The 124,677-nt window shown below is 34.5% G+C and overlaps 4 protein-coding genes across 4 annotated transcripts; 1 reads left to right on the top strand and 3 right to left on the bottom strand.

Moving 5' to 3' along the window:
- Nucleotides 1-7,827: 7,827 nt before the first annotated feature.
- LOC123705431 lies at nucleotides 7,828-9,712 on the bottom strand. The gene is made up of 2 exons (XM_045654195.1): nucleotides 9,391-9,712; nucleotides 7,828-8,946 (listed from the first exon to the last, which is right to left on the bottom strand). Exons 1-2 carry the CDS (start codon nucleotides 9,695-9,697, stop codon nucleotides 8,090-8,092), a joined length of 1,164 nt encoding a protein of 387 aa, XP_045510151.1. The 5' UTR covers nucleotides 9,698-9,712; the 3' UTR covers nucleotides 7,828-8,089.
- An 18,702-nt stretch (nucleotides 9,713-28,414) lies between these two features.
- LOC123699033 lies at nucleotides 28,415-30,667 on the bottom strand. Its single transcript, XM_045645890.1, has one exon. It carries the CDS (start codon nucleotides 30,665-30,667, stop codon nucleotides 28,415-28,417), a length of 2,253 nt encoding a protein of 750 aa, XP_045501846.1.
- A 4,299-nt stretch (nucleotides 30,668-34,966) lies between these two features.
- LOC123705409 (arrestin homolog) lies at nucleotides 34,967-123,352 on the top strand. The gene is made up of 11 exons (XM_045654159.1): nucleotides 34,967-35,182; nucleotides 58,363-58,410; nucleotides 61,383-61,547; nucleotides 85,573-85,693; nucleotides 86,002-86,149; nucleotides 86,563-86,710; nucleotides 100,764-100,822; nucleotides 107,931-107,994; nucleotides 109,958-110,066; nucleotides 121,254-121,395; nucleotides 121,787-123,352. The coding sequence occupies exons 2-11, from the start codon at nucleotides 58,379-58,381 to the stop codon at nucleotides 122,320-122,322; spliced, it is 1,524 nt and encodes a 507-aa protein (XP_045510115.1). The 5' UTR covers nucleotides 34,967-35,182; nucleotides 58,363-58,378; the 3' UTR covers nucleotides 122,323-123,352.
- Nucleotides 74,682-79,588, bottom strand: LOC123705401. The gene is made up of 2 exons (XM_045654149.1): nucleotides 77,765-79,588; nucleotides 74,682-74,875 (listed from the first exon to the last, which is right to left on the bottom strand). Exons 1-2 carry the CDS (start codon nucleotides 79,364-79,366, stop codon nucleotides 74,861-74,863), a joined length of 1,617 nt encoding a protein of 538 aa, XP_045510105.1. The 5' UTR covers nucleotides 79,367-79,588; the 3' UTR covers nucleotides 74,682-74,860.
- Nucleotides 123,353-124,677: the final 1,325 nt, after the last annotated feature.

The following is a 124,677-nucleotide window of genomic DNA, read 5'->3' as shown; positions in this document are numbered from 1 at the left end:
CCAATAAATAATATAAAATGGGGTAATCCGTAATTATTGAGATGGGTTGTCACTTATCACTACATAGTATAAAACAAAGTCGCTTTCTCGGTCCCTATGTCCATAATTATGTAACTATGCTTAAATTCTTAAAACTAAGCAACGGATTTTGATGCGGTTTTTTTAATAGAAAGAGTGATTCAAGAGGAAGATTTTAGCATATACAATATAATTTATTATGTTTTAGAATTTAGAAAAAGCGGGCGAAACCGCGGGTGGAAAGCTAATTATCAATATTGCGAAATTTATTGTTAATCTGTGTTCGAAAAAACGAAAGCTTTTTCATTGATTCGTAACGTATTTTTTTATTATTGAATAAATCGTTGTGAAAAAATAGTTCCTCGTTATTGATAACACTAGAAGAATAGTTACAATTTAATAATGTAAAGAAAAACATAACCCTCTTTTACACAGTCGAGTAAACAAGTTCAATGTACAGAGAACGTGGTCTCATAAAACTTGCTCTATATAAACTTTTCAGGGTTGAAATATAAAACAAATAGCTTTTGGTAGATCGAAAGATGTTTTACAGCGGAGATAGTCATAAAACTTATATACTAGCGTCCAGGTAATGTGCTCAGCCTAGATAATTTTACAATGTGCTTGAATTTTTTATGTTTACTCAGCTAAGATGAAAAATAGGTTTTTTACTGCATATTTCGATTTTCTACTGTGGTGGTAGTTATCGTGCTGTTTCAAGGCTGTTTCTTTTATCTGCTTTCTTTGTATTAAACTATTATTTTACTTTGTTGTAGGATATAATATGAATTGTGATTCATGTTATGTATTTAAAAAAACGACGTGTGGCACTCGGGGACTGCCGCGGTAAAGCTATTGCATGCTATGCCTTAAGCCAGAGTGGGGAGCGTGAGGTTTTTTCGTTACATGTGAAAAGTATTTGTGTTTTTAGTTTGCCATTCCATATTGCCGTACCTACTGCCTGATGTGTTACCTCGTATCCAACTAAAAAACTGCTTAATCGATTTTGATAATTCTTTCAGCTACAGTATAATGTAATTATTATTTTTCGTTTGTTTTGGCAATAGAGTTCATTTGTACAAGAATGTAGCCCACCTTGTGTAATATAGTTTTTAAAGAAAAATATTAATTAAAAAGGACTTTTACTTTTTTTAATCGAGATGCGTAGGAAAACCTGTTAAGTTACCTTGGTAATAAGGCTACGATTATAGACACAAGCGGAGCGGTAGCGACAGCGGAAATCCTATTAAGAGGTAAAACCATTGCCTTATTGCCTTTTACCATAATAACTTGATAATAATCCTTAATTCATATCATTTAATTGCTAGAAAAATATAATATCTTCCAAAATACTTATTGCCAAGACATACTAAAAATAAACAAAGTTACGCGTTTTTAAAACTCACTATTGATCTTTTTATTGAAATTGATTGCTGATAAAAATTACAATAGAGCGTTTGATTGAATGAAATACTTTTACTATATATTATAATACCTTCCACTAATATTCAAGGCATTTTTAAAGCTTTCAATAATTACTATCTACTTAAAGTACATTCCTATTCCTCGTTCATGTGAAAACAAATTTTATTAATCGCTCATGTAATAATCGCTTACGCTCTTAACATGACCACGGGCCACGGCTGAAGCAGATGCGTACCAGAAAGTCGAAGCTCATTATAATTTTCGCAAGTTGACCTTTTCGTACATTGTGCTTATATTTTTTTTCTTTAAGGCACAATTGTACGGAAGGCTATATCGTCTCCTTTTACATATAGGATGTAACTAAAAAGAATTTCCTATTAGGCTAAGTGCAAAAAAATATATGTTTAATAATTTAAATTTATGATGAAAAATAAATCTCGATTTTAGTTTTTAATTTTTTTATTATTAGCGTTTGAAAAACATGCACATTTGAGAAACAAAAATATTGTAATGTAAGAATTTATAGAGATATATATATGAAAGCGTAAAATACTCCATTAAAACTATCCTATCCTACTATATAAATGCGAAAGTTTCTGAGGTTGGATACATGTGTATTGTGTATGTAGTATGTATGTTTGTTATTCTTTTACGCAAATACTACTGAACCGATTACAATGAAATTTAGCACACATATAGAGAGTAACTTAGATTATCACAAAAGATAGTTTTTTGGAAAACGCGGGCGAAGCCGCTGGCGGAAAGCTAGTTATTAATAATACAGTGTAGTATTGATAGCTCATAGCTGATTGTAGTTGAGAGAGAGTATAATTTGCACGTCTATGAGAATTCATTATACTAACAAACTGAATAGATCATTAATTTAAGACTAATGAACATTTAACTAATGATTCTATGTTTAATGAAACGTTAACTGTCTCTGGGACTTATGTAGTCTAATAATATAGAAAATGATATTACGAAATCATAAAATACTTCTTACTAAATAAAAATTGTTCATTTAATACCTTTATTAAAGTATGTATTAGAGCTAGCGCGCAAGAGCAACTTTTGTCTCTGCAACTATTTTGTCTCTCCCATCAACTCTATGGGCTAGTAAGAAAGTGCGTAGAGACGCAACTTCCTATAGAGTTGATGGGAGAGACAAAATAGTTGCAGAGACAAAAGTTGCTCTTGCGCGCTAGCTTAGGCTATCATAAAAATATGCTTAGGAATTAACTAAATAAACATTTTATTTTGAATGACATTATTGATAATTTAGTACCAATCAAGTCTATAATATTTTTTTAAAACTAAAGTCTGGAACAAATCGCTTTTTAGCGATGAGACTAGTGCTAAATGTAGATCTATATTTAATTTAGTATAGTTAGTATATTATCTGTGCTACTGGTAATATTCAGAAACAAACCACAAGTAAATAAATGAAGATTCACCTGTTTATTAATTAAATACATTAGATGTAATCCAATAACCGCATACAATGCGTATTTTGCTCGAGCGTAGAATTGCTTTGTGCAGATTATGTTTTTGGCAGATGATTGACATGAACTTCGTAATAACGTAATACGTTTAGCGTGTGTTTAATAATTAATAGTATAATATTATTATATTTTAATGTTATCCATTTACTAGCATTGTTGTGTGTTTAAACGTTTTCTCATACCAACGTTGGTTAGTAAAAATAACAGTATAGTTTGAAAAAAAATTAACGCTAACTTCATGAAATTGTTGTATTGTCACCGATCCTCACAACTATGTACATTGTACAATGTACACCTATCGTGTACATTGTACAATGTACATAGTTTGCATTAAATTCGTCTGTTTATAATGGGAAAATCAAGTCGTGGTGTAGATTACAAGCATAAAAACAAGCATATGCAGCTAATAATTAAATTAATTAATAAGCAATTAGAATGCCAAATTGTGAAAACTATAATAATTATTATACACACAATCGATAAATAATATATCCTTCCTATCCTACTAATCCTACTAACTTAATATTATAAATGCGAAAGTTTGTGAGGTTGTGTATGTGTGTGTTTGTTACTCTTTCACGCAAATACTATTGAACCTATTACAATGAAATTTATCACACATATAGAGGGTAGCTTAGACAACACATAGGATAGGTTTTTTCCCGGAAATCCCACGGGAATGGTAACTATACGGGGTTTTCTTTGAAAACGCGGGCGAAGCCGCGGGTGGAAAGCTAGTCATAACATAATACGATCAACATACACGCACATTTTTTAAATAAAAACACGCCATCATCGCAATGCCTCTACTTTCCTTTTCCACCAAAATTCGGTCATGCGAATTGACCATAGTTACCTAGTGGTGAGCCAAAATCATCTGTTACGTGCATGTAATTTTGTTGAGATGCCTGCGGGCATGTCGGACCCACACTATGAGGTCTGTTTGCGGTTACATTGACAAATGTGCTCTAAATGTTTCGTATGACTTATTTTGGACAAATTTGCGTCGATTAAATGAGATAACACTTCATCTAAATTTTGTATATACATTTTGTTTTGTAGACAAAAATATATGAGATCTGTTTTCGTTTACATTGATAAAATGTGCTCTAAATGTTAGTAGCTTGCTACCACCTATACCTACATTTAGTTTCGAGCACATCGTGCATAGTAAACAAAAAGTTAACATAAAAAACAAAAACGACTTCATCAAAATGTAAGGAATCAATCTACTTTATCTAAATTTAGGTAGACCGTATATAATTAATTATTTAAAAAATTAAATAATCTTATATATAAAATTCTCGTGTCACAATGTTAGTCTGCATACTCCCCCGAAACGGCTTGACCGATTCTCATGAAATTTTCTGTGCATATCGGGTAAGTCTGAGAATCGGCCAACATCTATTTTTCATATGTACCACGGGCAAAGCCAGGGCGGACCGCTAGTAATTTATAAAATTAGTAATATTTCCATCTAATCTCAATAAATCAAACACAAAAGCAATCGGTACAGATATCCAGGATCAATTGAGCAATCTCAGTGAGAATCTCCTTCATTTTAACGTTAAAATTTCTTCATCGTAAGCAATTTTTCATAAAAGAACAAAGACGTGATTATAAGGCTATGCGTATAAAGTTTCACGCTGTCTAAAGATAATAAATCATGATTAATTTCCGACGGTATCTAATGCTGTAAACGTCATTTTGGACCTTATTGCATCTGTTAATAGAATTCTTATTCCTCTGAAATCAAAGTTAACAGGTGGTAAATAATAAATGATTCCTTGATTTTTTGTTGTATTGTGCTAAGAGCTAAAAGATTTCAGATGAAAGTAAAGGAAATTTTTTCCTTTCACTAGAATCTGGAAGTAGTTATCGATAAAAGATAGAAAGGACCTTGACTATTTGGATTCACCTGGGTCACGAATCCTTCGGAAATCACAGTAATAGCACAGACTAATAATAATATACTACGGTTATAGTAATATACCATAATGTACATTAAACGGCTAATATTATTTATATCTTAATTATCACTACATAGTATAAAATAAAGTCGCTTTCTCTGTCCCTATGTCCCTAGACTCTATGTATGCTTATATCTTGATGCAGTTTATTTAATAAATAGAGTGATTCTCGAAGCAGGTTTAACCCATTGAGCCCCCAGCTGCAGCGGCCCGATCGGTCCACGACACAATAGATTTTCTATTATGTCTGTGATTCTGGGGGCTGAGTTATTAAGTATATAATTTAGTAAGTTTTAGACCAAGCGAGCGAAGCCGCGGGCGTTAAGCTAGTAATTTAATGCAGATCATGATATTGGTAGTTATCACTACACTAAATCACTATAATAACATGGTGTAAATCCACTATTATGATAAAACTAGTAACATGAGCCATTAAATGTTAAACAATGTCCAATTAATTTCCTAGGCGATATCTATTTCCGATCTTTCATTCAAAAATTCCATTGTTGGATAATTAACCTATGCGTTAATCTTCTAGATATTATAATTCTTAAGCACAGTCAAAGATCCAAATAGAAACCCAAAAAAATAGGATCCTTAAAGATAAAGGATTAAGAATTCCAACATAGCATTAACCAATCTAGCTTAACAAGCGTAACTTCAAACTGCAAAATCATAAAAATTTATACCAATTGAAAGTGGAAGAAAATAAAATTTTATTTGTATCAGTGCCCTTCGAAATGGCCCGGTTTCGGATGTTAGTACAGACGATTCGCCACTTCCTTTCTAAACGCTGTAAGCTCATCGCAAGGCCATGTCCACTCAAATTGTGGTGTATGGTCCAAGTTATAAGAGTCAGCTTTTTATGTTTTTCATGCACTACCAGTGATATAAGGGTTAAGAGGATTACAAGAGCTAGCTGAAATTGAGTGACTCGCGCACACATTAACACAATCTACGACGGCTGATGGAGATCACGCCGGAGTATTGTACTAGATGGCGCCACAGCGACGTGAAAAACTGACGTGACTAAGAAACAACTAGAGGAGACAATTTGTTTATTTTTGATTTGTTGTATTACTTGGATAATATAAGGATATGGGTGATTAAGTAAAACTAAATCAATGATACTTATATTTTTTTTATTATTTGAAATATGCGGTCGAAAAAAAAACATATTTTAATCGTATTATATACTTTGAAAATTACCTGTGTACTATTATATGCTTCTTCTAGTACTTGCTTAGATGAATTTGGACTTGAATCAATAACTTCACATTCATGATCAGTTAAATTAGTTTATATGGTATGGTACAAGTAAATTAGTTTGGAGAAATTTTTGCGTTTGTAGTAGTGTATGGTCAGCAAATAAAAAAACAACATTTTATTTTTAGTTTTTATCCTACTAATATTATAAATGCGAAACTTTGTATGGATGTATGGATGTTTGTTACTCTTTCACGTAAAAACTACTGAACCGATTACAATGAAATTTAGCACACATATAGAGGGTTACTTGGATTAACACATAGGATTTTTATCCCGGAAATCCCACGGGAACGGGAACTATGCGGGTTTTCCTTTGCAAACGCGGGCGAAGCCGCGGGCGGAAATCTAGTTATATATATAAATATGGGATTTTAAATTAAACTATATGTGTTTCTCCTCTGAAAAAGATGAGACTTTATTTTAATATTTGCACATTTAACATACGTATAACTTTTACATTAACAATTAACAATATAAAGTTACAACACTTACACACAAATTAAAAACTTCAACAAATATTATAACAATAATAACAAATAATAACAACAATCAACAAATACAAAATTTAACAATTAAACTACGTAATAATTATAACTTTTGAATAAAATGTGTGCTTTATGTTCTAACGGTACCAAACTATCAAGCGACTGACGAAAGACTGCTACTGGTTTATTTTGGTTTTGTGCGTGTTTCCACTTTCCACTATCAAGTGACGATTTATTTATTTGTTTTGTTTCGTAATTATTATGGTCAAATATTAATAACAAAATAAATTATTATGTACACGATATTTTATTGTTTCACGGTAGTCGCCTTGTCGTTTGCTCAAGGACGTGAAATTGAATGATATATTTTTTTTTTATTAAGTCAAAACCATTTTCTTTCAAATAAAAACTTGTTTTTATTGAAAACAACAATCAGAGTGTTGCTAGGAATAAGTATAAAATTAAATAGTAATGTTAGGATATCGAAACATTTTTGTATAGGCCGAACGATATAGTGGAAACGCGCTCTAAGATCTGAGTAATATACACACAATGAATTAGTTTTATAATACTTTTTAATTTTTAGTGTTTAATTTAAATAGACATTTATAATGTGGTGCTCATTTTTTTTGTAATAAAATTATCCTGCTAACGCTATTGTATTTTCGTTGTTTTATTTCAAGTGAACACCCATACAATTTTGTCACGAGCCGCCTCTGAAATATATACTAAATATCACTAAACATAATATCACTAAAATGCTCTTACCTTTTACTACCATATCGTTCAGATTTACGTTTGATTTATAAGAACGTTTTTAGTCCTCTTGACCTAGGTATGATATAATATAAAAAAGCTAGGTCATTGCTCTTGACGGGTTTTGTTATATTTCCCATACTTAATATTAACAAAAGATTACAAAATTACAAATAATTTATCAGTAGTCTGTTTTATAGTAAGGAACATGGATTCTAAAAATAATTTAACAACAAAAACAAACAATTCTGGCGGGAAAAAATCAGGGAAACAAGCGACACGTCCGTCTAGTAACAGGCCTCGGCCGGTAGTGTCGGTACACAGGCGTTCACGCACACATGCGTACTTTTTTGGTTTGGGAATAAGAATTTTCGATTTACTCGAAATCTATTTATTTATTTATTTATTTCATTAAGGATCACCAACATGACATACACTGATACAGAGATAAAAGCATTAAAGTAATTACAATCGTAGACATAGTGCTGTCACAATTATAGGCAACCACCACTAACAAATACAACATTAAATCCAAATCTAAGACACACAGTCTGCAGCTAACTGCAGATTAGGTAAAAAATACACATATACATAATACATAAAACATAAATCCAATTTTGACGGCAAAATAATCAAATTAATGTTAAAAGAAAACTACATTTGATCAACTGGGTTTTGGCAAAGGTTCAATCGAGAGCAATTCCTTTTTAAATTTATGTACAGTATTTGAGAAAATGTCAATAGTCTTATTATTGCCAGAAACTATATTATTATATTCTTTGGTAAGGCGAGAAATGCCTGAATAATGGCCTAGATTACTATTGTGGAATTTTGTATGGAACGGCATATTATTAGAATTTCTAGGCAATCTGACTGGAACTTTAAAGTTAAGCTGAGATACCAATGACGCACAATCGATTGACCCATTCACCAATTTATGTAAAAAGACCTGATCCAAAACCTTCCTCCTCTGATAAAGTGTTCGTATTTTAAAATAATCAAGACGTTCTGAGTAACTACGAATTTTTTTGGCTACGTTGCAACTATACGCTAGATGCCACAAAAATCTTTTTTGAATGCGTTCAATATTGTTAATATGAATCTTGTATTTTGGATTCCATATTACGCTGCAATATTCTAATTTGCTTCTGACTAGGGCATTAAAGAGGGTAATTTTTGTGAGAGGGTTCCTAAAATTTTTACAAGTTCTCAGTAAAAAGCCCAACATTTTGAAACCGTTATTAATTATATTGTTGAAGTGGGCGTGAAAATTAAGTTTTGCATCGAAATAAACACCTAAGTCTTTTATTTTATCTACTGTTGCTAAGATATGATTATTAATCTGGTAACTGGGTGCAATAATGCCTCTACTTCTATGTCTGCTAAATCGTATATGGTAGCATTTTTCTGAGTTAAGTTTCATTTTGTTGATGTTACACCATTCTGCCAAAGAGTTTATGTCCTTTTGGAGAAGAGTACTATCAGTGGTTGATTTAATTGTTCTCAGAATTTTAAGGTCATCTGCAAATAAAAATATTTTTGAGTACTTTAAGTTAAGTGGGAGGTCATTTATGAATATATTAAATAAAATGGGGCCTAAGTGGGACCCTTGTGGAACTCCGGATTTAGTTGAAAAGGGCTCAGAGGCAAAACCGTTTACCACTACTCTAGAATAGCGACCCAAAAGATAACTCGAAAACCATCCCAACAGACCACCGCCAATACCTATGTTGTGTAACTTTTGGATCAATATATTGTGATCAACTTTATCGAATGCCTTGCAGAAATCTGTGTATATGACGTCAACACAAGTATGCGCTTCAACAGCCTCTACAAGACATTCGAGATAAAGTAGAAGATTTGTGCTGGTGGATCTATTTTTTGTGAAACCATGCTGAAACCTGCTGACCGATTGTTTGATATGGGAAGTGATAATTGGGCAGATAAGACTTTCAAATACCTTACCAAAAACAGATAGGATTGATATAGGTCGGTAATTGTTGATCAGATTCGCGTCGCCCGTTTTAGGAATTGGAACTATGATCGACTCCTTCCAAGCTGATGGAAAAATACTTTGTTTAAGTGATAAATTATATATAACAGTTAATGGATAACATAATTCCTTAGCACATTTTTTGGCAAATACATGCGGTATTGCATCTGAACCGGCACCTTTTTTTTGGTCTAGTCTCTTTAATGCTTTGAATACCAAATCTTGATTGATAGTTAATGATTGCAGATAAGAAGTAGCGTTGTGAGTCATTGAGTTCATATCACCATTATGTTGTGAGCTAGTCTCATAAACCGAAGAAAAATAGTCGGCGAACATATTGCAAATTTGTGTGCCATCCGTTGCCGAGCTATTACCTAACTTCATAGGAGTAGGATATGTTCCAGAGTTTGATCTTTTATTTTTCACATACGACCACAATAATTTTGGGTTTGATTTTATAGAAGATTCCAAGTTAGATAAATAAGTAGAATAACACGAGGATATGAGTTTAGTACAATCTTTTTTAAGAGTTTCATAAGTGATTAAATCTAGGGGGTTGTTAAATTTTTTTACTCTGATACGATATTTATATTTTTGACGAAGCAATCGAATTAAGGATTTTGTGTACCATACAGGATATTTATTATTATGACTTTTAACTTTAGGAACAAACTTAACAATAGTTTTGCGTAAAATACCATAAAAGGTAGTCACAACCTCGTTGACATCGAAACAAGTTTTAAATTCGTTATCCCATTCAATAGTGCTTAATTCTTCAGCAATAAGATCATACTGTGCCTTAAAAAAGTTAAATCGTTCATCTTTATTTCGCGAAATATATTTCAAATCTAATTGAGAAACCGCAAATATCAAAGGTGGATGCATTGGATCAAGTATCGAGAGTATTACATCACTTACTTCAACATTACTTATATTTAAGTTTGACAATATCAAATCTAGAATCCTTCCTCTATTATTAACAATATTATTATATTGGGAAAATCCATTTAAAGCTATGAAATCCATCAGAATATTAACATGAGAGTTACCGTTTCTGTAAGATGCAGCGGCGGTGTTGTAGCTGTTTTGGTTTGGCCAAACTATATTGCTTAAATTAAAATCTCCAACAATGACGGTTTTTATGGGCGTTTCCATGAGTCTATTAACGTTATTAACAAAATTAGTAAGAATGTGACTTTGGATAGGAGGTGGTAAGTAAACACAGCAAATAAAAATTTCTTGATGTGTTCCATTTCGACTGTGCGTGTCTATGCTCACCCAGATATCTTCGCAATCGGATTCCATTTCTGGAATCCGACGAGAATGAAATCTTTTCGACACGGCAACTAAAACACCACCGCCACTTTTCGTATTGTGAAAGCCGCTCGACTCCCTATCTCGCCTATAAACATTATATCGACTATCGAAAATTTCTTCACTAAATACAGAACCAGACAACCAAGTTTCAGAAAAACAAATCACATCATGGTCGCAACTTACAATATTTAAGTATACATCATTTGTTTTTGTATTTATTGGACTAAAAAAATAAATCGACATCATTTTAGTATGTTGCTTGTAGAATTATTTGCCGTAAAAACAGAATGATTGCATGTAGTTAAGTATGCATCAAAAGATTCTTTTAGAGGTATCTTTGTGATTTTTTTCTATCGAGTAAAGTAAGTTGTATTGTCTTTTCAGCTCGATATCTAGCTAGTATATATCCTGAAGAATATCATATATTTGTCTGAGATTTTTTACTACAGTTAATCATATACTTTAAAGCATTATAAAACTCGAGTTTTGCCTCGTTTAGCTCTTCTAAGCCCCTTAACGGGTGGTTATGACCAATTAACATCAGGCATGAGGTACTTACTCTGCTATTATAAATAAATCACATAATATTTTCTACAAAGGCTTTTTGAAACTATACTAGAATTTTCAAAGACAAATGTCGCTGAAACGCACCTAAAAACGCAACGTAGCTAAACCAGAACTTCCTGAAAACATCAATATTAGACGTTTCGAACACTTTACAGCGAGCGTGGTCACGGGGAGACTGAGACTGAGTTTAATTTCTAAATGAACTTTTATAAACATCGTGTTTGGACGGTAAATTAAATTGTATATATAAATAAATATCATGCGATTGAGTTAATTTGCGTTTGATTCTGAACAACTCGAACAATAATTAAGGTTATTTATTCAACCTAGCACATAACTATTTTAACTGAATATTTGTAGTTAAACAATGTCCAAAAGTATTTGTTACGCACAAATATCATACGTTTTAAGCTATGTATTAACAAGTCACATTTGCATTAGCCAGAAATAGTTTAAAATAATTTCAAATGTATCGCAGTACTTCACAATATCTACCATGTTTAGTTCAGACTGTTCACCATGGTTTTCTTTAACTTAAAATATAAAAAGTACAAATTCTGTTCACTTTAAACCAAAACTATAGTTTCCCAAACTTGTACCACGCTCGCGATTCGTAAAAATGGCGACTACGAGCTTCTCACCATTTCAACTATAACCATTGTGCGTCTGCCTTGACCCAAATCCCGAATCCCATGATAAGTTTGATTTATGTATTTTATCTAGCTTCTAGCTCGTTTGTGAGATTGTTTCTTTGATTTTCATTAGTGAACCTTTGACTACCAGATTACTAGATAGTTACTACGCTATAACTTGCAATAATGAACAAGCAAGTCAGGATGATTTTTAACTAGCTATTGAGGCTTATAAAAGTGGGTACAAAAGGCATCTTTTAGAGGAGATGACAAGCTTTTATATAGAATGAATTTCTGAAATCTGAAAGGGATAAATATTTTGGTTGATAGTTTGTGTTCCTTTGACTGATTACGCGTAGAACAAATATATAGTTTGAATCACATTTGAACTATTGAATGATATCCATAATAGTGTTTGAGTATTGTGTATTTATCGCAACTGATACCAACTCTAATAAACTATTACTAAACTAGAATTAATATTGTTCCATATATGTGAAAAGGCCATTCAGGAATATTATATCAAGAGCGCATTATATTTGAACAGAAAAGTTTTTTTTTTATCTTCTCTATATTGAAACTTGAAATAGAATTAACAGTTATAAGTTCTGATCGGTTCAATAATACGCCAAAACTAAACAGGTAAATCTAGACACAGTTTCGTTATGTTGATTGTTATTGTATCTAAATTGTTTACTTTACAAGTTAACAACCTTCGATTTTAGGCCTCGATCTATTCTGCTTTCCATTTTATAAACAAAAAGCTGGTCAAAACAACAAACAACTCTATTAACAACATTGTGACAGAGTTATTTCAATCAATCAATTTTTCGAACACCAACAAAAATACTATACATAATATCTAAAAACTCTAGCTGCTCCGCGCGGTTTCACCCCTGTGGCTCCACCCCTGTTGGTCGTAGCGTGATGATATATAGCCTTCCTCGATAAATGGGCTATCTAACACCGAAATAATTTTTCAAATCGGACCAGTAGTTCTCGAGATTAGCCCGTTCAAACAAATAAACAAACTCTTCAGCTTTATAATATTCTAAAAATATTTCAGTTACAAGGGCCGTCAAACTCAAACTCAAACATTCATTTATTCAATTAGTTTCGAATCGTTATTACATACGTCATTTCATAAAACATAATCATAAAACTATACTGACATGTATTGTACTCCATACCATTTACACACTCACATTGAAACAGGTAAACAAATGATGGGACAGGTAGGCATTTATTGTTCAAGCCTGCTTCGTAAATCATCTCCATATTATATTATGGGCCTTCTTCATAATGGCCAGCATTGGCCCAACAAATGATCGTCGATGTTTGCCATTACGGCGATTATGAATAAACATCTACATGGTAGATTCTACAATGACGGCCAATATTTAGGCCTTCTACACTATCGTGATTGCCTCTACTCGCCCAACGCTGGCTATTGTGAAGAGGGTCCATTATATTATTCATATTGTGTTGTTTTGTTCAATCCAACTTGAATTCGGTAATGAAGGAGGTTTTACTGGCGCATCCCCTCCCCCATCCTCAATCCAATTCTCAGTTACTAAAATCTCCAAAAAACTCTACATGGAAATTCCTGTTAATATTTTGATGTTTTGTAAAGCAAGCTTTTTATATTGTTTTAATGATACCATGTTGACATCGTAGTACGTTTTGGTAAAACAAAGTATGCACAAGGCGAAGTCACAATAATTTATTTTTCGTATTCACAATCCCATTTAAATCCCCATATAATCCCCTAAGCAATGTCGTAACGAAAGAAAAATTATAACCGTTTCCACTTACCCAAAAATTATCCTTATAAACGTGGCTCTTTACAATTTTATATAGAAAATATTATTTCTATGAAAAAGACTCGATTGAAATATCTGTTTATTCAATACATTCTACGAACGAGTAACACTGAATAATGCAATAAAAATAGAGATTTCGACGAAAAGTCAATGTGGGCTTTTCCATTATGAGATATTGTAGGAAAATATACTGTACTAGCACGAGCCTGTGGCTTCGCTTGCTTTACCTTAATAAAAAGTAAAATTATTTGACAACCACGTATTAATAATTATTATCCCTGTAAATATTTTATCATTTATTTCATCATTAAGGCGAGATGAAGATCCAAGCCAAAGCTTTCCATTTACTTATATATTAGGTACCTATGTAGCTACCATGCAGATACATCCTTTATTTTACCTATAGGCCGTAGTATACATAATACATCATCACTACATAGTATAAAACAAAGTCGCTTTCTTTGTCCCTATGTATGTGTCGTGGCCATATCGTAGATTTGCTCATTTCATGAAATGGCCAATTTAGTTTGGCCAGATCGTTAAATCGTCAACGTTTCACGATTTCTCCGTCGTCGATCGTCGATCGTCGATCTGGCCAAACGTGGATGGCCATTTCACGAAATGCGACCATTATTGTTTCTTTTTTAAAAAGCGATTCGCTTCTATGTTTATCAAAGTCTTACCTAACCTAACCTAACCTATATTATATACGATCTGGCCAAATGTCGATGACCAAATCGTGAAACGTTGACGATTTAACGATCTGATCAAACTATGTTGGCCATTTCATGAAATGAGCAAATCTACGATATGGCCACGACATATGCTTAAATCTTTAAAACCAACGCACCTACGCAACCGATTTTGATGCGGTTTTTATAATATATAAAGTGATTCAAGAGGAAGGTTTTACTATAGGTATAATTTATTAGGTTTTAAACAAAGCCGCGGGCGGAAAGCTTATTATAAACTAGACATAATAAAGGAATATATGTCCAAACTTAAAGGATACCCCGCGCACAATTAATCTTAGTTATACCACGTTATACCTCAGAATCCCTCATAATCCTCTGACAAATGAATTCCTTATCGTTTGTTGGGAAACATAATTTCATTATGAAACATACGATTCTATTAAAATGTACTAGAGAGCCGACCCGACTTCGCCCGTAATAAATTACTCTCGCGTGAGTTATGGTAATTGTTGAGTAGTGCTTCTGCCCCCAAGGTTGCCCAAATAATAATGCCTTTTCTTCATTCACTTTATTACTCTTCACAATACATGTGTTGTTTAAGCTAGCCGTTATTTATTTATTTATTTATTTATTAAGCCAAACCAACAGTAAATACATACAAATCTTGCAAGCTTAAATCTAGAAATACATAAATGTTAAGGATGTATCAACCAATTATAGGTAAGGACAAATTAATTTTTATATCTTAAACTTACATAAATAGTACCAACTAAATCAACACAACGGCAACGCTTACGTTAAATTTTGTTATGACTAACGTAATTATTTTTAAAGTAATTAACAATATTTATAGAAAAAATTGAATGCGAATCAAAGTAAATATCCAAGTATCAAAGTAATATTAGGCTGAGATGCGCACAAAACATTAAACGCACTGCACATTCTAATAATTGGCGAATTTTTACCAACATTGTTCCGATAAAACAAGCCGTTATGCACTACAGACTAAGAATTATTATAATTAGAGATGCAACGAATAGTTGTTTGGCCGGTTACCGGATACCGGTTGTTCGGCCTGACCACCAGCGGAATGTTCGGTATCCGGCCGCCGAATATTCGTTCGACGGCATTTTGAGTTTCGTAGGTGCGTGTCGCGCACCGGCACGCCGCCTGTGCAGTGCAGGTTTTTACTTGTTTCGTAGTGGACGTTCGCGCGGTCACAGTTCTTGGTTGAGACACTTTTATCGTGTCAGTGAAAAAAAATTTCGTTAAAAATAATAAAAAGCTTCAATTACAACTGTGTCTTTATTTCGATTCTATTTATAAAATCTACCAATTTTACTATCCGGTATCCGGCCTGATAGTACATTACCATCCGGTATCCGGCCGGATAGTAAAAAAGGGCCGGATAAGCCGGATACCGGATAGGAACCGAATATTCGGTGCATCTCTAATTATAATAAATGTTAAAAGCGTCGGGGAAACAATGTGGACGCACACATATATAAAAGCTCGATCAGCCAATTGCATATGTGTGTCCCTACAGTAATCATATTTTGTTTCTTGGTTTTGATATTGCTATAATAATATGTAGGTATGTACGAAATTATCAGAATGGACAATTTTCTCAATATAAAATATAAAGCTTAGTGGTTAAGAACTTAAGAGTTATGACACACTTCAATCCAAAGGCGTTAAAAATATAATATTGAATGATAACTACTCACCAACTAAGTAGTCGCGAAAAAAAATTAGTAAATTTGTTTTTAAATCATTTTTCTAGGTATTTTGTAAACTTACTAGGAGGTCCCATCAATTTCTGTCTTTGTAAAATGTGTATGAAATTAATATTTTTTTTTTCATCTTCAGATATTGCGTTAGAAATTACTTAATCAATAATAACAATTTTATTGAACATATAAAAAAATACAAGCAAAGACACATCACTTAAATTTTGCCATTTTATTTTATAGGCACATTATTCCTATCTGGGTCAAATTCATTTTACGTGACCGATATAAACAGGGCCGTCTTAGACTATGCCGGGGCCCTTGGGCACACAAGAATTGGGGGCCCCTTTGAAATATAAAGAAATCAAACTAGGTACGCAAATTTTTTCCCACAATTATATATGTTTTTGCCCTAAATTGAAACTTAAAGAAGTAATAAGAAAACTTAAAGAAAATTTCTATGTAAAATTTTTGCTCCATTTTTTTATACATTTTACAAAAAAGTTACTTATGACCAATCTTGTATTATAATATGGTCTTTTGAGGAAACTTTTTTTCCTTATTTTTTTTTATATAATTCATTTGAAACGCTGCTGCTGTAATGGCGCTCCAAAGTTGACTTTAATTAAATTTAATTAAGAAATAGGTATTTTAAGAATTACTTTTTCAAATTACCTTTCTCTTTGAATTTATATTTTAGGTTTTATGGCAGTCAAATGCTTTATAAATAAAATATAAATTCAACAAAAAAGGTCGTGTTCCATCGTTACAATATTGTATTCACTGAAAAGTGCTTCATATTGGTTGAGATGGTTGTTAAATCATCTCAATAGATGGCGTGCGGTGTGTCCCTTAAGACACATAAAACTGAAGGAATAGAATAAATTCGGTTGCTCCGGCGGGTCACGAGTGGCTGAGTTGGTCAAGCATCCGCCCCGGAATGGCGCGAAGGATGCGGGTTCGAGTCCCGCCTCGTGATCGAATTTTTTCTATTTTTTATAAATTTATAACTTTCTCTTTTTCAAATTTATCTTTTTAATTTGCATCTGGATTTTTTCTTTCGTAGCCGTTTCATATTGATCAAAATTATTGCGTGCGTTATTAACATAATTTATTCAAAGCCTAGGCAAATGGCAAAAGTCAAAACGCTTGTCATCTATTCGTATAGAAATGGTCCGGTGTGAACAGAGTTCACTAAATTCTAGGACCTTCAAAACTACAAAATTTCATATCCAGCAGAAAATTAGTAAAATTGTTCAAAGGACTAAGGATTACTAAAAATAAAATTCAAAATTAACTGTCATTCCGGTACGTGAATTAAAAAACATATTCCAGGTTATAAATAAATAAAAAAATAGGTGATTTCGCGATTTATACTGAAACGATAAGTTTTATCATAAAATCATTTAGGTGTGAAGTGATTTAAGAAACGTGTGCATATTATAAGGATGGGATGAGTTTATAAATCGTTATATCTTAGAAAATGGTAGGAAGCTACATCTTAGGAAAATAATGTATTGATTCTTTTGTATAGATAATTTTATGATCTACAATTTGGGTAAAAGTGGTTATATGATAAAACTTACCGTTTCGGTAAAAATCACGAAAAACCTATATCTGTTGACTTTTAGGAAAAAATTTTTTCGTAGTAACAGAAGGTCGGGAAATTTTAATATATTTTTGAAGTGAAACTTCTTTAGGCGCGTTGAGAGTAAAATTTCAAGGTCGCATCATAACAATACCGTAACGTCGTGGAGTAATTCAACGATTTTGGTATCTTATAATCTTGCCAAAGAAGTGGGCTATTTAGCACCGAAATAATTTTTCAAATCGGACCAGTAGTTCCCGAGATTAGCGCGTTCAAACAAAAAAACAAACTCTTCAGCTTTATTATATTAAGTATAGATTGTGTTTTTAATAATTTCACCAAATTTCGACTGGATGGGAATTTTGGTCGTGGTCGTCGTCGTCCTCGGTAGTGTGACCGAAACATTAGCAAAACGTCATAAGCTTATATCAATTAGTATCAATAGTGGATTCTATTCTCTAGCGTTTCTGCCACTTGTCTAGAGGCCCAGAGATTAAAGTTTTGTCACAACCAGGGCTCGGAAACCGGTTTAAATTCTTAACCGGTTTCGGTCATTGACCCCAAACCGAAATTGATTTAGGTTAAAGGTTGCACTTTACCGGTTTTTACCGGTTTATGAGAAATACCGGTTTTTCATTAATATTGGTTTTGGTGGTGAAAATTAACCGGTTAAAACCAAGTTACATAAGGATCCTCGGCCCCCGCTACCCTCGCTCGACGGGCCTGGACGTTGCGAAGTCATTTAGTTACAAAATTCTTAATCGCACTCAAGTTCGCAATTTTAGTTTATATTTGAAATTTGAATTTTATAACTAGATTTCCGCCCGCGGCCTCGCCCGCGTTTGCAAAGGAAAACCCGCATAGTTCCCGTTCCCGTGGGATTTCCGGGATAAAAACTATGTGTTAATCCAAGTTACCCTCTATATGTGTGCTAAACATCCATACATCCATACATATAAACTTACAAACTATATTTTAGAATAGAATATATTAGATATATTAGATACTAGCTTCCGTCCGCGACTCCGTCCGCGCGGAAAAATTAAGATTTATTTTTTTCTACGTATTTTCCGGGATAAAAAGTATCCTATTTTATGCCCAGGATAATAAGGTATAATTATACCAAGTTTCATCGAAATCGAACCGTTAGTTTTCACGTGATGCCTGAACATACAGACAGACAAAAATTTTTTTAATCACATATTTGGGTTTGGTATCGATCCAGTAACACCCCCTGGTATTTATTTTTTCAATATTTTCAATGTACTTACAGAATTGACCCTTCTACAGATTTATTATATGTATAGATATTAGATTCACTATATCTTGTGGCGAGCGTTAAAAAATGAGGCAAAAATAATAAAGGAATTAACCGGTTAATTTGGGTGTCAAAACCGTTTGTGCAGAAGTAACCGGTAACCTTAATCATTTGGGTTACTTATAAACAGTTCACTTGTTTAACCGGTAAATGAAGGAACGATATATTTACCGGTATATAATCTAAATTAACCGCTCTTTTCAAACCGGTTCCGAGCCCTGGTCACAACGCCCTTGTATGCTATTCTGTAAACTTAGACTTGTTAGTAATTTTCATAAATCTCAAAATAATTCAAGTAAAAATATATTATATTACGTTAATAAGTAAATAAATAATTCGAGTAAATGTCTGATAAGTTAATTATAATGGTGTTCGAATCACTCGAATTATTCCATGTAATAACCTTGTAATAACATAGATGTTTTGATTCGAATAAATCTGAAAATGATCTGACGTTCTGGCATTAAAAAGCTGTATTGCTTTTTAATAAAATATTTTGAGATTTATGTGAGAAAAATTGTCAGTCCTACATCTCCTCCAGGGGGGCCCCCTGACGACGGGGGGCCCTGGGCACTGGCCCCCTGTGCCCCTATGGTAAAGACGGCACTGGATATAAAAGTCAATCACTTTAATATTATAATATCATGAAATTTAATATTGTCAAATTATATTGAATCTGTTCCGAGGTAAAGCATCGAATTGTATAACGTTTAATATTAAAATCTTGTATTTTTCATGAATATTTTACTGTTAATTATTATTCAACTAGCTTACCGCCCGCGGCTTCGCCCGCTTTGTCTAAAACCTAATAAATTATTTACTAAAACCTTCCTCTATCTTTAAAAAAACCGCATCAAAATCCGTTGTGTAGTTTTAAAGATTTAAGCATATTTCGGGACATGATGACAGAAAATATCAAAATATTTTCCCAGTTCAATCCAGCACGAGTTAGAACTAATATCTAAATAAAATATGACGTGTATGTTTGTTCTTCTTAACATAGCAAACGGCTCCATAGATATGAACTTAGTTATTAGTTTTCGTTAGAGATAGTTATAAAGTTGGAAAACTCATAGGTGTATGAGATGAAATAAACCCTACTCTGATATTTCCAGGTAGAGTAGTTCTAGATCTATACTAATACTATAAAGCCAAAGACTTTGTTTGTTTGTTTGAACGCGCTAATCTCAGGAACTACTGGTCCGATTTGAAAAATTATTTCGGTGTTAGATAACCTATTTATCGAGAAAGGCTATAGCTATATATAAAAAGAGCACTGCAAGTAAAACCGCTGGGCACAGCTAGTTATTAATATGTTGCAGTAACATTACATAAACAGATAAAATAAATAAGGGAGAATGATAAAATATTTTTATTTGCCAGCAGTGAAACATTTTACAGGCTACAATAAAATAGAGAAAAAGAGAAATATATCAAATATCGATAACTGAAAAAGCTTTACCCTACATTCTACAAAAAGTGCACCAGTTTTTCTCTGGCAAAACTGACGTTCATAATAATTTGTTTTAATGTACATTACTTACATATTATAATATATGCCATCAAGTCATCTTCGTGTTACCATTTAATATCTACGCTAATATTATAAAGAGGAAAACTTTGTTTGTTTGTTTGATTGTAATGAATAGGCTCATAAACTACTGGACCGATTTCGATGAAATTTGGCACGGACAATCTTTAGACCCTGAGAAAGAACATAGGCTACTTTTTATTGCGAAAAAGTATATGTATGTACGTACCACGGGCGAAGCCGCGGGCGGTAAGCTAGTTGAATATAAAATGAGTTGAAATAAACAAACGCAACAAAACAAATAGGTACGACAACTAAATTAATACGATGGTTACTTTGTCCAAGTGTCTTTCGCCTGAACCGTGCAACATTTTGGATGAATTTTGAAACAAAGATAAAATATCTTGAAGATTTTAATCTCTTCTTAGCGCGAAAGTTTCAATTTAAATTATGATATAAGCAAGAATTCCATAAATAGAAAATAGAAATAGAAAAATAGAAAAAAATCTTTATTGCAAAGTTTTAAAATAATACAGTTTAAAATTTGGGGAAACTAAAGCCTGTGTTAGTTCAAAACTGTGTTACAGGCTTTAGAATCCCCTCACAATCTTAGTATATTGTTTGCCTTTCTAACTTAAATAATTTAACAATTTAAACAAAACAAAAAAAAGATTGCATGCATGTATGTTTGTGTGTGGGTGTGGGTGTGTGTGTGTTTGTGTGTATGTATGTGTGTATGTATGTGTGTGCAATAAATAATACCTAATTTCTATTAAATATATGAATGTTTTTAAATTTTTTGGTTTTTATGGCATTCAAATGCTTTATAAATATAAATTTATAAAGAATAGAAAAAATTCGAATTTTTTCTATTCTTTATAAATTTATATATATGAATGTAGTAAGTTCTCTGTAATAAATATGAGTCATGAAACCAAAAATTTAATCGAAAGATTTCAACAATAAGTCTCAAACAATGAACCGTTTTAAAGTCGCATACTTCACAAAAATATAACTTAAACCTATCCGGGATCATAGCAGGAATACCCGTACAATGGTCTGTAGGACCCTTAAAGGGGATGAGAGTCGTCGTTTGAGAACTGTATTGTAATCAATAAGATGTTTAGGTACTTGTATTTTGTTCGATATTGCGTCGATCATTATGAAAAAGGTTGGTTGTATAATTCATGTGGTTCGCGGAACGGGGAAAGATTAATGTACCTATTATCTATACTAATATTATAAAGCTGAAGAGTTTGTTTGTTTGTTTGAACGAGCTAATGTCGGGAACTACTGGTCCGTTTTTAAAATTCTTTCGCTGTTAGATAGGTAGCTCATTTATCAAGGAAGGCTAAGGCATCATCACGCTACGACCAACAGGAGTGGAGCCACAGGGGTGAAACCGCGTGGAGCAGCTAGTAAATAATATTTAGCAAATAAATAAAACCAGCCACTCGTCCATAATATCTATACTAATATTAAAAAGCTGAAGGGAATGTTTGTTTGCTTGAACGCGCTTAAATCTCTGGAACTACTATGTCTAATTTGAAAAATAATTTCACAGTTAGATAGTCCAATTCTATCGAAGAAGGCATATACGCAATATCATTATGACCAATAAAAATTTGTCATAAAATAAGACATTTTAATAAAATAAGACCAATAGGAGCGGAGCAATGCTTAAACCTTTAAACTAAGTCCCAGCTATTTTTTAATATTAGAAGAGGCCTCAATTTTATAATCACGCCAATCAACGTTTATCTAATTTCTAATTGCGTCAATTGTTACCACTTATACGATAATAATAGCGACAGTTTCATTGTCAATGTATTTTATCGGTTCACGGAGATAACGGCAAAATCGATACGTTTTTATTTTGTTACGGCGCTTACAAAGAAAAAAGGCACAGCGCTATTCCTGGCGAGGTTTTATGTCACTTTATGGATCAAATGAAAGCTTTTACTCATATTGGAAAGTACATAAAGGTTATAGAGAACAATTTTCATTTTATTTATTTAGGTGCCGGTCAAAACTACCTTTGTCTGATTTTTGCAGTCAAAAGTGGCTGTGACCAATGCAAGCACTTGACTGATTTGTAGCCAAAAGTGGATTTAAATAAGAACGTTAATAAAAAGTACTTTTAGTCAAATTGTTTTTAATTGAAGGCATCGGTCAAAACCTCTTTTGACTGATTTTTAGTCAGAATGGTTTTGACCGAGAATTACTTTCAACTAGATATATATGAGTGACATAGAATATTAAGAAAGATTATTTCAAATACTACTTAATCGATTTTGAAAATTCTTTCAGTAGTAGAGGGCTATTGACAATCCAGATAATTACGATGTTTGTAATAACAAGTACTTATTTCTTGCTTTATTATTTACTTAAAATATTTCCCATCATAAAATCTCTTCCCCAATTTCCAAAGCAACCTATCAAATGATTCTCAGTTTCAATCGACACCAGATATTAGACGATGTTATTTCATCCGACCCATATTGTTGTAAATATATCCAAATGGTGTGGGCTGAGATTGATTTGTAAACAAAGGTTATATCTATAAACAAACCAGAACAACAATCTTTTTGGGCGTTTTTTATTATTGTAAATTAGATCATATTATTAAAACAAAAAACCCATTTGCAAATTTTACAATTACATTAAATTATCTTATGGAGGCATTTTTTTATGATGTCTATTCAGTGATAAAGACGAAACTATTGACACCACTCGCATAAAAATACGTCAAGACGTTTAGGCTCTAGGTCGTGTTTTAAAGACACACATTCAGTCAAAAAACATAACCCTCCTTCTGTCGCAGAGGGTAAAATTACTGTATCTATTAATTTTAAGCTGAAAAGTTTGTTTGTCAAAGCTATAAAAACTGAAATTATTCATGTTCAATTTAATTTTTAACAACATAAATAAAATCTTACTACTACATCACTACATAGTATAAAACAAAGTCGCTTTCTCTGTCCCTTTGTATGCTTAAATCGTTAAAACTGCGCAACGGATTTTGATACGGTTTTTTTTAATAGATAGAGGAAGGTTTTAGTTTATAATTTATTAGGTTTTAGAAAAAGCGGGTGAAGTCGCGGGCGGTAAGCAGGTAAACTAGTAATATAATAAAGCAGAATAAACATAATAATATTTAAATCCAGTTTTGTTGCTTCTACATAATTTTATATTTGCAAGTGTCAGAAATAGCAAACATTTATTATTTACTCAGGACTGTAGTAATAAATCTCTATTTTCCTTGCCTCTCGTTTCTTTGTAAAAAGAAATTCCAGGCAGTGCAATATGCTTTATAGTGAGCAAAATTTATTTCTTGATAAATGGAAAATTTCAAATTCATTGTAGCGTCTTTTACATTGATCATTGAAGCTTTTGTGTAGAGAACAGAATATTAACTATAATACACAAGCGGTCCGTTCCGGCTTTGCCTGTGGTAGTTTACGTTTTCTCTCCATAATAAAAACTATCCTCGCACTTCAAAGAATATTATAAAAAAGTATTAACGAAATCAGTTCAGCCCGTCTCGATGTATGCGCTTACCAAATCCTTTTGCGATTCATTTTTATTAATATACTAGCGGTCCGCCCCGGCTTCGCCCGTGGTACATATTCACGTTTTCTCTACATAAGAACCATCCTCGTACTTCAAGGAATATAATAAAAAAAGAATTAACGAAATCAGTTCAGCCCGTCTCGATGTATGCGTTTACCAAATCCTTTTTCGATCAATTTTTATTAATATATTATTTTAATGCTGTTTGAGATATTAAATAGGAATGTATAAGGAATATAGCTTGCGCCTTGTGTTTTCAACGAAGTAAAAAACTGTATTAGGTTATATTATATTAAACTGAACCAAATAACAATAATTTCATCAAGATTTCTTAAATAGATCAAATGAATGCAACGATCAATATGGAAAGCACTATTTTAAGCTATTGCATAGCTTCTATCGCGGGCCTTGAGCGCGGGGACCGAATCGAGTAATTCCGTAACGAAAAACCTCACGCTCCCCACTCCGACGGGCGGAGGTGTGGCTTGAAGACATGCTATACAATAGCTTTACCGCGGCAGTCCCCGAGTGCCACACGTATTTTTTTTATAACTAAAGCAGTTTAGTAAAGTATAATTATAGAGTAATGTCACAGTATTACAATATAATGTCTCCTAAAGTAATATTACCTAATTATTGTGTAATACTGTAGGTACATAAATTTATGTTATATATTATGTAGATACATAATAAAAACTCAGCCTTCCCATATCTTTCATATTTTATGACCTTTTTTTTTTTTTTTTTTTTTTTTATAGTGGGGAAATCTTCCAAAGATACCCACTGCCCCCGGGGAAGGAGCCGTGGGTTATGTCGGATTCCTACCGACTAAAACCCCACTGTGTTCCGTCGAGCCGCTTTAATGATGGGGCCGCGGGTATTTGTTAGAATTCTTCCGCGACCCCCTCGGCGGCAGCCCATCTCTAGGCCAGGCGCAAGCCAAGAACAGGAAAGATGGTTTGCCTGCTCTTCCCTCCCGTTGGCGGCATGAGCGGAACACGTCTCAAGCCGCCTCACCGAACCGGACGATGGATTACATTCCCCGTTCCACCGCCCGGCGCCCTTCATCAAGGAGGCACGTTACGACCGTGTAAAGCGGCCGGAACACGGCGACGACGCCCAATAAGACGTCTGCGCCGGATCGGGTCCGCGTGAGGATCCCTCTCGCGCACCCGCTCTGCCTCCTCTTTCTGCGAGATCACGTTCTCCGAGAATGCGATCACCGCACGCCAGGATCTGTCGCCATCCACCATTGCACGAACAACGGAGGGTAGAGAGAGTTCCGGCCCGATAATCGCGACTAAGCGAGCACGGGGCTCGGCCCACGCGGGGCACACGGCAAGAGTGTGATCTGCCGTGTCCTCCGGGCAGGCACACCAGTGGCAGACCATGCTGGGCTCCCTCCTCGCGACTTTACACAGGTACCGCCCGAAGCAGCCGTGCCCGGACAGTATCTGTGTAAGGCGGAAGGTTATGGCCCCGTGCCGCCTGTCGCACCACTCTTGGAGGACTGGACGTATGGCCGCGACCGTCCTCTCACCCGCGCTGGGATCTTCGAGCCGGCGTTCCCACTCCCGGAACCGCCGCTCGACAGCCTCAGCCCTCCACTCCTCTACTTCCTCATAGGAAGGATTCACCCCATGTGACCTAGACGCCGAGACGCGCCGATACACGTCCGCTAGCATCTCGGCGTCCAGACCCCATGGCGGCGTTCCGGCCATTACGCAGGCAGCCTCTAAAGACACCGTGCGGTATGCCCTAACTACTCTGAGCGCCATGACCCGCTGCGGCCTCCGCAAGAGGGGTCTGGTACGGGCGCTCAGGGTGTCTGCCCAGATAGGGGCCCCGTAGAGGGCCATGGAGCGGATTACGCCAGTGTATAGCCGACGACACCCACCCCCAGCGCCTCTAAGGTTTGGCAGCAAACTTCCCAGTGCCCCGGCCGCCCCTACAAGACGGGGGGCGAGGCGACGGAAGTGCTCCGTGAACCTCCATCGGCTATCCATCACGATGCCTAGGTATCTCATGGTGGTGGTGACCCTGATAGCTACCCCACCGACCCGAATCTCTGAGCCCGCGCTATGTAGCCTCCGGCGACCGGGAAAGAAGATGGCTTCGGATTTCTCCAGCGCCACCTCTAGACCCAACCGCCGGATGCGGCACACCACCTGCTCAACTCCCGTGGTAGCTAATAAAGCTGCCTCCTCGTATGTGGCCCCACGCGCAGTCACCAGAGTATCGTCGGCGTAACAAGTTACGCTAACACCTGGGAGGTTAGTGGCGCGCAGGACCCAGTCGTACCCGATGTTCCACAGGAGAGGCCCGAGGACCGACCCCTGTGGGACACCGCACGACACTTCCCTCTCACTCCATCCATCGCGGGTTGGATACGCAACAGTCCTATCTGAGAGGTATGACCGCAGCAGTCGCACCATATAGCCCGGCACGCGATGATAGTGGAGAGCTTGCAGGATACTGCCCCACGGCAAGGTGTTAAACGCGTTGGCGATGTCCAAAGACACCGCCAGGAGGACTTCTCCACTAGCAGCCGCATCTTCTGCGGTGGCTCTCACGCGAGATATCGCGTCGAGTGTGGACCGACCACGGCGAAAGCCGAACTGGTTTCCGCTGAGGTCTGGTCCCACTCCCTCCAAATGGTTGACGAGGCGAGCTGCGAAAACGCGCTCAAAAAGCTTGCTCACCTCGTCAAGCAATACAATGGGCCTGTACGCTGAGGGCGAATCGCGCGGGCGCCCCTCCTTTCTAAGCAGGACCAAATTCCCTGTCTTCCACCTACGGGGAAATTGTCCCCGCTCAAGGCAGGCCGAAAACAACCGCTCCACCCGGGGCCCGAGGGCTTCCAACGCTAGCACCCACGCTCGGCCAGGTACCCCGTCAGGTCCAGGAGCAGTGTTCTTCCCTTTAAGCCGCGTAACTGCCGACTCCAACTCCTCATGGGTAACGGCAGGGATTTCTTCTGCAAGCTCCTCCTGTGACGCAGGTGTCGCCGCCATCGGCGGAGGAGAATATCTTCCCCGGTCCGGGAACAGAGACACCACAACCTGTTCTAGCAGACGGGGCTCGAGAGACTGAGACTGGGGCGGAGCCCACGGGCGGAGCTTCTGCCTCACCCGTTTATACGGCCGACCCCACGGCACTCGGTTCAGACCCTCGAGCATCTCTTCCCATGCTCTATCCTTGGCGCTGCTGATTGCCTCCTGCAGAGAGGTAACGCACTCCCTGTAGGAGGCATACAGTTGCGCTTCCTCCACTTCATCCCGTCCACTCCGGCGCCGGTGCCTGGTGTACGCCCGCCTCGCAGCCACGCAGGATGCGCGTAGCTGGGCAATTTCGGCGGACCACCAATACATCGGTCTTCTGTGCGGATTCGGGCGTACTCTGCTCATAGCCGCATCACACACCTGCGCCATCGCATCAGCCATCCGCGCTGCATCGTCCTCTACTGTTGCGATCCGCGGTGCAGGGATCCATGCCTGAACTATGGCGGCCTCAATTAGGAGTTCCCTATCGAGACTACGAATCGACCAACGCGGACGTCCATCATTTAGGGAAGGCTCACCGCGAAACGCGGATGGCGCAGAGACGCTGAAGCGGATGTATCTGTGGTCCGATAGCGTTTCTACGTCAGTAACAACCCTCCAGTCACTAATTCGCCTTGCAAGGGGGGGGCTAGCGAAGGTGATGTCGACGATGGAGCCCCCTCTTTGCCGCACGCATGTTAGCTCACTCCCGCGATTTACGACCGAGAGATCAGCTGCGACCGCCCAGTCCTGCAGCACCGCACCCCGCGCATTTCTCACCAATGATCCCCATGCCATTGATTTGGCATTGAAATCTCCGGCCAGAAGCACGGGCTGCGGAGGAGCGAGGTCAATCAGTTCCCCCAGATCTGCCAGGAACCGCTCGAATTCATCCAGGCTACGGTTGGGAGAGAAGTAGACCCCGATCACTGTGTTACCACTGATCGAGGCCGAGACACAACCCCGCCGCCGGACTACCCTTTCCATTACTGTGCCGCCCTGCGTTACTAGCGTCACCAGTCCATCCAAGTCGGCCGCCCAGTTGTCCCGGGAAGGCACGAAATAGGGCTCAGCCACCACCGCCACATCTATCCGCCACTCTGCCAGACTCTGGAGCAAAAGATCCTGAGCTCCGGCGCAGTGGTTGATATTGCCTTGAAGGAAATGGAGTAGAGCCATTACTATGTCTCCATTTCGCTAACCGTCACATTCGCCTCGGCGGGCGCGGGACAAGGACACGGCGCGGTACCTGGACCATCGCGTCCCTGATTTCCTCTTTTCCGCTTGGGAGCCTTGCAAGCCGGGCCCCCGAGCCGATGGCCTGCCGGTAGCTTGGCCTCGGAACATAGAACGCAGCGAGCGGCGGAGGCAGAACATTCCCCGGCCTTGTGGCCTGTTTCTCCGCATCGGAAACAGACGTTGCTCCTGTCTACGGGCGAATTGCACGCGACTCTTACGTGCCCCACCTCCAGGCAGCGGAAGCAACGCTGCGGCTTCACCCTGCCAAGCGTGACACTTGCAGAGATCCACCCTACTTGGACACGGCCCACCTGTGCCACCTTCTTTGCCGCGGCTATCGGGCAGCTCACCCAGGCTGAGGTCGAGCCGCGAGAGCCCACGCGCAGTCCACTACACTTAACGTGTTCTGTAGGGCATTCTCCTGCCCGAGAAATCGCAGCCACGACATCTTCAACAGCCGCCGAGTCGTCCAAGCCGATGATGTGCACTTCAGCGCATTTCACCGGCCTGGAAACCTTGACGGTGCCTTCGTCCCAAATCTCCCGCAGCTTTGCAGCGAGAGCATCTGCCTCCTTTGAGCTTGCGGCACCAGGGATTTCTAAAATCCTTGCTCCAGTCGCGGCACGCTTGAACCGCAGCGAACCTACACCGATTTCCGCCAGATCAATCTTTTGGCGTGATCCAGCCATTATAGAGGCATAGGTGACGCCTCGCTCCTCTGCGCCTGGCTGCAGAGCAATTACAACAGCCGAGGACGAAGGATTACGCAATCTCTGCGCCCTCGTGCGCTCCCGCACCGGCCTCTTTTTCTTTTTCGCCTTGCCCTTCTTTCCGACGACCGTCCATTCCTGCTCCAGCCGCTGCTGCAACTGGGGAGCAGAAGAAGTGGTGGGCACAGCCTTGTCAGCAGGCTTGGTCTTATCCGGCTGCCGTGCAGCCTTCTCCTTGCCCTTCCCCTTGGCTTTTGCAGCCGGACCCGGTTTTGCAGGCTGCGCAGCAGGCTGTTCCGGCTTTCTCGCCTTTGCTGGTGCAGCACCTTTTGCTGGCGCCCTATTAGGGGGCTTTGGCGACGGAAGAGGAGGAAAGTCCTCGGTTGGGGCTTGCCCAACCGCCATTCCCTCAACCCTGCCATCCCCCGCCAATGGAGGCCTTACACGCCTTTTTGGAGGGAGGTCCAACGCTTCCAACCGGGCGTCCACCATTCCCCCAACCTGCCGCAAAATCTCCGCGGTCAGATCAGAGTCCACGCGCGTTTGCTTGGGCTGTGCGGCCTCTATGATGGCCCTCATTTCTCCCATCTCTTTTCGGAGGCCCGCGACTTCCGCCTGTAACTGACTGTTCGCAGCTTGCAGCTGCCGCGTCTCCTCCGATACAGTTCGCTGAGCAAGAAGCACCACCGCTTCTTGAATGGTGTCCGAAGCATCCTTAAGCGAACGTTTAAACGCCACCCTTAGGTTCGACGATTTGGCGCGCACCTGCTCGATGGCATCCAGGCTCTCCTCTATTCGACGTTGGAGGGCTGCGGTAGAATCGTCGACAACACGTCCGTCAACAGATTCCCCGGCGCGAGAGGTACCGGCTCGAGAGGCTCGGGAGACCTGCGTTTCCTCGCTAGCCTCGAGCTCCGATTCCCTCCTAACGCGTGACAGGGCCTTCCTAGCGGCTGTCATGTCCGCTAAGGTCTTTCTTGCTGAGGCTGTACCCACACAGAACCCAGCTGCTGCAGCCCCCCGCCCTTTGCCCCTTTTCGAGGCTTTCTTGGCCTGCCGTGTTCGGCCTTCCTCCGTGGAGGAGCCTGAGCAGCTCGCTCCAGAGGACCGCTTACGCTTGGCCCACAGTCTATCCTCCTCATATGACTGAACCGTCATGAGACTGTCTACGGACGTTGCCGTGGACAGCCCACTAGTTCCAGTCTTTCTCCTTCTGGTTTCAACGCGCCCCGTTTGGGTGCGCGCCTCCACCCCACGTTCCGTTTCGCTAAGCTTATCGACGTCCGTGATTCGCTTGCCAGTGGTCAGTCCAGTTTTTGCCACCGAGGAGGCCTGGGAACCCACCTCCTCAGTGTCGGTAAATTTGTGCAAGTTTTTGCCCCCCCCAGAATACGTGGGGCAGCCTGAGTTGGACTCAGGGAGGGATTCTCCACTTTTGGTGGTACCCTCCTGGGGTAGTTTGTTTTTTATACTTGCTTCCATCATCTCCTCCTTTCCCCTCCAGTTTGCAGTACGCCTGCCGGGTTAAACCCGCCAGCCGCTATCTAGGGCTGGGCCCTTTCGGCTCCATAGCGGCCTCATCGGCCCCAACCCCAGTACTAGGTGATGCTGCGCACATACCATCACCTAGGAGTATTATTTAGCAGCCCTCCGGCCTCCTCGCTGGTTTTGGTCCGCGCCGGCTGAGCAGCCGGTACCCCCCATATCTGGGGGGCCTGCCCCTATCCGCCACCTGGGGACGCGCCCGATGGGAGACCAGAAACTCCACACGGGATATTTTATGACCTGCAGTTTTGTCATGTAAAGTGAGATAAATCGATATGCGCTTTCAGCATCGGACTGGTTCTATTTTTTAATTCTATAGAATTTTCATTCAAAAGGTTCGTAGTAGAAGCATTTAGCTACTATTATGTATTCTGTGGTAGAAGTGAAAGTCATTAATACGCAAAAGGTATATAAATAAAATAATATAAAGTTATGCTAACGCAATTTAAAAATAACTTAAAATATATCAATTTTTAATGCTGTAATACAAAACTGTAGTAAAGAGAAATGTATTAGTTATCAGTATACCTATTTATTTTAAAAATGTATGTTTTTCCAGTCTTATGATGAGCTTCATAAGAAAAATGAAAGAGGAATCAAATTACGGGCTGCGGCGAAAAATCTCGAACGTCAGCCATTTTGCTATGTTTAAACAACATTATTTAAATTGAGCCCACAAGATTTAACGCTGAATCTTACCTAATATTCTAAATGAGAGAGATTATAAGGATACTTATTACACGTTTAGTCAAATACGACTATTCATTGATTAAAATTTTATTGATAGATAAGACGATTACACAAACTTTGTTTGGAGATAGTTTAGTAGCCCGTATTTAGGTAATTCTTACGTTTCGTAATCCTTTCCTTTATTCCTCCGTCAATATTTTCCCTTCTATTCTATATTATACATATTATATCCCCTTCCCTATTTATTTTGTAGAGGCGTAGGATCTGCTAATGGTCTTACGCCTTTGCAAATGTTCACGGACGATGTTATCACTTAGCGGCCTTCCAGTTCCTTTGCCGACGATAAAATTCTTAAACGTTTATAATGTGTATCGTTTGTGTAATTATTATAGGGTCTATATTACACATAAGCGTTCCAGCTTCACCTATGGAACTTGAAATAGTAGGTACCTACTCTAAAGTCACGTAAACGTACTTATCCAACGATAAAATAATTTTTGAAATCGGTCCAGTAATTCCCGAGATTTGGGCGTTCAAACAAACAAATTAAACTGTTTAACGAAGGGATCGCTCCTTTATTATTAAACCATTATAGATAATCTAAATTCATAAATAAGGAACGAAAAGATTAATCTCAATAATCCCACTTATTGCAAAAAAAGTTTTATTCTTTCCCACTAGATTGCAGTAGCAACTGGAAAATACAAAGCTCAATTTATTTATAAAAGAATCACGTAAATAAATGTACAATTGAAAACTACAGGAGCCGGCCAAGCAAACATATATATTTTACACCAGAAAGTTGAAAGTTCAATTTAATAAGAGCCATTTGCGCACTTCCATATTGGAAAAACGTTAGCCGTACATTCGAAGCTTAAGAGCGGTTTCAGACGCGTAGCGTATAGCGTTTTATACGCGCGTAAGATCGCGTTTTTGGATGCTCATGTAGGCGTGCCTTTTGTCACACGCTCAACTCCTACGAGTGTTGACGCGCTTTTCATGAGCCCTCTTCACAATTATGGGCAGCTTTGGGTAGAGGCAATCACGATATTGTAGAATGTAGAGGGCCTATGCGACATGATGATAGGGTATATATACTCAAACCTTCCTCTTGAATCACTCTATCTATTAAAAAAAATTGGTTGTCTGTAAAGTCGGTTTACTGACGATAGTTGAACGTGACAACGTCCGATTGTGCTTCTTTGTCGCTCGTTCCGCGCTCTCGCTCGCACTTCAAGCCTTACATGGAACGCCTCAGATGAGTCAGAGCGAGGTAACGCCGCATGAGTCATGTTTTTTCGTGCGTGCAGCCGGCTTTATCGAATTATAAGACGTTGTCACGTCAAAATCCGCATCAAAATCCGTTGCTTTACAGAGAAAGTCACTTTGTAGGTACTATGTAGTGATGTATTCTAAGAAGCGCGTAATGTAGCGCGCGTGTAAGCGCGAATTCTGAAACGACCGTCTACGCCTAAGAGCAATTAACCTATAGAGTTCTTATATTAAGACAGAACAAAATACATATTTTCTAATCTACTTACTCTTAGTCAATAACAGCATAAGCCAGATTGAGATAGCGATAGAGTATCTACACTGTCTTCAAACGTAGCGCGCCGGCAGTCAGTTTGTTTTCCAACCAGCTGGTGGGCTCAGTGCGTCAAGTGTTTTTAACGAAATATTTAGAAAATATAAAGTGTACAGTGTTTCTTTTTATTTGTCAGTGTGCTAAAATAACTATTGTATGTTTAGCAACCGGCTATCACTAGTCGAATGGGAGTTTTGGATAAAAACAATGTAAAAATATCTTTCCATCGGTAAGTGATTTTCAGCAAATTGATAAATATTTATGTTTTAAACCTAGTTGAAGGTTTTATCAAGCGCTTTTTTGTAATTTTATGTTGTTACTGTAACATTTACCCACTTTATGGGGTTGTGGAATATAAAATAATGAAATTATTTTTAAAAAACGTCACAATAATATCACGTTTGGCATTTTGTTTACCACCGTAGAGTTGTAACACATCTAGCGTATATTATCGATTTATGACAAAAAATCTATTTCATATTAACGTTGATTTATTTATTTTGTTTCATAAATCAGATTTATATGTAGTTGTTGTTGCAAATAATAGATGTAAATTTTTTACCGCAGGAAAATAAAACATACCACGTGGTTGTTTTATTTGCCCTATGTGTTTTAGTTTTCGTTTGTTGTTTATTAATTTCTCTTTCAGATTATTAATAAATTCATTTTGTTTTAGATTTCCTCAGCTAAATAAAAAATGGGTATAAAACGTGAGACATGAGTTGATTGGACGCCGCCACAATTTGCAATATTGTGTTCACTGCATTTCGAGCCTACGTGTTATCAAGATGGATACTCTAGAAGAATTGTGCAATCTTACGCTTACGTTTTTTTTTTTTGTTCCTGTAGATAATAAATACATTTGATTAAAGAGAGTGAATTTTTATTTTGAAATTTTTTACACATAAGTTACCTACTTTAAATGTGTAACTATGTGAAAATTAAACGGTTGATTAAATGACAGTTCTCATAGATGAGAAACTACTATTGAAATACATACTTAATATACATGCGTTTTCAAAGAAAAACCCGCATAGTTCCCATTCCTGTTGGATTTACGGGATCAAAAGTAATTTTTCCAAATTTCATTGTAATCGGTTTAGTAGTATTCGCGTGAAAGAGTAACAAACATCCATCCTCACAAACTTTCGATTTATTAGTAGGATGTTAGGAAAATGTTTTCATTAAGACTGTCCTTTTATTAACTTGTTAAAATGCTGCATGATTCCTTCATGCTGACTGTGCCTTTCTCCTCACTCCTTTAACTTTATCATCATTTCCTTCTTTATTTTAAATTACATTTCAAGTTTTAAAATTTCTTTTATAATGTACTAACTTTCCGCCCGCGTTTTTAAAGAAAATCCTGCACAGTTCCCGTTCACGTGGGATTTCCGGGATAAAACCTAACCTATGTGTGTATGTACAAAATTTCATTGTAATCGGTTCCGCAGTGAAAGAGTAACATCCCTTCTCACATAATTTCGCATTTATTATATAGGTACGTAGGATTAAACAAATAATGTATTCAACTGAAATTAATTATAAGTTTTGTTTTTTTATTATTTATTATTTCACGAAACCGTAAATGCAAAATACATTCACGATTTTATCGATTGAAGCACATCCCATCACTATCACCTTCTATCTATCTAAATACGTACCTATAGTAAAAATGGTGCCATGACTATGTTGAAACGTAGCTTGTTGTCTATAGCTGTCTCATTCTTTCATACGACGTTTTCTTTAGATAGAGAGAAACAAATATATGTAAATTGTATACGCTCGATACAAGTACTCTATAGGTTAATTGCTCTTAGGTCTACGCGCAGAAAAATACGCTCGTCTGAAATGGCTCTGCAAAAAGCCTTCCGAGGTGTGCTATACACAAAAATATTTATACTTGTTGCATTCACGGCGAATTCGCCCACCGCTTTCAGTATTCAGTACCGTTTGAGACAGGGCGACGATCGCACGTGTCTATTTCTGCCATCTTAACGGCATTCGAGCCAAAATGCGCGAAATTTAAATATTTAAATCTAACGTTTAGTTCAGTGTTTACATACTTTTTGTTCGATTTGGAAGTGCAAGGATAATGTTCGTTTGTCTGCTGTTTTGGATTTTGTGAATCTTTAGGGAGTGCGAAGTGGTCGTTAAGGAGTTGAAATTTAATATTTGGACAGGTAATAAATTTTGCACAATGATTAATTATGCGTCGTGGTGTCGTGGCAATTAATCGAATTGTGTTCTTATTCAAATTAATGGTTGTTCTTCATTTATTTTATTTATTTAACTCGAAATAAAATAGAATTAAGAACCAATTTATATAACGGTAATAAAAATTGAATTATTCATAAGACACATAGAATATTATGTTCATACACATAGAATTTATTTATAAACTTAATTATGCCTGTAACTTTAATTAATTTATGAACATCCGTGAAATATTGATTTCCTACAAACGTAAAATCTGTTGGCAACACCGAAATATCCGTTCGCGAAAATACCTCAAATATAAACTTTATTACATTTTACATAAAATAATATATTTTGCTGCATTCGACTATTTTATTTATATTTTTAACTGAAACAAATCACTATAATTATAATAGCGTTTAACTCGTTAGTGGTAACGTATTTTAAAGTGCTACAATAATAACATCAAAAATTATGAACCTTTATGTAAATCAGCTACTATTAGACCATATTTGGTGTCTTCAGCGGTGGACGGATACAAGCCTCCTTTGATAGGCCATAATAGGTACCTATATACCGTATAATTTTCATTTTTTTTGACTTTACTTACCTTGAAGAGTTTTCTTACGAAGCCTTTCTTGATCAGTTTCGTTACGATGCTTTTCTTTGCCATATGGAGCAGAGGATTCGAATAATATTATGAAGATAACTTGATAATTCTGTTTAATTTATGCACCCCCGTCTGATTTCGAGTCCTTGCCAGTTTTATTGCTTCAAACCCTTAACCACTAATTAGGCTAAATCTGTTCTTTTCAACGTATAAATGCAATTTAATAATTATTGCGCGACTTCAATAAAAGAGGATATTAATTCGACTGCATTTTTTTGGCTTTGTTACCGCAGAACTTTTGACTGGGTGAACCGATTTTGAAGAAAATTTTTTTTATTTGAAAGGTAGTTAGTTCCTCCGGTATGGTCTGTTTTAATTTAAATCTAGTTCTGACAGTTTTAAGGCGATGCAGTTGCTTGTTAAAAGTAATAAACAAAATTATAGATAGAACGATTAGGTTCTGTTATCGTTAAATCTAGATATGTTATCTATAGAAAATATTTCCGTTCTAAACATGACAAAAACAAAGCCCATACAATAATACACGTGATGACTTTTTAATTTCTCGGTCGACTTGTCGCCTAAAGGTGAAAAGGAGAGTTGACAGCTGTTGTTTTAATAATGTGCTAATAAAATAAGGCTGTGTTTTCACTGCTGTACAGTTGACATGTGGTATAAAGCTGGGTCTTCATTGTAGGATAGTTGACAGCTACTTTTGGACAGTGGTCTCTTGTTTTTAGGCAATGGCCTCTGGTCATGTCAAAATGAGTTGAAAGGCTTTCTTCGCGATGTTAAGTTGTCTAATATTTAAATGAACGTTCTATGAATAAACTAGAAATATTTATGAATATATTATTAATTCTTTTTGGTCTTATGTCTGATTTATTCGCTTGATAATTAAAGTATACAGCAACTAAAGTATGGAAGATGTAATTATAATACAACTATAAAAAAGGCGCAAGAAAATTAAATTATGTACGATTAAAAAAATAGAGTTTTCAAAATATTGCAAATTGCAAAAATCAAAATATACGAAAACTGATGTTATTTCAAACAGTATCTAAAATTTAATATTTTAAATAATTCTTCCTGGACTGTCGCACAAATATGTAAGTAAAAATAAATCTGCAAAACGAATTCTCTTACAAACCAAGTAGGTACAATATAAAAACTGATGTTATTTCAAGCAATATTTCACATTACTTTACTTGACTATGTCTCTCTATTTCTAACCTATAAATTATTCACGTCTTCAAAAGGTCTGTACACTTACCCTTAAAGGCAAATAGTGCGAAAGTACGAATGTTTAGCTTTAGGTACATAAAATATTTAGTAAGGGTCCATCGCTGGGCCTAAATAAACATTTACATTTAAATCGAAATTAAAAGGACTTTCCTGTATTTAGAGGGTGTGAATACGACGATATAATCACTTCTTTGATGGCGGGGGCCGTATGCCCAGTCAGTTTACGCCGTGAATTGAACTGACTGGCAAATTCATATAATACCATCTGGTTATTGCGATCGTATGAAATAAGAGGTCATACGATACTATATAAAAACGAACCATCTGCTTTGTTTTATCGGCAAACTGCAATGATTTATTGAACTTGTATATTTGTACGAATTTAAGCACATAAAACCATTAACATCATAAAAAAATGTAATAAAAATTTTATTTTCTTAAATTTTGACGTAACCATTAATTAACGAACATAATATATTATAACTAGGTTCGCACACAGGCTAAGTTTTATCCCGGAAATCCCACGGAAACGGGAAATATGCGGGTTTTCCTTATTATTTTGAGTTAGTCCTTGGTCATGAAACTTATTTTATTGGCATAATGCCAATATTAGATTATGTATAATGAATTAGAACAGTTGTAATTTTTTAATATACCTAATATACCTTCTGTATTATGACAAAAAGGAACCAGCCTTAGATTATGGATTGGTTTCGCGCGCGCGGAGACCAACCAGCATAAAAAAATAATAACCAATAAGATAAAGGAACCCTAAGAAGGAACCGGCATAAATATCTTAATATCCTTTCCCTCCTTGGTTCTAGGAATGAATATTATAAAGATGTATTTCAAAGCCAATAAAAAGTTTTATCCATCGAGAAACAAACAAGAACATCAGAAAATAGCAAAAGCTGATTCTGTATTCTCCTCAAGGAACTTCGACTCCATTTTCATCTAAAACTTTAAGGTGTCAGGTGTGTTTTTGAAGTTTAAATGAGAATTTAATATAAATGAATACTGAATATTACAGAAAAGTAATATGAATGAATATTAAATGTGACAGTAGATAATATAATATAGGTAGTATTATGTTATCTGTGGTATAGACGAAACTTATTTTGTTGGGTTGTATTATTGAAATTGAGATATTTTATTATTATTACCTTATTGTCCTAAATTACTAGTATATATAAATTAATAGTATTTACTTAGTTCTTGGGCTCTTACTTGCCGACTCTTCGCTGTCGAAATCGCTTTCCGATCCTGTGTTCAATGGTCTATTTCAATATAGAAATGTTTAAGATTGAGTTTACTATTGTTACTTGGGCAGGCTATTTGTTAGCCTTTAGGCTGGTTGCAGAGCTTGACCGACCGTCAGTGCGTACGTCAGTAGCGCTTGTCATATGTATGAAAATTCATAAAACCTTTCATAGCTAGACCGACCATACGCACGCGTATTGTCATGCGCATTAGTGTCATAGTCATACAAATGTTGCTCTGCAACCAGCCTTAAATCTATAATCTTCGCAAATTTTTGTGTATGAAGATAGGTGAGTGACTGAGTAGTGAGTACTCCGTTACGACGTGAAAGAAATACAAACAAAATACCTTTGCATTTATAATATTATGAAAGACACGTAACGATTAGTAAGGATTAATATTTATCACCACGTGACGATTTTGTAACCGTTTATAAGAGTTAATCCATAGATTTACGCGTTTACTTTACTTATCTATATATTTTATTATCTATGGTGTATGTCCACGTGTCAAGGACGATCATGTAATTTCATAAGTTTGGCCTTACATCCTTATCTGAATTTCATGAATAGTAAATAAGTACTTACAGTACTGTTCTACACTAGGAAGGCTACAGGCTACTTTACTGTGATATTTTGAAGTGAATCCTCTTTAGGTTAAATTTCAAGGTCGCGTCGTGGAGTATGGCGAAGATTTTGGTATCTTTGAATCTTGCCAAAGAAGTTTCACTTCTGACACGTGTGCTCGGCGTACGCTCTTTTTCATGTCAGAGCAAACAAGGGGGCAGGCGAGCCACCTTATGTTAAGTGGTCACCACCGCAAACACTTGTAACACTGGTAGCGTTACAGGTGCTTTTCCGGCCTTTTATGGACCAATAAGCTCTTTTCTTGGCCCCAATGTCTTAGTTGTACGGGAACACTGCAGGTGGATCGTTCCAAAGCTTCATGTCATTGTCTTTTCAAAACTGCAGTATTATATTATTCGACGGCTTCAAAAGTTTGTTTGACGGTAGATGTGACATTAAAAACAAACATTTTGTCATTCAAGAGTTCCAAGAAGAGTTCCTTGGAAGGACTTTTGAACCGTCAAAATACATAATAGCTCTCGAGAGATATGGTTATAATAAGTTTGAAAGTACCTACTTAGAGTTATACTATATAATAATTGTCTTTCTTTTAGAAGTCAAAGCCCTTATATTGTACATAATTGGTGATTCACTGTGGAATTGAAACCAATTGTAAAATGAATCAGCTTTATAATATGGGCTGATTGAGTAACATTTCTTAATTTATTATAATAATGAAACAAGATTTAAAAGCTTTATATTATTGCCATTTTATCTACATTAAAATACTGAATAATTATTACTTCTGGACAAATAAATTTCTAATCATCCAAATAATACATTTAATTACTAAATAACTACTTGTGTACTAAAAATAAACTTTTGATGCCATTTCTTGGGTTTTGTAGTAATAAAATCGATTAATTAGGTTCTACTATTAATAATAATTATTATCTCTTCTTCTAATATGTTCGATAGTTAACTAGATCACTCCCAAAAGAGCGATACAATTTGCGTACAATGACATTTACTTCTGGATAAGACCCAGAATGTGTCATACAAATATAACGAATGTAATGTTATAAAGCTGAGGAGTGTGTTTGTGTGTACTAATCTCGGGAATTACTGGTTTGAATCGCAAAATCATTTTTATGTATACTTTATTGCTCTATAACTTTAGCATAAAACTTAATATAATTATGAATTAAACAAATGGCGATCCTATCGGTATATAGCGATTTCTTCCAGGCAACCAGACGTACAGAGAGAAATTAGTTATTAGTTCTAATGCTAGTTGCATAAACCTTTTATCAATCAAGGAATGCTTAAATATCACGCGACAATAAGAATAGAACATTAGATAATAACAAGTGATAACTGCGTTAAAAACAACCGACTTCAAACTTGCACTTGCAACATTTAAAAATACAGACAAAAAAGCTCATAAAATAAAAACTACTGGGCCTATCCGAATAAAATTTTTATGGGACCAATTCGACACCATACCGCATCGAACAAAAAAAAACGTGTGACACTCGGGGACTGCCGCGGTAAAGCTATTGCATGCTATGCCTTCAAGCCACACCTCCGTGTCCGTCGGAGTGGGGAGCGTGAGGTTTTTTCGTTTTACAGTTTTACGGTTTTACGGAATTTCTCGTTTCGGTCCCCGCGCTCAAGGCCCGCGATAGTAGCTATGCAATAGCTTAAAAACTACTGGGCCTATCCGAATAAAATTTTTATGTGGTCCCATTCGATACCATACCGCATCGAACAAAAAAAGAATCACGTAAATCGGTTCAGAAACCTCGAAGTAATCGGTGCACATATTATATAAAAATAAACATACCGGCCGAATTGATAACCTCTTCCTTTTTTTGAAGTCGGTTAAAAATCATTGCAGTAATGGGAAAATATTCCTTTGAGAGTAGGTAAGCAAAGTTTCATGGCTCGGCTATTCCTTATTCCAGTTTATAAAAGTCATAATGTCGATAATCTAGAAAGAAATGCATTTAGATTTTATACATAAGTTATAGGTTAAAGGTAGTATCTTCCTGCTGACCTTTTCATTTTAACGACTCTTACCTACGCAACTACATGCATTGTGCTGAAACATAAATTGGAAACATCTTTATTCACATTATATTAAAAAAATAAGTATAATATTATATGTGGTTTTACTAACAGTACTCTAGAATAAGTAGGTACTACTAATAATATATAGGCAAGGCTGCCTGATATAAAAAATAATAATAATACATACCAGAAGTACTCACTGTATATTAATATTTAGACCAATGATATAATACTTACTTTTTATACTTTCAAACATATAGGAGTATATTATGTACACTATTGTTATTAAGAGCTGAAAAATAAGGCGTTCTCTATAAAGTCCTTGCAAAGGAACCTCTTGTATAAACCACTTGTATTCTCGAAAATACTAAACTTGAAACAAACGAAGTCGCAAGTTTTAGTATGTATTCAATGGTTGTTACGTAATAATACCTAGAAGCCAAGATTTCCTCTCATTACGCTGTCATGTCCGAAACTGATATTTATTTATGAGCAATCACATTTCGGATCTACTCTTTAATATTTATGTTCACCATTGTAATTTATAGCTCGTTTTTTTTCGTATTATAATACAAATGAATAATTTCATGGAGTAATGATGGAGGAATGTTAGAACATGTGACAGAATATGGTAGAACTAAATCATGAATTCTAGAGGAACTGAAGAGCTTCAGCAATCAGCTTTATAATATCAATACTTTTAATATTATAAAGCTGAAGAGTTTGTTTGTTTGAACGCGCTTATCTCATGAATTACTAGTCCAATTTGAAAAATTATTTCGGTGTTAGACAGCACATTCATTGAGGAAGGCTATAGGCTATATAACATTATCATCTTCTAAGACCAACAGGACCGCGGTTTCACCCGCGTGGCTCCGCTCCTGTTGATCTAAGCATGATGATATATAGCCTATAATGGGCTATCTAACACCGAAAGAATTTTTCAATTCAGACCAGTAGTTCCTGAGATTAGCTCGTTCAAACAAACTCTTCAGCTTTATAATATTAGTACAGATGTACCTACAGTTCTCCACTTAATGTGACCTCTGCGACAGAAGTTAATTAAAAATCAGAATCAATATAGATTATTTTCACATCTATTGAAATCAATCTGAGCGATTAATCTGATCGATTAACCTTTGACCTTTGTAATTTCGATTTGTTAAAGAATATTCGTGTAGGAGGACTGTTATTATGTACAGTAAAATGTGAGTAAAATATATAGTAGTTCAGGATACATCGCCCATTTTTGCAAGTGACTACTATCAAGCTGATTTTCCGTTTGTAGCTTTATTTTGATGAGACACCGAATAATTTCGTGTACGAAACTCTCGATTGTGGTAGCTAACAGAGATAACAAGGATAAAAATTTTTGATTTGATGGTTCTCAAATATTTATTACGCAATTTGTAGGACAATATGTCTGTTAAATTATATAAACATTAACTAAGTGAAAACAAAAAAATCAGCTTGTTAGTAATCATTTATGATGACCTCGTTATCGATACACTTTGGAAAGGGGGACTCTTTGAACCAACCATAGATTTTGTGGGACAAATATTTTTTCGAATAATTTAGGTAATTATCTTGAGATTGAACAAAAAAGAAAAATTCAGTTAGTAATAAATATTTGAGAACCATCAAATCAAAATTTTTTATCCTTGTTATCTCTGTTAGCTACCACAATCGAGACTTTCGTACACGAAATTATTGGGCGTCTCATCAAAATAAAGCTACAAACGTTAAATTAGCTTGATAGTAGTCACTTGCAAAAATGGGCGATGTATCCTGAACTATAGTGTTCGTATCGCAGATAATATAATATTTACTATGTACTATGGTATCATCATTATCATTACATAGTATAAAACAAAGTCACCTTTTCTGACCCTATGTCCCTTTGTATGCTTAAAACTTTAAAACTACGCAACGGATTTTGATGCGGTTTTTCTTAATAGATAGAGCGATTGAAGAGAAAGGTTTTAGTATATAATTTATTAGGTTGTAGACAAAGCGGGCGAAGCCGTGGGCGGTAAGCTAGTTATGTTCTAAATTACTCAAATATTTCTACAGATTTGGCAATTCATGCAATTTTGGTCAATATTATTTTATGAATCAACATTTTTGTCCAATAATTTTAAGATACAATCCTATTTCTTTAACTTCTGGATACATTAATCTGTTAAACTTATGAGTTAGTTAAAATAATTAATGTATATGAAAAAGTAATTAGCAATTATCTACCTACACAATAAGCAAATAAAAAAAAGTTTAAAGTGTAAAGCTATTGAGTATACTTACTACAAAACTTTTTTTCTAAAAAGATTTGTTCCCGTGACAACGATCGCGTTAATTTAACATTATTGCGCTGTATCCTTTTCCCATACTTACCTATATCATTAAAAAACAGACTCTTATTTTTCCAGTATTAAAAAAAATTATACAAGTAACCATAGTATACAAATGACTCAGTATGAAATTCATTCTGGAACCTACTAGAACTTTCCAGAACCATATTTAGTTCTGAGCATGACTTTTAATAAAGTTCTGGAACAATTAACTAATCGCGAAGTTAACCCGAGGGCAAGTAATTAGTTCTTCATATCGCATCTTTGCTTTGTGCGCGTATAATTTAATTTCTTGATGATCAAATATCGACTTTAAAATTATATGACATAAGTTATACTTTGTATTGTTCTGGATGGAATTGCATATTAGAAATTTTATAAATTGCACTAATATGACTAATTCTTCTGAAATTATTAAAAGTGTAAATTTTACCTACATGAGATATTCTTATATTCTGGGTTCTTTCACCACTTTATGTCTCTGTTTATTCACTTTTAGACAAACATTACATGGTAAAATGACTACTAAGTTAATGGTTAAACGGAACATATCCGAAAGAAAAGGCCATAAATCTTATATATGTATCTATATGTCTTTGTCGTAGTTATGAGGGATATGATATGCACATAAAAATATTATTTATCGAAGTTGATACTACCGACAATTAATCGTCGTACGAATAATTTTTCGGAGAAAAGCTGCAAATAATAATCGGAATATTAATTTTGTAATGAATAATTAAAAATAAAAGAAATAAATACAAACATAACAATGAAACATATAATTTCATTTTGCGTCTGAAATTATTATCAAGCTGACCTTATCAATTATCATTAATTACTTAATCAGAAAATCAAACACAAAAAAGCACTATTTATAATTACATAGTCGGTTAAAAGAAAAAGCAGCCTAATCCAAGTAATCATAACGTAGATTTTCAATTAGATAATTCTACACCTATATCTTGATTTTAACTACTATATGCAGTTGTATTTCCTAGTAATTGATTTAAATCGACAAAAAAGAAAAATAAACAATCGTAAAAAAATAATCTCCGTAATCGATTCTGGTTTTGACCGGTTTGTTCTGATATAACAATAGGTAAATTATAGCCTAAATATAATTATTATATTATGTTGTTTTCTAATTTTAAAATCATTTGGAATATTATTTGGATTTACAATATCTAGAGTTTTTGAGGTAATTCTTTACAAACAAAAAGACCTTTTAGAAATATTATTTTAGACAAACCGTGTACCTAGTTTAAAATGTCTCATTTCTAAAAGATACAACAGTTGTAAATTATACAACAAGTAACTGCAAAACTAACGCAATTTGCATAGTATCGTATTGTAACCAAGAAAGTTTAGTAACTCCAAATGTACTGATTCGCTATAAACATTTAAGTATGTCACGTTTCTTGAGTAAGTCAGCAAGGCTATGGTTTGGGACATCTATAATAAATACTATGGTCCTTTAAACAGTTGAATACCTAATTTAAAAACCACCATCTAACTATTTCGCAAAACAAATCCTATTCAAAGGTTGCCTCGCAGAGATCGCCTCTAAGCTATAAGGCCGCCTAATAACATGTTCATTTTCTTCTGTATGTGTGTGTGTTAATTAAAGAATTTTGTATTGTATTGTGAATAGGTACTATAATAATATTTTACTCTTATTTTAAACACAACCGAAGCATTGAAAATCTTCAAAATAATAAAATAATACAAAAAAATTGACTGTCACTAGTTAATGGACACAATACATTCGTTGTTTTAAAAATAATAGTTATTTGCTTTTAACTGTTCTCGTAATGTAAGCCTTTAAAACAACGGATCAATAGCATTATAGTGTTGAATTTCCACAGAATTTTAATATTTGAATTGTTTTCAAAATATCATTTATTTATTTTACCTAGAATTGAACCAATTTCAAGTAAATATATTTATATAAATTATACACGTGTAAGTTCAAAACTAGCTTCGACCCGAGGTTTCTCTCGCATTCAATTTATATAATAAAAATTTTAACATGCTTTTTCCTTTTAGAGTGTGTCCGAATTTCGCACGAAAATTACTGGTACATACGATCTTACCCGCTTCTCAATAACTTTACGAACACTTCCAAAGAACGTAGGACCTCACACCGCAATAAGACATTGGTATTCAATTTTAAGTAAGATCAACCTGTATCGTTGGTAAATTAATGTAAATGATGAAAATTCTGATCAATTATTTCTTATTGTATTTTTAACTGAATCTTTCATTCTGATCAAATGTCATTCAATTGTAAAACTACCCGCATAATGTTTGATGCGCAAACCGAACCGATACCGCAACTCTGCTATGAAAGAAAAAACATAATATGTTTGTAATTTGTAACATTTATAAAATTTTCAGCTACTGTTATAAAACCACTTTGACGGATATCGTTGTCATTAAAAAAGAGCGTGTGTGGCGAGCACACGTGTCAGAATTGACACTTCAAATGGCATTACAACCACACAACTTTTGGTCTAGCCAGCCGTTCACAAGGCGTGATAAAGAAATATAAACATATCATTTCGTAATTCGATTGAATTTTCGAAATATAAAAAGTTTTACAACAAATATCTAGGATAATAGGAATGGGCATGAATATGATACAATAAATAATTTAACAACTGCTCCCATACTATGGCTGGTAAATAGCTATCATAAAGGGGTTTTACAACTACCAGAACAGTCACATAAAACAAAACCTATTAGGTTTTCCTTTAGCCTAAAGAAACGAGTCCGTGATGATCCCTTTTATGTTTTGGTTATCTTTATTACCCGCTTCAAGTTGTCTTTTAAGGGTTATTATACAATGATTGGCATCAAATTTATGTAGCCGTACAACAATAAAGGCCTCTTTATAGCCAAGTATCTCCTCTGTAAGAATTATTTTTATATGCTTCAGTTTTCGATGGTAAATGGTCAATCATTGTCTGCATTTTGACCGTTCAAAAGCGCTTCTAAAAAGGTTGGTTGAGTAAATAAATCTTTGAGTTTAACTGAGGAGCAATCGATTGTGGCAAAGGCTTGCCACTGTTCTAACTACAGGACATGGTCAATGTGTACGCCCATTTAGTACCTACTTTTTAACTTTAACGATAAAGATAGATGCATTAGTGTCAATTACGGTGTACGGTTATTCAAACTAGTCAGAATTAAGCGTACGAGTACGTATCGCTTCTATTGGTAAACGATATCTCATTCGTCTTGATAATAAAATATTATAGTACCATAATAGTAGTCAGTACTGTACAAAAATCAAGTATAAAACTAACTTCTTATTAATAAGATCTGGATATAATACATATTTGACCGAGCAGTACGAAAATGAGGAGTACCAACGCCAGCAATCTTATAAATTATTTTAACGAATACTCGTCTTCTGTTGAATATTTACGGATAAGACTATCTGTTAAGTTCTTATTATATAATATTCCATTATAATATAATATCTATAACCAAGCAGCCATCTATTACCATGAAGACTACAACCACTCAAAAGTCTTCCTCTTCACTGTCACTTGCCATTGATCGAATCCCTTATTGTCAAGAAGGGATTGCCATTAATCAAAAAGAAGAAGACACTCGTGGATTATCCTTGACATACGTTAAGCTCTTGATGCTTTGAGTTGACACTGTATAGAAAACAACTGGTATAAGAAGTAAGGATAGGGACAGATAAGGCTTTCTGTGATGTGGTTACAGATTGATGTGCCATAATAATACAAAATGGCGTCAATATGCGACTTATTGATTATGTATTTGGTGGTTTTGCAATGGTTTTACCTAATTAATTAAACTCACAAAAAGCATAAAAAGTTACATCCTTTTTCCAAACTTTAAAAGAGCATTAGAAAAATTACAAGATGCATATGCATTAAGTGCATTGAATAACGGAAAAAAAACGACGTGTGACACTCGGGGACTGCCGCGGTAAAGCTATTGCATGCTATGCCTTTAAGCCACACCTCCACCCGTCGGAGTGGGGAGCGTGAGGTTTTTTTGTTACGGAATTTCTCGATTCGGTCTCCGCGCTCAAGGCCTGCGATAGAAGCTATGCAATAGCTTAAAAATTCCAACTTTCCTAAGGTACTCTAACTGAAGGTAGCGTTAGCTACTATTAAGTATTCTGTGTTGAAGGTTAGAATTTGTAATTCCTATCTCACGTGTACACATCAAATAATTGTCTCAATGCTAATCAGCGGTGTGCGGTTAGAACGTCAAAGTGTAGGTAACATGGTTCCGAGCGTGACCCAATTCCTGCCAAAACATCGACTCACAAACAAAATTAACTCACAACTGAATTAACATTTTGAAGCTCACTTGGCATTTGTACGACCAATCTATACTAATATTATAAAGCTGAAGAGTTTTTTTGTTTGAACGCGCTAATCTCAGGAACTACTGGTCCGATTTGAAAAATTATTTCCGTGTTAGATAGCCTATTTATCGAGGAAGGCTAGGAGGAGCAACGCGGGTGAAACCGCGGGGCACATCTAGTATACATATAACTAGCAAAAATTCTGCCTTACTCTTATCACTTAGGGGTAAAAATAGATGTTAGCCTCTCAGATCTACCCATTAAGCACACAAAATGTCATTAGCATTTGTCCAGCCGTTTCGGAGGAGTATAGTAACTATCATAACAACACGAGAATTTTCATCAGAATCGGTCCAGGCGTTTCGGAGAACTATAGTAACTAACATAGCAACACGTGAATTTTCATGAGAATCGGTTCAGCCGTTTCAAAGGAGTATGGTAACTAACATTGTGACACGTGAATTTCATATTGACAGAGATAAACAAACGCATTGCGGCATTAGTGACTCAGGGTAATAAAATATACAAAAACATAGCTATAAACATAAAACTAGGGCGCATTAACGACATAATTACCTTTATATTTTGGTTAAAAGCATCTAAATCTATATATTTTATATTACTTAATAATAATATTATAAAGCTAAAGAGTTTGTACGCGCTAATCTCAGGAACTATTGGTCCGATTTGAAAAATACTTTCGGTGTTAGATAGCCCATTTATCAAGGAAGGCTATTATAGGCTATATATCATCACGCTACGATCAACAGGAGTGGAGACACGCGGGTAGAACCGCGCCGAGCAGCTAGTAATATTATAAAGCTGAAGTATTTGTATGTTTGAACGCGCTAAACTTGGGAACAACTGATCCGATTTGAAAAATCTTTCGGTATAAAATAGCTCATTTATAGAGGAAGGCTATGAGCTTATCATCACACTAAGACCAACAAGACAAGAGCAATGTGGGTAAAACCGCGGGGCACAGCTAGTTTGTTATATTTTGTATCTTTAATAGCGCTAATGTTTGATTTACGATCCTGCTGACGTCCTATTTAATGATCTGAATATATAATGACGTATAACATCGGGGTTAATTATTTATATATTTTATGTGGTATAGTTAAATTTTAATGCATTCTTGACTTCATAGAATCATTATTAGTGTAATGTATAGATAGACAACTGTTAAAATATCTAAGGCCCGATTTTTCAATCGTCGGTTAAAACTTATTCGTTGAATAAAGTATTGCACGATAATATTAAAATGTCACCTGTAAACTGTCAATTACAGGCAAGAAGAATACATTTTTGAAATGGTAGTTTAATACGTTATTCGACGAATAAGTTTTAACCAACGATTGAAAAATCAGCCCTAAAAGGAATACTGTCTTACTGATTGACTGCCTGACGGAATTTTATAGTGCACGATACGACGGCGAAATTTGTAATTTTAAAAAAGAATTGACTGAATTTAGCATGAATTGCATGAACAAACATTTGAAGCAAAAATCGATAAACAAATATAGTATCTAATTCAAGCGAACAAAGATGGAGGCTAAAAGCTAGTTAAAGCTGAAGCTGTTAGCTGGTAAACAAAATCCCAAAAATCTTGCGCGAAGTTTGTTCAACCCAAATATTCAGCATTTCTCCAAGTATGCATAATTTATTTCCTGCAAACAAATATTTAAACGTCTTCGCGGTAATATTAAGGGAATTTTTGTCCACAATTTTCCTTATGCGGTGTGATTCACCCTCCGGTAAAAAAGACGCATACATACTTACATTGCTCATTGGACCTAAATTCCCGGTAATCCCAGCGGATTTGACATCGTGACGTTCGTTATATATTCTTATCAGTATTTTGCAGTATCAAATGCGTTGGTGTTACTGAAACCGTGGGTAGAAAAGTCAAAGGAAATTTTTACGTGTTGTATCAAAATAAAAAAAAAATCAAATAGAAGAAATACTACATAATTGATTTTCAATGAAAATCGCGTTCAATGATGTTATAAATTTAACTCCCTACTAATATTTATTGACTTTATTACCTAGAGCTGTTTGTATCGATTTTGATTGTGATCCGTTTGAGACAAAAGTAAAATGCTTTTATGAAATTAATCAAATTCAAAATTATTAGAACTTGTATTTCTAGTGACCACGCTCGCTGTAAAGTGTTCGAAACGTCGGGAAAATAATATAATTAATAAATCGCGTTTAAAATCCCTTAAAAAGTCTTTAATTTTTCAATTCAACCAATATTAATTGATACGAATTTCAATCTAAATTAAGATTCTGAAAATATAAATTGATAGGACTTTCAATAAGTCTAAATTTAGATTCTGAAATCGCTTTTCACTACATCAAACGTCTATACAAACTTTAAACTTTAAATATTACATTATTTATGATTTATTTTCTTGATATTTATCAATGGCGACTGAGAATTTAAATGATTTAGTTATAGTTCGTCGAGCAATAAAATTATGAAAACGGCATCGTAATTTATATGATGGCCGTCACTTTGCACATCCAAGTAATAATTATTTTAGAAGACATAGGCTGGTTGCAGAGCTTGACCGACCATCAGTGCGTATGTCAGTCGCGCTTGTCATATGTATGGAAATTCATAAAACCGTTCATAGCTAGACCGACCATACGCACGCGTATTGTCATGCGTATTGTGTCATAGTCATACACATTGTTGATGCGTATCGTCAGGACCGACGGTATGCACTGATGGTCGGTCAAGCTCTGCAACCAGCCTTTATTTTCTTTTTATTACTTTAATAGTAGTACTATTAATTATAAATTTAGTAGGTATTCTAAATAACTAAATAATAGGTAACTGTGTTAAGTTTATACTTATTTTTGTTTACATTTTACATTCTATCATTTGAATCCTATTTCTATATCAAAACGATCAATTTCGCTTGCATGGTATTCCACTATAGTTGTGTCAAAATTAAAATAAACTAAGAAATGAAATATCTTAAGCAAAACGAGAGAATCATTTATGTATTTATAAAAAACTAGCTTTCCGCCTGCCGCTTCGTCCGCGTTTTCAAAGAAAAAACCGCATAGTTCCCGTTTCCCGTGGGATTTCCGGGAAATCCCACGGGAAATCATGAATCTTCCCCGGAAATCATTTCCGGGATAAAACCTAGCCTATATTACTCGTGGATAATGTAGCTTTCGAAGGGTGAAATAATTTTTAAAATCGGTCCAGTAGTTTATAAGCCTATTCATTACAATCAAACAAACAAACAAAGTTTTCCTCTTTATCATATTAGTGTATATATGTGAAAAGGAAAGCACCCTTTATCCTATTTTAAACATTTACAAGACATTCTTGTCTAGGTATTTTTCTCTTTGGAAACTGCTTTCCAAACCGACCACTTACTTGGAAAGTCAAGCTGAATAAGTAATTTGAGTTTAAGTTCAAGCTATCGTATTCTATCTCTTAAATATATAATCGTTTTGAGTCCATTTTATAGCTCACAAATATTATAAGTTCCGATATTTAAATGTTTATTTAAAGTTATTGAAATAAAACGCGAGTTAAATTCACTTTCCAGTGAATTAATAAAAAAAATCATATTTCTTAAATGATTTTAATTAAAAAGTAAAATTACATTATACGTGTTATTATGAGCACGATGCTTCACAATATGTTTTTATTCTAATATTATAATTTAAAGGAATAAAACGTTCTCACGAACGAAAGCACACCGTCAGCGCTTCACATTACATATAGCGTAGGGTTGTCACATAACTCCTCCCCCCGCAGATCCGCAACTATTTTAGGACATTGAGTGAAAATGTTGCGGCAGGATCAACTTCTGGGGCTGATGTTTTCTGTGTTTTCTGAATATTCATTTTCTTTGATTTGTAGCGACGATAGCACAGGAACATTGAAGTGGCCGCTGCGCTCAGTAGCTAAAGATGTAAAGTGGTATTGTCGTATGGTAGATGGAGTGCAGTCCCAAGGTTTTTTAGCGTTCTCGTCGGAATATTACTGATTGGTGCAATTAAAATTTTTGTAGGTGTATCTTTAATTTCATTATTAATATTTGTAATAGTGAGGTCGTCAGTACGTAGAGAGCAGTTTGTAGGTAACGTTGCTATGAAACTGCCTTGGAGATGAAGCTATTCCTTACGCTTGCAGGATAATTTAACCTTTGTGAGATGAGGAAAAATAATGATGTAGTGACTGTCGTCCAATTTCTCCATTGCTGGCTTAGTTAATGTTAGGCAGGTGGATTCACAGTCGCTGGATATCTCTTGCGTGGTGATGAGTTTTGCAATACAGTCGGGTGAACTTCTTGTATGATGATTTAGGGTCGACTTCACATAGAAACCGATTGCTCTTCGATTGAACTTCGGGCATTCAGCCTCTATGTGCACATAAATATCTTTATTGGTTGCTATATAGGGATAGGGAGGTATGATGATATGATTTGTACGATTAAAGTGTGAGGAGTTATAATGGGGAATCTTAATATAATTACTATCCTATTTTTACTAAAGTATGATCCAGTGCGAATTATTCGCGGAGATCTACATTAATAATTTGTTCTGAATCGTAAAAGGAACGTAAAGTAACTAATATAATACTTAATATAATATCTATCCCTAACATAACATGGTGCGCTCGCGATGTACGCATAAAAGCTAAACTATCCTCTATATTTCTTATTACTAAAAGTAAATCATTAATATTATCGTCTAAGGAGTCTAGGAATTGCGCTAATTCTGTATAGAACCTAAACCATTTATCAATCTACGTTTTACACTGGTTTTAAAGCTTCTAACAAGGACGATGCCTTATCCAATTTTTCGTTTAAATGTTGAACCCTAATTTTATATAGTAATAATGTACGGTTATAATAACTAATTGGTCGCATATTTTAATGAATTTTGTTAATACATGGGGGTTACCATCAAAATCTGGGACCACCCTTAAGCATTTAAAAATTTCTTCCGTGTCAAACGACATATTAAAACTATCAATACTTCTAATACTATCAACTAAACTATTTCTCGAGGACTGTTGGGTATTAACAGCCTCGGTACCCCGGGATTTCCTAGGATGGAAAATCGTGAAGGTTTATTCTAAAATTAATATAGGAATATAATATAGGAAAGCAACACAATAAAATAATTCTGTGCAACTCACATTGACATGGTTTCTGTATCGATGGCTGGATACTGCTGATGTTCTGGATACTCGCTTGGGTTTTTAAAAAAACCGGTCGGCCGCGCGGGGCCTCGGAACCGATATTCATTTCGGATATCTTCCCGCGGGCGACCCGAGTATCCTACCGACTGCGCCAGTTAAATTCACTTTCCAGTGAATTAATAAAAAAAATCATATTTCTTAAATGATTTTAATTAAAAAGTAAAATTACATTATACGTGTTATTATGAGCACGATGCTTCACAATATGTTTTTATTCTAATATTATAATTTAAAGGAATAAAACGTTCTCACGAACGAAAGCACACCGTCAGCGCTTCACATTACATATAGCGTAGGGTTGTCACATAACTCGCGAAATAATATTATTTATTATTTATTCAGTTAAAGAACAACATATTTAACATTATTAACAATTTCATAAATCTATGTTAATATAGTAAGAAAACGTTTAAACGATTTGCTTTTAAAATAGTTCAAATATATTATATGCAGAACCTTTTTATCCTGGTACTACACGACCAAAGCCGCGTGCCAAACCTACTAAAAGTTTCTCAACATTGTTGAATTTCTCTACAAAATAACGAAATCTCATCACGAAAGTTTGGCTCAATTTTATACATCATAAATACATTTAATTACCTTTCAAAATGGCTTAGAGGAAATATTTTACGTCAGTTAAATCGAACGAACGTGATTCTGCCGAAAATTCTAGGCTTACTCACAATACGCTTATGAGCTTAAAATTAAGCATGTTAGGCTGCTGCTGTGTAACGTATGGTTGGACCAAAATAATTTTTATTGTGTTTAAGAACTACAGGAACTTCGCGTAAGAACTATAACAGGACAGTTCTTTAGCATATTATTATGATAATATATAATATTATGTAGGATGTAAGTAACATGTTATGTTAAATTATATTGTACATGGACATGCCTTTAAAAGAGCAACTATGGAGTTTCTTGCCGGTTCTTCTTCATAGATACCTACTGCTTTTCGAATCAGTGGTAAATTTAAAATATGTAATGACGATTCAAAAGTGCTTCTGGAAGAAGTCTAATTGAATAAATAAATGTTTGAGTTATTTAGATGTTAGGAGTATATTCAAAAACGTTATGTGTAAACGTTTGTATTTTGTGGTATTTTGCTTGTGTTTTGTGTAGGTTGTGTCACTTGGGAACGTTTATAAGGCGTTGGAAAAGGAGTTCGAATTTAGACTTTTGGATATACTATGGTCTTATTTGGTTTTAAAGAGGTTGAATCATAAGATCTTTGAATAAATAATCTGAGTGAAATTACATATAAAAGGAAACTAATGAAATAGTGCTTCTAATCGAAAATCGATCAAATATTTGTTTTAGCAACCGTGTTTCATATACATTTTTAATTAGTACATTTTAAAATGTATGTTATGAAAGTATACATGTAACATTATGAGATATATATGTTACCGGTCATACCTGATTTTAGGACAATCTAGTTTTGCCTAGGCTAAACTAGTTCGTCCTATACACGATCGGATGAACCGGTATAGCCTAGGCCAAACTAGTTTATCCTTAGACCAATAGGATAAATCAGTTTCGGCTAGGCCATACTAGTTTATCCTAAAATAAGCACGCACAGACCCAGGATAACCTAGTTTTGCAATCAAAAGCTGTTAAGGCAACAGCCGAATCTATTACAATGCAAGACTATTCCCGCATATAAATTTGGGGGCACGGTAGTGCCCCCGCCAAGACGAGCCAAGCGAACAAGCACGGGCACTACCTACCTTTTCTCGAAGCGCTTCGACGTTTTTTTGAACCCTCATAACTTGGGTTTGGATTATGCTAGATCAACAAATTTTTCGGGATATATTGTCAATAGCGGACTTATTGAACATATTAAGTTTTAATTACATTAGCTTTTATACTTCAGATTTTATTTATATCTAAAAAACGCTAATTTCGTCACTGACTCACTGATGATCATCAAAATTCTTAAGGTATTTCCTAATGTCCTAGAAAGCTGAAATTTTGTATGTAAGCTAGTATTAGCACACAAACAACAAAAAAATTATAAAACTTGTAACTTTCATCCCCCAACCCCTTAAACTAGGGGATGGGAGTTTGTATGAGACCTGTAATTTTAAATTAAATTTTGATGACGCTAGAGGTCTAATCTAATAATCTAAAACTTGGTTCCCCTAGATATATATATGTATAGGTACTCCTTGTTAAAAAAAAATTAAAACTTTAATCGACATACTTATAAAATTTTGTTACAAACAACTTACAAAAAGAAATGAAATCCCACCAAAAACATTTTCATGTAAAATGTTGCCAAGACGAGCCCATATGACTCGCACTGTCAAAAAGTTATCAGATCTCATGTAGAGCGAAGCTTCTAACACTACACGCCCTAACTCTACAAGGCCTAACTTCACAAACTCTACACCTTAGTCAAAATATGTGGCTTGGCCGTTCGTTACTACAAGAACTATTGTATAACACAAAAGTAATGCACAGTGAATTAATTTTTCACCTTACGCCGATGTGAATGTAGCGAAATGGCCAAGCCACATATTTTGACTAAGGTGTAGAGTTTGTGAAGTTAGGCCTTGTAGAGTTAGGGCGTGTAGTGTTAGAAGCTTCGCTCTACATGAGATCTGATAACTTTTTGACAGTGCGAGTCATATGGGCTCGTCTTGGCAACATTTTACATGAAAATGTTTTTGGTGGGATACATACTTACTTAAATATCCATAAGTCTGTTAGCATTTATTTGACACTAGTTTTCCGGCCGCGGCTTCGCCCGCTTTGTCTAAAACATGATAAATTATATACTAAAAACTTCCTCTTAAATCACTTTATCTATTTAAAAAAAACTGCATCAAAATCTGTTGCGTAGTTTTAAAGATTTAAGCATACATAGGGACATAGGGACAGAGAAAGCGACTTTGTTTTATACTATGTAGTGATTATAAGAACTTCTTTCCTTGAATATACCTATTGCCCAATAAATTTCAAAGCCGTAGGTACTAGTATTTCTTCTTGTATTACCCAAAATATCAAAAGAAAACCTACACTATATTCCACACGGTAATATCATAACGTCAAACATTATTTATAAAGAGAAACCTCCAGGGCACTAGTCAATACCCATTACTTGTATGAGAGCTAGCGGAGTGGCATGTTTCAAAAACTCGTGATAAAAGCAACCATTTTAGTTCATTCATACACTTTTTCAGTAACCTATACAGGGTTACTTGTAAAACACCAGCAACCTCGCAGGACAAGATAGCTAGCATCATTAGCAACAACATTTGTTCTACGACTTTTGATAATTTGTTAGATTTTATTTTCATACAAAAATAAATATTAATTTAATTTTCCGTTTGAATATTATAAACTCTACGCACATTCCAAAAATTACGTAAACAAGAAGCGAACGAGAGGGGAAAGGGGGCGTCGCGTCGTCCTTTCGATAATGAATAGAACATAGACTTACAAATGTTAGTAGAGTACAATAAAAGCTTAAAAAATCATTTAAAAATAATTTATTGCGTTATGCCAAAAGTCGTAGATCAAATGTTGTTACTTATGATGTTAGCTATCTTGTCCTGCGAGGTTGCCGGTGTTTTACAAATAACCCTGTATATTAATTCCATTTTAAATGTTTTAGTTAAAGATGTTCTTTTCGAATTCAAGTTTGCGTTTTTAATGATTTTTTTATAAATGCTGTTTTTTTTTTTTGTTTTTTAAGAACGTAATTGTTTGAAAAAATTGTTAATTAAGTAATTTTAAACAGTTCTTAGTGTTGTGGTTCTCCTTTATGTTCATGGCATCCAGTCTCTTCTAAAACTAGCTTAGAAATGAGAATAATTAATATTTAGAACACAGGAGACGTATTACAAATTAGCAGAGGACGTATTACCAATTCTGCCACCTTCGTAGCGTCTACCAACCATCTATCAGTCAAAGATGATTAACTACTAGAACAATGACGAAATAAGTAAAAATCATCAAAAACAATTTTTCATACACAAACTATAGAGTTTTTAGCCCGGCATTGTTCCAATGACGTCACACACGCATCACGCGCTGACCGCTGTAGGTTCATTAAAAGAACGAATTCGGACGGACGCACAAAGGCCAGCTCTGAAGGCTTTCACGTTAATATTTCACTTATTATTGTTACCGAGGTTTAACACGCGATCGAGCATTCATTAATTAATCACGATCGAAATTAATTGCTAAATAATATAGCTGAAATTGGCAATTTTTGGTCAAAATTATGAACTGCTTTTTGAAGATGCATTATAGAAATAACATGACCTAATAATAAAATGTTTGAATAAATGAATAAAAAAAGCGACGTGTTGCACTTGGTAAAGACTGACTGCCGCGGTTAAGCTATTGCATGCTATGCCTTCAAGCCGCACACCTCCGCCTGTCGGAATGCGGAGCATGAGGTTTTTTCAGTACGGAATTTCTCGATTCTGTCCACGTGCTCAAGGCCCGCGATATAAGCTATGCAATAGCTTAATATATTGAACAAGTGATAACTGCGTTAAAAACAACCGACTTCAAACCTGCACTTGCAAAATTTACAAATACCTACAGACAAAAATGCTCATAAAATAAAAACTACTGGGCCTATCCGAATAAAATTTTTATGGGACCAATTCGACACCATCCCGCATCGAACAAAAAAAGAATCACGTAAATCGGTTCAGAAACCTCGGAGTAATCGGTGTACATACATAAAAAAAAAAAAATATACCGGCCGAATTGATAACCTCCTCCATTTTTTTGAAGTCGGTTAAAAACTTACCATCAATAACATTAAAAAACACTTGATGCTTGCTCTTTCTTTTTATTCATTCCTATTTCACGATGAAATGTATTTTTGAGATCGTCGGTATTATGTAGCAATAAGTGTAGCATTAATTCTTACGAACTCATCTTTAATATTACATTAACATTAAAACAGTTTCAATTTATTTTCTAAAATAATGAAACCATCAAAAATAGTAATTGTAATAAATGATAACGCCTAAGCCAGTGGCCTAAACTAGGTATATAATTTTTTTTTTGCAAAGGCAACGAATTGTAATTGCGTTTAAAAATTAACTAACCGTAAATATGCAATTGAAATAACTATTTTATTGAATAAAACAAATATTATAAATTGAAAGTATAAAATTCAAAATTAATTTTACGATATTTATATATTTTTAATTTAATATGATAATTAAATTTTGTATCTATCAGCATAAGACCTAAACGGACCTAAGCCTTATAAGTTATAAATTAAAAAAAAAAACTTAATTTGAAATCCCGCCAACGCTAAACGTCAAACAATTTATTTTTTACTTTATAAATTACAAAGAAGATTACCTACCTACTTCTTTAATTAAATAGTTATACATATAGGTAAATGAAACTAAATTATATTTATATGCTAATATTAGTAATATTTAAGAACAAAGAGACGAAGTTTGTAGTTAATTTCTTTTGTTTCAGGATCATTGATGTGAAAATGACGTCGGATAACGGACTCAATTCTCAGAGGTAAGAAAATTTTATGTTTATTATTGTAAATAAAATACCAATAAAAATAACAATCACAATATTATTTCATGAATTTAGGCTGGTACAAAATATTGTTTAAAGATGAAAGATAAAACATCATTGTAACATAGCTTATGAATTTCCCCAACGAATTTTCCCGTACTAGTTTTATATTATCTGTGCCCGTAATTTTTCTGAAATCTAGATTCAATGATATTCTAATTTATTTATTTTATTTTAAAGTGAAACTTTTATTACATCGTCTCAAACTTTTTGGTCTGTGTAGCGCATGTCGCGTGACGCGCGATACGTACGATAATTATCGTACAAATACGATAATTTTTAGTTAAATAATATGGTTACCTAAAAAAAAAATTAAATTTCCACGTAACTGAAACCAATTACCATTATTAATTCTTAATCCACATCAATTTAATTTCACTTCAAGTAACTTTAAGTTCAAGATTTCGGGTCTAACTAAATGGATGCCTTTCATTAAAGTTAAGGTAAGCTTTCCCTAATCTGATATGTTTATACGATGTATATCTTACAAATCTGCCTTTTGAATACTTAATTTTTAAATCTATGTATAAAGTCTGTTTTATTGTAACTAGTTAGGTATTTTATATTTATGAAGGTTAAGTACTATTTATGCGACTTCGCAAGCTTATGTCCCATTCATCTCTATAAGACAAACTTATAATACTTAGTATAAAGAGTACCAATAAAAAACAGCAGCCGAAACCGCTATATGTACTTGTTTTGTCGTGGAGTAAGGCGACGATTTTGGTATCTTTGAATCTTGCCAAAGAAGTTTCTTTTCTGACACCTATGCTCGGCACACACGCTCTTTCTTTTAAGGAAATCGTATTAATATTATTCCTATCGTACATTCACATAATATGAGTGATAAATTCTATTTACAAATATAGGTTTTAATATCATTTGCCTAATTCCTAAACTGTTCTGAGCACACCTTTACAAATAGTTCTATAAAGCTTTACTCGACTTGTTTAATATTGAAATTGTTATCGAAGCCATAAATATTATTTGGGAATCATCAATCAAATCTATTGAATTGTATCTTTTTAATGAGCCTTGTGACTGTCATATTGATAACGTTGTTACATTTTTCCATGACAGTCAAAAATGCGCAAACAAGATTTTGTCAAAATTTAAAAGAATATAAATTATATTGAATTTGCAATTATATGCATGTACCTAATGTAATTCATACTGTATGTATGTATTTGTATTTATTCACCTTTCTACAATTTTAATATTATATTTTAGTTCAAAATATCAGTTTAAATTTATATCAACCAATGGAAACACCTCTAATAGAAAGAAGAGCTTACAGTTAAGCGGATGAAATGGTTTTATTATGTAATATACTCTCTATTAATTTGTCAACTAATAGGTTACGGATAGAATATTATTTTAATAAAATAACCATTTAGAAGAAGCCATGTTGTTAGGTATACTTACTCATATTATGATTAAATTGTTATTTTAGTATCAATACCAATGAATATCAATCATAAAATATATTTACCTACTCCATAAAAATATTTATTTCATGTTACTAGCTAAAATTAATTACGTGCCGGAATAAAGCAGGGAAATAATTATTTAGGCCATTATTATATCCTTGATAATTGACACTAATGAGCGCTTTTTTCAAGTAATTAAATTGAAATTCGTGTTCATTATTTTACTAGATTTGCTTTGTAGAAAATCCAATGATTATACCCAACTATCTGAACAGAATGTTATATTTACAATCACACATAGATATGCAAAAAATATTTCAGTTGTTGACTCAAATCGATCCAGTAGTTTCTGTGATCGGTGCGTTCAAATAAACGAACACATGCTTCAGCTTGATATATAATATACCTGTTATGTTGTTATTATTATGTGGTAGTATTTAACCGACTCTAATATACTCGTCTTTATATAATATGAATATTAATTATATCTGAGGTGAATAACCTTTAATATAAGTACCTCGAGGAAGACAAAATTTCCACCCAGAGTTCGTTTTCTTCCTATATCATACATATTTAATCCAGGATTAAACTAAGATTTAAAGTAGATACAAATAATCCCAAAAGTATTATCTATCTTAGTTTAACTAGGCCTAAATTTACTTGATAATTAATATAATGTATCAAAATTGTTTTGAACTAGCCATCCGTCCCGGCTTTGCCCGTGTTACATCCTTATTTAGTTACTCAGTCTCACTCTCCAATTGGAGATTACCGAATCCGTAAATATCCAAAGGTGATTTTTTTTATTGGTCCAGTAGTTTCAGAGGTTAACGTTTTCAAACAAAAGAAAACTATGTACAATTATTACTTTATTATAATTACATTTATAAGTATAGATTCTCCTGTGTTTGTGTTCATGTTTATATCATCATCTGGAACGACTTGAACGAATTTTATGTGTTTTTTTATATATTCAGTAGGTCTGAAAATAGCATAAAACTATTTTTATACCCCACAGTGATTAGGGAGGTTCAATGTTTGCCGGGTCAGCTAGACATGTTCTATTTCTGAAGTTTGTTTTGAAGTAAAAAATTATTCAGCTACGTTCAACATTTTTAGAAGGGAAAAATCTTACGGATTCGAATCACCGACATGGTAATGTTGAAAAATTATAGGTATTAACTAGCTTTCCCGGCAATTGTTCTGCCTTCTTATCGCTTAGGAAATGAGATGTTGGCCGATCTCAGATCTACCCAAATCTACTGTCTGTGGATCTACCCAATAAGCAAACCAAATTTCATGAAAATCGGTGCAACCATTTCGGAGGAATATTTTGACTAACGTGGTGACACGAGAATTTTAAATAAAGAGATAGCGTAGAGATACAAAAATTCTCTTCTATCGATAATTCCTATGAATGCTAACTTTTTTTATAGATACTTCATACAGAATGTTATAATTTCCAAAATTTCCTTACAGGGTGTTCAAGAAGTCGTCCCCCAACAACAAACTGACTGTATACCTCGCGTCCCGCGACCTGGTGGTGGAAAATGGCAGCATTGACAAGATACAGGGTGTACTGCATGTGGACGCTGAGAATTTGACCAATAAGAAGCTCTTCGGACAAATTACACTTACTTTCAGGTGAGTTTTGACCGATTTTTATTTCAAGAACATGTTTTACAATGACAAAATTGTATTGTCAAACTTGGTTTATTCACGTATGTAGGTTCTTTACAATTGGAATATAATCGTTTAATATTTTGGTAGATTATATTCATAACATGTAATTTGAGAAGATGTATTAGAAGTATATTATAAATCCCAGAAGCAAGTATCTTTATAATTATTTAGATTTTCTTCTTAATGTCAATTAAAATCTTCTAATGTTACACATTAGATTACCTATGTAATTCAATACATGTTACACATTAGATTACCTATGTAGTTTCTCTTCACATAAGAAGTTGAAAAAATACCTTAGATTAAGTAAGTTTATCAAGCGTACCCAATCAATTGTTAGAAAGAGTTCTTTTAAAAATGTAGTTCAATTAGAGAAAGTCAATAAAAATCTGGTTCAAGAGTTAGACAAATATCATAGGGATCTAGAATATTATAAAATCTTGTATGATGTAGAAACAAATGAATTAAAGGAGAAGATAGACTCTTTAAGTCAAATGTTAAATGATGTCAACCAGAAGTATTCTGCTGCCCAAATGCAAATAAACGAGCATATACAACAGGCAGATGACTTAATTAAGTTGAGTAATGAAAATATGGATCGCTTTGAGTCGCTGACCAATAAATATGTATGTCAGTGTTCAAAAAGTGACAATGAGCAAACGTCGCCCCATAAGCTTGACTGCACAGACATACATAGTGTTAAACCCGTGACAACAATTTCAACTGGTAAAACTAAACACCTTTCCGAGCAGGAAATTATTGTGTTGTCAGATAGTATTGGTCAGGGTTTTGGCGCTATGCTCAACAATTTAGGGCTTAAAGTCACTAATATTTGCACTCCTAACAGTTCATTTAATTATATAATCAAATCACTTGATCATTTTAGCTTTAATAAGAATAATATTGTAATTATACTATATGGAGATAGTTTAAATATAAAAAATAAGGATATTGATGTAGGATTTCAAAAAATGTTGGAAATTAGTAGTCAGACTAAATGTAAATTTATGTTGTGTACATTGCCGTACCTACCTGGTTTGACACAAGAACAAAATAGATTAATTCATAATATGAATTTAAAATTGTATAATGTAACAAATCATCATCGTGATGCATTTCTTTACTTTGACATTAATTTGTGTATTAAATCTTTTACTTTGACAAAGAATACAGTGTATCTGCCATCTAGATATAAGCGAGAACTTGCTATGTTAATAGCATATAATATTAACCAGTCTGGTACATGTTTGTTATCAGACCCTGGATCTACTATAATTTTATGTAGTAGTAATAATAATTATATACACCAACCTTGTGTTGACAGAAAATCTAGCCCTAAGCTAGATTTAAACTAGTATATAAGACAACAGCTAAGCAGACTTTTTCTATTGTACATCAAAACATTCAAGGCTTGGCTAGCAAATTATTAGAAATAGAATTATTTTTAAATCATAATAGAATTAAGGTTTTTTGTGTAACAGAACATTGGCTTAAACAATGTCAGTTGGTAATAAATATTGATAATTATACATTAAAAAGTATATACTTCAGGACGTATGCTATTCATGGAGGTTCTCTTATTTTTGTACACAATAGTGTAAAATGTAAAGAACGAACTGACATTGTTAGTCTTTCTGTAGAACGGACCATTGAACTGTCCTGTGTTGAACTGGAGCGTTACATTATTGTTTGCGTTTATAGACCCCCTTCCAGTGACTATAATATGTTTGAGACAGTCATGGAAGAAATATTAAAGCGTTTAAGTAGGAGTAAAAAAAAAGTTATAGTATGTGGTGATTTTAATATTGATATACTTTTACAAACACAAACGGCTACACGAATTGTTAATTTGTTTCAGTCATTTAATCTGTATAAACTTTTTAATGAACCCACACGAATTACACCTACTTCTGCAACCTGTATTGATAATATATACTGCGACTGCTTCTGTTTAGAGAAAAATATTCTCAATACACTCACTTCGGATCACTGTGGCCAGAAAGTAGTTTTTGAATGGGATTGCTTACCTGAATTTAAAAGAATTAATGTTAGGCCTATAAGTAAAAAAGGCATTAATAAATTTAGAGATAATATTAATAAAAACCTGCCCGTACTGAATGATCAATCCTGTAATAATAATCCTTGTGAAATGTTTAAAAATCTTTTCAATTTAGTTCATAATGAATTTGAAAAAATATTTAAAGTTAAATCTTTAAATATTACCAAGGATTTACCATTTAGTAAATGGGCGACACCTAGCATACATAGGTGTAGGATCGTTCTTTATGAGTTATATGGTATGAAGCAATATAATAAAGACCCATCTTTTCTTAGTTATGTTAGAAATTACTCAAAAACTTTTAAAATTGTTTGTTTTACTGCGAAGCGATTGTATATCAGAGATAAAATACGCGAATCGGATAATAAAGTTAAAACAGTTTGGTCTATTATTAATGGTGAAATGGGTAAAAGCAAATCAAGTAATACTATAAAACTTGTAAATAATGACAGGGTTATTGACAAAAGTGCTGATGTTGCTCTTGCTTTTGAAGAATTCTTCAGTAGTGTCCCTGTTACTATTACTAATAGTTTAAATTCGTCTTCAGCACTTGCAGAAACCTTTTTGAGGGACCATGTTGCGGGGTGCAGTACATTATTTGAATTACGACACGTAACTGCTAGTGATATTGTTACTGCCTTTAAGACGCTTAATCTAAAAAATACTTGTGATCTTTGGGGAATGTCCGTAAATTTAGTTAATAATATCATAGAAAATATTGCGAAAAATTTAGCTTTTATATTTAATAAGTGTTGTGACTATGGTACATTTCCTAATTTACTAAAGCTTAGTAAAGTTATACCTCTATTTAAGAAGGGCGATCAAGAAGACTGTAACAATTATAGACCTATCTCTATTTTACCAACATTAAGTAAGGTATTCGAGAAGTTAATATTAAACCAACTGAGTAGTCATTTTGCATCTAATGATTTACTGCACACCAAACAGTTTGGTTTCACAAAGGGGCGCTCAACCACAGATGCTGGGGTTGCACTTCTAACACATATATATAAAGCATGGGAAAACTCAAAAAATGCTCTGGGGATATTTTGTGACCTCTCCAAGGCATTTGACTGCGTTGAACATTGTACTTTGTTACGTAAACTTAATCACTATGGAATTAAAGGAAAAGCACAGAACCTCATAGCGTCATACCTGCATGATAGGATACAGACTGTAGTTGTTAATGGAGAACGTTCTAGCGGTGCGTCAATTAACATTGGTGTTCCACAGGGGTCAATTTTGGGTCCCTTCTTGTTCTTGGTATATATCAATGATCTTCCCTATTATTTGCAGGATAGGTGTGAAATAGTTCTGTTTGCAGATGATACCTCATTAATTTTTAATGTGGATAGGCATGACCCAAATGTTGACGAAGTGAACAGTGCTCTTTTACACATATCTGAATGGTTTAATGCCAATAATTTATTATTAAATGCCAAAAAAACCACTTGTGTTGAATTTCTACTTCCTAACGTAAAAAAGTTGAACAGAGATATTACCTTGAACGGGGAGGTATTGCATCCTACTGAGTCTACTGTATTTCTAGGGTTAACATTGGACGAGAAACTACAGTGGGGAGCCCATGTCAACACCGCTGCAGGTAAGCTCAGTTCAGCTGCATATGCAGTCCGAAAAATAAGGCAACTCACCGATGAAGATACGGCTAGACTGGTTTATTTCAGCTACTTTCATAGCATTATGTCCTATGGAATTCTACTGTGGGGCAGGGCTGCAGATATAGAAACTATATTTATCTTACAGAAAAGAGCCATTCGCTCTATATATAATTTACGTGCTCGGGATTCACTAAGAGATCATTTTAAGAATACTGGTATCCTTACTGTACCATCACAGTATATATTTAATAATATTTTGCATGTACACAAAAGCTCCGACTTACACACAAGAGTAGGAGATAGACACGATTATGGCACAAGGAACAGGAATAGAATTGAAATGCCATTTTTCCGATTAGCTAAAGTTAAAAATTCATTTATGGGTCAAGGTATACGCTTTTACAATAGAATTCCTCACAATATTAAAGAGTTTAGTAGTTCTAAATTTAAAACTTATATAAAAAATGTATTAGTTCAGAGAGCGTACTACAGTATTCAGGAATATATGGACGATAAAAACCCATGGAGGGTTGTCGCGTAAAAACCACAAGACAGTTCATTGGCATATTATGTAGTTAGATATAAGTTTCATATATTGTAATATTTACATGATTTTAAAAGAGCAACTATGGAGTTTCTTGCCGATTCTTCTCCATAGATCACTGCTTTCCGAATCGGTGGTAAATGTTAAAATAATTATGTAATGACGATTCGAAAGTGCTACTAAATAGTAGTCTAATTGAATAAATGAATGTTTGAGTTTGAGTTTGAGTTTGAAATAGAGGTCAATGAAGCGATTTTTTTAAGTGGGGAAATCTTCCAAAGATAGCCACGACCCTCGGGGAAGGAGCCGTGGGTTAGGTCGGATTCTTACCGACTAAAACTGTGTTCCGTCGAGCCGCTTTAAATGATGGGGGGGCTGGTATTGGTCTTCCGCGACCAGGTCAATGAAGCACAAATTTTAAGTTATGTATTTTGAACACAGGCCTAAGCAAAAGAACCTATATGTATCAACACCATCACTGATTACAAAAACAAATAGTTTCTTCCCATTATAACTAAATTAATATTAAACCGTTCAACATTGAATAAGGTCTCTATAGATAATCAGGGACAAAGGCGTGAATAGTCGGCAAATGGTAACGATTATAGCACCTCGTTATGAGAATATTGCCCATTCACGTACCTTCTTCATTTGCACTTTGGACCCTTTAGCGTTACTGTAAATGAGATTCTTGATATATTTATTTAAGTATAGAGCTAGGCAATAAGCTTTTAAAATGTAGTTTTTATTAGATTCAAAAGATGGGTACATAACATGAAATTCATGCCATATTTGTTGGCTTTAGTAATAGAGCTTTCAATAAAAATTTTCTTCTCTATTCTACGCTTTTATTTGATTCTTAAATGATGTCGAAAAATACATAATATAAAGTGATGAATATGTGCTTCGCATAGGTATTTGGTATTTATTTAAGACAGTATTGTATTATAGCAAGTCTTTCAAGTAACATGTAATAGAACATTTTGAAATAATGTGAGAGAAACACCAACAGATGGGAAAACTTATTACATAAAATATGAAACAAACAACATAAACCACAGAAACATCAACATTATCTGTGTGGTACCGTTAAAGAAATAATTTTCTTTCAAAAATAAAAACAAAGAATATAGTAGGTTGTACCTACAATAGATATTGGTAGTAAACCATACTGCCGTTCTTAATATTAAAGATGTTGAACTACTTTTCAAAAATGTACCTACTTACCTTAAAAGTGAAATGAATCAAAAAATACTTCAAATAAAATTATACGTTAGAAATAACAAAAGAAACTATGAGCTTTTGTTCCTCGCTTCAGTAAGCAATTGATCAACGGTTGAAAAAATAATAACTTCACCAACAATATGAAAGACGGCTCAATTAAGTCACCTATTAAACAATTTTTATTTTATGTTTACAATTCTTCAAATTAAATCACAATAAAAACTTTCTTCATTTTAAACTTCCAATCTTTCTTCACTTTCAAATATAAACTATACTAATATAAAGCTTAAGAGTTTGTTTGTTTGTTGAACGCACTAATCTCAGGAACCACGGGTCTGATTTGAAAAATTATTTCACTGTTAGATACTCCATTTATCAAGAAAGCCAAAGGCTTATGCTATATTATCATCTTCCCAAGACCAAAAGGAGCAGAGCAATCCGGGTAAAGCCTTGGGGTACAGCTAGTATAATAGAAAGAGACAGCTTTTTAATAAATCAATGTCAATTTACGAAATGACAAGTGAAAAAGGGCTACGGTAACAAATTACAATAAAGATTATGTTGTAGAAATTGGAGTCTAAACTCTAAAGCCTATCAATTAATAGGTTGTTTTGGTCGACGTAAAACCAGACCGATCAATCTAATCTTGTTTCAGACCAATTTAATTTTACTTGATAAGTATCGAAAAATTATATATTCAGAGTACATCGTCGTATTTGGTGTTCGCTCATGAATTTGCATACCGTTAATATTCATTAGAAGTAAATGACAAGTGGATTGCCAAGTTAAAAAGGTGACAGCGTTGTTTAGATGTTAGAGCTTTTCCATGGCTTTTTCACGAGATAAAATAGAAGTAGATATTTTTATTGCTTGCATTAACTTAATGCTGTAGAAATAATAGAAATACATGAACTAATACAGTAAATCTGTCTGTGTGATAACCTTTCACGACTAAACCATGCACCAATTTAGATGTAATTTGGAATACAATAGCAACTCAAAAACAAACAGCAAAGCGTTGACCTAGAATATTTAAAAAAAGAGTGTGTGTGCCGAGCACACGTGTCAGAAGTGAAACTTCTTTTCAATGTTACCAAAATCGTCGCTAAACGCGCCTTAAGAAGTTTCACTTCAAAAAGTTTCATCCTCGGGTAAAACCACGGGGCACATCTAGTAGGTAACAATCGTTTGCGTCGAAATAGGAGTATTTTCAATTGCAATATTTTCAAAGGTTTCGAACCGTATTTATTTAAGGAATATCGCGTCTGCCCATTTCTGTTCTGTTTATTTATTTTGCGAGATTCGTTTTAAGGTCTGTCGTGTGTTTTTTCAATATAAATAATATATAATTGCCTGAAGAAATACGTTGTCCGCTGATAACTGAATATTGTTTTGGTTGAACTCTGTGACCTTTAAATGAATAGAGGCGTGTTATTCTGGGGTACGTTTTTGTTTTCTATTTAGATTTTTTTTTGAATGTAGGTTGTATCAGCTACGGTTAAATGTTATATACAAATAAGTTGAAATTATATTTGAATTAAAGTATATACGGTAACAAAATAGCTGCATTTTCAAATTTGTGATTAAAAGGTGAAACAGAGGCTATTAACTGATTTCGTATGAAGTAGGTAACTTACAAGTGAAGTCTTTTCCTCTTGTAAAGTTAGTTTTGATCACTTTGTGTGAAAAAAGTTAACATGCGTAATTGCGTACGCTGAAGAGATAAATTATTATTACTTTATTTTACACTAGCTTAATGTCCGCGGCTTCGCCCGCTTTGTCTAAAACCTAATAAATTATAATATACTAAAACCTTCCTCGTGAATCACTCTATCTATGCGTAGTTTTAAAGATTTAAGCATACAAAGGGACATAGGGACAGAGAAAGCGACTTTGTTTTATACTATGTAGTACCTACAATACAGAAATTCCCTGGTTTCATATATATCCATTCTAAATTCAACTCATAAGAGCGGAGGTTCGAATTACTAAAGTTCAGAGGGCAGTTAGTAAAATAGCCGCTAGTGATTTAACTATACTCCGGTTCCTGTTAGATAATGAAGCCGAGTATTCTGGATTTTGCGAGAACATTCTAGAACATTTGAGTATTGATTATTTAAAAGGTAAATCTTTTGAAGTGTTATTTTGATTTTAAAGGTGAATCTCTATTGATATTTACTTTTCTAATGTTGAAAATAATAATGCGATCCATATATTTTATTTTGTTGTACTTGATATAATTATACCTATGTGTTCACAAGTGACACAACCAGATTTTTATAATATTACTGTGATTCCACGATAAAAACAAACTGGAATAAATTAAATCATACATTTACAACAGAATAATAACAGAATTTTAAATCTATACCAAAATATAAAAGCAAGTACCATTGAAGAACCCAAGCCAATACACAAAGCATTTAAACGAGCCCATTGGTCCTGGACATTTAAATAAATGGAAGCAGATAAAAATCTCCAAACTTTCGGCTCTTACAATATTCCCAGTTCTTAAGTGGATTTATTCGAATCCAACTTTTATTAAATGAGTCATATTACGAGCACTTTGTAGATGAATCTGAGATGCTACTTCACTTAGTATAAATAGTAATTATAATTTGTATTGCTCTTTTTGTATTTAATGTAAATGGAGCTCTTTTGGGAAAGATTATGATGTAGTATGTTTTATAAGCATATGCGAACGAGTAAGCATGAGCTCTCGGTGTTTAGATATATTTGAGAACAGAAACAACAATGTATAAACACTCGGTTTATTCCTACTAGTCCCTACTAATATTATAAATGCGAAAGTAACTCTGTCTGTCTGCTTTCTCAATCTTTAGACCCTGAGAAAGAACAAAGGCTACCTTTTATTGCGAAATATGTACCATGGGCGAAGCCGGGGCGGACCGCTAGTAATGTCATAAATGTGAAATTCGATTGTGTGCCGAAATGAAGCAATTAATAAAATTACCAAAACAAAATACTAGTCGCAGAAATAACATATAAATTGAACCGACACATGTGTATCACGGAATTCAAAGCATACTGAGAAAAACAATTTATAGAAGTCCTGCGAATCAATACGCACTGTTTTTCCGCCCCATATAGCAAACCCCTTTTCGTATCCTATTTGATTTCTAAAAGCGGCACTTCCCCTAACTGGCAAGTGATTTTATCTATAATTCGTTTATGTTTGCCTTTTCCCACCTTGTTTCATCGAATTTCCAATTTCTGTGTGTCGTTATTTCACACCTACTTCCTTCATAAACTTTTTGGCATAAAAATGGTATATGTATATCTATTATCAGTCTAAAGACTCGCTACTAGTTGAGTATTCAAATGTTGTAAAATGAGATTCATTTTAAAGAATATAAAAATATCGATAACGAGTCGAGATTCGAAAGCATCTTTCGCGTCTTTTCTCTAATTCTAATTTCTCAAATTCTTACTACGTTTTCGTATGAAAATACATAGGTATTCAGTTGAATTACAATTTATTAAGTATAAAAACCTATTAAAAAATATTTTTGTGTAATATCTTCAAAGGAATTACGAGTACTTATAAGTAACCTTGAGATGTACGGTGTTCACCGACATGAAGTAGATGAATAGAAATCACTCGTATGTGTATTAATTCGTCAAACAAGACGATTTAAACCTACTTATTCCAGGTCACATGATACTCTTGCGGAAAAATTACTCAACATACTATGTATTATACATTTTGTATCCTATTAAAAAAAAAGTAGTCTTTCACTTTTAACTATTCTAATTTGAAATTATCGATCGAAGACTCGATGTGCCCTGCGATTATAGCCCACTGCTCCGCTCCTATTGGTCTTAGCGTAATGATATAGTCTATAGCGTTCCTCAATAAATGGGCTATCTAACACTAAAAGAATCTTTTAAATAAGAGCAGTAGTACCTACCTGGAGTGTACTGTCCTCATAAGCCAAAAAGCGGTATCTCAAAAAAATACAAATTTCTGATTTTTGTTGCATCTGATAGCTTATCAAATTCCCTACATGTTAAGTGAAGTTACATGGCGCTATCTCAACCAGAAACCACCTAAAACCTACTAAGAAAATATTGCATATATATTGCGCTACAGTAGCGCCTTCAAGCAAACAAACTCTTCAGCTTTAAAATATTATTAAGATTGTGCTGTGGTTTATCTGTGAGTTAAAGATATTTTGGGCATTTATAATATTAGCATGGATTAATAGTTATACTATTTCTATGAATAGAAAAACGGGTCTCCAAGTGGATTAACTGTTTGTTAAATGTGTATCTATCGTCAATTGATATTATATTATATTTATTTTCTTTGTCGGCCTACCAAAATTTATTAGCTGATTATATACTAACTAAGTGTCGATAAAGCCTTTGTAGTAGAAATAGCAATTAAACGCTTTATTAAAAAATATTCATTTCAGAAGCTTTTGTACTACCGTCAAAACATTATTTAATGTGTGTGGTTTTTATATTTCATGAAAATGTTTAACAGATCTTGCCATATACAAAAACAATTTAGATTATAAGCATACGATAAAAATATATCAAATACATCAACAAAATACCTAAGCCAGGCTTATAACGTAAATATGTTTCCAAAGGTTTTCATACACAACTTAATGTATTCCTTTACAAGTTCCCACAAAAATGCGATGTTATTACTCTGATAAAAAAACAATAAATTTTATAACAATAAAAATAAACAATAAACTTTATTTCCAAAAAATATAGAAATAAAAATATATAAATAAAATATAAAAATATATAAATATAAACATCCTGTAGGTTGTATATTGTATAAGCCTACTTATACTACCGTGGGTGTATAGGAATCTTTTCAAAGAATATTTCCCAGTATTTTATTATACTAGCAATTATAGCGATGGAAAAACATAAATGGCAATTTATTATCTGTGGCGTGTGTCACAATCTGTTTTCCTTTTAAAAAGAGCAATTCTTTTAACAAAATGGTAGAGTATTATTATTATTTGTAACGCTTGAAATATATGAGGGTATACGGTGAAAACTAATCTCAAAATGAATATGTATTTTATTTCCTTGTTACAACATTTTTCATTGATCCTATTGAGCCTTCCTGAATGAATGATTTTTCTCGGAAATCCTGAGATATTATTCCTGGAAAATCCAATTCGAAAATATTCTCTCAATTTCCACCAGCCGCTTCTGAGAAAAGCATGTTCATATAAACAAACTCTTCAGCTTTAACATATTAGCTAAAAATCGAAATAAATATGTAAAATTTCGCTTTATAACGTTTTTTAAAAGGTTTTCTTTAAAATATTTAATTTATCGAAACTTTTTATCTGCGTCTTATCGCGAAATACCTTAATGAAAAGAAGTCAATATCTAGCTACATAGAAAAAATATATGCATTCTACCCAGCCAACTTACTTAATCTATGACCCAGCCGATTTAGTTTATGAGAGACTAGATTTCCGCCCGCGGCTTCGCCCGCGTTTGCAAAGGAAAACCCGCATAGTTCCCGTTCCCGTGGGATTTCCGGGATAAAAACTATCCCATGTGTTAATTCAAGTTACCTTCCATATGTGTGCTAAATTTCATTGTAATCGGTTCAGTAGTTTTTACGTGAAAGAGTAACAAACATCCATACATCCATACAAACTTTCGCCTTTATACTTACTATTATGAGCAACAAACGCATTCATAGAAACTTTCACATTCATAATAGAATTAGAATGTATTGTATGTTTTATTGTACACTTAGCGGTCACATTACTCAAATGTTTCGTTTTATTTTAGTAGCCATTTTCATGATTTAACGTTAAATAAAATCGTCCTTTATATAGCCAGTTTCTTTCATTTTTATGGCTTTGATTAGCGAAGAAAATGTTTGTTACACGTTTATACGCCTACTAGGTGTCGCTAATTTTATGATACCGATTTATGGGTTATGTTTTATGATATTATACGGCTTTCGAGTTATAAATTAAAAGGTACACAATTTATGATAGGTTATAATATTATGATAAGATTCATAATAGTTTATCATTTTGATGATTGATGATGAACTTATGAACTTCGTCCTCGTAGAATAATCCATTAATCACGTGATGTTTTTTTTTGGTATTTTTTAACCCCCCCTCCCCCTTGATGATACGTGGTGAGGTTTAAGACTACCCCTCCCCCCTCCCCCCTATATCACGTGTATTTTTTCGTACCTACAAAGAATCAATTTTTTATTCATAAAAAAATACTGGTATAAGTATCATCTAATTTTATTATAGTAAATTAAAGACTACTATAATAAACGTTCAGAGGTAGACAGAAAGATTGCAGTTTGTTTTTGAATGACATAAAAAAAATGAAAGATATGCGAAAAAGTTGTACGCGTTTGACTAAAAATAAATACATGTAACGCCGCTTTTCGGTTGAGTATCGCGCGCTTGTCGAAAAATAAATACACGTGATATATTACTTTACCCCCCCTCCCCCTTGTGATATTTCGTGATGTTTTGATGGACCCCTCCCCCCCTTTCGAGCCTCACGTGATTAATGGACAGCCCCTAATAAAGTTTCAAAAGTTAAATGCCTATTCGAAAATAAGTGTACTTACCAAATAATATGTATAAAATTGAACTAGCAATTTCTGCATTTTAAAGAAGAATACATTGAAATGGTATATTTAGGAACACACATCTGCTCTTGACATGTTGTAGACGATCCTACATTTCAAAACCGCGAAGCTTACAGATCATTCTAATTACAAGAAAATTAAAACCACATTTTACTCTCTGACTAATTACGTAAGCGATATGCTCATTTTTAATTTGTTTTACCTTGTGAACATTCTTTTTTTAATTAGTTTGACTGTTTAAATGGATTCCCATTCCTGACAGAGTCCGTATTCCCAAAAAAAAAAAAAATAGGCTGGGTTTTATTTGTATAAGGTTTCTCTCAAGCAGGTATAATCTACCTATTCCGGTCAAATGACTGTTCGTATATAAAAACAAATCTAATATACTAGCTTACCGCCCGCTGCTTCGCCCGCTTTCTCTAAAACGATTTGAGAATTAAAATATCCCATCTCTCCACTTGGATCGAACTGCACATGGTGTGCGAATTTTATTATAATTTAGGTTTAGGAGTCCATTGAGGACAAACATTGTGACCAGAGATTTATATATATTAAGATACTAATTAAATTCCTCGGTCCCTTCATTACAAATATAATATTAAGTGCGAATCATTCTCACTAGGCGTTAATACAAAATAGCGGCGTTTTAACTGAATAAAAGATAAAAGCTTGCGCGAGTCACGGAACAATTTCAGCTTTAATATTTTGTTGTGTAATCCCATTATTGTTAACGATGATAAATAATTCCGCCTCACCTTTACTTCAATGGAAAGCTATTAGCCACACTAGCTGTGTTCCTATTAATTTTGTGCCAAAATATTCGGAATATATTTTGGCTTCTTTCATTTATTTTAGCGGTTGGCAAATAGATCTTCAGAGAATAAGGAAAAATCAAATATTATGATAGGATATAATACATAGATAATATTTTGTTAGTTTGTATATAATTGTATTTTTTTTCTGGGAAATGAAATGTTATTATTTGTAAAGAAATGGCAAAAATAAAATTGCAGCGTAGCTACACACTTCTTTATTGTTCAAGTTTTCACAAGAAAAATCAACGTTTTAATTATGGCTAGGCTATATATAGGCTTATCCCCTCCGCGTGGCTGGCTGGTAGGCATGGTGGCTGGTTGGAGGGGAGGTCAACATGGCGGCTTGGCTTGACGGGAGTGACAGGCGACGTCACGTCCGTTACACTCGGCCATCCTGAAACAGTTGTTCCCACGGGAACAACAAAAATAATTAGCTCTCTAATAAATCAATAAGATCTTCAGTTTCCATTTGCTCATCCGAACTGCTAGCACTATCAGAAACTGTAACAATACTTTTATACGGCCTCAACGAATCCGCAGCTACTAACCCACTAAAACTCTTATACCCACGTAAACCCTTTATACTTCTAATTTGGTACCTATCATTGCCCAATACTTTCGTTATTACATAAGGACCGGAATACAAGTCGTCAAGTTTAGTGTTAACTTTGGATGCTGAACAAGTGGGTGCTTGACGCCATAGCACAAAATCACCCTTCTTATATATGTGAGCGGGTTTTCGTTTCCTATCGAAGTTACGTTTCATTCTAGCGCTCGCTTTTAGTATCCTATCTGTTGCTTTCTTACGACGCGACTCTATTGGTTCAGAAACACGCCCAGGTACCGAAACGTCACATACTGGTCTACCTGCCCGAGCGAACATCAAATCATAAGGCTTATAACCGGTTGTGTTATTAATTGTGTTGTTAATTCCCCAAATTATATCGGGCAAAGAATTAGCCCAGTTAATAGAGGCTTCGCTGGGGTCTGTGGCGCGTAATGCATCTAATATTGTCCTATTTGTACGTTCCACCTGACCGTTAGCGCGTGGACAAGCAATAGCATTAAGAGTATGTCTAAATTGTTTATCGTTCGAAAATTTCTTAAAGTTTCTACTTGTGAACGCTTTTCCGTGATCGGTGACTATGTGATCAGGGAAGGAAAACAAACTAAATATTTTTCGCAGAACCCTTATAGTTTCGATCGAGTTGACTGTACGCGTAGGCTCAGCTATTACGAACTTAGAAAAACCGTCTGTCATAACGAGCATATATTGATATCCCTTCTTTGTCCTAGTAAAAGGGCCTATGTGATCAATATGTACCATCCTCATAGGTTCAGAGGGCTTAGGAATTGGATGGAGTTTACCTTCTATTTTGCCGTAACCGCCTTTGCCGTATGCACAATGAAGACATGCATTCACATATTTTTTGATAAATCGCGTCATTTTAGGAAACCAAAATTCATTTTTAATTAATTCGGTAGCGCGATTTAATCCTACGTGACCGATGTTATCATGATGCATTTGCATTATCTTCCACCTAGCTGAATTCGGAACCACTAGCCTATTGCCGTTCAAAGTTTTACGATAAAGCCTATTATCAATGATTTCGTAATTATTTTTTATTTCTGCTCCACCGGTGTTATTTTTTAATTGACTAACGATCGCGTTCAACTTATCATCCTGACATTGCACCGTATAAAACCAATCCGCTACTTCGAGACGATTCACGTTCATAGTGTCTACCGGATGTCTACTTAACGCATCTACATGTTTCATTCGTTCCCCCTGCCTATACTCTACGCTTATATCGTAATCTTGTATAGAAAGCCACCACCTTGCGATACGTGGTATAATGTCACGTTTAGTAAGAGTAGCGCGGACTGCTGTACAATCAGTAACGATCTTAACCTTTTTTCCTACTATATATACGCGAAAACGACGTAAAGATTCTACAACGGCAAGAGTTTCCAGTTCATAACTATGATACATGCTTTCCTCTTTACTCGTCACCCTACTAAAATATAAAACGGGTCGCAACGTACCATCAATCTGTTTTTGTAGAAGTATACCGGCTATTCCTAATTTACACGCGTCAGTATGTATTTCCGTAGAAAGCACAGGATCGTACAAAGCTAACACAGGCTCAGAACACAAACACTTTTTTAATTGTTCGAAACTATTGTTTTGATCACTACTCCATATCCACGAAGCTTTCTTTTTAGTTAAATCGGTTAAAGGGCGGGCAATGACGGCAAAATTGTAAATAAACTTACGAAAATAACTACACAACCCGATAAATTGACGCACACTATGAACATTGGTCGGTGTTGGAAAACGAGACACCGCTAATAACTTTGAATCGCCCGGTTGAATACCCTTAGCCGATATTTTATGACCTAAATACGTTATTTCATTTTGCAAGAACGAACACTTACTCATGTTTAATTTTAAATTTTCTACTTCAAGTTTGACAAGTACCGCTTGCAAAATATCTAAGCCTGACATAACGTCATTCGAGGGTAAGAGTAAATCGTCCAGAAATGCCAAAATTTCACGTTTACCATGTTTGTTTTTAACATTATTATTTTCAGTTCTACCTACAGATTCAACTATTTTATTTATCAACCGCATAAAAACAGATGGCGCGTTTGCCAAACCGAATGGAATACGAGTGTACTCGAAATGACCCTGAGGTGTTATGAATGCAGTTTTGTGTGTATCTTCATTACTAACACGTAATTGATGATAGCCTTGAGCCATATCTAAACTCGTAAAATATTTGTGGCCCGCTAATTTCGAAACCTGATCGTCTATGTTTGGCAATGGAAATCTATCTTTTACGGTAATAGCATTTAAGGCACGGTAATCAACACACATCCTACTGTCACCGTTTTTCTTTTTGACTAAAATGACCGGAGATGCATAACTAGATTCAGACTCTTTGATAATGCCGGCATCTAATAATTCACTTACTTTAGACTGAACTACTGCTTGTTCGCTATGCGATAATCGATAAGGCTGGCGGTAAATAGGCTGATCACTAGTAAGCTTTATTTTCATTTGCACTAAATCTGTGCACCCTAGATCTTTTGTACCATTAGCAAAACAATGTTTATATTGTACTAATAAACTGATAAGATCTGAATGTTGCTTATTATTTAACGGACCCATTTTTATGTCGTTTAATTTTACACCTCCTATACATAAGTCAGTAGTTGAGGATTGACCTATATTATTAACATTATAATCGGCAAATCTATGGCAAGCAAGGGTAAGTACCTGGCTATTTGGCTGTAGTGGAGACTCCTGGCAGCTTTCAGCCCTGGTTAGGACCTCTCCCGGCGGCCACACGATAACCTCGCAGCCCATGTTGATGACTTTGATGTACCCGTCTTCACCAGTGAGCAGGGTGGATGGGAGAGAGTAGGCCACTCCCTGCAGCTCATGATGCCGAGGTGGTGTAACCACATCGTTGCCGACCTTATTTCCGAGAACCCGCACTTGAATGATGGAAGAGCCAGGTGGAAGTTTCTCTTCGTTGACTGTGACGACTTTAAAGCGATCATGGTCTTCGATAGCCTCAATATCACATATGGGATCTTGAGTACGATTAAATTCGACAAGGCCTTTGCTAACTGTCAATGTCATACCTTCGCTGTTGATGACAGGCTGGCCGATTAAAAGATTAACATCGGCCATTTTTATGCTAGACAAGTAGGCGTGGCATTTCATGGTTATACCGTCAATTTCTAATTGAAATTCAACTTCTCCACGACTCGTTGAGAGTCCACCGGAGAATCCTTTTAAAGTGACACTTGTCGGTTTGACATCCAATGACAATGCGTTCGATACTTGATCGTTTAAAACGTTAACTTGACTGCCGGTATCAATGTATGCTTTCACGTGGATGCCATTCACTTTAACGACTTTTTTGTATATTTCATTATAAGGGCGTAGTACATTTACTTCTTTTATGTTGTCGGTTGAGATAGATCTTCTATTGTCCGTGGCAATTGTAGGACAACGTGAAGCAATGTGTCCCCTATTTCCACATTTATAACATGTACGTGTGTCAGGTAGGGAGCAATCACGCAGTAAATGACCAGTTTTCTTGCATCTCGGACACGGGTCTGTTTCGACATTGGGCGGCATTGACTTTTTATCCGGGTGAGATGGCCTACTCACCAAATTTTTCTGAAACCTTGTTTCGATAGGTAAAGTACGGTAGTCGTCAAGTGCACATAAAAATCCTTCGTAAAGCTCTCCTGGCGTTTGGCATTGGAAGGCTCGAGCGTTAGGTTGTAGCGATAGTGGCAGACCACGAATGATACAGGAAACGCTGGCGCTATCGGATAACTTGCACCGGAAGCACATGGCGATTTTATCTTGATAGTATTTTGTCATCGTCTCTGTAGGTTGCTTCTTCCTTTGTAGTAATTCTTCAAGCATGTTTCCATAATCGCGATATCGAGGAAATGCTCGCAATAGCATATCCTTCCATTGTTCCCACGTGTAATCGTAGTTCTCTAGACGATTGTACCACTTCTTTGCTTGACCTCGCAGCTTATCTTGTAGGTAAAATGATTTAGTTGTATCGTCCCATCCATTTATTTCCCCAATTTGGTCAATTTTACGAATCCATGCTTGTACCGTGCATTCCTCACTATCAGGGTCAAATTCCGGGATTAAAGATGCAGCACGATGGACTTTTGACTTATTTGGAGCTTGGGGGTCATCTTCCAGGTTGCGTAAAGCCTTTACTACTTCTTTTTCCAGCAGATTCTTGAGCAGCTTCCGTGCAGGCGGTGAAGAAGTACCCTCATCTTCCTCCGACATTGATTCGTCAGGAGGTCGACAAACTTGTGGTCGATGTCGTTTCATACCACTTCTGATTGTAAAGAAATGGCAAAAATAAAATTGCAGCGTAGCTACACACTTCTTTATTGTTCAAGTTTTCACAAGAAAAATCAACGTTTTAATTATGGCTAGGCTATATATAGGCTTATCCCCTCCGCGTGGCTGGCTGGTAGGCATGGTGGCTGGTTGGAGGGGAGGTCAACATGGCGGCTTGGCTTGACGGGAGTGACAGGCGACGTCACGTCCGTTACATATTACATTGATTTTATAGAGCTATCCGCTTGAGTAGATGTTTAATATTTATTGCTGGTTTTACTTCTAGATATACTTATTTAGTTTACCTATAAGACAAAAGACATAAAAAGTACTTACCTTTCATCTGGCGGCTTTGTCCGCGTAGTAATTACGCGGTAAAAAGAAGCCTATGTTTTCCCTAGCCTCTAAACTGTCTCCAGATAATTAAAATCGCGTTAATACGACGTAAAAAGACAAACAAACAATCTTTAGCATTACATAATATAAAACAAAGTCGCTTCCCGCTATCTGTGTGTCTGTATGATTAGATCTTTAAAATTACACAACAGAGTTTGATGGGGTTTGTTTTAATAGTGTTAGTGGGGTTTGTAGTTGAATGTTTGGCACTGATTACTACAATAATTGAGGCCTCTGACACCGAATGTGCATTTATATGTGGGGATTATAATGCACATCCTGACTCACGATTCGGCAGAGAAATGTCAAATTATTGTAGTGAACAGGAGCTGCAGTGTTTAGATATAGAGAGGCTTCCGCCAGCCTCATATACATACATAAGTGAATCTCACGGATCGTGTAGATGGCTCGATCACTGTCTTGTAACGGCGGCTGCCGAAATTCTAGTCACTAACATATATATTAAATATGACTCCTATTGGTCAGATCATTTACCTCTAGTCTTAAATTGTAATTTAAATGTGATAACACCTAAGAAATGTGATACTTATGTGAACCATAATATTAAATATATGTGGGGTATACGAGATGAAGAGCATACAGCTATTTATACAAAAATGTGTGAACTAAAATTTACTAATATACAAAATAAATATTATAATGAATGTAATTTTATATGTAAAGACTGTGATAGCAAGTGTATAAACAAGAATCATTTTAAACTATTGGATCAATTTTACTGTGATATTATTTCAGTTATGCAATCATCAGCTGAAAGAAGTTTTAATAATAGGAAAAAATGTAAATATAAAATAGTTGGCTGGAATGCTCACGTTAAACATTTTCATCTATTCGCTAGGCAAACTTTCTTGGAATGGGTGTCCTACGGTAAGCCGCGTTCGGGATACTATTTCGATGCTATGTTCTCGGCACGTAAAGAATTTAAGACTGCACTAAAGTATGTTCAAAATAATCAAGACAAAATAAAGTTAGATATTTTAGCTCAAAGTCATTCTACCGGTAATTTTACTGAATTTTGGAAGGAAACTAAGAAAATGGACTACAAAAACGTTGTACCTGCATGCGTAGATGGACAACAAGACCCTAAAGCTATAGCTAATCTTTTCAGGGCACAGTTTAATACGAACCCTATAGCTAATGCAAATGGTAATGTATCAACTTCAGCTGAGACCGTACGATCAACTGAGAAACGTAAGCTAAGTAATAATATCATAACATCTAAGGACGTTTCTCAGGTGATTAAAAATATGAAGCGCGGTAAGTCACCGGGTCATGATGCTCTTAGTATGGAACACGTTTTATATGCTGGTAAAAACATCTACCCTGTTCTGGCTCAATTCTATACTCTCTGTCTCAAACATTGTTATTTACCTAAGGATTTAATTAAAACTATAGTTATCCCTGTCCCTAAGAATAAAACCGGTAGTATCTCGAGCGTGGCTAATTATCGACCTATCTCGCTGGCAACAATTGTGGCCAGGATACTTGAAAAAATTTTGCACTCCAAGTTGTCACCATATATTAATATTGACGATGCCCAATTCGGTTTTAGACCTGAATTGGGAACTGATATGGCTATATATACATTAAAAGAAATTGTTGACTGTTATAATAATCAGAATACTAGTGTTTATGCATGTTTTTTAGACTTAAGTCGTGCCTTTGATACCTTGAACCATGAGATATTATGGAAAAAAGTTCGCAGCAGTGATGTTTCTTCTGACGTTGTTGGTCTTTTTACATATTGGTATGATAATCAGACGAACAGCGTTAGGTGGGGCAGTACTCTGTCCGACAGCTATATTCTCTCGTGTGGTGTTAGACAGGGCGGAGTAACCTCTCCCGATCTGTTTAACTTATATGTTAATGATTTGATTGTGGAGCTGAGTAGGACTGAAGTTGGACTTAAACTAGATGGCAGATTTGTCAATAATTTGAGTTATGCTGATGATATGGTCCTGCTCAGCCCCTCAATCAAAGGGCTTCGAAAACTTGTTGGCATATGTGAAAGATATGCTCTTTCACATAGTCTACAGTACAATGTAAAGAAAACAGAAATGTTGATATTCAGATCGGGTAAGGGACCGGATAACATTCCGCCAATCTGCATTAACGGTCACCCTATTAAAATAGTAGATAGCTTTAAGTATCTTGGCCACATTATTACATCCAAAAGAAAAGATGATGCCGATATTGAGCGACAACGACGTGCACTCTGTGTCGTCGGCAATATGATCATCCGGAAATTTCGTAGGGCATCCAATTCCATTAAAATTCATTTATTTAAGACCTTCTGTCAGTCCCTCTATACTTGTCAACTTTGGACTAATTACACCAAAAAAGCATACGATGGCATTCGAGTAGAGCACAATAACATCTTCCGATATTTGATGGGGCTCGACAAATTTTGCAGCGCTTCGGAGATGTATACCAACTTTAGAGTAAACTCCTTGAATGCCATCCAGAGACACAGAATTGCTACATTTTTGTCCAGAGTTGACAAGTGTAGAAATAAAATTGTACGCAGTCTGGCTGACAGAAATATAACTAGTAGTATGTATAAAACTTGGATCTCAATTATTATGATTTAATTAAGTATTGGCTTTATGTGTTCATTGGTTTTTTTTTTTTCTGTATTAAAAATTATTAAAATTGTATACATGTAAATTATGGGACTAAATTGTTCTGAAATAAAGAATTTATTATTATTATTATTATTAATAGATAGTGATTTAAGAGGAAGGTTTAAGACAAAGCGGGCGAAGCGGCGAAAAGCCAGTAGATATTATAAGGTTAAAAATTCAAAAAGTCGTGAAACTGGGGCATATTGTCGCATTTTAAATTGCACGCTATTTCGGTTTACATTCACGAGTTACAAAGAGCCTGTCAAACGCACAGCCTTCAAATATTCTTCTTTTGTCTAGTATTTAAAATATTTTCGATAAATCCAAGGTAGGTCGCGTCAAGTAAAAAGAACGCTGACGGATGGCTGCGCATTGGCGATTTATCGGTCTATTTGGTGTTATGAGGTGGTTATAAGAATAACAAATAGGTAATTGCGAAGCCACGATTCGCGAGCCTAGTTCAAAAATAAAATAATCGGCACATAGCTTTCGTGCAAAACTCGATCCATGTGCAAACACACACCATCACTTTCTTTCAGCGTTCTTTTTACGTGACGCGTACTGTAATTGTTTCAATTTCATGTTTGTGTTGAAACAATTTTTTAAGCTATGGCATAGCTTCTATCGCGGGCCTTGAGCGCGGGGACCGAATCGAGAAATTCCGCAACGAAAAACCTCACGCTCCCTACTCCGACGGGCGGAGGTGTGACTTGAAGGCATATCATGCAATAACTTTACCGCGGCAGTCCCCGAGTGCCACACGTCAATTTTTTTCTTTATATTTTCATGAATATGAAGTTTAGTGTAGTGTAAAAGGACGGACCTACAACAGAAAAACATAAGAGAAATCTCTCTGTATTTTTATTTTACTAAAATGTAATATATTCTAATCTTATTCTAATTGTTTTTCGTGTTGCCTTTATGTAACGTCAGTGTTGCCAACTTAGTGCTTTCGGCACTAGGTCTTGTGCTTTTTTTCATATTGTATTAGTGCTTAAAATGCGGCACTATATTTAGTGCCTAGTGCCCAATCTTGTACTTTCTAAGAACGTAATACTAAATAAAACAATGATATCGTATGGGTCTGCCCTTGCTTAATTCATTGTTATTATATTCGGACGGGCCTAAAAGCAATGAATAAATTTTGCTTCAACTACGAAATTCCAAAGGAAGTTATACAAATCGTGGGTTTTAAAAGCAATTATAGATTTAAATTACAGCAATTGAAACCGGGTCCAATGAAGAAAGTGAATAAAAGATTATTTATTTCTTAATAAAAAGGTTTTTCTTAGTACATAAATTTGTTTAACGTTAAGCGCCCTTTTTGACTGAAAATACATAAATTAGTTGTTTTTTGCTGTTGACTTAGTGCCTTTTCGATAATATTGAGGTAACACGGTGTAAAATTAGTTTAAATTATACAATTAATCTACTGACCTTAATGTGCTTAATATTGCAAAATATAACCCACTCTTTTATTATACGTAGTAAATACATACTGGTATATTATATGGACAGTAAACTAGCTTCCTAGTGAATTTCAAGAGAGCCAATGTTGATACGACGGCGCATGTGTGCTCATGAAATTAAAATTTAATACTTTGTTTACGGTAACTATGAAAATACACCATGTGTGTTTGGATAGTATTTAAAATAACATTTATAGTATCACTTCTGGTGTGATAGAGTCGGATCGTTTAAAATAAATAATTTAATATTAGTCGTAAATTCGATTGCTCATATATTACAAGCGGGATCACGGATAGCCGAGCAGCTAGGAGTTGTTCCGGAATGGCAAAAACACGCCGGATCGAATCCCGCCTAGTTTTAGATTTTTGCTATTCTTCAAAATTTTCTGATTTATAATGCAATTTAATGCAATAAAATTAAATCAAATTCAAAGTAAACTCCCATGGGCAGAAGTTGTTTTACCACCATAAAAGTATCCTATGTCAAAAACAAACAAACAGACTTCCGCATTCATAATAGTAAGGTTATCTACTTAACTACACCCACATCATAACAGTAAGCATTGCAACCCTTAGTAAATTTGAAACTTGATATTTTGTACCAATGTGTTTTCTGAAGTCCGAATACAAAGTAAAATATACAATGGGGGTTCAAACAGTGAATGTATCCAAATATAGGACCTAGTTTATGAAAGCCCATTAATAGTGCTCGAATAATCCACGTGTCTAGTTTCACAAGCGGAAAGAAAATCGTAATAAATAGAGAAAAAAACTAATAAAACACGCATTAATAAGATAAACTCATTAAATTATTGTGTGAACCTTGATAAGTGTAAAAAGTTTAAAAATAACCAGTATAGTGTGTAATAATAGTAGTAGTACATAGTGTACCTGTTTATTGTTTGAAACCTAGTAGGTAGGGATCACATCATTACTGTGAATTTACTTATTTATGTTCCTATCCATAAAAGTTTTTATGTACCTATATTTTAAGGGGAAACCTTTCACGTAATAGGGTTACCTACCTACATACACTTTATCTAGTGTCCACCTTTTATGAGTTATATTCAACGCTACAGGACCAAAATTGTATCAGACTTAGGTACGCAATTAATGTTATTTTATTTTAAGCGATTTTCTATTAGACAAAGTACTATATTATTAATAAATTACATTAAAAGAACATCTAGTAGTAGACTTTGACTATTTTAGCGGAGCTTTTATAGTTCTACGACAAAAAGTTGCTGCACCCAAGCTGTAGAGATTTTAATAAGCAACAAATAATGTTAACAATTTTTTTATCATATAAATATTTTAAGAGATATATCGTAAAAACCATATCAGCCGCTATTTTCAAGATGGCGGCCTCGGAACAAGGGAAGCGACCCCACAAACTTTGTGATAGCTTCACACTACACATTAAAAAAATGAAATTACGTCCTCTAAAAAACGCAACCCCAAATATAACTTTTCAATGGACTAAAATGGTTAGGAAAACGCCGAAGTAACTCCTAAAGTGTATCATTCTGTGTGAAATGTTCGGATAAGAATTCAGTACCTATATCCGAAGATTACGTTTTACAAACAAAGTTAGAAACTTTCCTCTATAAAATCATCAGTATAGAAGTAAAGACAAACATACACACAAATAAATGTTTGTATATTATCTCTAATTATTCCACAGATATGGTCGAGAGGACGAAGAGGTGATGGGACTAAAGTTTTGCAATGAAGCCATAATGAGCCTCGCTCAAATATGGCCGCCGCATTGCAATCATGAGAGAGAACCAAACACACCGCTTCAGGTAAACACATAACAACCAGACTTTCAATGCTTATTTTTAAGATTTTCATAGACTTGGCTATGTTTAGAATCTAATAGTTATTGTTATTCATATTGTATCTACTTAGTAGATTAATCTGAAAATGGAAATATCAACAACATAGCGTTGTATTGGGTATTGCATTCTACTCAAAATTTAAATATTCGAAAACACTTATATGACAAAAATGTATACAAAAAGTGTAACTAAAATATTTGTCAAGTAACTTTTCATTTTGTAATCCATAATAAACGTTAATAATGTTTATATCCTCTTAACCTTATCACCAGGATGCACTAATAAAACGTCTAGGATCCAACGCGTTTCCCTTCCACCTGGAACTAACGCCGCTCGCACCGCCCAGTGTGCAACTGGTACCAGCGAAGCAGTACCATGGTGCACCCATTGGCACCTCGTATGATGTACGGGCTTATATTGGTGAGCGACGTTTTTAATGGCAAATAATAGTTACTAGATTTTCGTCTGTAGTAAAAGGAAAACCCGCGTAATTTCCATTCCCGTGAGCTCATTATGGCTTCATGTGATAATTCAAGTCTCTCTGTGTGTGCCAAAATTCATGAAAATCGGTTCTGCCATTTTTGCGTGAAAAAGTGACAAATAAATAAACGAACATACAAACTTTAGCATTAAATATTAGTCGGATGTAATTAACGCTGTCGGGTTAAATATTGCCAAATTGATTTGTTTGCTTGATTTGAGTAGGTTTCAAACAGTCAAAGTTCTATATGGATTCAGCCCTATTAATTATTTCAGCCTTCTTCGAAGATTTTCATAATTTTTATCTTCACGTTATACTACAACTACCTACAACAATTCCTATCTCCCACCAGCGGAACGAGCAGACGAGAAGATATCCCGTCGCAACACAGTGCGCATGGGGATCCGTGTGCTCCAGGGCGCGGGCAGACCGCAGCGCCCCGCGCTCCCGCCCGCGCCGCCGCACACCCTCAGCGCGCTTGCTCACCACAATGTGCTCAGGTAAGAAAGAAACTTCTTTTTTCAGACTTTTTTTTAAGGAACTTCGTTCCGTGAAAGGGGGCTAGACGGAGAAAATTCTCACGAAAAGTTGTAACGACACTTTTTGCTCTAGTAAGATATTGTAAACTGTGCGGCGTGCGCATGTTTCTCTGACACCCGGGCGGAACTTCAAGAACCCTTGAAACCTCTCAACTTTTTTTATTTGTATTTATCTACCAATATAATGTCACACAATTTTATTTTATTTTGTAATCGTTGACCTTAGTCGTTGACATACTGTTAGATCTCCTAATGTCTCTACCACCGTCCATAAACATTTTCGAAGGAGTAAGATCCTTTTGTAGTTCTACAAATAGATTGCCGAATTTTAATGGCTAGGGATAAAGAACTGGAAAGGATTAGAAACAAGTGATAACTGCGTTAAAAACAACCGACTTCAAACTTGCACTTGCAAAATTTACAAATACCTACAGACAAAAATGCTCATAAATTAAAAACTACTGGGCCAATCCGAATAAAATTTTTATGGGACCAATTCGACACCATCCCGCATCGAACAAAACAAAAATCACGTAAATCGGTTCAGAAACCTCGGAGTAATCGGTGTACATACATAAAAAAAAAAAAAAAAAAAAAAAACAACATACCTGCCGAATTGATAACCTCCTCCTTTTTTTTGAAGTCGGTTAAAAAAGAGCGTGTGTTCTGAGAACACGTGTCAGAAGTGAAACATCTTTGGCAAGATTCAAAGGTACCAAAATCGTCGACTCACTCCATGACGTGACGGTATTTTCATGACGCGATCTTTAAATTTTACTCTCAACACGCATATAGAAGTTTCTACCATACATAACATACCTACTATAAACAAACAACCATACAATCAAAAAATCTTATCAAAAAATATTTCAAACTCGACATTAATTTGATTTCCACTATTTACTACAATACAAATTTAATTTCCACTATTTACTACAACTAACCATAGTTAAAACGTGAGTCAACTATAGCACACTTCATTAGGAGCCAGGGCCACCCTCGACGTTCGCTAAGTGCATTGTGTCATTATATTTACTAAAAGGTATTCGTAATGAGGTGACTAGCGAGGTCTTGGGAAACTTCGGTTACGAGCTATATGTTGTATATAAACTTTAGATAGAGAACACCAAACACATAATACAAGAACAAAAAATAAAATCAATAAATTGAATGAAAGAAAAAAAAAATACTTTACATATAGAGATGGGCGACAAATAATTATTAGGATAAATATAAACAAATTAATAATCATGTTAATATTTGTTAGCACTTAAGCTATAGAACTTTATACCTACAACTTAAAATTATCACTCAGTTACCAAACCAGATTTAATTTTCTAACGAAGTTTCATTATCTTGCTATTAAATTTCCTGTTCTTTTATCCATGTAAAATGTTTCGCATTTTAAAACGGTACTGAAAAGTAAACTTGCGTAAAAACGTATCCAAATTTTTGTTGTTTGTTATTTTAGAAGACTTAAATTTCCTGTCCTTTTTTCTTTGAAAAACTTAAATTTTAAATAGAAGTTGCACATTTTTGTTTAATACTAAATAACAAATTAGTTAAAGCAAATATATTGTAATACTTTACATATTATAATTAAATCCATAGCACAAACGAGAAACAAGAAAATTACATCCCACCAAAAACATTTTCATGTAAAATGTTGCCAAGACGAGCCCATATGACTCGCACTGTCAAAAAGTTATCAGATCTCATGTAGAGCCAAGCTTCTGACACTACACGCCCTAACTCTACAAGGCCTAACTTCACAAACTCTACACCTTAGTCAAAATATGTGGCTTGGCCATTTCGCTACATTCACATCGGCGTAAGGTGAAAAATTAATTCACTGTTCATTACTTTTGTGTTATACAATAGTTCTTGAAGTAACGAACGGCCAAGCCACATATTTTGACTAAGGTGTAGAGTTTGTGAAGTTAGGCCTTGTAGAGTTAGGGCGTGTAGTGTCAGAAGCTTGGCTCTACATGAGATCTGATAACTTTTTGACAGTGCGAGTCATATGGGCTCGTCTTGGCAACATTTTACATGAAAATGTTTTTGGTGGGATTTCATTTCTTTTTGTAAGTTGTTTGTAACAAAATTTTATAAGTATGTCGATTAAAGTTTTAATTTTTTTTAACAAGGAGTACCTATACATATATATATCTAGGGGAACCAAGTTTTAGATTATTAGATTAGACCTCTAGCGTCATCAAAATTTAATTTAAAATTACAGGTCTCATACAAACTCCCATCCCCTAGTTTAAGGGGTTGGGGGATGAAAGTTACAAGTTTTATAATTTTTTTGTTGTTTGTGTGCTAATACTAGCTTACATACAAAATTTCAGCTTTCTAGGACATTAGGAAATACCTTAAGAATTTTGATGATCATCAGTGAGTCAGTGACGAAATTAGCGTTTTTTAGATATAAATAAAATCTGAAGTATAAAAGCTAATGTAATTAAAACTTAATATGTTCAATAAGTCCGCTATTGACAATATATCCCGAAAATTTTGTTGATCTAGCATAATCCAAACCCAAGTTATGAGGGTTCAAAAAAACGTCGAAGCGCTTCGAGAAAAGGTAGGTAGTGCCCGTGCGCTTCGCTTGTTCGCTTGGCTCGTCTTGGCGGGGGCACTACCGTGCCCCCAGATACATATTCATAAGGTAAAATTAATCATGTTATTGTTAGCTTTAAGGCGTACGTTTGAGAAAAAGGTTTTCTTGATATCTAAGCTCACGAAGAGTTTAATCCTTACGGAGATTATTCAAATTAGGCAATTTCGTTTTGATTCCTTTTTAATATTTCCCTATCATATGAGCTTGTGTACTTATTTTACCTTTTAAATTAATAATATCAGAGATTTTCATTCAATGTGAAAATCTAATTTGATTTTTTACCCGATTGCATCAGAGGAAGTGTTCTAACAACTTAAAGTAACTATATTGGTTTTTTTTAATCTATAATAAAACAATGCAAGGTATCTTTATTGTGTGTCTAACTATTAATTTTTTGATAGATAAAGTCAGCCCTGCTCAGAAGTTAGTAAACCTGAACGCAGCCAATATAATAATAATTAAGCCTTTTATTTCCCATCATATTATTTACAGTATTATAATTACATATTTAACACTTATAAACTATACATTATGTTGTAAAGTAACTAAGTTGAGAGGATTATTCATTTTTCTTGAATAGGAAACCCTGTCTGGGTATAGGCCTCCTCCAATTTCTACTATTTGTCTCTGTCCTTAGCATATTGGATCCACTCATTGAACATGGAACGCAGCCAATATATAAGTATCTAAATATATTTTTCGCTTTCATTTATACCAGGCGTTCTAAGCGCTCTCAGCGCCACGTCCTTACTGTACTTCTAAATTTCTTATTTTCATTTTTATTATACTCTGCGAACATTTCTAAATGTGTGACCAGCAATATTATGTATTTCAAAAATTTTGAATATACTTTGGACCAATTCGAACCGGTAGATTTTGAGAAGTCTAAAAAAAACTACAAACATTTTTTTTTCTTTTTTGGTAAACCAATCGCTGTTTGCGTTGCTCCTTTTGGTCGTCCTCGTTGTCTCTTAGCCGGTTGGATAATTATATTCTCCAATATTTTAATATTTTTATCAACAACTAGTGGTCCGCCCCGGCTTCGCCCGTGGTATCTACATGTTTAAACTATCCTATCTCTCAAGTTGGATCGAACTGCACATGGTGTGCGAATTTTATTATAATCGGTTAAGTGGTTTAGGAGTCTATTGAGGACAAACATTGTGACACGAGATTTATATATATTAAGATATCGCTATTTGATACATTTGATAATGATGTAGAAGGCCCAGGAGATGGTGATTTCTTCCTTTTTTTAATAGAATCAATATTATCTTCATTTATATTACTTACATTTGGAAATAGATGTGAGTTTTGATTGTCGATGAAAACAGAATGAGAACATGATTTTGAGTCAGGTAATGGTGACGATGATGAAATTTCTAGCCATTTTTCCAAATAATTTTGATTCATATGATTTTTTTTATAGATTTTATCTTCGGTGTTACTATCACTGCTCTTATCAGTATCATCAACGCAACCGACGTCACTAAGGTTCATGTCATCGTCAATACTGTCATTGCTGCGGTTACTTCCATCAACACAACTGACATCGCTATTGCTGCAATTATTGTCGTATGAGCAACTGGCATCACCGCAACTTACATTTCTTTTACGGAAGTGAATTTCGTTAACATCGTCATCGTCATCGCTGGAGTTATTGCCGTCTCCGATATTATTACTGTCTACTAATCTGTTATTATTATTATTAGTAGGTACGTGTGCTCTACGCTCGATTTTCCTTCATACCGAAGTGAAAGTTGCTCTACTTCAATAAATTTAATATTTTTGTTAATTGATTATTTTTATCTTAGTTTTGTGCAAATATTCGTATTTTTAAACATTTGATTTCGACATGGAAAATAAACGAAAAAAATATGCGTGTAACTACTAGAAAAAAAAATTATCTTCGAACATAAAGTTAATGAAACTAAAGGTGATTGGCAACAATTTCGTTATTTTACGGGGTGTCAGTAAAGGGATGTATATTTCTTTAAAAATAAAGTGAGCTCATAAATTTTCTTATAATATAATTTTTTTTGAAGTTCCAAAAAATGTTTATTTTTCGTTTGAGAAATACGAAATATAATATAAAATTGTATTGAGAACTTGAACTTGGGACATACGGGGAAAATGATTTGTTTACTCCAAAATTCCAAATATTATGTCGAGGTGTTTTAATTTTTCTTCTAGTCATTTTGAACGTAGCGGCATGTTGTTTGATTATTAATTTTGTAACTTAAATACAGGATGTTGGTTTTATATTCTGATCTTACCGACGCGCTGACAAATTTAGTCTACCATTTCTAGTTTAGTCCACCAACTCTAAGTACCAATATTAAAAACGAATGGATTATCATCACATCATCAAAACTCAGATGTAATGGAAGATCACAATAACATAGAAAATTCAATGGGTGTTGAGAACAGGGACAACTAAACGTTGCAGAAGCAGAAGTCTGCTTATTTGCTGTTTGGACTGGAGTGAATCATGATCGTCTAATATTAATTTAGTGAGAAACGTCTTCCCAGTTCAAAATGGAGAAATAAACCGTCCACGCGAAGACCGACATCCGCGCGGACGGAGTCGCGGGTGGAAGCTTGTCAGAAATAAATATCTTTTGTTTGAACCAATACCGGTGCGTTACGCGATTGTACCTTAATTTTGTAACACGTGTGTTAAAAAGAAGAAAGAAAGAAAGAAAAAACATTTATTTCAAGAACATTAAAAACAAAAACATTACTACATTACTACTGGGAAAGACGATTACTATAATTATTATGATTATAAATTTGATTATTCATCCGAATCGATGTTGTCTAAAATCCAATTACGGAACTCGTAGACGCTTGCATATACTTCAGGGACACCCTGACCACAGATAAACCTACCCCAAGATACAACACCAATAAGCGTGCTGTTAACTGCTAGTGGACCACCAGAATCACCCTGGAAAAGAGATATTTTTCCAATTAATAACAGGCTAAAGAATGAATATAATTACAGCTAATAATATGATGAAACTTATATCGGTCAGGATAGACATTTAAAACAAGTCTTGGAAAGGTTAATTCAAGAAAGGTCATCACAACGAGATAGTATTTGAAAACAACAATAATAAAGTATGTAAATACCTCCTTGCGCAGTAAAACTTTGATGGGGGATACGTAAATGAAATTCCCAATGATAAAAAAGGATGCCATCAAAACCATCCCGTCAAAAAGCCATGTCTCGCAATTCGGTATTTCTACCAGAAAAGTTGTGAATTCTATGAAATACCAAGTCGGTTAAATTATTTTGTACCTATTTAAGGTACTTTCTGTCTTAGTTGTTCCGTAAATTATTATCCGCAGATTGCCCCCAGTAACGGATTACAAAATTGGATACACCAACTGCATAAATAATTTTTTAATCTTATAAAAATGTATGGGATTACAAAGTTACTCACGCAGTTGATGTTTCTAGAAATCTGGACAGAAATAATGGAATGTTTCATTTTTTCTTTGATTTAGACACTTAATACTAATAATATTCTAAATTTGGTTCTATGGCTGCTAGAAGTGCCTTATACTTTTGATGATCGGTCGGTATTCACAACAAAGTCAAAGGGGGTTAAAATGGCCTTAATTACTTCGAGAAAAGAATGGTCCGCTTGCCACTTCTTTGTTTAACTTGGCGGGGTACTACCGTGCCCCCTGATAATATTAAAATTCCTTATTCCTTACTTGACATGCACCTACGTCTTCTTCCTTAGAAGCGCAAACGTTAGTATCTGTTACAGGAAGATTGCTTGGCTTGCCATTCGTTGACAAGTCCTCTCGGCACTGTTCTACTGACACTGTTATCAGGTATAGCATTTGAAGTTTATCAGGTACTCGATCATGATACTAGAAACATAATTATCCGTTAAACGACCCAGTCTTTATCTTTTTTTTCATAATTTATACTTTGTATTGTTACCGCTTAATGGTTACATTTCATAGTTTAAAAATCGAAAGAAAGTAAATAAATGTGGAATTGGTGAATTATGTGTTTCTTTAAAAATCAAAACTAGGTATTTATTTCTTCAACCGTTAAATGCTAAAAGTTTAAATGGAAATGCCAGTTCCATTAAATTTTAAAATATATGGGGGTTCTGACTTCTTTACATTCAAACGAATGATAAACCCTAAAAATAGGTCTAGCTGTCTAGCTACATAGTGAAAATTGATTTGGTTAAATAAGAGAAAAACAGGAGTCCATAAATAGAATAAAAAACTGCGATTTCTTTTCAAATTGAATTTAAAATACCACTTACATCAACATATCCCCATCCTGTTAAAACGCACTCCGTACCAGCAGGTGTAGGCTGCTCCACCAAGACTATGGGAGCGATATTGGAAGAATAATCAAATTCACCAACTATTCTAAGCAGCGCGATATCGTTTTCCAATGTTGTTCGATTATAGTTCTCATGGTTTATAATTTCATCCAAATTATACCTCATACCACCTGAAGACAATGAATTTGTCCCGGCAACAACTGTTATATTATCAGGATGAACACTAGAAGAAATTAAAGGTTATCTTATTATTGTACCTTTCATACAGTGCAATTGTCCATTATATTGATTTTCAAGAATATATCTATTTTTAATGAAATATGGCTCGTGTGACACGCCTATACAATGTGTCTTTATAAGTCGTAAGGACTGCTTAAGACATTACGCCTCTACAAATTTTCATGGGCATTTTACCTTACTACACTTACACACTACCTTACATAAAAACATAATAATTTAATTTATGTAATGAAATACTTGATTGTGCAATGGGCAGCGGTCAACACCCATGATTTTCTGACGATAGATCCGCCGCAGAAGTGGTACTCCCTCCATGTGGTCTTTCTCAATGATACCTGATGAGGGAACGCTCCTTCTGGTGCATCATTCCCACCAAACACTTTCGTCTCAGGATTGATAGTTGCACCTGAAGAAGTTGAAACATAAAGGATGGGCTATGCTCCTTTGCGGTGGATGCGTTTAATATGTGTAGGAGGGCCTTCATTCGAACCGCGTGGGACTAGAATATGCTTCCTGAGTCTGTGTTCGCCGACGAGTACAACATGGAGGTCTTCAAGAAAAGAGTGAACAGGTACCTTCTACGGAAGCGTGCTCCATCTTCCATCGGCCACATCTCAGCTTATCATCATCGTGGTCAAGCGCTTCCCTATCGTACAATAATAAAAAGAGGGATCCTACTATAGATACATCAAATAGATCGAGCTGCGCATCTTCATAGCACATCTTACTCGCGTCGCTACACAGATTAGGATCAATGGAAACATTTTCACACATTTTCGCAGCATAGCTATTTAGGACAACTCTGTTGGAAAAGCACCCTGAAACTACCTATTTTATACAAGGCTTGAAGTAAACTTCCCGATAAATGATAGGAAAAATATGAAGAAAAAGGGTATGAGCGTCTGAGTCCTTAACCTCTGAGACATCTGTGGTTAAGACTTCATTCAAAAGGCATTAGAGACTAGACGAGCGTCAAAAATTAAATTAACTACCATAATATAAGTAGTCTTCCATAGGAACCGGTGAAGAAAAATATTGTATTTTTATTGAGAAAAGCCGCATAGAAAGAAACAAAAATGGACCCAATAGACCCACCAGAGTCCCATTAAACCAGACATTGCACCACGCATTCCAAAAAAACATGCAATATAGTAAAAAATAAGAAACTTACCATGTGCATACCAGGATAGTAAAAATAATGAAATAACTTGTATTTCAAACATTTTGTCGCACTAGAGGACTCTTCAATGGATAATTATATTAAAATGTTTTTCTCTTTATATACAACTGTTTCAAAACTAAGGCTATACGCACACAAAATTAAAAAAAAAAAAACAATAAAAAGTGTATCACATTTTTATTTTTATTCATATTTTTATTATTAAATATGTCGATTGTTAGTGTTATAAATAGCATTTTGTGAAAAAACATTAGAAATGCAGTATGAAAAAATATTAAATAACGTATTTTTTTAACCATATTTTTTAATGAAGAATATCTGATTTATCCTTTATACCACGTCTCTACACTCCTGGCCCGCATAATTAATTCATCCATTGGAACAGGAATATCATTTTTGGAATAAAGCTATATTACTGTTTTAGTTTCTGCAATTTAATTCTTTATTATTAGCAAATTTATGTGCCGTGATGAAATCGCTCTTTAAACCCGGCCTAATTGTGAATTAGCATACATTAACTTAGGGAAATTAAAGTTTTGATGATAAATTTTTAATTATCTTATAATTAGGCAATCAATACGGTGGTTCTTTAAATTAATTTTAAGCTGTTTAATTAAATGAACTGAAAAGTAACTTCAATGTAGTTACATTAGTACAGTCCCCAATTGAAATAAAATTCATTTCCGTGGGACTCACCTCCGTCATACGGACTACTGATATCCACTTAATCGGCATGTTTTTCTGTACACAAAAAAAGCGGTAGTCACTTCCTAGGGGTATGGAGGGGGGAGCTATGACGTAGCAAAGGTGGCCGTCGGGCCATTCTATTGTGCGGTATATCTAAATAACTACTGGACCGATTTACTTAAAAGGGTGTCAATTGAAAGATAATTAAATAAACATTATTTGATTCCTAAGATTCATTAATGTAAAACTAGTACCAACTGAAATATTTTCAAAAATCAACATTTTATGAAATATATATTTTTTTTTAATGCAAAAATCTCGGTAACCGTTAGAATTATGAGAATTTAGCTTATTATAAAACATATAGCTACTTTTATCACCTTTCTAATAAACCTTCAATAGCCTTCAATAATGACAATCGAGCAGTAAACAACGGAACTACAGCCTATTAATGGTAACGGTAGCGCCAAATTAGCCCTTTGTTGGTATGAATTATCTTGAAATTATTCTTAAATATAATAAAATCGTAGGAAAGTTAAAACTGTACATTGAATATTTGTTTAAAATAATACTTGGGGTGTGATCTACAATAGACACCGAACCCAAAATTATAGTTTTTAAAATTTTTGTCTGTTTGTCTTTATGTATGTCTGAGCTAAACTCAAAAAAGTACTGTATGGATTTACTTCAAATTTGGAACAGAGATAGCTTGAGACATGAAGAAGGTCATAGGGTAGGTTTTATCCCGGAAATCCCACGGAAACGGGAACTATGCGTGTGTTTCTTTGACTATGGGGCGAAGCCGCTGCGCTGGCGGAAAGCTGTTTAAAATAATATAATCCCACCAAAAACATAAATGTAAAATTGGAGCCGAGTTCAATCGTTGACTTAATTTGCCAAAAAAAGAAATGAGATCTAAATGTGTGCCAAGTTCTGCAGACAGTCCAGAAATTTATTTACAAAGATGTATTAAGTTCTTAGGTTGACTGAAAACTCAATTGTTTTATTTTCCCTTAGAGAACAATGTTTATTCCAAAATATAACTTTTTTAATTTGAATAATATAATTATTTTCACAAAGCAAACAACTAATGACCTATTGAACCCCATAATTTGATGAGGCTAGTTTTTAGAACCTCACAAAATATAAACAGTATGTAAAACTAGCCTCATCAAATTATGGGGTTCAATAGGTCATTAGTTGTTTGCTTTGTGAAAATAATTATATTATTCAAATTAAAAAAGTTATATTTTGGAATAAACATTGTTCTCTAAGGGAAAATAAAACAATTGAGTTTTCAGTCAACCTAAGAACTTAATACATCTTTGTAAATAAATTTCTGGACTGTCTGCAGAACTTGGCACACATTTAGATCTCATTTCTTTTTTTGGCAAATTAAGTCAACGATTGAACTCGGCTCCAATTTTTACATTTATGTTTTTGGTGGGATATCATTACTTTTTGTACAGAAAATTACTCTGCAAATTTGATTTACTTTATAAATATATATAATACTTTTTATATACGATTTTTTTTTCTTGCGGTTTCTCTGTATGGTTTGTTTAGTATTATTTTATATATTTTCTTGTATGTTATGAATGTCAGCTCACATTACCCCGTCATTATCTGCAATTTTTTAAACTCGTTTTCTGTTTAAAAGATTACATGATTTTCTAAACATCCAGCGTGAATTTGTACACACACTATTACCAAGATGCAAAGATCGTTGTAGAAGAATCGTCGCCTTACTCCATGACGTTACGGTATTGCCATGACGCGATCTTGAAATTTTACTCTAAACGCGCCTAAATATGTTTCACTCATATTAATATTACGCAAATTAAATCATTTAGACCTTCGACGAAGCCTTCTTCCATTACACCATTTATGGTAATTATTTTTGCATGCTTGTATTGGCTAAACATGTTTGTGCTTTATTAATATAATTGTATCACCATTGAATACCATGTTTAAAGGAAAATAAAGATTTTATTTATTTATTTATTTATTTACACTGAAATTAAAACTAAACTAAACACTCATAAATAAAGAATAAATAAATGTGAATATGTAAAATTATATATTATTTTTAACTGTATTAGCAATAAAGGCAATATTTTTATTACAATTTTCTTTTATTTTACGTTTAATAACAGATTTGAATAAAGCATAAGAATTGAAGTAATCCGCCCTAGCGATACTAGCGCGAGTGAGTGTGATGTCAGAGGCGCTTCGAATCTACAGATGTTTCGTCCTAAAATATGTAAACTTCAATAATCTATATCTCAGTCATTTATTGATGGATTTCAAAATTTTTTTCGGCCACTGATTAGTTTTTATCTATTTTTTAAGACTAGTAAGGTGAATATACTATTTTCTTTTTTTTTAAACTTTTCCATTTTTCCATACAAACAAAATTTATGTCATTGAAAAAAAAATTAAATACAAATAAATTCAGTATTTTCTGATTTTTTCCTTTGTACACTTACTATTACCTAGTTGATTACAAAATTTGAACTTTCTAGGTCATCTGGAAGTGGGTTAGGTTTTGTATATGTCTATAAGTCAGTCAGTCTTAAAAATTGCGATTTTTGGATATTAATATCTACGCAACTGTTTAATCTGTATTTATGAAATTTAAGGTTCTTGTTTATCTTGAGGTCCTCTTGATATGTACCAAATTTGGTTTATATAACTTAAATAGTTTTCGAGTTATAAGGGGGTGAAAAGTGGCTCGAAATGGTTCGTGTAAATATACACACGGCTGCTGCTCGCCAGTTCTCTTTGCTTGAACTCGGCTTGACACGCTGCCGCGTGTCTAGATTCTGAATAAAAAAGTAGAACTACTTACGTCAATTTTTTTTTAATTTCCTGATAATTATGTGAGCAGAAACGTATTAAATAGATAGTATTTTCAGTGTTTTTTCTAATGTGATCAGCATAATAAATAGCATAGGACAGCGCACTTTACTTGGATATTAATAAGAATGGTTTTTAGTAAACTCAATACTTACAAGGCTAAAAATTAATAAAAAATGTTTTTATCTAATTTTCATCGTCATTATTTTGATCAATATCTTCTACATAATAAAACTGGTAAAACATTTGTATCGGACGTGGCATATTCCTTCCAAGCACTTTTGTTTCATGTCACTACATACACAAGCAATTATATATATACATAAACTTATAAGATATATATGTAAAAGAAATTTAATTAAAGTAGTAATTATATTATTTAACTGAAAATCAATCAATCTTCGTATTTTATTCTATTCTTCAATAGATTTCAAATTTAACATATTACATGCAATTCCATGAATATATCACATTATAATATAATGATAAACTCACATAATATTATAGGTACAAATAAACTAATTAATTTAAATAATGGCATCTATTCCAATACAATTTTTGGTTTTTTAGCATTAAATACACTCAGCAAAATTTTTGAATAAAAAAACTATGTGTTCAATATACATTTATCACATGCTAACATTTTAACAACCTATTAACTACCCGCAAATAATTTCAAACTCACATCCATACAAACTTTCGGAATTATAACATTAGCGGGGAAGGCATTATTTTACCCTCATCATGTTAATGTCCGTTTTCAGACATAGATAAATGGCAGAATTTGTGTGTGGGTATCTTTTGTGTATGTTTTACTTGAATATCATTATTTACTAGACTTTTATATTCGACTTTTGAATTTAGGCAAGCAAGCGTGCATTTTGGCCGAAACCCTCATGTGTATGTATAATATAAAAATGACGTGACTGCCGCGGTAAAGCTATTGCATAGCATGCCTTCAAGCCACACCTCCGAGCCCGTCGGAGTGGGTAGCGTGAGATTTTTTCGTTACTGAATTTCTCGATTCGGTCCCCGCGCTCAAGGCCCGCGATAGAAGCTATGTAATAGCTTAAAAACTGGTAACACTAGCTTATCCACGCATCCCCGTCTGCTTTTGAATGCAATATTTTTCCTATGATTGTGACTTTTGCTATTGATGTTATGTTGGGTTCTAATTGCTTGTAGTATGATGCCAACATACGTAAAGACTACAGGCTACAGCAAAGAATATCTATAGCATTCTTCGATTAATAACATAGCTATTTTTTTGAACTGCAACTTCGTTAGGCACGTTGAGAGTAAAATTTCAAGGTTGTGGCAATACCGTCACGTCATGAAGTAAGGACGATTTTTGTATCTTTGAATTTTGTCAAAGGAGTTTCACTGCTGACACGTGTGCTTGGCACATACGCTCTTTTTTAAGTTTGAAACATACTCATATATTTTGTAATATTAATGTAAATTAAACACAGGGGAACTAACTTTAATATTAACAACTTCTTCCCCCTAGCGTATGCATGAATTACATTAGTCGGATCGTATCATGTCTTCAATAAATGTCTTTTACAAAAGGAATGTTTATGAGTTATATTCTCGTCTCTCTTTTTAAATAGCCTTTTGTGCTCCTTGACGTACATTTCAATATAATATCTATCTTATTTATCTGTAGAGCGATGAATGGGATTTTTTTCTTATTTATCTAAAGAGCGTAGAAAGGGAATTATTAATCTTCTTTAGACATTCATAAACATATAAGTACCTAGTCATACCGAAAAGGACACACATACAGTGGCCTACCCGCACTTGGCCAGCGTGGTGGATTATGGCCTGTACCCTCATAGGAAGCCCGTGTCCCAGAAGTGGGAACGTATATAAGCTGATGATGATGATGATGACAGTAAACGCAAATTTTTAACTTTGTCTGGATTAAGACCCGCAAACATATCTGGTCATCTTTTTCCCTTATTACGGAGATAATTAAAAACTATACACACAATATTTCGAATAATGATAACATAATGTATTCAATATTAATAATTAGTAATTAGTATGTGCTAAGTTACCACCAATTAAAAGCTCGTCTAATTGAAATATATTTTTCAGGCTCAAAGCAAAAACGAAGTTGGAACCAGACCACAGTCGAATGACAAGCGAAGAAATAGGTGAGTGAAAACTTCCAATAATATACCAAATAGCAGAAAACTTTCATTGCACCTTACATTAATAAAAAGAAAACTTTAAATTTTTACTATATTTCATTTGCCCAAAAAATAGTTCAGCTAAAAAATCTATAACAATAAAAAGGAAGTCAATATGTACTTTGCGATGTGAGCTTATTTTTTCGTCGTTACTGTACGATTACTTTACTTAACTCGGATCACTCACTTGCGTGCAAACATTTGTACAATGTACGAATATTCGTATAGAACCAACATTTGCAAATGCCGTCCTTCAATTCTGGGATTGTGCGAAAATCCTTAAAACCTTAGCAAGTATCAATATAAGTTTTGTTTCTTGCATGTCAGTTTATGTTATAGTTCCCTATAGTTTCGTCAAATGTCAAGTGAATGTATATCTAATAAACTATATAAAAGTATATAAGTAAATATTACGTCATGTAAGTACGTAGTAAGTAGGTAGGTCTTCTTGCTCCCTGATTTAAAACGCGACAACAGAATATAAAATATGTTCTTAATATAAATTCGATTTGTGTGAACGGCGGTGGCTTCCTAGATATTAGAATGATCGACTTCGAACTAAAGTAGCAATATTTGAGACAAATTTCCATTTGAGTTTTACTTGAGGTAATTTCTTCAATAGACTTTTACAAAAAGAAGAAAAGTAGGTACATAGTATATAGTCTCTGTTTACTCTATCTAAATAATAGATTCTATAATATTATGTATATTCATTTATAAATAATTGCAAATATCAAAAATTTTATTTTTATAAGCATTGTCGTTCTTCCCAAAAACTTTTATTTTCTGGCAACAAAGCGTCATTACCCTTTGCATTATATACTAATGGATAGGATTCTGTCGAGTCATCACTTTATAAAAATTCATTATTCTGAGCTACGCAGAACGCAAATTAAAAGCATTCGCTTATACAAGTTTGAATTATTTTTCTTATGATAATAGCAAAAACATTTTGGGAAAACTTTTGGTAATTTATGATAATTTATAACAGAACGTTCGTTTGTAACAAAATGAACAGAAAAATGTGTAAACAAACTGTTAGAATATTGAAAAATCTTACCTAATAAAGAGAACTCTCAAAAATAACATTTACATAATTAGGCGAAGGCGGTATAACTTATTGATTGAGGAAGATTAATATCTTGTACTCATATAGATCATTATTTATACATATAATTAATCTGTAGAAGGGTCAATTCTGTACATTGAAAATATTGAAAAAATAAATAGCAGGGGTAACGGTTCAATTTCGATGAAACTTGGTATAATTATACCTTATTATCCTGGGCATAAAATGGGATACTTTTTATCCTGCAAAAATACGTAGAAAAAAAATCTTAATTTTTCTTAATTTTTCCGCGCGGACGGAGTCGCTGGCGGAAGCTAGTTTTAAATATTAATGAAGAAATTATTTTGAGCTAGACCCGGGTTGTATAGCGTTAATATTTACTTGAATATACTACTTGGAAATAAGAAAACTTTCTACGGGCTATATAATATTTAGAAAATGTTCATTTATTTACATAGAGGGACAGCTTTACATCTTAGTTTATATTGGTCCCAATTATTGGTGTTCCTAAACATAATTTTGTTACATAAAATAATATGGAAGATCAGGATATATATGTTTTGAATTTGTAGTAAAATGTTCCACATATTGTGTTCATATTGTACGTTGTAATATAATATTGTAACTATCCAGATTCTAGTATTACCTAATTTGAAATGAAGCATGCTACTCTCTGAATAATAATATTTAATGGCCCATTTAGTGAGATATATGGAGTAAATGGACAATGCCTAACTTCCGCCCATTTTGCCTCTCCTGAAATTACATTATCATGTTATTGCACAATAATAATTGTTTAAACTGAGTTAATATTTACTAGTATAAACTTATATGGATATGGATATACATAGCAAACGGATGAATCATTTTTGAGCATTTATACACATCCTACTAATATTATATATGCGAAAGTTTGTGCGGATGGATGTAAGTGTATGCGTATGTGTATGTATGCTTGGTACACTTTCAAGCAAATACTACTGAACCGATTACAATAAAATTTAGCACAGATATATAGGGTAACTTGGATTAACACATAGGATAGGTTTTATCCCGGAAATCTAACGGGAACGGGAACTATGCGGGTGGAAATCTAGTTAGAGATAAAGATAAAGAAGCATATTATTATTATACTCCTTATTTTTGCGAAAATAAAAGACGCTGAAATAAATATATCATAAAATACATGACAATATTATTTATTCTATAACGTGCACTGAATATTTCACTTTCACAGCCCACGCTACGTGACTAGCCTTTATTATATGTATAACTAGCTTCCGCCCGCGACTCCGTCCGCGCGGATGTCGGTCTTTGCGTGGATGGTTTATTTCTCCATTTTGAGTAACTCGGACAATGACATCTTATAAATATCTATTGGACCCAAATACGGCTAGGTCTATAATAATATGCAACGTGTGTTCGCGGTACCTACTACAGAACAACGTCTATGGATAACTAAAAAATTGAGATTAATTTTTTTTCTACGTATTTTTCCAGGATAAAAAGTATCCTATTTTACGCCCAGGATAATAAGGTATAATTATACCAAGTTTCATCGAAATCGAACCGGTAGTTTTCACGTGATGTCTTCACATACAGACAGACAGACAGACAGACAGACAAAAATTTTTTTAATCACATATTTGGGTTTGGTATCGATCCAGTAACACCCCCTGCTAGTTATTTTTTCAAAATTTTCAATGTACAGAATTGACCCTTCTACAGATTTATTATATGTATAGATTCTGAGTCAAACTTGAAGCCGTTTCATGAAAATAAAATAATATTGTTTATCTGTTAATATTTCAACACAGTTTATTATTACGGATTTATCCATTATTAAAGCATATACCTAGTGCACACTAAAAGTTTTGCGTTTCTAGCCACCCATAAATGTTTGAATTTTGAATGTTATATTTTTTTAACCTATGAAGTCTCATAAGTTGAGGAAAAAAAAATTTGGCTGGAAGCTCGTGTCAATTTTTTTTTATCTCAAGTTGAAGTTCGTTGTCCGTAGCAAAAACGGAACTAACACGAAACAATTTTAGGGCGATGATTTTTGATGATTTTAAAAGTTCGCTTTCTCCGAAAGCTTGCACTGCTCGCCTTCAAAATACTTTTGGGAGGGAAGCACCTTATTTGAGCACTGTAAGGCATTGATATGCTGAATTTCATCGCGGCCGTGTTTCTCTTCATGATGAAATTCGTGAAGGTCGACCCTCAACTGCGATCACGGAGGAAAATATGGCTACCATCATACGACTAATTTAAGAAAATTGCCATATCACTTATTAGGAGATTCGAGGACATTTGGGGATTGGTATGAGACAAATTCAGAAAATTTTACATGAACATTTCAAAGTTAGGAAGCTTGGTTGCCTGTGAATTGCTCCTAAACTCACTCCAGAACAAAAACGACATCGAGTAGATTGGTGTTAAGAAATGCTATTAAAGTACAATTACGGACATTCTAACGCCGTGTATAATATCGTGACAGGATATGAAATATGTATATATGGTTATATTCCAGAAAGAAAACACCAATATTCTTTGTGGGTGTTTAGAAGTGACAGCAAACCAACCAAATTGAGGCAGGCGAGAAGGGTTGGCAAACAAATGATTGCATTATTTTTCTCTAAGACAAATCCTGTCTGCACTATCCCACTTGAGTAACAAAAGACTGTTAATGCCGAGTGGTACACCACTATTTTTTGCCCAATTTCTTAGAAAAAATAAGAGAAAAGCGACCTAGAAGTCGCATCTTGTTGCACCATGACAGTGCTTCGGCGCACACCGCGAACAAAACAAAGTCATTTTTGGCTACTGAAAACATAGAGCACGTGACTCATGCCGCACGCAGTCTTAACCTAGAACCTTGCGATTTCTTTCTTTTCCCAAAAATCTATGAATCAATGAGTGGTTCGACATTTACGAGACCAGAAGAGGCCGTGGTTGCTTTCAAACAGCACGCAGAAAACATACCCTCGGACCAATGGTCCTCATGTTTCCAGAAATGGTTTGAACGGATGAAAAAGTGTTTTAAATGTAACGGAGAATACTTTAAAAAGTAGTAAATATAATATTGGACGAATAAATTGTTTTGTTTATTAGTTACGCAAAACTTTCAGTGTGGCCCACGTATAAATTTTAAACACCGCCTGGAACAAGTGATAACTGCGTTAAAAACAACCGACTTCAAACTTGCACTTGCAACATTTACAAATTCAGACAAAAATGCTCATAAAATAAAAAACTACTGGGCCTATCCAAATAAAATTTTGATGGGACCAATTCGACACCATCCCGCATCGAACAAAGTAAATCACGTAAATCGGTTCAGAAACCTCGGAGTAATCGGTGTACATACATAAAAAAAACATACCGGCCGAATTGATATCCTCCTCCTTTTTTTGAAGTCGGTTAAAAAAAATAAACATTACTCGTGTTTCATATTGAACTACGGATAATGTTAAATAAACATTATCCGTAGTTCAATTTACATAATTGTACGTAGATACAATAATAAAGTATATAACCAAATTGCAAAATAAGATACAATAGAAAATATGTTTATAATTTTTGGGTCGGATATAATCTGGGCTTATGGAAAGCTGTCTGGTACTTGATTAAAATATCGTGTTATGAAATAAATGGTATATATATTTTATCTGTATTACGGTGAAAATGTTCAATTGCTACTGAATACAAAATATAGTATTGTGGTATGCAAATTGCAAAGTGGGCTTATGTTAATTTGAATTATTTGCAATGTTATTCGTTTTCACGGAACAATGTTTAACATTTTGCTAATTATTTTGTAATCTACACTAATATTATAAAGAGGAAAACTTTGGCTGTTTTCCAATTACAGAGCATAATGCGACTCAGTGGCGCACAATGCCGAATTATGCTGATGCTTAATTGGAACGTGAAACGCACCAGCAGGTTGCGCTAAGTTCAGTGTTGAAAAAAAAAAAATATTCATAGAGTTAGCAATAACCTCATTAATGTGTAAATAAAGTGGTATACATAATAATTGGTTGAAAACTATTTACGGTTATTTTAAGTAATTTGGATTTACCTTCATCCATACTTATATTGATTTTTTTAACACAATTTGAATTAACTTTGATTATTTCGAAAGAAACGAAAGCTTTAAATTTTTTTCCAACAATTAATAATTATTTACGATAAATCGATTGCACGCATCAATTCACGCGCATTACTTTTAAGAGTGCTCAATTGTGCGAAGCATTGCTGTAATTGGAACATTCAACGCTAAGCATTATGCCGCATAATGCGCTCTAGTGCTGTAATTGGAAAACACGGTTTGTTTGTTTGTTTGATTGTAATGAATAGGCTCATAAACTACTGGACCGATTTTTTAAAATTCTTTCACCATTCGAAAGCTACATTATCCACGAGTAATATAGGCTATATATTATCACGCTAAGACCAACAGGAGCGGAGCCACGCGGGTGAAACCGCACGGCACAGCTAGTTATCAGATATAATTTGAGGGTTTTCTCCTATGATATATAAAAGAGATAGGTCATTGGTTTTCTCAGTATTTTATATTATTTAATCAACGTTTTCATAAGAAGGAAAGTTTAAGGGTTGTATTATTGTATGTATAGCTCTAGCTCCGAATATAAGAATGTAGATATTACTATATATTTCAAAGAAAATAACCATAATTATAACAATAACATATACATAAAAAAATTTACGTTTCACCTTTATTTTATAGAATTTATATTATTTTCAATATCTTATCATTCAAAAGTTTATACTCTGAACAGTTTCAAACTGGTGTTTCTGTGAAACGTAAAAAAAGTGAAGTCCCATGTCCCCTAGTGGGGTAAGGGGGTCTTCGTCTCCACCGGGGATCGAACCCAGGACCCCTCGGCTCTACGCTCATGCGTCAACCACTGTACCAAGGAGGCAGTCATAAAAGTAAAAGCTTTGTCTTAAATATATTTGATCTTAATTCTTAAATTATAATAGTAGGGTCATAAATAGTTTATATGCATCAATAAATGTTATTTTTTCTTTCTTCACTACAAAATAAGCCTGTCTCTTATAAGCACTAGCTAATAAATGATTTATCAAAATCTATAATATCTTACGAGTGTTAATTACTCTGTAGTCTTCTGATGCAATTGATTTTAGTCTATAATACGCTATAATATAAGGGTGTTTATGTGTCTACATTCTAAAGTAGGTACATAACACTTAAGTCCTATAAACGTAAAATAGTGTGCAGCCAATATTCTGAGAACGGTATTACTTCAGTGAACATCAATAGATACTATACTTTACAAGGAATATTAAGTACAAGCTACCCGCAGCTCCGCCCGCGTAGTCAAAAGAAATTCGCATTAGATAGACATAGAGAGATATATGGTAAAATAATTAACGAACGCTAGTATATAACATAATATCGTTTATGCCATAATAATCATTACAAAAAAGCGCCACTTATTTTTATATGTAAAAAAAGCTCCTCTACAAAGCCTACTCTTATTTTAATTGTGAATAACTGGCAGTGACAAAACCACAGTGTGGTAAGTAAGTAAAATGCCAGAGGCCCCATGCTCGAAGAGGCCCCCAGATTGTATTCCCAATGTACGAGTAAAGTATTAGAAGGAATATGCTGTTTATAGGCAGTCAGTTGTCATGCTTTATATTGCTATTCCTTATAATAATTAGAGTAAAACAATAGGAGAATGCTGTAGAGCATTCTTTAGTTGTAGGCGTAGGCCTATTTAAAAGAATTTGACATAGTAGGGTTGGAATGAGCATGCGCTCGTCTGATGTAAATGTACCGTCTTATAGTAAAGTGAATGACTTGAATGAAGGGCCCCAATTCTTGATAAGGGCCTCCAAAAGTATAATTACGTCACTACTAACTAGCTCTTAACCCAAATGGAATAGCAGAGGTGTTCCTTTACTCATCAAAAATTCATATTTAATTTAAAAGTCCGTTTATCTTCACAGAGAATATGGAGCCGACGCCACCTCGGGCCTCCGTGGAAAAGCCGTTCCTACTATCTGACGGGAGGTAAAAATCTAATTTGTCGTGTATTAATATTCAAGAAGCTTAGCTTTTATAGTGTTTTTGTGAAATTAAATAACCTTGAAACGATACGCTATACAAAGGGAATTCGTTGCTTAATTTTGTCGCGTCGCTTTTGTAGATTGGGAAGATTTTAAGATAATATTTAGTAGGGAACAAGCAATTGTGTTTGTGTGTGTTGTTTTATGAAAACACGTGCATTATATTATGTACTTTTATAATTATGAATAATATTATATTTCTAAGAGCAATTGAAAATCATACATGGGGTGTGATGGAAATATTCCGGTAACTAATTTCAATCTCCTCCACTCCAGATTTATATAAAACCTATTTCGTTCGTAATGAAAATGTATAAATCCAAGATTTTTGCGGATATGAGAATTCAGAATGTTATTTTTTTGAAAAATGTTTTTTTTAATCAAACACATTGTTACAAATAAATCTTTTTGTGTATGTTTGTGAGAGGCTTTATGGTTCTGTTGAAAAATAATACGCAGCATAATGAAACAGAAAATATATTTCTCTTATAATGAAAACGAATTAGCAAAAATCATTGTGGTTGAACTTTATAATTAAATATTTATCAAAATAAATTCCAGACGCATTAAAAAAGACGCATAATATTAACATTATGTACTGCTTAATAAGGGATTTGTTTAACATTAAAATTAATTAATCTCTAACATTTCAGAAAAAAGTTTCATTTATCTATGAATACAATCCATACTAATATTATAAATGCGAAAGTAACTCTGTCTGTCTGTCTGTCTGTTACTCAATCACGCCTAAACTACTGAACCAATTTGCATGAAATTTGGTATGGAGTTATTTTGATACCCGAGAAAGGACATAGGCTACTTTTTATTGCGAAATATGTACCACGGGCGAAGCCGGGGCGACCGCTAGTTTCTCTATAAATATTATTATGATAGCTTACGACCACGCAACAGGATTCACTTTTATGAAAATAATAAAATAAATAACAAATTCTGTTGAAATTGTACAGTTTCAATTTGTTTTAATCTACACAGATTCAATGAACTCATGTTCTATTCATTGAATCGGAAATGTATAGAAAGGAAAATATAAGCCTCTTTGTTGTTTTGACTTCCAAAAACGCTTCATTTTTCATAGCGTAAATTTTAAATTTATTACTTAACTGTTTTATTTTGATATACTGTCATGCCTTTGTGCATTTTAAGCACTTTAAAGGAATATGGGAATGATGATTGATTGAGCTACGACAATAAAGACATAAAAATGACACCTAATTTCGTTAGTGATAAAATTAAGAAATGCTGTTTCTTTTAATAAACTACGAATATTTAAATAATGTTTTATTACTTTAGTATAGTTGTAGGTACTTATTAAAAAACTCAAATCTTTGTTTGTCGTCCCGAATTTCTGCTTACATTTTCCAAAAACTGTATTACGTTTTTCAAACTTTATTTTAGAACTAGCTTCCGCCCACGACTTTGTACGTGCATCCCCGTTTTTCCCCGTTCCCGCAAGAATTTCGGGAAATCCTTTCTTAGCGGATGCCTACGTCCTAACATCTACCTGCATGCCAAATTTCAGCTCGATACGTCCAGTGGTTTGGGCTGTGCGTTGATAGATCACTATATCAGTCACCTTTGAGTTTTATATAATATATAGACTAGCCACTCCTGAGGCATCGCCTGAGTTGATTTTTAAAAAGAAGCCTATGTAACTCGCTATAGATCTAGCTGGTAAAATAATGTCTGGTGAAATATTGATCGTGTAGATTTATACAAACAAAAAAAATCCCCTTTAATAGAGATTTTGGATATAGTGCATATAGAGCTCAGAGCTGGCTAGGCTCTATATAGCCAAAATTATTCAATTATGTATATTTTTCTAATTTTACTTGTTTTTTTTTACAATGAAGAATATTCATTCATTAATATATTTTTTTCATTCAAAGGGTGGAACTAGAAGCCTGGTTGGACAAGGCGACGTACTCCCACGGCGAAGCTGTGAACGTCAGTGTGGTGATTGCTAATCATTCATCGAAAACCATCAGGCGGATAAAGGTTCGTTCCTTGTTTGTTCATATTTTTAAACAAGCTACGTCCCGCGGTTTCACCCACATAGTCAAAGAAAAACCGGCATAGTTCCCGTTCCCGTGTATCTTTATACCAAATTTGAAGTAAATCCATGCAGTACTTTTTGAGTTTAGCCTGGATATACATACATACACAGACAAACACAAAAATTCTAATTGAAGATCACGCCCCAAGTATTTAAAAAAATATTTTAATGTACAGTTTTGATAAATGTATAGATCCACTTTTTGAAACAATGCAGCCATATCGCCATAAAACAATATTATTACAACATATTTATTTCACTAACTCGTATCAACTTTTATATCATTTTATTACTTTACTAAAAATAAATAATTAATTAAATTTGAAATAGAAATAACTAATATTACCATTAGAAGGTTTAAGTTTCCAGACAAAATTCGAGGAAATACAATTTTATAAGTGAAACATGCAACACAATTCCCATAAATGGTTTTAAACTCCACTCACTAGATTTAATTCCAATTTCCAAATCATACAAATTTTAATGAGCTCAATTATTGGTACTAAATTTAAATTTATACCACAACCAAACTATATCAAATGACAATAAACCAAACTGTATCAATGAAAAGTATTAATTAATTGTACTCGTGAAAACAATCTATTGAAACAATATAATATTGCATTAATTGATACATCATTTGATACAATAGTAGTCATATTCTACACAAAGACGAAAATACAGAGAAAAACATGCCCATTTGGAATGTAAATTAATTATTATCAATAACTTACTTACTTACTAGAGTGGCGCAGGGACCCAAAGTGAGTCTTGGCCTCCGACAATAAAAGCCTCCATTTGACTCTATCCTGCGCCATCTCTTGCCAGTTTTCAATCTGGAGGGTGCGCAGGTCTTTGGCGATTTCGTCAATATATTATTATTGATAATTATAATTGATTAATAATCCATACTAATGTTATAAATGCGAAAGTAACTCTGTCTGTCTGTCTGTCTGTTACTCAATCACGCCTTAACTACTTAACCAATTTGCATGAAATTTGGTACAGAGATATTTTGATACCCGAGAAAGGACATAGGATAGGTTTTATCCCGGAAATCCCACGGGAAAGGGAACTATACGGGTTTTTCTTTGACTGCGCGGGCGATGCCGCGGGTGGAAAGCTAGTTCAATATATTACAATATATTATCAATAACTAGGATTGGAAAATAAAGTATTGTGAATTGGTAAAGTTTTACTTACCATTATGAAATGTTAATGATTATACAAAGTAAAGTTTCATACAGGGCCGGATCTACCCATGGGCTTTATGGGCTGCAGCCCAGGGCCCCGAGGTTAAAAGGGCCCCCATACCCCGATAAAAACAATGGGCGATAATTTGAAAAAAAATCTGTAGTCGGTTTTCGAAAAAAAAATTGATGAAAATCGCATAACTACCTACTTCAATAACTTTTGCTAACATGTACCTAAAAGGATGTTTGCATGTTGATTTTCAACTTATAGAAAATAAATCTCATTTATTGAAACTATTTGGTTATTTTATATAGGTAGTTATACATAATAATAACTAGCTGCGCCCCGCGATTTCACTCACGTGGCTCAGATCCTGTTGGTCTTAGCCTGATGATATAATAGCCTTCCACTATAAATGGGCTATCTAACACCGAAATAATTTTTTTATAACTATCAACGTACTATTAAAAATTTATATACTTATAAACATTTGTCATTTTTTAACGAAATGCGTTATTGAATGCGTTTTAACTCTTATGTACGAGCCCGAACGAGTTATGGCCAAGTCATGTAAGGTTAAATTAGGTAAGAATCTCGGAATTCGAGATACCCAGCTGTAAGTCTGTAAATACTTATACAGGGTGTAATCGTTAAGTGTGCACAGGCGATTTTTCCGTAAGTATTACAGATAACAAAAAACTTTAAACTGATATCGAAAGTACTTAACCTTATGAGTAAAATGGCCGTAATAAATTTTTAAAAATAAATCGAGAAATATCAAAAAAATTATCTTTAAACCCTCCCATACATTAAGTATGAAATATGAATATCCCATATACATTTAATATGAAAGATTTTAGCTTTCTTTTTCTTTTTTTGGTTTTCTGCTTTAATTGTCCTGTCCTGTGTGGAGCTGGAGCGTTATATTATTGTTTGCGTTTATAGACCCCCTTCCAGTGACTATAATATGTTTGAGAAAGTCATGGAAGAAATATTAAAGCGTCTAAGCAGGAGTAAAAAAAAAGTTATAGTATGTGGTGATTTTAATATTGATTTACTTTTACAAACACAAACGGCTACACGAATTGTTAATTTATTTCAGTCATTTAATCTATATAAACTTTTTAACGAACCCACACGAATTACACCTACTTCTGCAACCTGTATTGATAATATATACTGTGACTGCATCTGTTTAGAGAAAAATATTCTCAATACATTGACTTCGGATCACTGTGGCCAGAAAGTAGTTTTTGAATGGGATTGCATACCTACATTTAAAAGGATTAATGTTAGGCCTATAACTAAAAAAGGCATTAATAAATTTAAGAATAATATTAATAAAAACCTGCCCGTACTAAATGATCAATCCTTTCCTAATAGTCCTTGTGAAATGTTTAAAAATCTTTTTAATTTAGTACATAATGAATTTGAAAAAATATTTAAAGTTAAATCTTTAAATATTACCAAGGATTTACCATTTAGTAAATGGGCGACAGCTAGTATACATAGGTGCAGGAACATTCTTTATGAATTATATGGTATGAAGCAATATAATAAAGACCCATCTTTTCTTAGTTATGTTAGAAATTACTCAAAAATTTTTAAAAAAGTTTGTTTTACTGCAAAGCGTTTGTATATCAAAGAAAAAATACGCGACTCTGATAATAAAGTTAAAACAGTTTGGTCTATTATTAATGGTGAAATGGGTAAAAGCAAATCAAGTAATACCATAAAACTTGTAAATAATGACAGGGTTATTGACAAAAGTGCTGATGTTGCGCTTGCTTTTGAAGAATTCTTCAGTAGTGTCCCTGCTACTATTACTAATAGTTTAAATTCGTCTTCAGCACTTGCAGAAACCTTTTTGAGAGACCATGTTGCGGGGTGCAGTACATTATTTGAATTACGACACGTAACTGCTAGTGATATTGTTACTGCCTTTAAGACGCTTAATCTAAAAAATACTTGTGATCTTTGGGGAATGTCCGTAAATTTAGTTAATAATATAATAGAAAATATTGCGAAAAATTTAGCTTTCATATTTAATAAGTGTTGTGACTATGGTACATTTCCTAATTTACTAAAGCTTAGTAAAGTTATACCTCTATTTAAGAAGGGCGATCAAGAAGACTGTAACAATTATAGACCTATCTCTATTTTACCAACATTAAGTAAGGTATTCGAGAAGTTAATATTAAACCAATTGAGTAGTCATTTTGCATCTAATAATTTACTGCACACCAAACAGTTTGGTTTCACAAAGGGGCGCTCAACCACAGATGCTGGAGTTGCACTTCTAACACATATTTATAAAGCATGGGAAAACTCAAAAAATGCTCTGGGGATATTTTGTGACCTCTCCAAGGCATTTGACTGCGTTGAACATTGTACTTTGTTACGTAAACTTAATCACTTTGGAATTACAGGAAAAGCCCAGAACCTCATAGCGTCATACCTGCATGATAGGATACAGACTGTAGTTGTTAATGGAGAACGTTCTAGCGGTGCGTCAATTAACATTGGTGTTCCACAGGGGTCCATTTTAGGTCCCTTCTTGTTCTTGGTATATATCAATGATCTTCCCTATTATTTGCAGGATAGGTGTGAAATAGTTCTGTTTGCAGATGATACCTCATTAATTTTTAATGTGGATAGGCATGACCCAAATGTTGACGAAGTGAACAGTGCTCTTTCACACATATCTGAATGGTTTACTGCCAATAATTTATTATTAAATGCCAAAAAAACCACTTGTGTTGAATTTTTACTTCCTAATGTAAAAAAGTTGAACAGAGATATTACCTTGAACGGGGAGGTATTGCATCCTACTGAGTCTACTGTATTTCTAGGGTTAACATTGGACGAGAAACTACAGTGGGGAGCCCATGTCAACACCGCTGCAGGTAAGCTCAGTTCAGCTGCATATGCAGTCCGAAAAATAAGGCATCTCACCGATGAAGATACGGCTAGATTGGTTTATTTCAGCTACTTTCATAGCATTATGTCCTATGGAATTCTACTGTGGGGCAAGGCTGCAGATATAGAAACTATATTTATCTTACAGAAAAGAGCCATTCGCTCTATATATAATTTGCGTGCTCGGGACTCACTAAGAGATCATTTTAAGAATACTGGTATCCTTACTGTACCATCACAGTATATATTTAATAATATTTTGCATGTTCACAAAAACGCCGACTTACACACAAGAGTAGGAGATAGACACGATTATGGCACAAGGAACAGGAATAGAATTGAAATGCCGTTTTTCCGATTAGCTAAAGTTAAAAATTCATTTATGGGTCAAGGTATACGCTTATACAATAGAATTCCTCTCAATATTAAAGAGTTTAGTAGTTCTAAATTTAAAACTTATATAAAAGGTGTACTAGTTCAGAGAGCGTACTACAGTATTCAGGAATATATGGACGATAAAGACCCATGGAGGGTTGTCGCGTAAAAGCCACAGGACAGTTCTTTGGCATATTATGATATATTATGTATAAGTTAGATATAAGTTACATATTATGTAATATTGACATGATTTTAAAAGAGCAACTATGGAGTTTCTTGCCGATTCTTCTCCATAGATACTGCTTTCCGAATCGGTGGTAAATGTTAAAATACTTATGTAATGACGATTCGAAAGTGCTACTAAATAGTAGTCTAATTGAATAAATGAATGTTTGAGTTTGAGTTTGAATTACTTCGCAAATTTGAAGTGGCATTTTCCACGCTTTTTCCAGACATTTTCACGCATTTTCCGGGACTTTTACAGGCATTTTCCGGGAATTATCCAGGCATTGCCAGGCATTTTCCGGATGTCCCCGAAAAATGCCTGCGTGAAAATGTCCGGGGAAAAAGTGGAACATACCTGGAAAAACCCCGGAAAATGCCTGGGAATTTCCCGGAAAATGCCTGGGAAATGAATGGAAAATTCCCGGAATATATCCGGAAAATGCGTGAAAATGTCCGGGAAAAGTGTGGAAAACGCCTGGAAAATCCTCGGAAAATGCCTGGAAAATCCTCGGAGAATGCCAGGGAAAAGCCTGGAAAATATCCGAAAAATTCCTGGGAAATATCCGGAAAATGCCTGGGAAATGCCCGGAAAATTCCCGGAAAATATCCGGAAAATGCGTGAAAATGTCCGGGAAAAGTGTGGAAAACGCCTGGAAAATCCTCGGAAAATGCCGGGAAAAATCCTCGGAAAATGCCAGGGAAAAGCTTGGAAAATTCCCGGAAAATATCCGGGCAATGCGTGAAATGTCCGGGAAAAGCGTTTTAAATGCCTGGAAATCCCCGGAATACAGGGGAGGTGTACTTATTACTTTACAGGTATTTTCCGGAAAATGAAAATTCCCGGAAAATGTCTGGAAAATATCCGGAAAATGCCTGGGAAATATCCGGAAAATGCCTGGGAAATATCCGGAAAATGCCTGGGAATTTCCCGGAAAATGCCTGGGAAATGCCCGGAAAATGCCCGGAAAATATCCGGAAAATGCGTGAAAATGTCCGGGAAAAGTGTGGAAAACGCCTGGAAAATCCTCGGAAAATGCCTGGAAAATGCGTGAAAATGTCCGGGAAAAGTGTGGAAAACGCCTGGAAAATCCTCGGGAAATGCCTGTAAATCCCCGGAATACAGGGGAGGTGTACTTATTACTTTACAGGTATTTCCCGGAAAATGAAAATCCGGAAAATGTCTGGAAAATGCCCGGAAAATATCCGGAAAATGCGTGAAAATGTCCGGGAAAAGTGTGGAAAACGCCTGGAAAATCCTCGGAAAATGCCTGGAAATCCCCGGAATACAGGGGAGGTGTACTTATTACTTTACAGGTATTTCCCGGAAAATGAAAATTCCCGGAAAATGTCTGGAAAATATCCGGTTAATGCCTGGGAAATATCCGGAAAATCCCTGGGAAATGCCCGGAAAATGCCCGGAAAATGGCATTCTCCGAGGATATTCCAGGCCTTTTCCGAGGATTTTCCAGGCGTTTTCCACACTTTTCCCGGACATTTTCACGCATTTTCCAGATATTTTCCGGGAATTTTCCGGGCATTTCCCAGGCATTTTCCGGATATTTTCCAGGCTTTTCCCTGGCATTTTCCGAGGATTTTCCAGGCATTTTCCGGGAAATTCCCAGGCATTTTCCGGATATTTCCCAGGCATTTTCCGGATATTTCCCAGGCATTTCCCGGATATTTTCCAGGCTTTTCCCTGGCATTTTCCGAGGATTTTCCAGGCGTTTTCCACACTTTTCCCGGACATTTTCACGCATTTTCCGGATATTTTCCGGGCATTTTCCGGGCATTTCCCAGGCATTTTCCGGATATTTCCCAGGCATTTTCCGGATATTTTCCAGACATTTTCCGGGAATTTTCATTTTGAATGTTCATTTGACCTTGAAATTAAATAGTTGCTTAGACCCTACCATATGTAGGTTTTGAGACAACTTTTAGGGTGTCAATATATAACTATTTACGTTTTACTACTATTTACATATTTATTTACATTGTGATCTAACAAAAGACTTGCAATGTGACCAATAAAAGAATTTGCAGCACAAAAATGGAGAAAGGTTAATTTCTAAATTATTATTTAAATAACATAACTGTCAGATTCTTTTACTAATTTATAATAAACTAGTGGTCTGCCCCGGCTTCGCCCGTGGTACATATTTTGCAATAAAAGGTAGCCTTTGTCCTTTCTCGGGTATCAAAATATCTCTATACCAAATTTCATGCAAATTGGTTCTGTAGTTTAGGCGTGATTGAGTAACAGACAGACAGACAGAGTTACTTTCGCATTTATAATATTAGTATGGATGAATAACATTATTTTATTATTTTTTTATTATCTAAATATGTATAAAAAAATTACGTGTTAGGTACTTTGTTTGTCCGCGATAGACTCCTGAATTAATAAAACGATTTAAAATCAAATTTGAATATGTTAAAATAACAAAATTGCGAAAGTAAGTATTAAGAAAATATAAACATTTCCAAAAAAAAAAGGCCCCTGGGTAGTTTCAGCCCAGGGCCCCACAAGTTCACGGTCCGGCCCTGGTTTCATATATTATTATGATACAACCTAACTTAGGTACGCGCTATCCTAGCCTAGCCTATCGCGTAAGTTCAGGGTATTACTGTGCATTTAATAAAAATAGAAACAATAAAAATCTTTACGTTCCCTCGCAGTAATGTTCTCGGTTCTATAATTACTTCACTACATAGTATAAAACAAAGTCACTTTCTCTGTCCCTATGTCCCTAAAATCCTTCAAAAATCCTAAATCTTTCAAACTACGCAACGGATTTTGATGCGGTTTTTTTTAATAGATATAGTGATTAGAGGTTTTAGTATATAATTTATTAGGTTTAAGTCAAAGCGGGCGAAGCCGCGGGTGGTAAGCTAGTAGGTCTATATTCTAAACAGAAACACAATAGGCACAAAGTCGTAAGCATGTCGTAAGTCATCTCGAAGCCTGACTCACTGAAACTAGTGCCAAAATCTCAACCATAATGCTAAGAATTCCTTTGTAATATTCCCACACGAGTCAAGCTTATGAAATTTATAAATTCAAACGATTATTGATTTTAATCTCAACCATATTCACCTCAATCTCTTAATGATTCCGCAGTTAACAATAAGCCAGCTTTAATAAGAGCTATACGAATTGGTTTGTATTACCTCAAACCGAATTTCTCGAATTCGGGTCACAACCGATATCGCTCTGAATCAATTGTTTCAAGTGTGTGAATTACTGGATTAATTCGTATAATACGGTTTATGAATTAATAAATGGTGAAATATTAAATGCTTTATTTAGTACTATTGTCCGCCCGTGGCTTCGCCCGCTTTCTGTCTAAAACCTATGAATATACTTATCTAAACCTACCTTAGATCCACTCTGTCTATAAAAAAGGTCTTCATCAAAATCTGGTGCGTAGTTTTAAGGATCCATATAGACACAGAAATGACGAAAACCGACTTTGTTTTGTACTCTGACATCATCATGCAGGCTTTGATTTTTATAAATTATCGAACTAGAAGCCTTGGAAGCTACTTTCAAGGGCTTAACTATTGGCACTGTATCAAAGAATACATAATACAAGACAGATTGAATCGGCCTGTTCATTTATAATATACATATAGGTACCTACGTATACTTTGTGTGGGCGATTAAGAAATATATTTTCCAATTCCTAAATTTAAATTTAACAAAGTTCTAAGGTGCATATTGTGAAAAAGAATATAGAATGCACATACCTATATAATAAAATATTTTTATTTCTTACTAGAAGGTATGTCTCGTTAGTAGAGTTGTCGTGTTTAGACCGCTTAATAAGTTTGGGACTAATTAGGATATATATATAGACAAAAAGACCTTGGCAAAGGACATGCCACTTTGTCACGAAAACAATACTTGAATAACGTATAGAAGGACATAACAAGTCAGACGAAAAGCTTTTTGCGAACAACGTACAAATTGCACAATCAACATATATTTTATGTGTGAGCAAGCAAAGGAACATGTAGGCCACCTACAGTATAACAAAACACGGACTAATTAACAAACTTTTATTTATTTACTGCTGGTAGGAAAGTGCTTGGCCACAATCTCGCCTCTTATAAAGCTGTGGTCATATTGTACTCGGCGGGGAACACAGATTCGGGAAGCATGTTATGCATAAACGTATTAAAAACAGGACTGTTTAAGTTTCTGTAAAAGAAGACTACCGTTTACATTCACTTGCAACACAAGTGTAAGATATACCGAAATATTAAAACCTATTAATATTTATACTGCTTTAAATAAATATATGCAAATTTACTACCGTTACAATATATTTCTATATTCCCCATTTTACTACCGTTACAAAATTACTTCAGTTAACTACCACATAACACTACAGTATGGAAATGAAACATGTAGTTCGTAACACGTATGTTGGCACAGTATATGATTGATAGGTAGTAAACGGAAACTCAGTCAGCTTTTATTTTAGTTGCTCGGGTTATTTCTATGTTATTTTATTTGTTTACAAGCTCACGTTCGAACTGAAAAGAGAATGGAAATTCGATTTTGTGTACAATGATTAATGTATAAGCCAAAATAAAAATCGATTAATACTTACAATGGAGGTAATGGTAACATGAAAATAAATTTATTTAAAGCTAGCGGTCCGCCCCGGCGTCGCCCGTAGTACATGTTTACGTTTACTCTAACATTTTGCGATTCATTTTTATATATAGATGAATACTTATTCTTATTAATACATGAAAATGATTTCACTAAAAGTATTTAAAACGTGGGTATAAATAAAATAATCAAATACCATAAAACGTGGATTTTATTACATTTATTTTTAAAACTTCAAACGGTAAAACTTTACGTTGACCTTGTGTACAAAAGATGTAGTTCTGTGGTAAATTGAGCAGTTTTTAGCTCAGCGTGGTACGATTTCCACCTCATGTAATAATTTAAAAGTTATTTCAAACTCGAATATAGCAATGACAGAACCCAGTTGAGAATCACTTTATTATCAAATAAAAACTTTTAAACTATTATGTCACAAAGCCGGTAGAGTTTTGAAATACTTTACTGGTAGAGGTAAAAACTTTACTGGTTTTTCCATTTCATTATTTTATCTCTATACTTTTGTACCAATATCCATGATGTTCTCGGGTATTTAGGTACAAATAAATTGCCTTGTAAAAATCTACTTGTATAATTTTTGACCATGTTCAATTCAGAACTCTATATACATAACAATCAAACTTTGACCACCAATGTCCAAAACAATATTAAAAACGATTTTCTTCGATTATTTATTTTATTATTTATAATTTCAAACAAAACATCAGAAAACTAACAGTCCTATTTCTCCGAACTCAAATACTAACTAAGGCGTTACCCGGAAATTTCGACTATAGAGGTTGAACCTCTATAAAGTCTGGTACAAACTACAACATAAAGCACAATACCGAAAAAAATATATAAAATAGGATGGTCTTTGATCTTTAATTGCTTGCGAGGACTTTTTTCCAAAGTTAATAGATTTCTAGAAAAAAAATGTGCCGTAGTCATCGATTTTTCCGCAAATACTCTATAAACTTCGTAACCTGCTGACTTAGAGCTCTGAAAATTTTATGTTTAATAAATTATCAGTTACACAACAGTCCCTGACGAGGATTTTTTGTTTCACTGATTAGTATCTTTTTAAATACAAAATGCGAGGAAAAAAGAAGGTGCAGGGTGAGAGGTTTGAGATCCGTCAAGTATGCTCAAGGTTATTAGCGCATGTAAAAGCCTTAACTCGCTGTTGAGCCGAACTCATTTCTACATCAATTTAGCTGTCCCTTACATCAGCTAACCTTCAAATTACATACAATGTTATCTGATGATAAATAGGCTGTTGACACCACAACACTCGACACTATCATTTGTTACGTTAATTAATACTTACAGGGACAAAACCTATCCCTGGAAACCTCTTTGAGGTGATTAATTGATCACTTCAATGGATAATGAGTTTGAGATTCAATCATCTTATATATCTAGTTTAATATTAGAACCCTGAATATACGGAGATATTCATCGTAACTCGTAGTTGTATACAAAGGTTCGGAAATGCTTTCTGTATATTAATACTTAATAGGTCGTTAATGTTTTGTGTGCTCACACTTTGATATGGACAATCTACGTATTATGGTTTGAATTTCAAATATTGATTCAGGCGTTACTAATAATGATGTAGTCGAGTCATACTTATAACTAAATACGTACTTTGAGAACTCAAAAAATAGGAATTTTGACATTATAGTTTTAAAAAAAAATATCAAAATTGAATAACTGTTAATCTAAACTTTATTTACTAAATGTGTAAGACTTTAAGTTACTTTATTCTTCAAGCACATGTATCTTGTTATAGGTCCTCATAATCCAGCATGTGGATGTATGTATGTTCTCCAACGGAAAGTTCAAGAACGTAGTCGCTCTGCTGAGAGGGGACGGCACTCCGATATTACCGAACCAAACCCACAAGGACACGTACTCCCTGACTCCATATAGAGGTGAATAATTCAACTATTTTCTTTGACATATACTTGTGCACAGTTCGTTTTGTACACCCTTTTTATAGATAACACGTGTTCTGCAAGACAAATTTCTAGGAAATAGTCGTAAAAAGTAAAATATTTTCCAAGTACTTCAATGCTGGTGGAATAATTTATTATGTACCTCATTTTATTAACATAATCCATAAACTCCCTTCTGTGAGTGTTCGTTAAATGCGAATTTAATAATTTATAAATTCGCTTTTACAAACTCTTAAAAAGGAATTTAATTAAATCATTAAATATTTTATTTTTTATACTTTAGTAAACAGAATTTTGATTTTGAGATGATCCTGCAATATATAAACAAATATAGTTATGCCTGCCTAATTTAAATTATTGTTTGCAGGAGTTACCAAAAATTGGATAGCACTTGAAGATTCCTACTCAAAATCTGGCGCCAGCCTGGCTTCAACAGTTCTATGCAACCCAAATTCGCCTGAAGATCGCAACGTATTCGCTATTTACGTATCATACTACGTAAAAGTAAAACTCACTCTTGGCCCCATTGGTGGAGAAGTGTCCGTGAAACTGCCATTCACACTCACACACTCATGTATCAACGAAGCCCCAACCGACAGCGTCATAGAAGAAGCGACACACAAAATGATACTCGAAGGCAAAGAGAACAGCGAAGAAGACGAAAGCAAAGCAGAAGAAAAGGATAAACAGAACAACAACCGTGATGGCACACAGAACACCGCCTTCGAGGACGGCGAAGAGAAATCACCAGAAGATCATCGATGTATAGCCGACGTTCTTGTGAATATTGAGAATCAAATAGACAGACCAGTCAAAGTAACTGGGCAGCGAGAAATACCAACAGTGAAACGTAATGACGAAGAATTGGATCTCATAGAGAAATATCCCGGTTCTGATACGTGATCCGACGATGAGTTTGTTGACACTAGGCAGGGTGAAAAGACTGAGTCAGAGCACATGATCAACGCTATACAGGCTTGTAAAGTTGAGGTCCAAATGCATAGAGGTGGTTTTGCGGAGAATTTAAAGAGAGCCGTGTGTTGTATAGATCGACGCCGGCAATCGTAGTAAGTCAGTAGTTAGTGTAGTATTGTATATTTCTAGTGTGTATGATGTTTTATTTGTTAATACTGTATTTATATTGCTGGAAATCATAGTATGTTAATTATGTATATTTAAAAGTAGTAATTTAAGATGTTTCCTTCATTACATTATATAATGCACAGTCAACAGAAATTAATAATGTATTGTAGATAAATTTTGATATACCTAATAAGAGTAAGAGCCTTTGTATATCTTTCCTCAATGTTTCAGATAAATTATATTTATGATAAAAATCTACACTGATTTTGTGACTATACTCAAACTACGATATCACTGAATTTACTAAACTTACACAACAAGGTCACTTGCTTTAACTCTCACTAAATGGACTCATTAGAATTCATGTTTCAGTTCAGTGATTACAATTTTCACTTAACGGGCTTTTAGTCAAGATCAACAAATTTCTAATTTGTCTTTAGTTTTAACATAAACAGTCAGTATACATTCATCAGTATACTAATTTTGGAAACTTCTTAAACAACATCCTCTATTTGTTTCAAAACTTCTAACACTTACAGATTGTCAATTATACGGACAATTCGAATATATTTTTGAAATGGTAGTTTAATACGTTATTCGATGAATGAGTTTTAACCAAGGATTGAAAAATCAGCCCTAAGTGTAACCTTTTATCACAGAATACATAATAGTAGCTAAACGCTACAGAACGGACACTCTACGCCTCCCGCCAAAATTAAACACTTACCTCACCCCGCACGATCAGCCTAAAAATGGTCCGCATTTTTCTACAAGGACGATACGCAACGAAGATTGACAACATTAATCAAATTGACTTAAAGTAATTTTATTATTTTGGATTTGTGATTATCGTTTTCGTAGAAAATGGTTAGATATTGTGCTGTTTACGGATGTATTTCATCAGAAAAACGCGAATTATTTTTACGCTAGTCACAAATGTGCCAACCATAAAGCGTTATCACACACATTTGCAGTCTCTACAGTGTGACTGTCAAAACGATAATTTTGTATGGAGTGTCCGGGGTGTGCTTTTATTTCATTATCCAATCATATGATTAAGAAAAAAATTACATATTGCACATAGACTAATTCAAAAAATTTAAAAGACTTGTCAATGTCAATCGAAGTTTGTTATTCTAGTCAACATGTACATAATTATCATAAGCTCAATGCTGCTATACACAGCATTACCAAATTGAAATAAGTCATTAAAATTTAATTAATTTTAAAGTAAATCCTATAGAAGATAAGTTTAACGCAGAGTTTAAAAGATAAATGCATGAATGAAAACTTTTATTGCATACATAAAACGATGCAATGCTCTTGGAGCAAGATTTAATGAATAAGAAAGTAGATTAAGTAGTTAAAGAACTAGGTGATGATACGATTTGTAAAGAACTAAACTGGGAACTTAAGCGTCGCTAATTATAAAAATATATATTCTGTGGCATTATTGACATGCAAATAGAAGATAACATATATTTCCAACTGGGTTTAATAAATGACATTTCAGAGGTAAAATCATAGAAAGTATAGGTTAATTAAAAACTTTGTGCTATCCAAAATTTACTAGAAACTAGGTCAATTTTTAGCAACCTCAATGTTTTAGTCGTACCTTTGGGTGTTCCTAATTTTTAACTTTTATTCTATGTCCTAGAAAATAGCTTTTTCTGAGTTTTTCACAAATTAATTTAAAATAATAGAATATTTTCACATTAAATATTGATAAATAATAAAAATGAGCGTATGTGCCAACTGCCGAGCACACGATTCAGAAGTGAAACTTCTTTGGCAAGATTCAAAATCGTCGCCTTACGGCTTACACCATGATGTGACGTGAAGATTCACTTCAATAAGATTTATTTAGTTCATTTGGAATAAGTATATACAAATAAATTCTATAAATGATGAAAAAAAAGTAATCCACTTGAATCCATTTACTTGCAACGGTCGTAACTCGGACGATAAAAACATCCAATTCCGAAGTCAGTTTGCGAATTGCAAACTTCAACTTTTTCAATATAACCTTCTTTGAAAACAAAATGGCGTAAACTTTGTATTACTTTATCTTATTTTCTTATAATTTTTTTATATGTCTGTTTTGAATACCACTGAAAATATTTGTCATAAAGTCTTGTAAAATAATGTTTTGGTGATATTATTGTAGAACTAACG

The sequence above is a fragment of the Colias croceus genome, chromosome 2 (genome assembly GCF_905220415.1).
Source record: "Colias croceus chromosome 2, ilColCroc2.1".
In the NCBI taxonomy this organism is placed as follows: Eukaryota; Metazoa; Arthropoda; class Insecta; order Lepidoptera; family Pieridae; genus Colias; species Colias croceus.
This window is presented reverse-complemented; position numbering and strand designations above follow the sequence as displayed.

Excerpts from the sequence above, each read along its gene's own strand:
- LOC123705409 (XM_045654159.1), top strand. The coding sequence starts at position 58,379 with ATGACGTCGGATAACGGACTCAATTCTCAGAG. Across the intron at positions 61,548-85,572 it reads CAAATTACACTTACTTTCAG|ATATGGTCGAGAGGACGAAG; the intron begins GTGAGTTTTGAC and ends ATTATTCCACAG. Across the intron at positions 86,711-100,763 it reads GCTCACCACAATGTGCTCAG|GCTCAAAGCAAAAACGAAGT; the intron begins GTAAGAAAGAAA and ends TATATTTTTCAG.
- LOC123705401 (XM_045654149.1), bottom strand. The coding sequence starts at position 79,366 with ATGAAACGACATCGACCACAAGTTTGTCGACCTCCTGACGAATCAATG.
- LOC123699033 (XM_045645890.1), bottom strand. The coding sequence starts at position 30,667 with ATGATGGAAGCAAGTATAAAAAACAAACTACCCCAGGAGGGTACCACC.
- LOC123705431 (XM_045654195.1), bottom strand. The coding sequence starts at position 9,697 with ATGAACTCAATGACTCACAACGCTACTTCTTATCTGCAATCATTAACT. Across the intron at positions 8,947-9,390 it reads ATCAATCCTATCTGTTTTTG|ATGACCTTAAAATTCTGAGA; the intron begins GTAAGGTATTTG and ends TTTTATTTGCAG.